The sequence below is a fragment of the Rhamphochromis sp. 'chilingali' genome (genome assembly GCF_963969265.1).
Source record: "Rhamphochromis sp. 'chilingali' genome assembly, chromosome: 20".
Taxonomy (NCBI): domain Eukaryota; kingdom Metazoa; phylum Chordata; class Actinopteri; order Cichliformes; family Cichlidae; genus Rhamphochromis; species Rhamphochromis sp. 'chilingali'.
This window is the reverse complement of record NC_137947.1, coordinates 6,727,581-6,849,497: the sequence shown is the minus strand read 5'-3', so window position 1 is coordinate 6,849,497 and position 121,917 is coordinate 6,727,581. Positions and strand designations below refer to the sequence as shown.

General features: G+C 41.5%; 4 protein-coding genes across 4 annotated transcripts; 1 reads left to right on the top strand and 3 right to left on the bottom strand.

Moving 5' to 3' along the window:
- The first annotated feature begins 267 nt into the window (after positions 1-267).
- hs3st1l1 (heparan sulfate (glucosamine) 3-O-sulfotransferase 1-like1) lies at positions 268-27,002 on the top strand. The gene is made up of 2 exons (XM_080868894.1): positions 268-559; positions 25,541-27,002. Exon 2 carries the CDS (start codon positions 25,707-25,709, stop codon positions 26,637-26,639), a length of 933 nt encoding a protein of 310 aa, XP_080725020.1. The 5' UTR covers positions 268-559; positions 25,541-25,706; the 3' UTR covers positions 26,640-27,002.
- Positions 27,003-60,362: 33,360 nt separating this feature from the next.
- Positions 60,363-61,800, bottom strand: vent (ventral expressed homeobox). The gene is made up of 3 exons (XM_080869479.1): positions 61,363-61,800; positions 61,054-61,253; positions 60,363-60,827 (listed from the first exon to the last, which is right to left on the bottom strand). Exons 1-3 carry the CDS (start codon positions 61,514-61,516, stop codon positions 60,591-60,593), a joined length of 591 nt encoding a protein of 196 aa, XP_080725605.1. The 5' UTR covers positions 61,517-61,800; the 3' UTR covers positions 60,363-60,590.
- A 1,202-nt stretch (positions 61,801-63,002) lies between these two features.
- vox (ventral homeobox) lies at positions 63,003-64,338 on the bottom strand. Its single transcript, XM_080868578.1, has 3 exons — positions 63,861-64,338; positions 63,540-63,775; positions 63,003-63,425 (listed from the first exon to the last, which is right to left on the bottom strand). The coding sequence occupies exons 1-3, from the start codon at positions 64,126-64,128 to the stop codon at positions 63,171-63,173; spliced, it is 759 nt and encodes a 252-aa protein (XP_080724704.1). The 5' UTR covers positions 64,129-64,338; the 3' UTR covers positions 63,003-63,170.
- Positions 64,339-67,162: 2,824 nt separating this feature from the next.
- kndc1 (kinase non-catalytic C-lobe domain containing 1) lies at positions 67,163-119,152 on the bottom strand. The gene is made up of 31 exons (XM_080868577.1): positions 118,713-119,152; positions 113,253-113,451; positions 106,538-106,596; positions 103,189-103,335; positions 101,935-102,052; positions 101,704-101,840; positions 99,570-100,199; positions 98,750-98,864; positions 98,469-98,540; positions 98,243-98,304; positions 97,976-98,134; positions 92,713-92,790; positions 89,811-89,898; positions 89,382-89,574; positions 87,737-88,428; positions 85,172-85,310; positions 83,416-83,675; positions 81,988-82,349; positions 81,046-81,139; positions 80,835-80,932; positions 80,564-80,748; positions 78,743-78,853; positions 78,450-78,597; positions 78,205-78,363; positions 77,860-78,066; positions 77,489-77,571; positions 74,193-74,346; positions 73,352-73,474; positions 72,921-72,980; positions 72,321-72,478; positions 67,163-70,428 (listed from the first exon to the last, which is right to left on the bottom strand). Exons 1-31 carry the CDS (start codon positions 118,809-118,811, stop codon positions 70,200-70,202), a joined length of 5,418 nt encoding a protein of 1,805 aa, XP_080724703.1. The 5' UTR covers positions 118,812-119,152; the 3' UTR covers positions 67,163-70,199.
- Between the last annotated feature and the right edge of the window lie 2,765 nt (positions 119,153-121,917).

Genomic DNA, 121,917 nt, shown 5'->3' with positions numbered 1-121,917 from the left:
AATGGTAAAGCCTATTGTTTATTAGGCAAACCCAATCTTCTATAGTCACAGAAAGGCACAAGTCTGACAAAACAGAAAGAATAAAACGAATAATAGATAATAAATACGATTAGGGTGGGAGGCTATTGTGTTCGGGTCTGAGCTGGAGCTCTCCCTTAAAGCTCAGGATTGCAGAGCATCAGTGAGGAGAGCACCTTTCCCTGATCATCTGACGGCAGACGGCTCCTCCCCGCTCCCTCCTGTCTGCTACGCAAAGCAGTGGCTCGGGCACAACTCTGCCCGCGTTTCTATCCACGGGGTTCGTCTACGTGAGCAGGAGACCGGAGTCGAGTTCTCCACTTTGAATAAACAAGGACTGCGTTCCTGCACTGGTGTCGGCTTTCCAGTGAATCAGTGATGAGAGTGGCCGAGAGCACAGGCGGACGCTTTTCTCCCGTGCGGACCTGCAGAGCGCAAAAGTGCGCGCCCCGGTTCGGCTTCGTCTCCATCCTCCGCTCCTGAGATCAACCCAAATCCAAAGAGGCGCGCTGAGATCCCCCACGAACCCCCCTCGTGCGAGGTAACCGGATTTTCTCTCAAGCTTTCCCCTTACTTTGAGGACACACTGCTTCTCAGCAGCTCACACACATGCGTTACGCTTTCATGCAAAACTTGAATCTCCTAGCGTCTGAGAAAAGGATGCTGTTTTTTAAATTGAATTTTTATTCTTTTCAATTCACGGGTGATTCATTTCTCAGTTGTCAAGCTCGAACAAATCCAGTTATCGCCTCGCAGCGAGCCGATCCTCTGACATTTTGAAATATGATTAGTCACTCATGTGAAATAGGTGCCTCGTCGTTTTTCTGGACCTCACATTTAAATTCTTTTTAATAGAGTATTGATCAAACTAATTAAAAAATAAATGCTGCATCCAATAAATTAACTTTAGGCTCTCACGGGAGCACCGTCTTTTCTAAACCCTGTGGGCTTTGACATTTAAAGTAAGCTTTCCAATAACACCTCTAACACATTAAAAGTTTGGGGCAAAATTTGCGAAGTTAGTGTTTTTTTTTCTTTTTAAGGGATTAAAATGCGAACTTAAACAGAGACGTTTGCAGAACTCCCCCCCCCCCCCCCCCCCCCCCCCCAGCTCCAGATTGAAACTGAAAGCTCTTATATTCCATTTTAAAGAGTCGCCGTGTAAACTCAATCAGACAAGAGCAGCTAATGATAATTACCCCTCTCCTGTACTAGGGGAAATGTAGCCTTGATGTGGCATTGTTTCTTTCCTCGGCATCATTTCATCTCCTGTATCTGCTATCACAACCAAAGCAAGTGAAATTCCAGCAGCCACATACTATAACGTCACAGGATGCAAATTGCCATGGGCTGTGCAATTCACCTTTGATTATGAGCATGTGGGTGTTGGCTTATGTGAGCTGGTTCTTCCAGCAGCAGGATTTCCTCCAAGGCATAAACCGTTGTTTGAGTGGAATAAGTTCTGTGATGAAATTCAAATGAAACATAATGGCTTTTTTTCCCCAGCTGAAACCCTGTCCTATCTCTTTTGCTTCAAGTGGGCTTTAATTGCTCTGTATTTAAAATAGGTTCAATCTTTAGGCTGCATAACCATGCTCTGGAAAGTAATGTGGTGGTGTTAATGTTCTGACAATTACTTTTTGGGTGTAGACTGCTCATTATATTGAGATGTGCTGTAGTCTTTTTGTTATTTTTTTCCCACTGAAAATCCCCCTTTTAAAGATTTTATTTGAAATACATAGTGAGCGCGTGCAAAAAAACTTTCTAGATGGACACTTATTAATCAAGAGGCAAATGGTGAAAAGGCTACACAATGAGTTCTCTGCAAGCTGGTTAGAAAATTGGAATTAAAGGCCAAAAGGTCGACATGAAAAAGGGGTCACCCTCATTATTTTCATACCCGACTAATCAACATGAATGTGGTGACTGTGCATCTGTTGCTAAGCCAGAACGGATATTTTGTTTGCTTCATCCTATGCTCGAACCAAACGTGTAAGTATTGCAGAAAGCAGTGAAGCCGGGCGGTCTATGAGATCATCTTGACAGTAAGCGTGTACGAGTTAGGTTGTAAAGACAATGGTGAGATAGGGAGGCGGTTATGATTTCTAAATCCACAGAGAAAACAAAAGGTGTCTCTGTGGTGTAGGAGTGGACAAACACGCAGGGTCAGTTGTTTTTTACACCACACCATGAGGGGTTCGTGTGGTAAGCATAGAAGAAGGAGGAGGAGGTGGGAGAGAAACAGTTTCAATTGCCTGTTATTACATTTTTTTTTCTTTTTTGTGTTTGATGGAGTTTATCCAGTTGGCTCCACTTGAGCAAAGCGGGGGACGAGGGGTGGGGTGGGGTGGAGGAAGAGAAGAACAATAAAACAGAAGTGAATTTTCTCCTCCTCAAGTTTTGCTAATCAAGAGCAATAAAAAATAACACGAGCGTAGAGTTAATATTTGATGAGGTTATGTTTGCTGAATTAAAGGATGAAAACTATTAGCTGAGGCATATGAGACTTTTGTTAAAAATGCAAATGAAATCGAGTGTTTGGCTTTTATGTGTGTGTGTGGTTGTGGGAGGATGTAGGTTTTCCCTCAAGAGATCCAACTTTTATGAAACACATTTTTTAAAAATGCTTTTAAATTGGCACAATTCAGCCTGAAGGCTCTAAACTCTGTATCAAAGTCAAATGTCAATGAAACCATTAAACTATTTATCCATATTGTTTATTTTTATTTGTGAACAATTGTGACCAAAACAATATTTTTAATCGACATTTCTTGTACTGTATGGTGACAGCCTCTATTTTTAAGTCATGGAATTTATGCTTGTGTAATGGTCAGACTGGCCAGGACAATATCATGAAATGTATGAAATGCATGTTTGTTAAATGGCCTGTATTTGTATTGCGCTTTACTTAGTCTCTAAGGACCGCAAAGCGCTTTACACTACATTCAGTCATTCACACACACTGGCGACGGCAAGCTACATTGTAACCATAGCTCCCCTGGGGTGCACTGACAGAGGCGAGGCTGCCAGACACTGGCGCCACCGGGCCCTCTGGGCCTCTGATCACCACCAGTAGGCAACAGGTGGAGTGTCTTGCCCAAGGACACAACGACCGAGACTGTCGGAGCCGGGGCTCAAACTGGCAACCTTCCGATTACAAGACGAACTGCCAACTCTTGAGCCACGATCGCACCGTTAACCTTGACCGTGACCCAAAGTCTTAACTGTTTCAATTGTCATAAAATGGCTTGAAAAGGGCTTCAAAATGCCGCTCTGTCAGAAATATGCCTGAATTGGTGTGCTAATTATACAGCAATGACTGTTAGTGGAGAGTGTAATTCAGATTATTTTCTGTAACTATGTCGCTTCAACACTAAGTGTAACAGCAACCGTTTTTAGCCACAATAGATACTGCCCATCTAAATAACTTCAGATTTAAAGCTGCACTTCCTTCAGTCCCCAGCAGTGTACCCGTTCCGTGTGGAGCAGAACGGATACATAGCTGTCGAGACACACACTGACATATGTGGCTCTGTATCCACTATGAAAGGTGATAGCCCTATCATATTGCACAGGCAGGTAACCAGATTGGAGGTATTGTTGGCCATTGCTTTGTAGCACCTGTGATTTGAGCACTCTCAGCACTGCTGAATACATTTGCATATTAGCTACTTCCTGTGATTTGCATCCTGGAATTACAGGCTGAGTTAAGAGGTTGCAGAACTCCCCACTGCACAGTTATGACAGGTGCTAACTAGTCTCCTTGGTACAATGTGAGAAAAACATCACAGAGTGATAAGGAGTCACCAGAAACTCTGAAGGTGTGAACATAACATGCATGAAAAGACATTTCTAGAGAGAATTGCTGCGATTGTTAGCATGCTGAGCTAGCTATAGCAAGCTAGCCAGCCGAGCTCGGTGGTTGCTACTTTCAAAGTGAAATACAGACTCCAAGGCACAATGAATCTTCTAAAGTTCCCAATGTGGAAAGAGTAAGAAACAATCTTTTATCTATGTAGTGCAGCTAAGAGTTCATAAGGCCATCTCCTGTCAGTGGTTGCTCTTAGTCATCAGTTAGCCTGCTTTCTTCCTACCCAGGGGCCTGAAGCTCTCTGTCTCCAATTAGGCCCAAAAAGTTGTGTTGTTGTGAAAAAGAATATAATATAAAATACATAAATTAAACTGAGGTATAACTTTATTTTTTAATAAATATTGAAGGCTGTTTTCCTGACTGATATGGGGCAGTGAAGGAGTGGTTTATTCTTGTTAGCATTGTGAATGGAGTGACTTGCTAGTGATAAGATTTACAAGACCCAGGCATCATTATTTCCCTGCACCCAGTTAAATAGAAGTTGTCAGCTGTCATGTGCTTTGTGATTGACTTTGATCCTGCCTAATGATCACTGTGTTCATCTCGGAGCCGTAGGACATCGCTCGTCATGCTCTCAGCCTGATATAATATGCACATGATTTCAAAACTGAGCCTCTTGACCTAGTGAATTCTCAGTTCTGCTGGCTTTTTGATTTTGGATATTTACACCCCTGTGATTAGGTCACCCAAGTACAATCACTCATCGAGCATTGTGATGGTAATGTCATACAGAGGCTGATTTATGTGTGTGTGTGTGTGTCTGTAGAATTGGCTGGATCCCCTGTCTGCCTCCCCCGTGGACTGATTACTGATCAGACTAGCATTTCATATCAGCCTTGTGGGGGGAAATTAGAGGATTAGCAACAACTTCATGCTTATTCCCTACATATCTTCCAGGCCTCCAAATCCTCTGGAAGCCATTGTTATTTTAAGTAGCTTGGCAATTGAGCATGGAAGCAAGTTCTAATTCTCCCAAGTCTTTGGAGATGCTGAGCTGCAGAAAGTTAACATTTTGGAGCTACTTCCCCTGCTATTCATGTTCTTTCATGATGTGAAAATGAGTAACTGAGAGAGGGCCATGAAGCTGGCTGCCAGGACCTCTTCACTCCAGTCCTTGGTTCATACATAATAGATAAGTCACTGTAACTTACAGTACAGGGCCATAACTAGGCTAATGCTTAGATTTGCATATTTGTGCCGGATTCCATAATTCATGAGCGTGCAGCAGGCAGAGATCCATGCTGCAAACCTTGGTCCACATGATGAGCACCATATATATCTATCCAACATATCCAACATGCGTACCAACAACATTAAAAGGGTGTACAGAAGCTGTCTTTTCCAGGCACATGAGAGCTTTGTCTTCATCATCAAAAGCTTCAGAGTCTGAACTCTGCCTTTGGGGAAGCCTTATTAAAGGCATGCAGATGAGAGAATCAGACAACAGGCTTTCTCCCGCTTAATTTACTGCAATTCTGAAATAATAGGACAGGGTGAGAGCGGATGAAAGAAGAGACAGCAGAGGGCAGCGACACCTTGTAGTGAACAGATTTCACGAGCCACTTTTTCATCAAGGGGTTCAAGAAAGCCAGACACCCTCATCAATGGCGAGTGTTATGAAGCAGATTTATCATTCCACTTGATGATGGGACAAGTCATTTATTCATTAAGTTTTTGCTCTTTTTCTTGCATACACACACACACACACACACACACACACACACATATATATATATGTGTGTGTGTGTGTGTGTGTGTGTGTGTGTGTGTGTGTGTGTGTGTGTGTGTGTGTGTGTGTGTGTGTGTGTGCGCGCACTCATAGTTTGAATATCTTGTCATATTTGTCAGTCTTGCGTTGCTTTGGAGGGAGCACAACCCTGTGATGTAGAGTGAGTCTTGCTTTGATTCAGATGCCTTTTCCATACGTATCAATTTATTTTGTGTGGACGCGTCGACGTGTGGGTGTGTGCACCTGTGGCTGTGTAGTAGGGAGATTTTCTGTTTGTGACACGGTTCCAGTGTGCGTCTGGTGACCTGAGTGCAGATTATTTCACATTTCAATGAAACGATTTCCTGCATCACAACGTTTTACCATTAATTTAGAGATTTTAAAGTAATCTGGGGAGCTAACGAAGGAATTCACACAAAGACGACCTTATGGTTCACATTTTCAAAGAAGTCTGCTGAGCTGTTAGTCATCTGTCAGTGTGGACAACATCATTACTTCTAAGGAATACATTTTCTGCATTTGTCCACGTTTCCTTTTCTTTTCACATCACTGGTTGTAATTTTAAAGGAACAAATGAATACTCATGAGAACAAAATGTCAAGCATTGGTCGGTCCTACTGACTTGCGCTCTTGTCACCACCAGAAGCAACACTTGACATTTGTTCCAAAGGCGAAGATCTGGGTTAGTCTAAATATGAAATTTGATCTTTAGAGACACCGATTTAGATTTATTGTTGGAAGGTCAAACACCTAACGAAGGCAGCTCAGAGGATGTTTTCAAAGTTAAGCGGAGAGGAGATGAAAATAATGACACACTGTTGAGTATTTAACAGTGGCTCGGCACAGCATGGCCCAGTAGAAAGCTATCTGACCAGTATTAATAATGTCTCACTTGTGCTTATTGGCGAAGAGTTTAGCAGCAATCTCTCGAGGTAATGTGGGGAGCTGTCCATGGTGCTGAATGAGACTGTTCATCTTGTGTTCTGGAAAAGAGAAAGCCCAGATGAGTACCTCTCGTTTTTTTCCACCTCCAGAGGGAACACTGCTCATCTCAAACTTGAAATTGAACCTTGAAAGATTCTGTTTCTCTTTTTCTGACTTAAAGGCAAAGGGGTGACACGAGGTGTAGTTACTGAGCTATATGAAGCTGAATCTCAAAATAGTCACAATTATGACACAATTCAAAAGCGAGGATTCAGTGCTTGTACATTTAAAAACAATTATTTATTGTGATTTGTAGTCTTATATCACCAGGGTGAAACACATTGCAGTGTAATGCAACTTGCATTTGTACTTGTACTGAAAGCCTGCTTTTTAATTTTCAATATCATTTATGTGTGGTTTTGGAGTACCTTTTTTAGCCAAATAAATATTGCTCCCATATCTGGTTCATTCTCTGTCCTTTATTGGATGGTTAATTGAATATAATGGGGCTGGGGACTGTGAACCTTTCAAAACGAGCAACTCACAGTCTATTGTGCAACACAAATCTGAAAGGCTAATAATAAAAGCCATGTCACAAAGGAAAGATAATAAAGTGTTTCGGGTTTTTATTATTATTATTATTTTACAGGCAAAAGGTAAAAGGTAACATGGTCTTTTTATTTTTCCACCCTAGAAAAAATATTTGTGCTTTTTCACTATTATGTTTAATTAACAATTAACAGATTTTTAATACTAATCAATAATGAATCAATTGCTCTAACATTGCTTAAAATATAAAAACTCTTGAGGTGAATATTTTTGTAAATGGAATGTATAAATACTGTAATTATAAATAAATAGGCAATACATTGACCTTTTAAAAGTGGTTATTAGTTGCAGCACAATTATTCTACTACAGTGCAACTTAATCATTGATAACTAGCTCCAGTTTTATAAGAAAACATAGTTAATCAAACACCCTAACACTTAACCAACAGAAAAACAAACAAAAACTTACCAGGCTTATTACGTATTTCAGAATGAAATATATTTAAAATGTGTTAATAAATTGGAAATTCCTAGTTAATTACACCTTAGTAAACACGTAACTTTAAGGTTTAGATTTATGTGTCTGTATGTGAATAATACGTCTACAAAAATATTAAAAAAAGATATTTGTTGAACTCTGTATAGTACAATTTATAGTGCTGTAAGTAGCTGATAGCAGTTGACAAGGATTACACTTTGATGACACTGGCACAAAAGTACTGTAGCTGACTTGAAGCAGCTGAATTTTCAGATATATGCACAAAGTTTTTCAGTGTTGGTTCTGTGATGCACTATTTGTGGCTATGGTGAGAATAAGGATGTCACTATATATAAGCTATTTGCTACCAAAACTCGAAAAGCACAGCGTATTAGCGTATTAGCTGCTACAATAGTGTCGCTCCAAATAATTGATAAGAAAGGCAGTATGGAGGTACTTTGTACTGTTAATCTGAAATAAACATTACCATTTTGTTTGAAAAAGCTAGCAATGCTGCTGTGAAATGAATGTTCCACAGGCTGAAATGTTTGCAGTGGAAAATGCTACATAGATGCATAAGCTAATGTAACAGCTGTAGACAACTCAGCACCAAATCTAACATTTCAGTGACAACATAATGCTAACATTTTTAAATGACTTTTTTCAGAGAGATTTTAAGTACTGCAAGTCCAAATACATGCAGTTAGTGGAGATAGGCTCCGGCCCCCCCGTGACCCTGACAGAAGCCGAAGAGAATGGATAGATGAATTAATTAGAAACATATAATGAAGGTTTTTACATTGCTTACGCCAAATGTTCATTCCTGATCACAACTCTAAAATAGGAGAACAACCTGCCAGTACAAATTCCCAAATGTGACTCAACCAATATAAAACACAACAATGCTACATCCATCCAGCCTGGAGGTCACTGCAAACTCTCGGTACCTCAGCAGAGCTGGCAATATCATCAAGGACCACTCTCACCCCAGCAACCAACTGTTTGAACTATTACCGTCAGGCCGACGGTACAGGTCACATAAAACCAGGACAAACAGATTCAGGGATAGCTTCTTTCCCAGAGCTATCACCGTAGTAAATAAGCACAAAAACAATTGAACCTATTCCATACCGTCGCTGTCATTATATTAATGCTATTATCCTGTATATATTGTACATACTATTGTTTGAGTACTTACGATTGTTTTTTTTGTACCTTTTATATTTTACATTTATATTTATTATTGAAACTTGCACCAAGGGAGTGGCACTCCAGTTTCGTTGTACTCTGTACAATGACAATAAAGGCTATTCTATTCTATTCTATTTATTTTTTATCATAGCATTGCTATGCAGCCCTTTTATTGATGGTGCCATACAACCTTAAAAAATGGCAGCTAGTGCATTTTAAATAAAGATGTGACCTGGTTTCACTACAGGAAACTCAAGAGTGGAACAGGTTAAGTATCCAGAACAATGCATATAAAACAGGACTATTGAACAGACTTACATTTCTATCTTTGGGGTCAGTCACTGTAGAAGCTGAAAGAATTTCATTGTTTTCTAAGAGCAGAAATTCCATTAAAAACTGCTAATGTTTGACTATTGATTGTCCTAAATGTACTCATGTATTCTTACTTATGCGCTGTGTATGTTGTGTGTTTGGTAATTGGCTCGGCATTAGTTTCTGAACCCTAAGGCCATAGCCCCTTTTCTGTAACACTGCCACGGTAACATTTCAGTGTCAGAGTGCTCTCCAACCCTGAAATGAAAATCCACAGTGACTAGTGAATGTGCCGTATCATTATCTGGGGATATAAAGATGTAATCTGTATGGATAATTCTAATTTCACTCAACTATTGGAGAGATTCACATGAGCTTCTTCTTAATTTATCCATATTCTTTTTCAGATTTTCCATTTCACTTCACAGCACATTTGTACACTCCTTCTAATCTTGTAATTACAGCATTTGCTTATTTCCCACAAATCTACAGTATGTGTGTAACAGATGTTCATTATGTTTTGATTGTTTGATCAGTCAGCGATAACTTAGGGCGTAAGAGGATAATGGTGATTATTTTTACATTTGCTTTCAGTTTTTTCCCATCTAGATAGACAAGCCAAAATATTATATAAAATGGGATTAAAAATAATTACATGCAGCCTGAAATGCTTGAAAAAGCTTTATTTTTGTTTTTGTTACCAGTGTGTTTATGTAAAGAGGACGATTTGCAATGCATGTCACTGAAATTGTATATTGTAATCAATATTCATGCATCACTGTAAATTAACCCACTAAAAAAGGCTTCGCTTTAGTGTCAGGTAAATATTTAATGGCATGTATGCTAAACATATGTTCATTTTGTATGCATACTTTGGCTCCTGGCATTTTTCTACACAGTCACTCACATTTTAGTAGCTGCCAAACAGATTTGTACAAATTTGTAGAGTGGAGCATTTATTATACAGTGCACATGGAGGGTATTTTTTATTTTATTTTTTTCATTTCAAAGCAGATCTATTCTTTGGTTTAAAGAGTGAGCGTGTGATAAAGACTGTGCCATTTAACAGGATTTAACTCGAGGCTATCTCGACTCGATAAAAACTGGACAGAGTTTGTCTCTCACCTTGAGAACGACTTTTCAGCGCATGGCTTCTTCTTTACATCATATCCTCTTCAGTTAACTGCAGCAGGGTCCACAGTTGTGGAATACTGCGAGGATTAGCGAGGGCATTTGATGTTGGCATTCAGGGTTTCAAAGAACTTACCAATTCTCATTCTGCATGTGTCAGAATACAGAGCTGGTGGTTTCAGTCATTGTCTGAAATGGCACTCAATCTGAGGATGAATTCTTTTGGTTCAGCTTTGTGGGAGAGTTGAAAATCTGAAATTAAATTAATTAGCAATAGTCGAATAAATTGACAGACGTCACTGGGATCCATCTTTTGAGTTTTGAACAATCTGCTTGTTTTTTGGTGTTATACTAAATAGTGCAATATAAAACATTTTAGCCACAAAAAACGCATCATACTGTTAAATAAACACTCTTTATTAATGTTATAGTAAGGAAAGACTGAAAACCTTTGCTTAGATTAGCTCCAATGTTATCATTTGGCTGTTAGCCTTAATGTTAACAGTAGGCTGATGTGGTCATCAGGTAATTGTTAATAGTTAAATGGCTAATGTTAATGTGTGAGCTGGCCAGGCTAACATGTTAAATACTTAAGTGTATTTAAAGTGGGGGCTCTGCTGACCTCTTGAAATTCCTCACAGAGGTTTGCTCCATATTGTGAATATACTATGTTCAGCTCCTAGTGGTCGGTGGGGTTGAAATAATGTGTAAACTGGAGGAGGTGCAGATGATGCTGTAGCAAATGAGCTTCTAACATGATATTAATTTTTAGTCTGGATTAGTATCTGAGTATTTTTTTACAACCCTAGTGCATATATGCTGTAAGGGAACATTTATACCAAGCTAAGAAAACTCCCTCTTGCGCAATATAGACTAATACGATTGTGACAAATCATGTCAGTGTGTCATGAAATTACCAACCTCTGTAAGGATGCTACAAAGCTGCATAGCTTGGCTTATTTGGAAGCTAGCTAGCAAGCGTAGAAAGATTATTTGAGTAAGTTCACATCAACAAGTGACGTTAAGCCCAATCTCATTAAATTGACATTAGGATTATGTAAGGTTTATGTGCCCTGTGAGGGCTCCTTGCCCCCAAGAAGGTTTGAGAGCTCCTGCAGAAAACCACTAGCTTGGGTTTGATTTTTATATCTTTGGATGGCTGAAGTCACTGGAGATTAAATTTGTTTTGTGGGTTAGAGAAGTCTGTAGGGGTGTATCTGTGCATTGATAATTTCCAGAGCAACAGATGCAGTTGTATTGCAGTGTAATTTAATGCAAGAAGTACTCCACATAGGAAAACTCATTGCCCAGCAAATTAAACCATTACCTCCCCGGTTGGAGTTAAATATGGAGAAATTACTCATTTAATGTCTGATTACTCCCTAATAGAGCCATCTAAACAATGGTATCCACACATTCCCACAAGTAAATCCTGCTTCTCTGCAGCATACGGGTGGCAATTGCTTGTCAGGGTCAGAGTGAAGTTTTATTAAAAGATGCATGCTAAGAAGTCAAAAGAATTCATCTGTTTGGATTCATTATAAGATGGCTCTCTAGTCTGAAGATTTGTCTTCATTATCCAGCCAAACACCAGGCAGATAACACTCTGCCTCATTTGCTTTCCCAGCCTCAATTTTCCCTGAATGATAATGCAGCATCTCTTTTGTGTGGCTGTGGTAAAGACAAGCAAGCCATTTCCAATATGCACACAGGATTACAAAGGTTAATCATCAATTTAAAGCTAATCTTTGTTAAATACCAATAGAAGCTTGGTCTGTGCTCGAGACAGATATAATCAGGCAAACCCCCAAACAATCCTCCATCTAAATGAAGTGAAAGATGGTTAATCTAGGCTGTACGGCACAAGTTGATGAGCGAATACGGCGGAGGATTGCACCACAACTCTGAACTAATGTTCCACTGTTTGCTAAATTTAGTTGTCAATTCTATGGGGCGAACCACAGAAATGCTCCCAATTCTCGTATTTACTTAGAATAGAGTCCAATAGAAAGAGACCCCCAATAAAACTAATGCCACTTTCCAACTGAGGCATTTCATTTCACCCCCATCCTGCTCAGAGATCGTAATTCTTGTGTATTTATCCTTGCTTCATTGTTGCTGTGGAGTTGAGATAATTATGGAGTTTTAAAATTATGCAATCCCTTTTCCCTATTCTGGGAAAATGATTAATTAAATTTTTCCTTTTTTCCTCAGTTAATACACAGACGACTGGTATCACAGGGTCCTAGTCATTATCTGGTCTGGTCTGCTCTGGTGAAACGTGTCTGCCAAGTTGGCTAATTAAAATTTGAGTTTCCTTCCATTGCAGGCTGTTCACATTAGTCAAAAGTGGCACTTCATGATATTAGAATAAAATGACTAAAGATTTTTAAAAGCTCATCCTCACATGCAGGTGTGCGGAAGTTAAACAGAGGGAAAAGAAAAAGCGGCACATTCACACACAGATTAAAGGCAGCCTTGCAGCTAGCCGGTCCTCATTAAGTTAAAGGCCAAGGGATATGTGGAGACCTTATTGATTACATCATGCTGGTGGTATTACATGTACTATTCATAACGATGTAGTCGATGTATAATCACCGCGTGAAAGAATCACTAGGAACACCCAAAAAATATCTGTTTAATAAAACCTTGTATTTTTAAAATATCTATATGTCCCATATAACATCTAACTGAACCGATCGTTTTATGGGCCTAATCTACGGAATTCAAGGGGACAACATTTAACAGGAATTATGGTAAAGTAAAATAAAACTAAAATATTCATGATAACCCCGGGTGGCATCGACTTTTAAATGCACAGGAAGTAAAGTTCTATATGTTATTTCTTTCAAACTTCTTGACTAGCGAGATAAGCTTAGGACAAAACATTGTGTTTCCCATTAACCTAAGCCATTTCAAGTCTGGGCAGGAATTTACAATAATGGGAAATAGAATCAGCTCACCTTAATGGCAGAGGCATAATTCCATTGACAAGGCAGGCTCCTTTAATAAAGATAAGCCCTGAAGAAAATCAATAACCTGAACTAATTTCGAATGGACTCAGACGAACATAACATTCGCACCCAAGCAAACATTTTTAAAAGGCCTTTTTCATTGCTATTGTTTAGAGAACAAACCGAGGCTGTTTTCCAATCTTCGCTACATGACACAGTAACAAAGCAAGCCAACAAGTAATCTTGCAGATGCCCTTTCTCTGATTCTTTTTATTCCCCCATTAGGCCTCTGATGCTGGGTCCACAAACTTCTCTAATTAAGAATTCGTCTTCAGCACATTCGCCCATAAAACGGGCCTCGCTGCAGAACGTGGGGTGATAAAAGGAGTTATTGGGCCTGCGACCTCCTTTGCCTCTTATCTCCCATAAACACTTCAGTTGGTTTTTACAGGACTGTGGAGGCGGTGGTACGAGCAATAAGCCAAAGGGGAATGGCCAAAAGGCTGGGGTGGTGGGGGGTGGTGATGATGTCTTATTCATGAAGAACGGCTCAACAAGGGGGCGCAGATGAAATTGACAGCGAGAAGTCATCGTCATCATACTACAGGCGGTAATGTGGCTCCGATAAGACCCGTCTTGTAGTTGAAGTTGATTAATCTTTGCGCCGGGCTTCATTTCACCGTGTGCCGTGGTGATTTTTAAAGCGGTAAAATACAGAGTGCTTAAGCTCTTTTGGGAGGGAAATAAAAAATAATATTGCACACTCATTAGCTTTAGCGGGGGTTCTTACAGTAGCTTGTGGGTTTAGCGACACACCAGCAGAAGACAAAGCTCTGCTCTCCTATGAAAGTCACCCTGCTGAAGTGACACGTTTTATTCCCTCTATCTTCTTAACCTGATTCTGTCACCCACCCAGGACTACACATGCACAGATATTTTCATTAAGTTGCAGACAGGTTTCTTACAGCCATTAAAATGAGCCTGAAGTCTTGTACGTCACCTACTCTGGTTTTCTTTCCACACACATTAAATTCAGTTAAAGCAAAGAGTGTTTTTTTTTTCAATAGCATATTTTTTTTTGTTTTCTTTTCTTTTTAACCCACACCTCATTTCAGTGTGCGCATGCTCTGGTGATTTGAACCGATGGTGGATCCCTTCCTGCTATGCAGGCTGAACACAAGAAAGTGTACGGTGAGATTGCATTCAAACCGCTGCCAGTGTTGTGTTCTCAAAAAAGAACAAGAGCAGAAAGAGTATAAAGTAACAGAGGCTGCCAATACTTGTGGTTAGCCTTCCTTGAAAATGTCTGTAAATGGTGCCTCACTGGTGGAGGAATCTCAGCTTAAAAGCGCGTGTGGAGCCCAACTGGCGCTGGAGTTATCGTCTGCTCTCATGCACGGGGAAGATTTTGCAGAGGTTACGCTAAAAAAGCAGCTCGGTGCTTCACAGGCAACGGTGTGGAGCGGTGCGAAGGCAAACGCAGTAAACAATGTAATGATAGAACGAACGACAGCCGCACGGAGCTATGGTGGTTTATGTCCTCCCTCACCTCTGCCCAGTCGGGCCTCTGAAGCACACCCCTGCCAGAGAAGCAGGCGGCAGTGCACGGGGAAATGGAGCTGGAGATTGTTATTATAGATAAACACTTCTCTTACGATCTAGTTTGCCCTGCAACCAGGAAATTACAAGGATGTTGCTCAAAGTTGAGCGCAGAGGCAACTGGTTTTATTTGCCTCTGAGGTGCCAGTATGCACAGTCACAAACTGCGCTCAATAAATGATGCTGAGTCACATGTGGGAAATTGATGGTCTTTTTATAGTACTTTTATAAATTTGTATATATGGATGATGTTTATTGATAGAAAAGTAACTGGGGGTTGTTTGTTTAACTGATGCCTTTCAGTTGCTTAATTAATGAACAACTGCAGTATAATTTGCTATATACCATGTGTTTAAATATGAAGATTTGCATTCTGTTCTATTAAATAAAGCATTCAGGGGTTCGCATAAACATAAGGTATTGCACCACAACATGATGATGTCTACTGAGATAACACATTTAACCAAATGACTCATTATAAAACCAACGGTTAGTCGAAACCTTGTGCCTTAATCCAAGAGCATACGTTATTTTGCAGTTAATAAACAAAATCTTGCCTGAATCTTAATATAAATATTTAAATGCAATATGAACTAGGCATGCCACATTTTAAATGATACTGAAGATTACAACAGAGTTGCTCTAACCAGTCGTCCTGTTTATTCTGGAAGTTAAGAGATGCCTCTCCACTGCACTTCAAATGAACTCAAAGTGATGAACGATGCACCTTTGAAAAATATTTGTTTTGTATTCTTGGGGGAGGAGGGGAGAGTATTTTTTTATGCCTATCATTAATTAAAAAAGCAAAAACTAGAATATGCCTGTACACAGAAAATAGACTGAAGAAACACTTAGTGTGCAGTATGAACAGAAGGAATGACTACATCAAGTCAACATTAAAATGAGTTGATTTTGCCTCTCTTAAAGGTTTTGTGTCTGATAGAGTCGGTAAAAAGGATGACTTAGCAGGTTTTAAACTTAGCACTGTCTCAGCCCACACCGTCTGATCCATCCGATTGTGTTACGATCCGTGAGCCGCATTTGAGGCGACAACTTGAATTACTTATGCAGATGAGGTAGCTCGATACCGTGAAAGTTCAAGTTCAAGGTCCTTCGCTGCGGCTAAAGCGACATCCCAGAAATGGGCGTCTGTCACCGCCAATCTGATGCTCCTTGTATTTCCCATCTCCGTATCTCTCAGTCACGCTTGACTGATTCGTCATTCACACGTACTGCACAAACAAATCAAGACAATCCTGGCTTTGCGCTAATATGATAGCCGAGCCAGTCGAGCTGACCGCTGCTCCCTGACTTTGCTGAACACCATCACAGTTTGCTAATTGTCAGGTGTCTATTTTTATTGCCTCTTATGGGATACATTGAATTCCTACCTGAGCATGCTTTATTTGTGCTCACTGTGTTTCCAGAGTGCGCTTCTGCTTGTTTATTTACTGCACATACGCCAGTGATATCCCAGTGTAACCACTACTGACACATCTAACTGCATAATGCTTGGATGCAAGTGAATGCAGGACACCTCTGTGCTAAATGGTTTTAAGATGAATGTGTTATTATTAGCTTGCTAACTGCCGCCTGGTGTTGAATCACTCCAGCGCTTGGCAGCCAACAGCAAATCACAGAAGGTCCAAATACTAAACCTCGAGTTCTGCAGTACTGAATACATATTTGTGATGGCGGGAAAACACTGGCAGATCCGTGGCGTGTGCCTTCCAATAGAACGCTGCTGTGCCAGATCTTGAAAGGTTTTCCAACTGCACACACCAGCTGTAGTGTGGGAAAATAAACACAAGATATAAGTTGACCTCTTGGAGGAAAACAGCATGCCCCTAGTGTGTGTGTGTGTGTGCGTGTACAGCTTAGTTAATATGTATTACGCGCTTTGCCCTCGAGTACAGTTTACTCTCTGCATAACTCAACACTTGGCAAGGTAGGATTACGTTCAGTGTATTCTGTAATGCTGTGTATGAGCTGTAAGATTGATGCCATTTAATAAACAACGGTACAGAAAAATAATCATAAAATTCTCTAAACGTTGCACATTTTTCTCACTTTACTCATCAGAGCTTTGATATCATCGTCAGTACCCGGCAGGCCTTCCATAGTTTTCTTTCATTAAACTATTCATCACATCGGCCTCATCAAAGATTAAGAGTATCCTCGCTGTTCATTACAAGATGGCCTGCTTTTTATTTGATGAAGTAATTCATCCATAATGTATGTGTATATTGGTGTTTGCAGGATGCCTGCGTGACTGGGGGCGAAAGTGCTGGCGTTCCGCAGACTTAGACCCACGAAGGGAGCACGAAGCCGGTGCGTTTGTTTTGATTAAGTCGGCATTTCGCAGTGTTCCCTCCGCGATGAACCGCAGATCAATTACTTTACACAGAGAAGATCAGACTCATTGTGAGAAGCAGGAAAAGGTGTGATGGGAAAAGAATTACAGCAGCATTAAATTGGGGCACAGCAAAATTAGCTTTATCTTCGTGAGATGAGGAGGCTATTGCGGAGCGGGGAGCTTGATTTTGTGGAAAGCATAGGTGCTTTATCAGAAGTGGCAGGCTGAATGAGGATCATCAGGCCACACTCTGATTGAATTCCTTCTCATAGTCTGTTGTTGTTTCTGACGGGCCGCGGAACACTTTCCTGAGTGAGTCAGTGTCCCTGGGATTGGTTGCCTCCACTCATCCAAGGGTGATGAACAAGTCAGCCTATTTTATCTGTGAAAATGCCTTGTGGGAATCCAGACAATGTCAGTTGGTGCTTGAAATAAATCTCAGCGCATTGACAAATGTCAGGGCTAAACTGGAGGAGGCCTGGGCCGAAGACTGCGGGACTGCGAGAGCAATCCCGTGGCAGTTGAACAATGGCGCATTTAGGCTGGGTAACTGGAGGGGTGTTGCCATGGCGAAATGACAGTGCTCCACGGCATTGTTTGACCCGGGCAATCGGGGAAAAGCAACAGCATTTTATATAAAATGCTACGATGCGTTGTTTGTCGATAAAGATCCTTATTCAAACATTGCCAATCTAGCAGAAACATACATTTGTTTATGTGGCGCAGGCCTTCGTCGAGTTGGGTGGCTCATGTTCGTGTGCACAGATGGCAGTGGGCAGAAGGATTGGTAATTGGAAGAGCTTACGTTGCACACTGAACAACTCAATGGGTGGGAAAAAAAAGCTGAAACGACTGCTATACAGAGAAAGTTTAACTCAACTTATAGAAAATCACAGATAAAAGACTGTAATTAGGGCCCGAGGCCACATGCGTTTGAGTGTAAAAGCAAATGACAGATTACATCCTCTGTTAATGAATGCCTTTGCTGACATGTGGGTGTGGATTAGGTCATTGTCTTACTCATGCGCTCCAAAAATAGCTCGATACTGCTTCCCATCAGAGCTGCAGTCCTCTCAAAACAGGGAAATATTGTTTCTCCAGCATCAGTGTTTGTAAAATACTGCTGAGTTGTCTGCATCAATAGTTTGTCATAGTTATGGCATTTTATCACACTTCCAGGGCCTGATTTAAAGATTGAAAGTTAAGCAAGGATTAAATTAACATGGCATTCCAAGGCTGCCATTAATATCCGGTTGTTCAGTCTGACGTCACTAGCCGTGTCTGGGTCTAAACTCCGCTGCAGGTCCATATATCAAACGATCACTATGGCATTACTGAGAGTTGAAAAACTGTCTAAAGTCTTTCATCTTTAATAAAATGATCAGTGTTCTGCTCTACCAGGTGTAACAATTGAGTTTAACATCCAGGCATCCATGAAAACGGAATTTATGACATTTAACGGAGTTAGAAGTTAGCAGGGAGTTAGCTCGCTAGCTTCTATCTAAATACAATATAGCATGTCCTGACTGCGGGGTTTTGGAAACAAATTAAAACGTACAGCTCTGCTATCACTTCCAACATAAATGAAGACAGAAAACTAAACAGCAGTGACGTTTGTAGGGTTACTGAAGTTTGGCTAGCTGGTATATAATGATGTGCTACGTGACCGCTAGCGACACAGCTATGTTAGCATAATATAAACAAGCTAACTTTTTTTCCCACTTGATAAAAGTTACCGTGAGTGTTCTCGGTGGTCAGGAACAAATGTAATCGCATGGCAGGATGCTGTAAACGGACCAAACTTCAGCCAGGAGAACAACTGAGATAATCCATCCACAATACGAGGTTAGTCATTCATATACTGCTGCATGGGCTGGGCTGTAGTTACATCCTAAGGTTTTAAAAACTGAGCTTAAATAAATGATTAGCGGTAATAAAAGCCGAGGGAGGGCAACAGTGATCGCTGACTGTTTTAGGAGCTTTTTGAGATCAAATAGAAGAAAATACATAACATTAAACATGTTAACAACACAAATGCCATATTAAACGCAGACTACTTTAGACCCGGAAGTAGGATTCGTCGCGTCATCACTGAACAACCGGATAGCTTTAAAACGTGCATTTTTTATGAACTGAATACATTACACTTAAGTTTGAAACACTGTTGAATCAGGCAGTTGCCCTGCATCAACACTAAACCAGGCAGAAACCCTGTGAGTTCACTCAGAAAACAAGTCAAGGCTGGCACAGAAATCAGAGAGAAAAAGGGTTTAAAACACACCTACATAGGCTGGCATGGGAAAAATAATGAGAGCACCGTGTGCTCTTTGTTCCTGAATGTGAAGAGAGACTGAAGAAAAGGTAAAAAAAAAAAAGAACCAAAGAGTACTTTTGTAATCTGATTTACAGAGCTTAATTTTCCCTCTGAGAATACAGAGCTGATATGTTTTACCAGAAGGAAAAAGAAACAAAAAAGCTTTAATTTGGTTTCATGTGTCCAAAGTACATCCTTTCACAAGCATTGGGGCTTGTAAACATGCATTTCTACCAAACACCAGTCAGGCTTTTTTATGTTTGTCTTTCAAAAAGTGTACTCTTCCAGGGTCTTATTTCATCGAAACCACTTTCATTATGAAAGGGATGCATGCAACGAGCAGACACAATCACGAAGGTTAGCTTAGTGTTTCAAACTCTCCTACTGTTCAGTGTAGGGTTAGTTTTCGAGGGAAGGTTGGTCACAGCCCAAATGGACATTAGATTTTCTCATTATATCAGCAGCTGTGGCTACAGGAGTAAAGGCTTGGAGAGGGTGTTGAAGTCTTTCCTTGACCATGATCAGTGAAAGTTTCTTTCTTCTTTTTTCTTGTGTTGATCCTTTGGAACACAGGAAGTGCTCAGTTCTTATGATATAACTTAGAGATACTTTACCAGCAGGTGGCCCCAAAGGAGAGGATTACTCCGATGCTTTTGCCACTGCCAAATGTCACTTTGATAGGTACATCTAGCCCAAATTAATGCATATATGTTATATGTAAAGCAGTGCTGCAACAAATCCTCCTTTTTGAAAGCTTCTGTTGAAACTGTCATAATCACCACAAACTGTCTTCTCAGAAAGACCTGATGAAAACAGATTCATCATCCTCTTCTTCTTCTATTCGAGTTATTGAATGAGCTGTGGAAAAGAGCACATATGACAACAATCGCCCAATACTAACAGCTCCGTGTGAACACGCCTCCACATTAACCTTGGATAATGCCAACATCACAATAGGCTCAAACTCTCTCTCCTAGTCAGGGGTTAAATGCCTTGCGTAGGGCACATCTGTTGGCTTTCTAATGAGAAGAAAGCATTGCTCTTCCCCGATTATATTTTCTTTACCAGCCTGGAGATTAAAAGTGGCAACACTGTGTTCTCAAGCTACCCCACAGCCTTCTTCTCTTATACTCACCAGTTAACAGCTGTAATATACTGTAAACAGAGGGGGAATACTCACTCATTATTTGTTCACATCATGATGAAGCTAGCTTTGAACAGGGATTGGAATGCTTCACAGGACTCAAGGTGTCCCTTCAAAACCCTTTTGCATGCTGATGCAGCACAGGGTTGGAAGTTAAGGATTTTACATCTGAGAAACTAAACGTGTGAGTTTCTTAAAGCTCTGCTGGCTTTCATGCCGTCTGTTTATACTGCATCTATGTAGTTTAGGTTAAGAAAGAAAGAAAAGCTCTGTCTTTGTCCTCGGTACGTAGCTGAAGCCTGAAGTTGTTGCAATAGAAATTAATCAAGTGAGCCAGGAATCCCACTGCGAACCAAAATGCATCCATAATTTAAAATCAGTCCTGCATGTGGGAGTGAAGTTTCAGAGTTCCAGTTTTGATGTGGGTGGGTGGGAAAAAATATATTGTAGTGGTTTCTGAAGGCCTACTGGAGAGGATGGGCGAGGAAAGGAAGTGGGAAAGTGCAAAACAAAAACAGAGTGAAAGTGCATGTGTTTCTGTGTCCAAAGTGACTGGACGGACGGGTCAGAGCCTCTCACACGGGATCGTCTAACAACGCTGGACGACAGCGAAGTGGAGATGCAAGAGTGTGGGATGGAATGAAGTCAAATAAACAAGCGGTAGATAAGAGCAACGGCAGATTCTTATGCTTAGATCAAACAAGTAAAACAATCTGTGTGTGTTTATGTTTACTTGTGGTGCTAAATGATTTAAAATGTGTGACCACACAAGAAAAATGGATAGTAATATTGATTAATTTTGACTTCCTCACTTGAATCCGTTTAATAGCAAAAGCCACCCTTTGTAATCAAGCTTTATTGCAGTAATAATTATTTTGTACTAACGTCTCTAATGAGCAGCCGTTAAAAAAACAAAGCACCCTGTGCAATACCTGCTGCCTGCCACAGTTAATGGCAGGGGGGCCTGTTGAATATGAATGAGGCTTTTTTTTTTCGCTGTAGATGTATAGAGGCGGCTGTTTGGGATAATTAGTGGGAACCTGGCTTCCCGTGGTGCCTGGAACCTGTGGAGCCCTCCTCTTAGCCTGGTGGGATATAATGAATAGTGCAGAACTGTTGGCGAAGCTGTCTGCTCAGGTGGTACGCTGCACTTTTGCTCCGGTGCCAGAATAGTTTTAAAGTCTGGATAATGGTCAGCGAAGGGCAGCTCTCGTACGTGTGTGTGTGTACGCGTGTGTGCGGAGGCTCAGAATTATGGGTTCGAGTGGCGAGTGTGGTGCAGAGTTTTAGATTTTTGTTATCTCAGCAACTGTGCCTCCGACTTTACCGAGTTCAATTTCCATACCCACTTATACATAATCAGGGTCAAAAAGAGGATGGAGAATATCCCAGTGTGCGGGGCAGGGAGACATCTTCAGCACGAGTGGACACTCACAGAGCTAATGCATGTAAAACTAATTCAGTAAAAGTGTGGTCGTTGCTTCCCGTCCAAAGCTGCCCCCCACCCCCACCCCAATCTAATTAAAAAAGTCTCACCATTTTGAAAGAGAGGGAGGGATTGACTCTAATTCATGAGGTATTAATGGTTCATATTAGTAATGCACTGATACTGCGATACCTTAATTCTGGCTATCTGGGAATATTAAGTATTAAATGTTACTTTTTTCTTTTCTGGAAATTTATTATGCCTCATTGCCACTGGGATCGTTCTTATGTATGGTATCATCAGGTTAAGGAGTAGCGCTGCAGTGCTAAAGGATTAAAGATGGTCACGTCATGGCTTAGGTCAGAATGGTGCCAGTGTCTATTTAGCACAGCAAATCAGGATATGTCTGGTTCAAGATGAAAAATGCAAACAACAGAACAGGTTTAAAAGCATTTCCACCGCCTTGGCATTCATGGCCTTGCGGCACTGTTATGCCTTTAGAGTGCCTGAAGAAAGGTAGCCAGAGGAAAACATTAAAACCCTACACTGAAAAAAATTGGATTTTTCACCCTCAATAAAAATGAAGCAGTGAGTTTGAGTAAAATGTAACTAAAATGTAAAAGATGAAACATTTATTTTTGTTGTGGCAGATGGTTGCCCATCCCTGATCCTCTCATGGAGGTTTTTTCCTGTTGAAAGGGAGTTTTTCCTTCCCACTGTCATCAAGTACTTGCTCATAGGGGGTCATGTGGTTGCTGGGGTGTATTTTTATTCCAGTTATTGTAGGGTCTTTACCTTACAAAATAAAGCACCTTGGGGTGACTGTGCATTTGAGCATATTCTGTTCAGTTTAACATTTTACATTATAGAACAAAGTTACAAAAAATCTATATGCAATTAAATTATTTAAAGTCAGCAATTTAGGCAGAATTTGTTTTTTGAGTGTTCAAGAAAAAATGTGTCCAGTTCTACAATCTGAATCTAGGTTCTGATGCTGTGACGCAGCAATGAGACACCAAACAGATGCTATATCCTGCACACAAAACTCAGTGTGGCCATAGTTATCCCCTGCCAGCCTGTATAACCTTCCACTGGTTCCTGCAGTCTTCAGCGGATATATTCTTGGTTAAGTGGTCTGCCAGATATTGTGGTTGCCATGTGCCGATTGAAAAGCTGGAAAGATACACATCAAGTGCAGAATAAAGCAATAAGGCCCGGTGGAATGCGAAACAATGGCTCCTTCCAGGTGGTGCTGTACTGTGAGAGGTGTGGGGGGAATTGGATGAGACAGAAAGCTCGTCTGGCTGCCTGGCTGTTAGCATTGGACTTGGCAGCTCTCTGCCAGGGAAACGCTGACAGGCAGGCGAGGCTGTCACAGCACATAAGTGCCTCCTCGCACCATCCCCGCTCCTGTAGGGCAGGTCAGCTCTCCCGCGTTCAGAACACGGGCCCAGTCCCACACTCAGACCACAGATCATAATGTGTAACTGGGGAGGGGGAGGCATGTGTCACAGGCTTTATATGGTTGAAAGACTCTGTAAGGTGAGAGAAAGCCACTGGTGACACCGCAGAAATGTGCTCTGCGCGTTGGTAGTTACACTCTTCACTTAATTAAGAGACGGCTTCTGTGATTAAATTGTGCTGAAGGCTGAGCATTTCTGCAAGCAGAGGATTAATGATAACAGTTGGCCCGCTAAAAACAACTCAAGTGCGCAGATTTAGATCGTCTATGCGCGCCTCACAAATCTATGATCCCCTCACAATGTGTTGACAGTTTCTATGCAAAGATTACACTTTCATACTTTCATCAGTCCGGAATGAGCGTGTCCCACAAACTTATCTTAAATTATTGTAATGGCTGATCATTCTGGAGTCAAGCTGATTGTTGTTTCACACTGCTGGCTTGGTGCATAAATTAGGTAGGGAAGGGACTTTTTTCAGCCTTTCGTTAAACATAAAATAAATTACTGAGTGTGTGATTTTCTCTAAAAAAAATAAATAAATATATATATATATATGTATATGTATATACATATATATATATATATATACATATATATATATATATATATATATATATACATACATATACATATACATACATATATATATATATATATATACATTGGTGGTGGGGGTGGGGGGCTTGGAAGGAAAACATTGCTGAGAAAAATAACTGCCGAAACAGGCAGCCTCCCTGCTGTTATCAAAGAAATGAAAGATCAAATTTATTTTAAAAAATATCCTTTCCTCCTTGAAAACCCCAATAGATGTAATTACAGTAAATGGCATCTACAGACTGTGAGCCAGGAATTCAGCGTCTTAGTTGGGAGGGAAATTATCCCCAGTGTGCTGAAACGTGCAAAAGGTGACGAAGTTACTTCCACAGAAACACCCAGTTTTTAAATTGCATTTGAAAGAAACCCATTTGTGGTCTACATTATGAGGGACGAGGTAGGGAAAAAATTGTCTACAGTAGGCATTTGAAATAATGTGTGTGTGTGTGTGCGCACACGTGTGTGTGTGCAGCCATGTGTTCCCAGGATGGGAATATGTGTGCTTGTTTGGATTGCCTTACCGTGACCTTTGCTGTTGAATCTGGATGTTTGCATAGCCCATCCCTGTTGTTTTGACTAGCACAGAGTAAGCAGCAGCTCTCTCGGCTGCCTTTCCTCGTGAAAAATATCTGAAGACTTTTGCCATTTCAATTAATTCCATGGCGTTAAATATATACATATATGTATACATTTATTGCTACAGAGATGTTTTTTTCCCTTTTTTCGTGCTGAAGTTGAGGCGCACCATTTGACTAGTGCTTGTTGAAGGCAAGAAAAACAAAGCGAATATTAAAATATTTAAAAGGCCTTATAGAAAGGATCAAAAGTTAAAAAAGACGAGGCAGCGACATTCAATTTTCCCATGCTTTTGAAGGGCTCCTCGGCAAGATTATAAGTCAAACCTAACACCCTAAATCCTTCTCCTTGTTGTTTGCTGGATTTCACTGCTCTGGTATCGATCTTTCTCGGCTCGTATAGAAAATCAAAGCCACTTAGAGTGGGAAGTCATCTGATTTCCGGCAATAAATTTGTCTTTACAGTCTCTTGGTTTCAGTGCTGTGGGTAGGTGCGTATTGATACAGGTGTGGATTTTGACCTGCTGAAGGAAGACAAAGAACTCTGGTCTCATCTTTTGGCCTTCAGACTCAATTGCATATTTCAGACACATTTTCTGATGAGCTGTCTGGCTAAATGTTTTTCGCACCGAGAAATTACAGTATCAATTGAAAGTGACTTTATAGAGTGAGAAGAGAAAGCAGATGGGAAGAGGGAGAATTAAAAGAGACTCAAAGAAAGATGAATTGAGATTATCCTTTTGAGATCATACACTTATAACAGACGCGGATTGTATTTATGGCTGGATTGCTTTTTCATGGGAATGAGAAAGGTGCCATTTCAGTATAATACAGACATTCATTCTTCATTATATGCCTGAAACCTAAAAGCCCTTTCTCCTCTCTCTTTTTTTTCTTTGTTCTTCCCTGCAGATGTACCGCAGACTGATTCGTCCTCCGTCTCCAGTTCATATTCAATGGCAGACAAAGACTGCATTTCTTAGCACCACTGAGTTCGGAAAGTCAGCTTTGGTCCACAGCTAAGCCACAGCCTTCTTTCTTACTGACTCTTTGCAAGTCTCCACTTCAGTCCATCACCATGGCCTGTTTTCTGACATCGGCCTTTCTCCTGGTTCTTCAGACATACGCTGCCCCACCTGAGGCAGGATTTGGGATTACACTGGACACCGTGGACCTTGACACCGGCCTACTAGCGAATGTCTCTGGAGATGTAACCACATCTCCACCCCCGGGAACAAGCAAACGAGCCCCACATAGTATTATTATTGGGGTACGCAAAGGTGGCACAAGAGCGCTGTTGGAGATGCTGGACATACACCCTGAAGTGGCTGCCGCCGCCACCGAGGTGCACTTCTTTGACTGGGATGAGAACTACGCCAAGGGCTTTGAGTGGTACCGTGAGTTAATGCCCTACTCTTACCCACACCAGATCACAATAGAGAAAACTCCAGGCTATTTCACTTCAGCCCTTGCACCCGAACGTATCTGTGCCATGAACTCTTCCATTAAGCTGCTGCTGATCTTGCGAGACCCAGCTGAGCGGGTCATCTCCGACTACACCCAGGTGTACTTTAACCGGCTGGAGAACCACAAGCCGGTTCAGGCCATTGAAAACCTGCTAGTGCGCAACGGAGCGCTGAATATGAGGTACAAGGCCATTCAGAGGAGCCTGTACGACGTCCACATGCGCAACTGGCTGCGCCACTTTCCCTTAGAACAGATACACATAGTAGACGGTGACGCTCTGATCCGTGATCCCCTCCCAGAGCTTCAGAGGGTGGAGCGCTTCCTTAACTTGCCACCCAGGATAGTATCCACCAACTTCTACTTCAATCAGACCAAAGGGTTTTACTGCATCCGCAGTGATGGCCGAGAGCGCTGTCTGCACGAGTCTAAGGGACGACCTCATCCTGCTGTTAACAGCACTGTGCTCCAGCAGCTCCGCTCCTACCTTCAAGAACACAACCGCACCTTCTTCAGGCTGGTGAAGCGCACCTTCGACTGGCAATAAAAACCCCAGTTTGCATTCTTAACAGAGCCACTATCTTGTCTGTGACGAGGATAAAACATTTTAAAAAATGCGGGAGGCTATGAAGCACTTTAAGGACGTTTAAAAACTTTTGAATAGCCTCTTAATAACTACTGTTGTAATCTCTGGTTTCAGCAGAGGAGTTCTATATTTACACGATAACGGCAAAAAATGTGAAAAACTGTAACTACAGGCGTAAGATTAAAAAGAAGAACCTTCAAGCTTAATAAGTCATTCTCTCTGTGCTGGAAGTGTTAAGTGGTGAAATTTCAGTGAAAACAAGTTTATGAAACTGATGAAGTTTTTTTCCCCCTCTCCTTTGATATTCTTGTTCTTGATAATAAATTGTTCTGCTTTGAAATGTACAAAAAATGGCATGTTCTCCGTTTCATTCTGACCATCGTATAGTATAGCCCCTCAGCCTTCTAACCTGTGATATTTAGAGAGTATGCTAAGATAGGCAAAGGCATTAGATAAGCCTTTGATTTGCTGTGGTGGAAGGTAGACATTAATGCAAGGAAATGGGTACCCCGGAGCAGCGCTTTAGTAGTACAAGAATCACTAATAGCTCTGGACATTGAATGCAGCCTGTGCCTGCAGCTAAATAAGTCGGATCTTCATAGTCAGCAAGCTAAAATCCACAGAGCTTCTGTTGCATTTTGCCGCTGTTCAACAATTTGCTCAGGTGTAAAGTGTAGTCATTAAATTATATGCCTAACAGTGCTGTAAATCTTTTACGAAGGATACTGTATCCATTGCGGATCCTTTTCCTATTTTCTCCCTTTCCTGAATCATGCACATCATGCGGTCTTCCAAGAAACAGCTTGTCGTCCTATGCACAACAGACAGACACGGGTCATGTTTCTTTCATTGATTGGGCTTTAAACAGCAGCCAAAGCTACAGCTCCGCCGGGATCTGATATTCATGTGATCTCCTTGCTCTGTCTGCTGGAATAAGCACTACAACTCTCCCGAGGCAAACAAGTCATTGATGCTATGCTGGATCTATATCCAGAACGGAGCAGGGGTGGGGGTGTGAAGCTGTGGGCTATATAGAAATATGCTGAATATTTATATTAGTAGTGTAGTTCGTGGGCCATCTGGGGTTTTAAATTATAATTAGGCAGGAAAATTCTGTGTATAGCCAAGTTTGGTTTGATGACAAAGTGCTAAATAAAAATCAGCCCTAGCTCATCTCGCTCAGGGACTTTTCTCGCTTCTGCTCGCCAGGGGGCACTTGGACCCCAGAGTAACTGACGGAGGACCCGGTGGAAGGAAATGTGTCTGGACATGATCTCTTTAGGATCTAGTCTCTCGGCACACACGCAGGTGACAGTCACCCCGTGACCCTGGCCGACGCCTGTCTGCTTGGGTATGTATCACCCAGCCGCTCATCTGAGAGATAACGAACTGTCCTACAGCACAAGCAGCCTGGCACACACAAACACAAGCGCGCACATAAGCAATCATTCCCAAGGTGTTACACTGGCGCAGTGCAGTGTTTCCATTAGACAGTTGGGCAAGAAGGACAAAAGGGCATGCTTTGCTCGCAATGTGAGTGCATACTGAACAAAGTCCTTTTATACCCTTTATTTGTTTGAGGCAAAGTTTACTTAGTGTGCTTGCTGGGAGCTGCATAGTGCATCTGTAGCTGTCAAATTCTCAGACCCCGAAGCAGAGGAGGTTGTTTAAGGAAAAGATTTTCTTTTTTTTCATGTTTTTTCAACAAATGTAAAAATGTGACTCTTACATCGAGTCCTGTAAGAATGAGCTTACAATATTTTTAAGCTGTGAGTGCACATTTTTTGTGTAGGAGAATCCAGTTTTCATCTTGTCTTGGTTATATCATGGGGCGTGTAGATGTTAGGAAAATTAGAAAATAGTACTGACGTGTCAAATTTATCATTTTTGATCATTCTTACTGTAGAAATGGTAGAAACCACCACTGACCTGCTAGCATTCATTATGTTAACCTTGAACAGAATATATTATCCTTGAGCCCTTTACCACTGGCTTGAGTATGATGATTACCTGGTACTCATCTTTGTGCAGCATATTAACCACATAAAATATGATCACAGGCAAAATTATACCCCAAAAAGGTGTATGGAGCACTCGGCTTCAGCCATGTTGGTTTTTTGAAAGCAAATATGGTAAGTGAGATGAAAATTTTAGATAAGTAAATATACATATGTATATAAATGAACAACATAAACACGAATAAGCTCTACTATATGTGTTATAAGAAACCGGCAACTCATTAAATGCTTACATGCTGAAAGTTAAACTAAAGCTAAGCTAAAAACTCAAACAAGCTGTGGAAACACATTTTACTTAACTAAAATAAAAATAAAAATTTGACTAACGGTTAAAAGAACATATACTCTCAAAGACAAATACTCTCTATATAATAATAACATGAACATAGAAAACTATAATAACTGTTACTGAGGTATTAAATCATGTTAAGAGCATGATACTTGTGTCACAGCCAATCGGATGCTAGTATTTTAGCATGAAAATATTTCCTAATTAGCACTAAACACAAACTACAGCTGAGAATTTGAAAAGCTCAAAGTTTGAAACGAGCGTTGCAGTAGATAAAAGGTTAGCCAATCATGAAAGCTGCAGCAGCTCACTCTGAGGGAAATTAAACATCTGTGCCAAATGTCAGGGTGAGCTATGCTAAGAAATTTACCTTTAACAAGCTGCGATGCAACTCTTGGTTTTTATCAGCTAAACCGAAGTCGGCATTATCTTTGTGGCTCTAACCCACGCTGACAGGGGCGTCAGCGCGGCAACCATCTGGATGCAAAGTCCACCACTTAAATCTGAAGCCCGAAACAATTGAGCTGGAGCTCTGTTATTAAAAACGGCACTGTGCTGTGGAGCAAGTAATCGCCTCGATGAGCCACTTCGAGCATTACCTTTTCTGTTATACAGAAACACACAGGTTTTTTGGCGGACGCCGACATAGTGCAAGTCATTTAAAACTCTGACACTAACAAGTTTCTTTAAGTAATGGCTACTATTGAGTGAGTCACTTATCACTGCATGTCTTTGATATCTGCCAACCTCGGGCGTAATTAAAGGTTTGAGGGTTGGTCTGGGGCAATCTGCTGTAGATGTTTTGGCTGGTCTTGTCATCCTAGAAGCCTCTAATGATCTGTCTGGGATTGTGATTGATGAAGCACTTAGCATCAAATCAAAGCACAAGGAACGCTTGTAGCTTGCTAAGCTGTTTGCAAACTAGCAGCCGCTGTATTTGCTTGATAAAAGTCTATTACAGAGGTGTCCTTGATGTGAATTAATGACCTCCATGTTTACATTAGAAGCAGAACCTAATGCACATTAGGAGTTGATTGACATGGCTCAGCAGATATGCACAAGCTACAAACAGCATGGGTCAGTAAATCTGGCTGCAGCTCAGTAACAAGCAGAGTTGGTTTCTTCTTTTTTTTAACTTTTGAACACTGTGCCATTTGAAGTATCTCTAGAAATAATTAAATGCACACTGAATGGTTTACAGTCTTAATGATATTACAGCGTTCGCATAGGTGTGACCATCTGGATGATCCCTCTGAAATCTTATCACAGCGAAGCTATTTCGAAAACATCAAGGTACGGAGCTCTTTCGCAGGATGAAAGAAACCCTCTACTATATTCAACTGTTCATGCAAAGACATAACCCAACATCAAAAAAAGGTGTTTTCACTCCTATATTGCTGGCTCAAATGCAAAAAGCCTGTGGGGAATGACGAACACTGTGCATCCAACATTGCCGTACATAAAATCAACCCACTAAAGCCTTTTTACATCTTCTTAGATCAGGAAAAGAACAATGAACATAAATCTAATGAGATCAGGGAGCCAGCATGTTTCCCAAAATACCGCAAACACAAAAGGCTCAGAAACAGAAGAACTGTGCAGAAAAATGCATTTTTTCACACATATTTTAAAGGTTTCTTGTGTTTTTTATCCCCATAAATCCCCCCCCCCCCCCCCCCCCCCCCCCACACACACACACACACACACACCTTGTGATTACTTATTCATTTGTTTGCTGATTTGTTTTTCATTGCCTCGGGTGCAGAGGGCATGTGTTTGATGTGCTCCCATGGCAGTCTTTACTAAAGGGGAAGGAAGGTTTCTGCTGCATACAGGTCAAAGGGAGGAGAAGGAGACATGTCTGCTTATTTGCAGCTGGATTTTAAAAGCCTCTGATTAATCCTTTGAGGCGATAGAATGAAAAGGATACTAAAAAAAAAAAACAACTTAAGTGTGTTCAGGTCTAAGAGTGCACATCGCATTGTAAATACTGCCAGTGCAAGCGCGTGAGGTGGCAAGAGAAGCACACATGCCAAGTCCGCACACACCGATGTTCCTTCCAGTGTTGTGAAAGTTGACCTCTTCCTGGTTTGGAGGAGACAGATGAGTCACTGGTGCAATGTTTCACTGTTACTCTTGACTGGCATCCTTTTGCACCAGATTTTTTCCAGCTTTGCCATTAAAACAGTCTCTGTTCATGTGAATCAGGTCCCATACACCCTCAACATAGTTAAACATACTCAGGTAGCTTACTAGTTAGTTACACCAATAGCTTTAGGTTATGGAGTCAGATATAAACAGATATTTCTGTCGCATTGATGTACGACAGAAAGTGATCGGTACAACTAACCCACTGTGGCATCAAATTAAAATTCTGTTCAATGCGTAGGCTGACATATAACGACAACAGATCTGCATCATTATATTCCTGCGAGAAAAGAAGACTTCTGCCAGCACTGCTAACCTGCCAGAACAGTGTCTCCTTACTCTTTGAGCCCTGGTAGCGTTCCTGCTACATTTATGTAACATTACATTTCTAAGAGTATCCCTACCTTCTTCCATATATTATTGCTGGAGGTACCGTTCGTACTTGTTGCTGCAGCTAATAGCAACACATCTGCAAGCATAAAGAAGAAGCAGTGTGAAGTGTTATGAGTTTGTACCCTTTTTGCATAGGCATTTGTCTACACAAAGAGGTATGCAACAATGCAAACACGCTGGGTACTTGGAGGACTACAGCTTGATGTGGACGGCTATGCGTAGGTTGAATGTTGATTGTTCGAAAAGTGAGCTGGTGTCGTGACACAAAGTAACACTCATAAAAAGTGATTTCCAATGTTTATGTGTTTTCTTTGGCAATATCTTTGCTAATATCAATAAATAAGCAGTACTCAACAGGATTTTAGATAAAGGGGTTTTATCTCAAATCAAGAGATGCCCTGTTTCTCAAGTATTTTGGTCTTTTTGGCCACTTATCTTGATAAAACTGTAGTTAACACGTTTTACCTGGATAAACAAAGGAGATATAAGTCATGACTTGATATCACTCATTAGAGATATGTTCAAATTCAGGCAATCTTGTAACTACTACTAGAAATCTCTTTTTGGCACAACACCGTAACATAGAAGAGAGCAACAGCAAAGCTTACCATTAACGGGAGAAGCACAAAGAAATATCAGTGATTTAAAAGAAGAAAGTAACAAAAATACTACATGGCAACAACAGTCTTTTCCGATGGCTGGAGCACAAGCGAGAGTTGCCCATAAACCAGCTATTTGTGAGACTGCCCCCTGGTGACCGCTAACAGCTACAACATCTAGACGATGGTCTGCAAAGCCGTCCGTGGGACCTTCACAGAGCCATGAGTTAGAATTTATTATTAGAATATTGTATGAGCTATATTAGTTTTGTCTCTGTATACATAATAAACCAGTTTAATCTAGAAAAAGCCCAAGTATGTTTCACTAATGTTTTATTTTCTCAGTATTTAAATTTGCTAATGCCAGTAATGACAAATGAGATTAAAAAAACAAAAACAGGAAATGGAGCAACAGAGTGATAAACAGGTAGGAATCTTTCCCAACTGCATGTAACATATCAACTGTGACCGAGTCGTGTCACATGTCTAGTTTTTAGCATTTTTAGCATCCAAAGTATTTTATGCTAAATTCATTCAATTTGATACCTAACTGGCCTCTTTAGTCTAGCGATGGGTGTTGCAGTATGCATTATAGCCTATAGCCATGCAGGATGGACACAAAAATAAAGCTGTAATATAAACATAAAGTTATTTTATCATTCAGGAGAAGTAAGTATTATATAGAGAGATAGAGTAGAAAAAACTCCATAAAGCTGTAAACAAACTCCCTTAACATTGTATTTTCAGTTTTCTAGCTAACTTAATAAGACAGAGTCTCTTTTAGTGTCACTTCACACTCAGCGCTCCGTTTCTCCATACGTCTGACTGCTGATGCAGCGTATAGACTGTGCGTCTGTTCTTGAGGCTCCAGTCACTTTCCTCCCTCAGCCTCTTTTATCCCTCAATCCTCCCCAGAAGCTCTTGTCTATTCAAATCAAGGGCTGGCGGAACAGTGCCAGAAGGCATTTCACTCTGGAATATGACATCTACTCTCCTTTGGGTGTACAGTAGAACCCCGAGTCCCCGCTCTGATTCCGCCGCAGCCAAACAACAACAACAGTTGGAGTGCAAAGGCACGGCAGCGAGCATCACATTTCACTGCTGGCTCACAGCACCCGGGGCCCGCAGGAGCCAAGTGTCACACAATTGCTATTTCTAGCCATCCTGCTTTAGTGGGCAAGAGGGACCCACAGCAAGGTCTCCCGAGTTCCCTTGAAGTCTGTCAGTCTTTTTTTTTTTGACTCCCTTTTTTTGGTCAGCTGGGATTCCAGCTAACGTTAGATGCTCAGCGCCTCTCTCGTTCATTCATCTTCTTCCTCTGTTCTTTTGGTTGCCTGGCTGTGGCACTTCAGGGGGGAAGGTGACATTTTGACTCTGCTAATTTTTCAATGTCGCACCTCATCACTGTCTGAGTCTTATTGTTTCAAGCTCTCCTTGAGCCCCCTTAAAGGGTGTGCGAGAGTATTATTTTTAGAACATTAATTTGTGTTGTACAAATTAAGTATGCTTCGCAAGTGACTCGGGCACCTTCCTATTGCTAATTCATATCAAAGAAGCCCCTGTGTGGTGCTCCATTTGCAGGCAAGTGCAGAGATGTGAAGATAAAGAGTGTTCAAAGGCATAGCACAGACTTGAGAGGAAACCATATAAAGTGAACAGCCTACCCCTTGGGGCGGTTGCTAATCCAGCAGCCTTGTGGCAGCTCAAACAGGTAAATAAGCCAAATGGAAGGAGAGGGAAGCTAAAAGGATATAATCAACCTTATTTTCACTACTTGAGAATGATTCCCAAAATTATTTTTATTTATAAAGCTGGCATCAAACCTAGCAGCACTTGCTAAACATCTGAGGGACACAGAGGTGCAACGCTTTCAGCTAATTTATCATTAGTGTGTTTCCATTATGATACTTTTGTTCTACCGGTTAATCTGGCTGCATTTAAAAAAGAAAAAAAACATATAAACAATTCAAAATGACATGTAACTCCAGCATAATTAAAGCAATAAACGGTCATTCAAATGTAGTTTGAAGTTTCTACTTAATGGAACCTCCAGCAGGCACAATACTTAGCCTTCTCTTATCAGACAACACCACAAAGTGGAGCTACAGCAGGGACGAAACTTCCGTCGCTCCTCTGCGGCTGGGGCACATTTATGATATTCAAAATTGCTGTTCATTTTGGCGACTGGTGTGAAATCTTCTCTTCCTGCTGTGCAATATAAAACTGTCTCCTCGAAAGCAGCGAGCGAGTGATCTACAGACGGTTGGATTGGCAAACGTTTGAGCTTTCGCCTCTCGGGTGCCTTTGGCGTCACTCGGTATCAGAGCAGCCACATACTGCGTCCAGTTAGCTGGTGCTGGTCGGATTTCTGGCTTGTTAGAATTTTGAACATTTGTTTTTCTTTGTTTGTTTTTTTATCTGCTGATTCTTTTTGGTGACACCAAACTAACAGAAAAGCTGCTATTGTTTTGTTTCTTATGCATCTTTTAAAAACTGGCTGAAATCAAATTAAATACATCAGAAAATACGCTTTAGTGTAGCATTGTTTGGTATGAGCAAGAAGTTACACTGGCAAATGGTTCATTTTAGATTAAGAGAAAAACTTCAAGTTAAGAAGCTAAACTTTTTAGCCTTGTTTCTAATATGTAGCCACTTTATTAGAAAAAAAAATTACATTTGTGGTCAGTCAAAGATACTTTTTGAGGAAAAATAAATCTTTTATGTAGTCACAACATTACTTGATAACAGATGTTTGTAGCATTGTTTTTTTTTTTTATGTATCTTTCATATTAATTTAGAAGATAAACATATAGTGGATACATATTAAGATATATTTAAAACCGTATTTCAAACCAGTAGTCTCTGCCATACACAGTCATGTGAAAACGAAAGTTTTCATAAGATTTATACAGATCACGTGAAAAACTAAATACACCCTTACAATTTCCATACATATTAAGAGGGTAAGTAGCAGCCAATCACTGCTAATCAAATGCACTTGGTTGATTAATCATCAACAAGTGTAAACACTTTTAAAAAAGCGTTTGCAGTTTGCTGGTCTGGAGCATTCCTGTGTTACATAATCTCCTGGTTTTCCCAGGAGTCATCCCAGCAAATTCACCCCTGAAATCAGACTGCAATGCTCAGAGAACCTGCAGAAAACCTGCATCTCACTCTGCAGGCCTCAGCTAGCACGTTAAAGTTTATGACAGCATGATTAGAAAACAAGTATGGCTTTTTTTTGGACAACAGAAAGCCTCTTAAAAGAAAATGTCAGCAAAGCTCAGGTTTCCACAGTTGAATATGAACACGCTAGAAGACTTCTGGAGGAATGTCGTGTGGACAGACGACACCAAAGCAAAGATGTCTGGCCCTGGTGCACAGTGCCATTTTCGGTGAAAACCAAACACAGCATATCAGCATAAACACCTCATACTATTTGTCAAGCGCAGACATGGAGGGGAGATGATTTAGGCTGGGTGCAGCCACAGGACCCCGGCACCCTGCATGTGCATATATTTGTATACCAAAATATTCTAGCGATAAATGTTGGGTCATTCGGTCATGGTAACAGCAAAACAATCCAAAGCACGGCAGTAAATCTGCAAAGGAATGGCTGAAAAAGAGAAGAATCAAGAATGCTTAAGAGAGCTGTACAAAAATGAATGCCCACAAACACCAATGCACTGAGGTCACACTGTAAAGCAATGGGCCAAATTCCTCCACAACCACGTGAGACACTGATAAAGTCATTTAGAAAACGATTACATGAAGTTATTGCAAGGATGGCATAGAGTCCCATGGAAACACGTGACTTTATGTTGTTGTTGTCCTTGTGGTATAATAAAGTAGTGATCCGGCCTGGACCCGGTAAGTGAAAACCTTAGTGTGGACGTTCAAACAAATCAGTGATTGGTTGATTACCGTTCCAAATGATGGTCCTCGTACAGGTTCTCACTAGGACTTAATAACAATAGCTTGAAATAATTTACTCCACATACACCCTAGAGGGTGTTTTCATTTCAGTCAGATGCATTATTCAGTTTGACCTCCCCTGACAGAAAGCGAGGGGTTGCCATTATCATGCATATAACCATGTTGTTCATTTATGCTCCTCTGCACATAGCTCATTGATTCAGAAATTGGGAGCATTTTGCACACGCATACACAAAGGGTTTTAATGAGTTTCCAACCACAGCCAATAAGAGAAGTGTATATATGTGTGTGTGAGTGGTAGTTTGGAACGGAGGCGTGTAGCTGGTCAACTTGAACACAGCCTTGTTAAAAAGTCAATTAAAGAGAAACAAAAAGGAAATGAGGAGAAAGAATTGTTTCTCCTCGCAGCTGTTTTTCGATCACAAGGCGTCGAGCAGTCTTAGCGAATGGGAAGCGAGGATTATTTATAGGCAAAGCCCGGCTCTCTGTGAAGGGAAAGAAGTCTGAGTCCAAGATTATGACCTTCTTTTCTGTGGAATTTGACATAAAACCCAATTGTTGCAACGTGCAATTTCACACTTACTCTCCAGTCTTCTCCAGTCATCATAAGAAGAAAAAAAAGTTTGTCTTGAGATTCCTAAACTGTGACAGGTTTTTACAATGAATGGCTGTGGAGATAATCGAAAACAAACACACACTTTAGATGATAAAGCTGTGTATACTACACTTTAAATTCAATCGACCAGAAGCATCCACAGACACTTTCAGGGACAGAGCTGCTAGTAAAAAGGGCAGCTTGAACAGAGCGCTCATAAATCTGTCAAGTGTTCACCTCAGTTGGTAGATGCAAGTGATCTGTGAGGGGAAAAGGACTTTTTATTTTTTATTTTTTTGTCCATTGTGTATTCTTCTAAATTATAATTCTAACTGTAAAGCTATCATTTATAAAGTATTTGGCAATATATTGGATGGGCTGGCCATATTTGTCTCTGTGAACATCCTGTGCAGTAAGTGGTAAATAGTGCAAAATATCCACATCCCTTGTGACTGCACAAAAGTGAATTCATCCCAACTCTGCTACTATTTCCTGCTGCTGTCTCCACTGCCTCTTCTTTCATCCTCAGTCCTCCCAGAGTTGGGCGCTGACATGTCGATAGAGCAGAAAAAGAGAAGCAGCTAACAGTCAACTGTAATTGCTGGCCTGTGGATGTCCACAGGGAGACAGCTTCTCTTTAAGGGCACAGAGGGCACCGGCGAGCCCCTTTTATTTATCACACCACTGCTCAGCGCCCAGTCCTCAGTGACCACTGCTAAATTATTCTGCTTTGAAGTTATGATTAGATGAGTCAGTCTCTGGCTTCAAATCCACTGTTAACCCGATTGTAATTAAATAGGCCATAAACAACTGTCATTAAAAAGCACGCTCTAACCTTAAAAGCCACATATATGTCTGGATTTGAACTTTTATGAAGACAACCAAGGTCATCTCAGGACGCGTTTTACAAGAATGCATCACTTACAATCCGTTCAACAGAAAGTAGCCAAAGGTTACTCGAAATTCACTAAATCTTGCGAGATGATATCGTACTCTAATTAGCACATTCATACAGTTTATTTGTTATTGTAGTAGGAGCAGAAGTAATGAAAGAAATGTTGCCCGTAACAATAAATGTTTGACAGCACTCACTTATGAGCCATTTTAAAGCTATTACTCTGGATTCACGATGCTTCATTTGTCTCATGCACATGTTTTATTAAACATGCAGGTGAATTAATGAGATTCTTATTTTTTGAATTCAGATAAAAATAAGATGGAATAGAATACTAATGCTAATAAAGAATTATAAACTGTGATTTCTTTTTTCTTTTTTGGAAGCTCTTTTATTGCTATGTCAGCTGCCAAACGTTCAACTAAATATGCGGCTCACATCCTGGGAATTAGACGGAGAAAGATGTTTGCAGTGGGAAAGCACAACCAAAAATAAAGGTGATTTTCATTGATCGAAATTATGAATGACTATCCTCTGGAAAACAAGCTGTAAAAACTGTTATGCCTTTTTCCTATCAAAGTTAATCAGGTGACTCGGCTTGTCTGATTCTAGAAACAGAGCACAGCCTGTGCGGACATCTGTCCACATTTAGGTGTTTGCAAGCACTTCAGATTAAAAAGGTTTGTTACTTGGTGGTTTATTTTGCCTGTTTGTTCCTACCGTGCATTATGCCCAAACTGCTTTTCACATGTGTGTGTTTTTAATAAATCGATCACGTAAAAGCACTCTAATGGAGAAAACAAAAATTAGTTATTTTCCTATCTGGATGCTCTCTCCAAAGATCACCTTGGCTCACAGTAATTCAGATATGTTGCCTTTTCTAAATAGAGGAGAGGATTTTCACCAGAATTTTTATAATTAGAAAGGCTTTTTGGCATTGGGGAGCTGTGCAATTAATAAATATGAGATAATCGATGAACTATAATTACAATCTCAGATTTTGGCCCACAATTTGAAATAATTAAACAGGATAAGCATTAACCTGAACCTTGGTGGAAAATAACTTGAAAAAGGTTAATGGGAAAAGGTTGAGAATGAGTCTTGAAGAAGAGATATGCAAATTTGAGGTGAAATACTGAAAAAAGATAATAGAGAGCGACTTTAATGAAATTAGTGGATTGTAGAGCTTCTAAATCTAAGCTGCCAACTTTTCCTCTGGAGTTTTTTACTCATTCCATGGACAGGTTTGATTAAATACTTGGACAGCACAGAAACCTATATTTTCAAGTATTATACCATGAATTAACTGAATTATGTTCTAACAGCACTTTTCCTGATTGGTTTTGCTTCAGTTAAAAGTCCTCTAATTATTTTATGTAATCAAAACATGATTTTAGTTATTATATTTAAGGATTTCAGTCAAGCCGATAGGACAACACCTGTGAGTTTCATGGTTAGCATGGTTGAGTAAAAACTAGCCGACAAACTATACACAAAGATCTGATTGGTCCATGTCAAAGAGGTAGAACAGCAAAAACCTACAACAGCTCAGTGCAGTCACTTCTCTTTTAAGATCAACCTCAAAAAATATATAAAAATTGTGAAAAAACACATACACTACTACTTATGACACCAGCAGTAGTAATGATAGTACTAGTATTTAATCTAAATAATAACAGCCAGAGAAAAGAGTGAACAGGAATTAAAGGCAACAACTGTTCTTAGACCGCAAAACTTCCTCAGTTTGTGTTAGTGCAGTGCGATGCTTTTGGTATCGATCTTATACCAAGTAAATACAGGCCCGATATCAATGCTGATACTTCAGTGAAAGCAGTGTGTCATGACATGTGACATGAGTCATGATCAATTTGCAAATTCTGAACACGTTTTAAAGACCACTAAATCAACAATAATCAGTTAGCACAATGAAAAACACATCTTTTAGTTGGGTTTTTTTTGGGGGGGGGGGGGGGGGGGGGGGGGGTTGTGGGCTGGAATCTAAATGTGCCTGTCTTTAAAGGACTTTACATCAACTTCTGTTTAAATGTTCTAAAGGTGATCACTAAAATAGATGCGACAGTCAACACAAAAAGGTTCATGTTTGAGGTAGATTTTTTTTCATTTCCAGTAAATAAGTAAATAACAATTCAGTAGGCTATGTACTGAACATAGAGGACAGAAACAAACTATTGATCCTTTCACACTAGTATCGATCCACCACCAATACCAGTGTTGGTATCGATACTGTCGACATTTGGATCAATCTGCCCACCTCTAGGCAACGTCCACACTAGCCCGGATAGATTTGAAAACGGCGTTTTCGTCTGAAAACGCTCTGCGTCCACACTAGCGCTTTCAGTCGTTTTCACAGAGTTGTGCGTCCGCATTGAAACGGCCCAAAACGCTTACTTCCAGTCCTGCACATGCGCAAAAGTGAGTGAGAATTAAAGAATTTGAAGAAAAGCTATCTGGAGCATGTACAAACTGATATTAATCTTTTTTAGGTCTGCCAAAATTGAGAGCAATCAAAACAACTGCTGTATAATGCCCTCTGCTATCTTATTTAATTCGTCACATGACTGCATCACATGACTAAAATGCTCATCGTTTTAGAAAGTCTGCGTTTTCGAGTGTCCACACTGAGACGGGACAGCTCCGTTTTGAAATGTATTCGTTTTCAAGAGCGTTTTCAAAGCGCTGCATTTTTCCTTGAGGAAAACGCCGTCTCAGTGTGGACGGGAGGCCAACACGGAGAGAAAACGATGTGTTTTCAAACGAAAACGCATTAGTGTGGTCGTAGCCTAAGTGAAAAAGTATTGGGGCTTGACTATAACATAAGGGTAGAGCACTTACACCTACAATATTATCAGCAGTAAATTTGTGCTTTTTTGTGGACCGATACCAGAACTACTGAAAACTATAAATGCTCAGAAAAGGAGCTTAAAGTATAGTATACAGCCAGTGTAAGCTCCAGTTTTTTCTGAGCAACATACTTTGAATATTCTAATAAAATGTCTTTGTCATTTTTATTATTTTCTGCTTCGCAAGTTGGTAATGATGAATTCAGAAGAGTCAGACTCATGCTTCCACAGGGTAGAATAACAGAATATCAAATATTTGTGATCACAGATATGGTATCCACTTAACAGCAGCAACAGGGCCCTGAATATGTTATGCAGCTAGAAGATCTCATTTATAATGATGTTGCAGGCAGGTGACAGGTCATTACTTCTGCTATTAATCATTTTTGTTTCTGTTTATCTGCATAATTGTTTTGACATTACTTGCTGTAATTGGTTATCTTTATTAACTACACAAGTTGAATTAAAATGCAAGATGAAAGCTAAGATTGTTTTAATGTAATTGAATTTGAGCCTTTACTTCAATTTTTTTTTTACTCAAGTGGAAAGGAGCACTTTTTTTTCTGGTGAAAGGCAGGAGCATTAGATGACACTGCAGAGGGACTTTCTCTATGTGCAGCACTCTTTATTGTGCTGGTCTAGGAAAAGCGAACAGCCTGTCGTCAACATCTTGATATTTCACACAGACCGGACAGCTATTAGCTGAAAAGTGGATCCTGAAGTTTTGAGTTCCTGTTCTCCAGACCGCAATCTAACACCTCCTCCGTGTAGCAGTGAGGAGCTGATAAATATATTACATCTGTCCGCCTCTAAAACTACCTGCGTGTGTGTGTGGCTGTGCGCTGTGAGAACATGAGCACGAGGCACCTTGACAGGAGGTTTGTGCGTGACAGCATCACCAACACCTGGCCTCCCCCAGCAGGAAGCGGTGTATCTAATAATGAGAGAAAGTGTCAGGGACACATAAGGCGCATCCAGCTGAGAGCAGGGTATGAAGATGACCACAGACTTTGCGTGAGCCGCCGCCCAACCGTGCACGCACATCTCGTCTCTCTTTCCCTACGGTAAACCACAGGAGAGGAAGCGATAATCACATTTTCTGCCAAACTGAATAGGTGATGGCAGCTCACACACACACACACACACACACACACACACACACACACACACACACACACACACACACACACACACACACACACACACACTCAAAACAATACAGTGATGCAAATGTGGCTGTTTGTTTCTTTCATCAGCTGTCAGTGCATTTCAGGTTTCACTGGAGAAATAACTCTGTCCTCCATGGAAGGAACCCATGAATCAAACCCTGGTCATTTGATTGACAGCTCATTACCCTCCCTTTAATACAGACAACAACCTTGGAAAATAGAGGTAAAGCCGGCAGAATCACGTTAAATTTGGTATTCCAGCTAGGCTGAGACGCACTCGGGGACGCGAGCACAGAGGTTGACGATATGTGTTCTCTCACTTCTCTGTTCTTCTCAGCTTTTGTATTCTGCGACTTTAATTTTCTCAAGATAAGAGATCAGATTAATGAGTAGCCTCCCATGACACGGTCTATATTTTTGTTAATAAGACTATAAAAAGAATCACTGACAACTTAAAAAAAATTAATTCTTAGCCCCCAAAGCCACACAGTTATTCAAGGGCAAATCTTTGAGGCAGAATATGTCTGAAAGTGATTTATCACTCACTCTGACTTGAGTAATTACTCTGACTGTTTGTATGACTTGAGAAAAATATACGTGAGCTAAGCACTCGTTTTCCTTCACAGTGCATTTCAGCGCTCTTCCCGGAACCACTGAGGGCTACAGCAAGTCAAGGTCGAGGCATGAAGGGCCATCGTGAACTCTGTTTTGGTTAACCTTCATCAGATACACAGTGTTGTGCTGCCACTGTAAGATACTCAAGGATGCAGCAGGCAGTCTGAGGTTAAAGTATTTTGGGAGCTAACATTTGTTTGAATGAAACTTGAGGGAAGTTTTTTTTTTGTCTGACAAGCTGTGACATTGCTGCATGAGAAAAATGCCACATTTATTCAGGGTTTCAAACTAACGCACGCACACAAATGCTCAGTGAACACACGCAAACGCATGCCCTGCAACCTTCATTCCCTCTGCACAACAGTATCAGAGGAGTCTGAGAACTCCCTGTTCCCTGGAGAAGGCCCAGCAGTTGCCACATCGCCCACCTTATCATCAGAGTTCCCACCACCCGAGGAAAGGAAGGTCTTTCATGTGACTCTTATCAGTCAACCAGAGGGTAGAGAAGGAGGTGGGAGGAAAAGGAAGGGAGAGCTAGGAGGTGAGAGCCCCCACGGCGCAAGGCCACAAACCTGCTTTCCCATGCCCGCGTCTGATCGTCAGTCCTGCCAGGGAGCACCGTACAAAAACCGAGCGAGAAAGAGAGGGAGAGAGATCACACCTCACTTGGAGTGAGACATTCACATATAGAGGAGGCGAGGGAGGGAGGGAGGGAGGGAGAGAGAGGAAGCAGGAGACATGTCTAAAACTAGAAACAACCCGACGACCCTCACATCTCCCCTTTGCAACCCCTGCACAGCACGGGCACTGCATAAAGCTGGATATAGAAAGGCAAAGCCCTGCAGAGCTTCACATTTCCATTTCTATCACAGCTCTAGGTTGGTTCCTAGTTTTATTCCTAGTTTACCTAAAGTCAGCACATTTAGTTGTCGTTGATTTTACAGCACTAGCTGGAATACTGTGGGGACACAAGTTGAGGTCCTTGTGAGTCTAGACCGCTTTTTGGGAATTAGGTCAGGTTCTAAGGTTCGGTTAATGATTAAGCTGTGAGGGCACTGGCACTGAATGCATTAGGTCAATAAGTGGGGACTCAGTGGGGATATATAAACAGGTTTGTGTGAACATACAGTTTTCTTGCAACAGGAGTTACACACACGGTGGACCAGAGGAACGTTCGACAAAAGAAGCAATGTTGATATTTTTAGCATTCAGTGATGCAAAGGTGGAAAAAATTAGAATGCTATGAATCAAAATTATCAGTAATGTGGTACAACTTTGCCTTTCTGTCCCATGATCATCAGTGAAAAGAGAACAAAATGTTTGTCCTTCCTGATTTACACTCATGTGATTTATACCAAACACATGCTGATCAGCACCGACGCAGGGACTGTGTGTGCTTTGTTTGAGGCATTTTAATCGTTTAAATTATCATCTTTGTGATGTTGAAATGACAACTAGCATATGAGAAGATAATTCATCAGCTGTACAGCTACACAATTCATTAGTCATGTTTTGATCTTAGAGTGCATCAACAGAAAATGCCCCATATGGGACGAAAGCTGTCAACATGTAAAATATATGACAAATAAGAGAGTTACTGCTATTTTGGGGGGATAAAGCAAATTTCCTGGAAGCATGGCTGGGCTACACAACTGCCCACGGTGGGCCACGCACTCATGAAAACAGCAAATGCCCCACCTTCCAGAAATGACTTGTCAGACTTGTATTATTGTTGCAAAGGCAACATTGTTCCTGAATATGGTCACACAGCATAGTTTTACCTGCAGGCCTTCTGTAGCAGGATGTAAATGAGCTTTCACCATTTTGGCTGAAATCCCATTTTAATCCAATTTATGTTGAAGCATGTTTTTCTTTTTTATACACACAAGTCAAATAACAACTAATCTCCGTTGTCAGGCTTTCTTAACAGTGTTATGCTGCATTTCAGTTCACACGCCTACACCTGGAGGAAAAGAACCCAGTTCACTCACTGATTTAGAAGACCTGCAGCGGCCAAGTCAAAAGCCCAGAGAGGGCACGGTTGAAGGACGTGTCAACACTAAATATTTCATTCAGCAGAGGTTGATCTTTCATTGCCATATTAACGTGCCATTAACCCCGTTCAACAGCAGTGCGCGACATTAAAGTGGTGGTGCTGCATGGCAGCGCCGAGTGCCAGTCAGCTCAGACAATAGTGCCGTTTCACTCACTGTCAGCTCCCTGCCAAGCTCTGTCTGATTTAGTCACTGCGAAGCTTTATTACCCTCTCTGCAACATTACAAGAGAAGCTGCACGTGCTCATCTAAAGAGCAAAACAAAAACGTACAGAGTGGAACAACAGAAGTATCACTCAAATCAGTCTTCTCACTGCGTTGAGGGAGCTACTTCTTCACTTCATGTCTTTGTGCTACAGGTAATACCTCCAGTCATTTATATCTTATATTACACTTTAGGGTCTTGGCTGATGTCTTCAGTTTCAGTACGGGGACTGTTATGGCCTGCAGGCTCACCTTTGAGAAAAACAACTCAAGTGAGGACTCATGCACGCAAATGTGCCAGTGTGACTTTCGCTGATCCAGATTAACACCGACAGTATGTTGACAAAGGCAAAAAGGGGAATATGGCAAAATAGATTCTGATATCCTGTCTCCAAAACAACAAGACCATTACATAAGTGAGACCCTTAGCAGTGCTTAGTGTGTCAGTGCCACTAAATGGGCTTGACTAAATAAACAACTCATCAAAAAAGAATCTCACTTTGACGTGTAAATGGAGAGCTGCGTACGATAACTTAAAAAACATGAGCTTGATCCATTATGGATGCTATTAGACAGAATGCCAGTTAATGGCTGTTGTCAGCGGTTAAACAGATTCTGAATGTGCGTTCATTAAGAAACACGAGGCAAAGAGAAAAATCACTGTATGGTTTAAAGAAAATGCAAAATGATAACAACAGATGATACAACCTGCACTGACAAAGAGACAAAGATCTGTGTCTCAAATTTTAATTAAAAACAAGGTGACAGATGGTTAGAGAACATCAACGGTGCAAAAATAGCCCTGCAATTAATCTGCAAGACTATTCAGATGACTGTAGTTGCTTTTGTCAACAACCCCCAAAACCTCAGTCTTCCAGTATCCTGGTTATATTAAAGCATTCACATTTAAAAGCAATAGTAAGGTATTCATATAACTTACAGGTAATGTTTGCACACCTCTTGTAGCCTGCCTTATCCATCTAACTGGGCCTGTATTGGATCGGTGACCATCCCCTACCAGCCCTTGTGGAAATGAATTTAATTGCGAAATCAATTTAATTTAGTTCAGTTTATATAACACCAAATCACAACAACAGTCGCTTTAAGGCACTTTATATTGTAAGGTAAAAAGCCTACAAAAATGCAGACCACCCCCTATCAGCCAGCACTTGGCAACAGTGGGAAGGAAAAAACTCCCTTTTAACAGCAGAACTGATGGGCGGCTGTCTGCTGTGACCGGTTGAGGGTGATGGGAGGAAGACAGAAGAGAAGACACACTGTGAAACAGAGGAAGAGATGAATAATAACTAATGATTAAATCAAGAGAAGTGTGTAAACTCCTACAGAAATTTTCAATCTTTAAATATATATTTTTTAAAAAAGTAAAAATCTACTCCATTCCTTTTAAGGTACATGAACAGGATGTGGAAATGTATAACGTTTGTCATTTCTATATGACACTAATAGAAAAAACAGTAATATGTTAACTTTGCACTTCTTACCTCTGTGTTTAGAGAAACAAGCAGCCATACAATATGATGGGTACATATTTTATCAGGGTGTGGAGCCCAAAGCTTAATGTAGTTTTTAGGTGATTTTAATTTGAACTTTTGTTTTTGACTCTGAGAAAAGCTGTCAATTTTTGCCAGCTGTCTTAGGGATCTCCTTCCAGCACTGGTTGTCAGTGACTGTGGGTCTTTAATCATCTCTGAATACACAGACAAGGTGCCGCAGCTGAAGCAGAACAACAAAACCATCCTGAAGGGCAGGTGGAGTTCGTGTGATCACTGGTCTGTGGACCTGGGGAGCTGGTTTTGTGAAAGTCTCCTGAATGAGAGCCTGATTTTAGTTAGCAAAAATCATTTTGCTTCCACTGCTCACCAGATTCACCCTTTTTTATCTTTTGAGTTTTTCTTCGCCTCCCTCCTTTAAGGTTCAGTGAGTTTAAAAAAAACATATATGAAAATGCTACATGAGTTACAACTCAAGTCAACATATAATAAATTTGTTTGTTAGCCTAAAAGTTAATGTGTCCTTGGCTGAACTGTTAAGCACCCGCCTAACCTGAATAAAGACATCGTTCTATTCTGAGGAATAACAAAGCATCCTCCCGCTCCTCCTTCACAGAATCTTGTTTAGATTGGAGAGACAAGCGTGCTCAGCGGGGCCTGGGCCCTCATCAGCATTGCTGAACAGCAGGTTGGAGTGGGGTGGGGGTGGTGGTGGTTGGGGCGTGTACTAGGCCAGCCTCACTGGGAGCGACCTGGGGACTCGCAGCCTTTTGAAGTGGTAATGTGCCCGGACTCGTGGGAGGGCCGCCAAATTGAAATGTCTTTTGACAATGGCAGACAGCCACTGTTGTCATCTGATTGAGCCACCTTCAGGGAGAGAGAAAGAGAGGAAGACAGGCAGGAAGAGACTGGGAGAGAAAAGTGCAAGTCACAAGGACACAAAGAGGACGTCATTTCAAATTGATAGTTGAATTTAATTTCATAGGAATCACTGTTATTGGTGGCAGTGAGCCCAAAGGTATCACAGTGGTGACATGAAGCACTATCAGTGTCCCTTTTTACTGCTTGTCTAACTTTTTAATTGCATCATGTCCACTGATGTAAAATGTCTAGCTTTTTACACCAATATTTCCAGGAGAAATGGGGGAATGAACGGCTCATGAATGGAGAGAACAAAAGGAAGAAAAAGCCTCCACCAAACAGAGCTCATGTTTAGAGTTCTGCTCTCTCTGTCAGCAACCCTGTCAGAGCCAGTAAACAGCCAGAGAGAGAGAGAGAGGGGGGGGGGGGGTGATGGTGTGGTAGGCAGCGTTATCTCCAGCCAATGGCATTAACTTATGAATTAGGAATCGTAGAGGGGAAAAAAGGCTAGTGGTCAAACAGCATCTGGTTTCCATTACCTACTACAAACAGACACCTGCAGAGGCAATTTACAAAACATAGAAGCAGTAAAATTAAGCAGGAGACACTTATTTAAATGTCTGATTAGGGTCTGCAGTGAAAATGTTCACAGCCAGGGCTCAGAAGTGCATTTTGCCTCCTGCTCATTCTTATCCTTGACCATTCCTTCCCTCCCCTCTTCATCCTTCATCGATTTCCTCCTCCTCCTCCTCCGCAGGCACAAACACACCTATGCAGAACAGAAGAGAAGAGCTGGCGTGGAGAACTTTTGGCCATGGATGCTTGAACTCACAAGCCCCCTATTGGGAACCAGGTGGCTTCGTGGTGGCCTAACTCCCGGGAGGATCTGGTTGCAGTGCTTGTCTCTCCACCCTGTGGCCTTATTCTGTCAGTCCCTGCTCCTGATGCAGATTGGGCCCCATTTGGGGGGGGGCACTAAGTCCCCCCCACCCTCCCTGTCCCCATCTGTTTCACTGTGTCTCCAGCATCATGCACCAAAGCACAGCACGGGGAAATGATGGGAGGAGAAGTTAAAATTTGCTAACTGTTGAGAGATGCAAAGGGAAGAGGGAGTATCAGTCTCACGAAAATCACGCATTTTCAGACCGAAGCAGATTTTTGGGCTTCACTACTGAAAGCACTCCGACCTTGAACAAGTGCGCTTCAACACAGACATCACTGTGAATTAATTCAGCATGGTGCTACTTAATTACAACAAAGCTTCTGGGCTTTAACCAAAAACAAGGCAAGCAAGTGTTTGTCCAGGAGAGTGTATGAGGTTATTGCACTTGTTTTGAAGTTGACAGGCAACAGGAGAGGTCCAGCAAGTATCTGTGTCCTGGCTGAAAAAAAGTCTCAGATATTTAATTTTTAAATCATTTTTTTTAATGTTTTGCTGCTAGTAAAGCAAATCCTGTTGTGTAAAAGTTAGATAATCACCTTTTGTAATAGGGTTGAATTTTTGCATAAAATAGGGTTGAATTGACTTCAGTTTAACAGTTGCCATGGTGATTTTATTTGTTTCACTTCATTTTTTCTTCAAAAGAATTCCTCTTAGTTAGTTAGTTAGTTTTAGTTTTTTGTTTTGCCGTTATTAATCGAAAAAAATTTTGCCCACTTCCTCATCCATGTACTAGGGGGAAAGGTGACCAAATTGTCGGTAACTGGGACTACAGACATTTCCTTTGCTTTTGATTTAATTAAATTTTGTTTCGTTCGAACAAAATATCCTTTTCCCCTAAAGATTGGATTTTCTTTTAATCAGCATTTGCAGTAAAACTCACACACTCGCAGTTAGAGAGGAAAATGTTTTCTTAATGGTTGTTTTTATGATTATATTTAGCAGAAATGTGTATGTTTAGTAAAAAGGGGATTTTAAGTGGGGTTTGTTATTTGTAGATATTCATTCAGTAACCATAAATGTTTGGTGGTTTGCTGGTGACTCTGTGGTGTAGGCCTGCGAGGAGACACATACCCAGTCAAAGGGCATTGCAAGCCCAAGTGATTGTGAAGGTTGCCTCGTGAAGAGAATCTGGTGTCAAAATCTGCACCCAATCAAAAAGATGCAGATCCACAGTTGGTGTGGTGACCTCTGAACTAAGGGAGCAGCTGAAAGATGGCCTTCATTCTGTTTAAAAACAACTTTTTTTGTTTTAAATTTCATCAGAATCAGAATTAGAATACCGGAGAAGAAAAAAACAACAGCAATGCTTTCCAATGTAAAAATATCTAAACACCTTTAAATACTTCACAGCCTTTTTAGTTTTATTCCTTTCAATTTTTATATATCTTTTTCTCCTTCCATTGGCATGTTTTTGTCACATTATACAGTATTTTTCATCTGTTTTGTGTTAATATCCTTGACTACAGGGCCAAATTACAGAGAACATTTTCCCCAAGTTAAAAATGATGTATTAAAAATAAAAGAAAGAGAGAGAAAAGAAAAAAGTAGCATAGCCCAAGGCTAACTCTGAACTAATTCTGACAAATGACATAACAACGCACACACACAAAAGAGTAACGAACCTCTCTAAAATTGCAGTTTTAGAACAATATTGTCAAGTGAGTCATGAGATGGTAATGAGTTTTCAGAGAGTGCAGTAACCTGAAAATAAACTGAAATGAGCACTCTGTCAATTTTATTTGTCCAAAGAAAATCCTGAGTCGGACTGACAAGCTATTAGAATTACTGGGCGGCTCAGAGAAGCGTCTCAACTCCGATGCTGATGTGTACCGCACTGATTTTTACACTAATGGACCTTTTCTTATATATATTGCTACACTCTGTTGCATTCTCCCAGTAAAATGTTCCTGTAACTTTTGAATTCTTCCAGCAGGCAAACATCTGCTGGAGTTTCCAGTCAACCATGCTTTTTTTGATTGAAAAAGGAGCCTTAATGTGCCCAGAGTTGATGTGATATCATATCTACTTAAGATAGTTGAAATGTACACTTTTTGTTTTGTTTCAGTGAAGCTATTGTCTCACTTTATTAGATGAATCTCTTACCATGCTGACTTAGTGGTTGTGCAAATTTAAAAGTCAGGGGTTCTCCAAAATCAGCTGGACTCTGGATTCTTCGTCTGACCTGAACTGTGCATCTTTGCTGATTTGATGAAAGCCCAAAAGAGCTTTCTTTACGTGTGTGTGTGTGTGTGTGTTTCATTTCTTTCCCGCTCTGGCTTAGAAGGAGTGTTTTCTGCCCAGTGTTGCAGGGTCCTGATACCCCAAGTTTGTGTTCCACAGGGTGGTGGGAATCAAAGAGTGGGTACTGGTCCATGTGTGTGGGCTTCCGGTAAACTTCAGTGTTAAGGTTTCCATTTCCCTCAGTGTGCACAGCTCAGTCCGGAAACAGCAAACTATTATCCTTTGTGTCTTCCCTGGTGAATTTATGTTTCTATCCACTGAGTTGATGTGAGCAGTGAAGGCTTCTCCTTCTTGGGTTTGGATTTTGATGTGAAATCCTTGTAGCCACGTATCTGTACCAGTGGCTAGGTGCTGCCCCTTTAAAAGAGCCAAGTCCTTAACTTTCCACTTCTTCCATCTAAAGGTTGGCCACAATAGGTGACACCTGGGAGCCAATGGCTCATCCATGGTTTTTGTCTGTAGAAATCCTCTTTGCATTTAAAATATGTGGTGGTAAGGCAGCCTCAGCTGTAGGTATGCACTCTGGACACTATGGATCCAGTGTAAGTCTCTGGACCATGTTGGTGAAGTCGGTGGGGTTTTTGATATGATGTGGTGCATTCCCCACAAGGGGCAGTAGCATTGTAGGTGGCTGACTTTATACTGCTTACAATGGGTATGAATGGGGGTCCTTCTTTGCAGTTCTTTGGAACACCATACATACAGGGTATAGCATCCCCTGGGCAGATGGTGGTATACAGGGCGGTCAGTGATTTTATCCTTTACAAGCTGTTGTAGGTAACTGATGACTTTGTTTTTGTAGATGCTTGTGGGGTCTCGTTTTAAGGCTTCATAGGTATAGTTGTCCCTGAGGAATGTAGTCATTTTTGTGTGATAATCTGTTGTGTTTAGAACAACAGTGCACCTCTCCTTGACAGCTAGTAATATGGTGATGTTTTGGTCTTTGCTCAGGGAAGCGACGGCCTTCTTTTCTTGTATTGTGAGGTTAGACGGAGGAATGTTTGCACTGGAGAGGGTAGCTAAAACATTTTTATACTCATTATGTTCATTATGATGGCTGTTCTACTCATCCCTTTATTTTAGCAACGTAAAAGCAGGCTGTTGTCCCTCACCAAATAAAAGAAAAAAACAAAATACAGTCAAAGGCTGCAGGCTTATGTGAGCTTATAATGACGGAGTGAAATCTAACGTATTTTCTTTCTTTCACAATCACTGTTCAAACATAACTTTGAAAACGAAATAGAAGAAAGGAGTTTCTCCTTCCCTATTAAAAAGCTGGAAGTTAGACAAGGCTAAGTCACTCCATAATACTGCCCTTGCCTCAGAAAGTACAGTCTACCTAGGATGTAACAAGGGGAAGTACAGTGGGGCAAAAAAGTATTTAGTCAGCCACCGATTGTGCAAGTTCCCCCACTTAAAATGATGACAGAGGTCAGTAATTTGCACCAGAGGTACACTTCAACTGTGAGAGACAGAATGTGAAAAAAAAATCCATGAATCCACATGGTAGGATTTGTAAAGAATTTATTCGTAAATCAGGGTGGAAAATAAGTATTTGGTCACCTCAGACAAGGAAAATCTCTGGCTCTCACAGACCTGTAACGTCTTCTGTAAGAAGCTTTTCTGTCCCCCACTCGTTACCTGTATGAATGGCACCTGTTTGAACTCATCATCTGTATAAAAGACACCTGTCCACAGCCTCAAACAGTCAGACTCCAAACTCCGCCATGGCCAAGACCAAAGAGCTTTCGAAGGACACCAGGAAAAGTATTGTAGACCTGCACCAGACTGGGAAGAGTGAATCTACAATAGGCAAGCAGCTTGGTGTGAAAAAATCAACTGTGGGAGCAATCATCAGAAAATGGAAGACATACAAGACCACTGATAATCTCCCTCGATCTGGGGCTCCACGCAAGATCTCATCCCGTGGGGTCAAAATGATCATGAGAACGGTGAGCAAAGATCCCAGAACCACACGGGGGGACCTGGTGAATGACCTGCAGAGAGCTGGGACCAAAGTAACAAAGGTCACCATCAGTAACACACTACAACGGCAGGGAATCAAATCCCGCAGTGCCAGACGTGTTCCGCTGCTGAAGCCAGTGCATGTCCAGGCCCGTCTGAAGTTTGCCAGAGAGCACATGGATGATACAGCAGAGGATTGGGAGAATGTCATGTGGTCAGATGAAACCAAAGTAGAACTTTTTGGTATAAACTCAACTCGTCGTGTTTGGAGGAAGAAGAATACTGAGTTGCATCCCAAGAACACCATACCTACTGTGAAGCATGGGGGTGGAAACATCATGCTACGGGGCTGTTTTTCTGCCAAGGGGACAGGACGACTGATCCGTGTTAAGGACAGAATGAATGGGGCCATGTATCGTGAGATTTTGAGCCAAAACCTCCTTCCATCAGTGAGAACTTTGAAGATGAAACGAGGCTGGGTCTTCCAACATGACAATGATCCAAAACACACCGCCCGGGCAACAAAGGAGTGGCTCCGTAAGAAGCATTTGAAAGTCCTGGAGTGGCCTAGCCAGTCTCCAGACCTCAACCCCATAGAAAATCTGTGGCAGGAGTTGAAAGTCCGTGTTGCTCGGCGACAGCCCCAAAACATCACTGCTCTCGAGAAGATCTGCATGGAGGAATGGGCCAAAATACCAGCTACTGTGTGTGCAAACCTGGTAAAGACCTATAGTAAACGTTTGACCTCTGTTATTGCCAACAAAGGTTATGTTACAAAGTATTGAGTTGTATTTCTGTTATTGACCAAATACTTATTTTCCACCCTGATTTACGAATAAATTCTTTACAAATCCTACCATGTGGATTCATGGATTTTTTTTTTCACATTCTGTCTCTCACAGTTGAAGTGTACTTCTGGTGCAAATTACTGACCTCTGTCATCATTTTAGGTGGGGGAACTTGCACAATCGGTGGCTGACTAAATACTTTTTTTGCCCCACTGTATTTCTTGTTTTTCCACAAAATTAGCATGAAATTAAGTGGGAATTACAATTACATATGCAGTACTGAAAATTACTTACAGAATGTAAAATTACATTGTAATTTCACATAAAATACAATGAAATTCAATATAATGGCAGGGGAATTGGGCCCTTAGTCACAGATCCTGTTATAAAGTAATCACTTGAATCTTGCTTAAAGACAACTTTCCCATCTGACTAGAGACACCTGACTAAAGCATGATGATAGTTTATTTTATGATGCACATGCTTACAGTAGTGTACATCTAGAGGTAATTTGCATTTTTTCCTACAAAGACATAAAAACTGCACAGTAGGTAGTATTTTTGAGACAAGCACTGTGTTTACAGAGTGCACCTAACCTCTGTTTTCTCCTAATGAACATGATGGATTTCCCAAATTGCTAATTTAAGCTTAAAGACAACTACAGGTGTTTGTTGTGTTGTGATTCTGGAAACATCATACTCTCACCCTGTCAAAGTGTCAAAATGTAAAACCTCGTTTCGCCTTCTGAGAGAACCCGCTCCTGCTCCGCGGCAGATCTGTTTAGATGAACAAGCAGCTTTTGTTGCCTTTTTTCTGCAGAGTGAGACATTTCTGCTTAACTCTGCAAATTCGCTCTTCTCAAACAGAACACTCTGCAAGAAAGGGGAAAAAAGAAGACGAAGAAAACAAGAGTGGATTTTAAAAGCCGCATGTTAAAGTACACCCAATTAAAAGCATGCAGGCCCTCGTGAGACATGGTGGGAATGAGTTTGACATGTTGATGTAGAGGGAACTGCTGGAGTATAGAGTACACTTGTTTGCCTTGTTTGAAAAGCCTTTTAAGTAGAGGATCCTGTACCTTAAATCACTGCAAGTAAGGCACATATTGATAAGAGAAACTGATAACTGCATATTTGACAATCAGAGCACTAATACTCCACAGCCCGTCCGACCTTGACTGAATGCTGGTGTGGTTATCTCACCCCCCCCCAAAAAAACAGACAAAAAATGCTGAGCTACCAGAACCTCTCAGTTCACCTCAGTGCAGTATGACTCCTTGCACTGTATATACTGTAACCCTTACCTATAAGTTATTTGCTTTAAAACAAATAGACACTATTACATTATATACTTACAGTGACCTCAGGCTGCTGCCAGTCAACGTTTGAGACTGCTGCCACCAAGTGGTGGTGTGGAGGATTAATGTGTCTGACCAGTTAGAAACAGTTTCAGAACTTGGATGTGGCTAAAACATCCATCCATCCTTTCATTCTCTTCCACTTATCCTGAAAAATAATGAGAAGCAACTTTATTAAGTGACAAAAAAAGTGAAAAAGGTCACTTAACAAAGTTTTTTCTCATTACTTTTAAGTGTTGCTGGAGTCTCTGTGTAGTTAGATCCTTATCTTCTCCATGCACCTTGGAAGTCGGTGAAGTTGTGCCAGAAATGTGTGTTACTTCCACTTATCCTTATCAGGGTCATGGGTGGGGTTCAGCCTGTCCCATCCACTATAGGGTTAGCGGTGGGGTACACCCTGGACGGGTCATCAGTCTGTTTTCTTGTGGCAAAAACACATTAGAACATAATAGCTGCACAGTTCAAGTAAAGATGATCAAAATGTTTTTGTTGTTTTTGTTTTTTGTGAACACTAGTTGATAAAACACCAAATATCATTAATCTGTTTTTCTTAACTGCTTATCCTACTAGGGCCTATCTGTGCTGGGGCAGGGTACAGCCTGAAAAGGGTCATCAGCCAATCACAGAGTCAACACAGAGATACAGATAATCATTCAAACTCACACCCAAACTTATGGTGAGTTTAGAATCTAACTGCTATATCTCTAGACTGAAGAGCCAACCCATTGAAAGCTTCGCTTCACTCCAGGAGCTGTGACGCAACGGTGCTAACCAAATGCCCCGCCATGCAAACCCTTTCATCAGAAAAAGCCATTGATTTATTGTTGTACTAATGTATTTCTTAATGATTTATCTATATCCATTTTGATGAATATAGATTCCTCAGCTGCTACCAAGAAAACAAGAAGCAAAGTAATTGGTTAGTCTCAATCAAATGTCCAGACCTTTGATGTGCATGGCACTGTGGACTCATTAACTTCTCATGACATCAAATTTATACAACTTAAATACATAAAATATAAAGAGAGAGAGAGAGAAAGAGAAAAAAGAATCCTCTCCACATCAGAACATAGCTGATGATTTGAAGACGTGATTCAGAGCCATGAAAGAAAAAGAGTGGATTTAATGCTGCAAGATAAATGACTCCTGTCACTATGCGGCATATCAGCTTCCTCAAACACTGAGTTGGGTCAACACAAATGTATGCTCTATTAAAAACGTCATACACACACAACAAGGCTGAGACTCAACACTGAGATGCTTCTAAGTAACTTTCAGTGCTCATTAGCGGCATTTTTGCCAGACTTTTTTTTTTCAGCTACGTTGGGATGTGAGGTGACCTCAGCTGGTCCAGGGTGCTCATTTAAAGATAGATCTTTCTTTACCAAAACGTGTGATATACGACTGCTGCCCACAAGCGCTGCAAACACAGTGGTTCAGAGAAAAGAGAGCAGTTTCATCTTCAGCCCGGTGCACCGGCCTTGACATGCCATAACACTCCCTCAGCTACACACCACACAACCTGTGCACGTGTGTGTGTGCGTCAGTGTCTCACTTCAGCACACCCTGAGAGTCCTTGTCTAGAGACCTTGAGTTCTAAAAAGCACGGGGGCCTCTCTTCTGGGAGAGGGAAAGAGAACGAAAAAAAAACCCCTGAACAGATAAGAAACTTTTCCACCATCAGGAACAGGGCGTCCTGAATATTTCCCTTCTTCCAGCTTGTGTCAGATAGGAGATAATAACTGTAACAAGTTCACTCGTAGCTGAAAGATTTGGAGCAAAACAAGACAAAGTATTTTTGCAGAAGAAACCAACCTTTGTATGCCACTGTACTGTAGAATTTGTTTGTTTGTTTGTTTTTCAGTGTCTACAGGCATCTTCCCAGATGTGTCGCCATGGCTTGAAACCAAAGAGGGAGGAGAAGTGCTGAGTGAGCATGCACAACAGCTACTCTGTCTTTGTTAAACATCTTCAAGGTCCCTGTGGAGGGATAAATGGCCAACAGGAGGTGCTTTCCTGGGAGACATGCATGGAGATCTATACGGGGTAAGTCCTCTTCACGCCTTCCACGCATTTTATAAACTTAATCCTTTAATTAAAACTACATCTTGGCAACTATAAAGCGTATGACTGCTGTATGTGCATTTTATTTTGATATTACAGTATTTTTAATACCTGGACGTAATGCAATTTTAGCCAGTCAGACAGGAGAAGAATATAAGAGTCATTTCTTGTGTTGTGCATCCAGTCATGCATCTTTATGCCTTTTGTCATCCCTGCCCTCCAGGTTCCAGTGTCCAGAATCGGGGCAGTGGGGCTAGTTGCACTCGCTGTTCCTTTTTCCTATGCACATACTTCTTTGAGATTTAACTTTAAAGAGGCATAAGGCATGGGAAAATGGGGCTGCAGAGGTATTCCACCAGGCAGACAGCCATTTCATCATCTTCTCCGCATGACAGCTGACCTCAAAGTGTGCATTCGCACACTCACTCTCACACACACACATACATTGGAATTCCAGCCTGTCTTGGGCTTACAAAGAAAATCTGCAAAGCACAGACTGTGATACACTGGATTCAGGTATTTTTATGCCCCTCTGATTATTATTGATTTATTTATTAAAGCGCAAATTTGATCTTAATCATATGTGTTTTATTGCATTTCTGTGACATTATTGTTCATGTGTGTTTGCCCTGAATATTTGCTGAATAAAGAAAGTTGGGCCATTAATCATTGGATTTGAAGTATTTGCATGCACTGTACGTTTTTGTGGTATTGGACACTTAAATCATACAGTACAGAATTTTACATAATAATAACTAGTCATGTTTTTTGTGGCACAAATGACATGAGCTCATAAAATCTCAGTATTGCTGATTTCATGCGATAAAAGAGGACCTTTTTGTGCTTTTTATAAATCTTTCCATCATTTTTGCTTTTTTAAAGTTACATTTTCACTCTTCAAAACATTAAAAGGTAGCAAAAAAAAGCAAAATAGCATTTCTCTGGTTGAGGTGGAACTTGTTTTGACTATAAATACAATTAGGTGGTGTTGTGCAGTGGTTCACAGGCCCACTAAAAGGGTCATAAAAATCAAAGGGGCCGTAAAATAATTAACAGTCCGGTCTTTAACAATATACCTGCCAAGTCTGAGATAGATCAAATGAGCAGGGAGAAAAAGAAGACACTCATACGGGGATTTCCTCAGAGACACGAGAAAGTGGATATTTTAATAAAATAACCTGAAAGATTTTGATGGAGGAGGGTTGCTCTTTACTATATCTATAACTATAGTGCTTTTTATTACTTTTTTGTAAGAGGTCACAAGCCAAAAAGGGCTGAAAGTGTCATTTGACCAAGTGGTAACAGCATAGTTTTAGTGCTCCAAGGCATTGATTATTCCAAAATATTTTCTGTCATTGCATGTATTGATGCTGGCAGTGGAGAGAACTGTCTAATGTGTCAATCAAAAATCTCCTATAGGCGCTCGCCGCAGTGGAGATTTGTAGAATGTGAAGGCCACAACCAATTCATGCTAATCAAACTGCTGAACGGCCCTTCTTACTCAGTGGATGGAAGCAAGCTCGTCCATCAGAGAGGAATGTTTGCTCATAGCATAGTGGCACTGAATCGATTCGCTGTAGTGCTGCCCTGTAAAGTGCTGGGGCTGCTAGAGCCAGACCATGCCATCTAAATGCCACCCACAGCATCACATGGACACTTCACTGTAAATGTAGTGAACTTTAAAAGGCAAAAAATATGATTTCTAGGGGCTGGTGCCATTCATGAGAGTCAAAATCTGGGTCATGACATAATTAAGCATATAAGAGGGGTTTTTTTTAAGTATGTGCATCAAACGTTTTTGCTTTTATTTTGGAATGTGTTAAGCTGTGAAGCACTGTAATAATGATAGGCTTCACCTCCTTGGCCTCAAACTTAAAGAAAATTAAATGAAACATTTTGACCTTTTTTTAAAGCTTTACTTAAAAACTAATAATTATGAACCCTTGGTATTTTTCAAAGGGGTTACAAACCAGAAAGGTTGATAACTACTGATCTCCCATTTTTAAATCGTGTGTCAAGCACATTTCATTAGTAAAAAGTTGTTCTTTTAGTGTAAAAGTAGCTGTTTCTTGTGTAGGTTTAGGGAAGCGGGTAAAATTAGCTGGAGTTCTTGGATAAATGTATTAATAGGACTCCTATCAGTCTATCTGCAGCCACTGTTGACACCTCTTCACCTATTTACTCACCTTTTTCAAAAGGTATCAGGGAAACACTCATTGTCATTTAATTCACCACATCTTTGCCCTCTCACAATGGATCATTGATTGATGTCGATGTCTCAACTAGGAACTATCCCTGCTAATGCTGCAGACCGAGGCGTTCCTCTGTCTGGAGGACTGAACAGAGGCACAGCATAAATAGCGGTCCAGTAAGCCTTTAAATGAATGTGTCCTTCTCATTATTCTAGTTACTGATGCTTGCAGGTCTAATCATCTCTTTTTTCATAATTGTGCCTCCTGGTGCGGAATGACAGCATTTATTTTCTTTGGTGATTGTTTGTGTGCGCTGGCTTTAGGCCCTGCCAAATAACTAAGAAAATCCTGTGTGCTGCTGAATGTAGAGCCAACCAATAATCCACATACATCACGAGTCTGATCACCAGGAGTTTCTTTTAAATATGAGGAGTAGATTCTAGAGTTCAGATGATAGATTATAGATTAGTTTACCAGAAAACATCTCAAAGAGTTCAGATCAGGAGAGATTAACTTCCCATTATTAGCAAAGTATAGAGAAGAAAACGTGGCTCATGATTGGAAGCACACCATCTGTTCAACATGGTGGACACATTGTTATGACATAGGGCTGCCACTGGTGTTTATTCTGAATGGCTATAGTCTCTGCTCAGATACAAGCAAATACTGCTAAACGAATCAGACAGCAGTAAATGGATAAAAACCCAAAGATTACTGCAAAAGCAACTCACGAGTTTCTTAATGCAAATAAATATTTGATATTCTCCAACAATTAAGTCAGCCACCTGATCTCAGTCTAACAGATCATGCTTTTTAGTTACTGAAGACAAAACTGAAGCCACAGAAACAACTGCAGCAAAGGCCTATTGCCGAGCATATGAAGGAAGAAAAAACAGCATTCAGTGAGTTCCATGGACAGACTTCAGGCAGTTACAGACTCCAAAGCATCTTCATCCATGTATGAAACACATCGTCACATATTTAAAATAATGCTAGTTGGTCCCATGAGTTCTGAACCTCTAGAAATGGGGTCCTGTGGACAAAAAAACTACGTCTTTCTTGAACAGTTCTGCCTTAAAGCTCAAAGTCTGCCCTTCAATCACATTTTGGTTGCCTGATTTCAAATCCGCTGTGGTGACGTACAGAGGCCAAACTGCAAAAAACTGCCCCTGTCCAAATACTTATGGACCTAACTGTATTTAGCTGGAGCCAACTAATGACTTTAAGGTGAGCCAATATACACCTTTGGCAGACTCAGTGGCGCCTTCCCTCTGTCTTTCAAGTAAGTGCGAACAGCTGAATGGTCATACAATAGATCTCAATGAAGCTCAATGATCTCGCGGTTAGATCCGCTCTGATATCCCTTTGAACAAGTAAAATCTACAACCAGCGGAGGACAGGCTCAGCGTGGAGCAATGCCAGCGGCAAAAGCAGGGGACAACAACTTCACGTCGTTGCATTTACAAGACGGAGAAGACAGACGGGCCTGTCATTGTCGCTACATGTTCTGTATCAACGAGGATGTTAGAAAACTGCCCAGCTGCTTGTCAAGGCTGGGAAACCAGGAGAGAAGGGGAGTGATAGAAACACTGCAGTATGATGAGGAGAAGCGCACTGAACTGCACACTTTGTTCCTGTTGAAATAAATGGCAACACACAGGATGGTTTAATTGTGTGACATTCAACCATTTTGTTATTGTGTGCTTTTCATCCAAACTGAAAACAACAGCTTCTACACGACACACTGTCTCACCCCTCCCCCGGATATCTATCAGGGTTTAGCCAAACCTTTAACCTCTCTTCTCATTTACAAACTTTTATTCATGATTTTACATTCTTCTAAAATGTTACATAAATGTGCCCAAAATCTATGTGAATTTTTAAGGTCGTGGTTTGTGTTTTACTTGTTTAAGTGTGCGCATGTAAAATGACGATCTATGAACCTGAAGTCGAAAACAGAAAAAAAAACCATCACAAGCAGTTTAAAGACTTTAATTCTGTTTTATTTTTGCCATAAACCATAAAAACTTGCAGCAAGTTTATTTCCATTATTTGAATGATACTTACAACATCAAAACATACCCAGTGCAGTGCTTCAGACATAATAAAAGCAATTATATTCACAACTTTTAAAATCTCTCTTTTAGAGAGAGCAATGAGGGGAGGAATATCTAGATTCTAGACAGGAATTTGGGGGATAAAAGTTCTGGGAGCTCAGAAGTAGTTTGGCGGCGGCAGAAGAACGGGGTGGGAGGGGTGATGGTGCAGAGGTGCGGGGAGCGGGTGCAGTTGCGGGTAGAAGCCGCAGCTGGCGGGGAGCTGTCCGGTGAGGAATGGGTGCTGAAACAGCATCGGAGGCAGAAGAGAGGTCTGCACTGTCAGGAACTCCGTCCTTCTGTCCTGGACCTCCCTTTTTAGTTTCATCCTCCTGTTCTGGAACCACGTTTTCACCTGTGAGATGCAAAAAAGGCCATAAGGTACTATCCTTTACGCACAAACACAAAGCAAAGGGACTTTTTATGATGTTTATATAGTCTTTGAAACAGATTTACATTTACTGAATTACATCGGGTAACTAGATGGCAACATAGTAATAAAAGTCTTTGTCAGCTTGTGCTTGTGGAAAGCTTTGCAGTGCCACCGAGGAGGCCTTGAGGAAAGCATGCATGTAACATACTTGGGTTTCAGAAAGATTCAGCTCCTCGGCGATTTTCCTCCGCTGCGTAGCACCCAGGTATTTCTGCTTGCTGAAAGTATGCTCCAGTTTGCTAACTTGTTCGGATGTGAACTTGGTCCTGAGTCTCCTCTGCTGGGTGGCCTCCCCCTCGCTGTCATCTCCCACTTCACTCTCGGACCCAGAAGAGTTGTCGCATCTGTCTGGGGGGAGAAAGATGAGAAGTTGAATTCATTTAGTCAAAAATCAATACGCACACAAAGGCCCTATCAACAGCAGCTCTTAAAACAAAAGGTTTATCTGTGAACTTACTGTTTGGCGATGTTGCAGAGTATCGACTTCTTGATTCCTTTGTAAATTCCACGATTTCACTGAGATCTCGCGAATGAAGCGCGGCATCCTTTGTCCGTGGAGTCATCTCCTCATAATAACTCCTGGCAAGGCACTCAACAGAAAAGTTAGCCATAGTGGATAGAAGCAGCGGTTGAAGCAGTATGTGTTTGTATGGATGACTCTTGGCCGCTATATAGGAGGGGCACACTTCTTTGTTTGCATATGCAAAGCGATCTCACAGGAACAATGGGGACTTGATGGCGGTTGTAATTGAGGTTAATAGAGGCAGGATTCTACTTTTTCTCAGGTCGTGCTGGGATGCCCTGGCGCCACTGAGTCTGACTCTCATTTACCTGGCATTTCAAACTGAATGATGTCTGCATAAAGAGTATCATGTCTGTATCCGCCACTAAATGCGATGAGAATAACTATAAATGTGGGAGGTGTGACTTGTTTAACCGCCTTCGGTCAAGAAGAAAAATACATACAGTTACGCAATGTTTCCATCAACTACCCACCACCACCACCATCAACTTATCAACCATCAAAACACACACACACACACACACACACACACACACACACACACACACACACACACACACATATATATTGTTATATTTTTTCAGGTGATCAAGGGTGTAGGTGCCTCTTTAGCGCATGTTGTATGCGCATTGAGCAACCTGGTGATGATGCCTTTGTCAGGGTGGGACCGGGTGAGTGTGTGTGTGACTGTAGTCAGAGAACATCGACAGAAAGTGAGAAAGTTTCTTTGATCTTTGCTGACTGAGATGTTTGCCTCGGGCCAGCTTGAAACCTCACACAGCAGGGAACCTGCAGGTTGTTGTTTTGCATTTTTGCCGAGCTTAATTCAAAACATTTGAGCATTTATAGCACGTTTATATCAACCAGTGAATTCCTTCGTTCTTACACAACATGGGTTATGAATTGAAATGTCAAAAAGAGAAAAAAAAACTGTCGTAAATTTACGAGTTTAAAGAGGAGCCCTCGACCCCCTCATTGAATTATCTCAGACTAGTTTCGAATCGAGCTCACTATCTCCAGATGTCATCACACAATCAGGTTTTAACCTCTAGATTCCTTGGCCACACAAAGCTCCAGACTCTCTGGAGCCAGGTCGGAGCCCCAGTGGTAAGTGTAAACTCTTCAATGAGAGGCCTAATTAGGACTAATTGTTAACCATGATCTCCCCGTTACCTTGCATTTGAAGTGCAGTAGTGGGGACAAACATGTTCAGTCTTTAATTACAGAGGAGGGTTAAAGTCAGTATGAATGGGGGGGGGGGTCTTTTGTTATAAATTTGACCTTTGTAGCAACAAAAACAAGAAGAAAGTGACGTCATTTAGGGTTTCCAGGACACGTTGTGGAATCCTGATTTAATCTATTGTTATTTGTGTATATGGTCAAATCAGAGGAGATACAGTGATGCGATGTGACCTTTAGCCCCCTTTTGTCATTGAGTCCTTCCAGACCCGCCCTCCTTTATGATGAAAGACAGGATGAGCTATTTATGTGGAACTAATACTGCAATAAAGATGTATCATCAGCTTAATCCTTATAATCTGGACAGAGATAGAAAAAACAAAGAAGTCAACTGCTGAAGCTTAAAGGATAAATTTATTAAAAATAAATAGATGTTTCTTTAATTACATACAAAAACTTTTCATTGTATACAGATATTTAAAATCACACAAATAAAAAAAACAACTTTGATTGCGCATCTTCGGCTCATTTGTGTAAAGAGAAGTCTCTAAAGTGACAGTTCCTCAGTAGAAATGTGGGTGGTGTATCATTGTTCGATGAGGGTAGTGAGGAGGCATGTGCTGATGGTGGAGCAACTGCGGGACAGGTAATGAGTAAAAGGGATGGCCCGTAGGAGAGTAATGGGGTAGATGTCCAGCCATGCTGTGGTACTGAACCGGAGACAGAGGCTGAAAAATGACCGGCGGGACTGGGGGAGTGAAATAGTCTTGGAATTCCCGTTTCAGCTTCATCCTTCGGTTCTGAAACCAGGTCCTCACCTGACACAACAAAAAACAAAAACAGTTCAGTCAGCATCCGCAGCACTGAGCAAATTGGAGATGTCTGCGTCTTCATAAATCCAAAATGTCAAAGAGTTTACTGGCGCGTCTCACCTGAGTTTCTGTGAGGTTCAGCTTTTGTGCCGTCTTCTCTCTCTCCCCGGAATCCAAATATTTCTGTTTGATGAATATCCGTTCCAGTTTTTTGATCTGCTCGGACGAAAACTTTGTGCGAACTCGGCGTTGGGGTCCCGCGTCTTTTCTCCCCTCGTTCCCCTCGTCCACGGAGAGTCTATCCGGGGAAACCCGGTCGCTCTCATACCCGCAGAGGTACTCGCTGACGTCACAAACTAAAAGAAGGAAAACCGTTACAAACTCATCTTCTGCGTAAAGCTCGACTATGCTGTTTAAAGCCTGGAGATGTTGGGTACTTACTCGGTGGGGTGCAGCTTGATGAATCCAGTGGCGAGCACAGTGTTGAGTCCTCGGCCCCGCAGCTCTCCGCTGGCCCCGAGTGTTCGAAGCGTTTAACTGCTTTGGACTTTATCTGCAGGTAACCTTTGCCAGTGGGCGGTGGGCTTGGCTGCACCATGCAGGGAATGTGAGGTTTGCAGGTAAGGGTCGTGTCCATGTCAGCACAGTGCCCCTGAATGTTATTGTGATGGTTCTGGGCCAGCCAGTCCACAGAAAAGTATTTCACCATGTTCACAGTGGAGCTGTGACATGTAAATCCGCCAAGTTTGAGAGGGCCTGTGCTGGCCACGGTCGGCTTTTATTGGGGGTCAGCCCCTAATCGTATTTGCATATGTAGGGACCCTTGTTAATGCCTGATCGATTCCGATGATTGTGGGATAATGACTTTACATATCCTGTGAGTGTGTCAAGACCTGGCGCCGTCTAGTCTGTGGAAACTTTTGAGTCCTTGCATTTCTCTGAACTCAAAGTGAAATTAGGAGCCTCACTCAAAATGATATTTCAGCATTTGCTACTTGTATAAATATAGTTGCTTACATGGATGATATTTTGTTAATATTTCAGCTGAAAAAAACAAACATTAAAGGACCCATGTTGTTTCTAACAGGCATTTTGGCGCTAAATCAGGTTGCTGCGCGTGAAGACAGTAGACTAAGCTACAGCTCAGTTTTCCTTTTAGATAATACCATTAGATTCATTAAGTCAGGATTCACAGTGTATGAGCTTTAGCAACTTTCACTTTAGGTGATTAAACATTGTTACATTTTGAAACCCTTTTTTATTACTTTTACAGCACATGGAATCTGAAGTTGCCCAATTCTCTTTAAATTATGACAGTTAACCCAAACCGCTTCCCACACTTTAGTGATAATTATATTACGCACATTATAATTATTCTGCCCTAAAGTATATTTCGATACTGATATTTGTGTAAGTGGGTCTTTATTACTTTCAGTTAAGTAGTTTCTGAAGAAAATGAAAACATGAATATAAACGATATAAAGTAATAAAAATGGAAAGACTGTTAAAACAAATTGTGTACATTTTCAGTTATACTTAGTAGCTGTTTCTGACAATTTTATGCGCAAAACATAAACAGTTATGGTGCTTTGTTAAGGAGGAAAGGTGTATTTGCTCAATTTCTCATGACAGTTCCATTTGAAATCACAGGCTGGGCCTCTGAGCTCCCTGCTTATCCAGTTTGCTAACACGATGGAAGCGTAAACAATAATTCCCTAAGAGACGTCTGATAGTAACCAGGCAGAAAGCAACATTTAACAAACAAGATGGTGTGGGCAGCACCTAAATTTGGGGAGCCATTTCTAACGCTCTCGTCACATTTGTGCCTGTAACCCTCAAGCTCCCACTGCAATCAGATGGAGAACACAATGGTCTCCAGTGGTTTCATATTGACATGTGTTTGATACCCCGGCCAGCGCTGGCGCCAGTTACCCAAGAACCAGCGCTTGGCACAGGCACTTCAAACATTACAGATCAAAGGCATTACAGTAGCAACACAATTAAGGCCGATTGTCGCCTCGTTCACATGCAAATATGCCAAAACAAGCTGCGAGGAAGCTGTGGAGAGGGCGAACAGGCCCAGAGAAAAGAATTCAACTGATCCCCACACATAGATATTAAATATAAAAATAAGTACTTCTAAAGGGTGTTTACTATCCAAACGCTTTCCAGTAGGATACGCTTTTACTCGCTGGTGTAGTCTACTATCTAGTAGTTGAAGAATGACAGTCCTGCGTCATGTCAGCTAGGTGCCAAATAACCAGACAGACAGCTTTCCGAGAGAAAGCGCCAAACCTGTGGGACTGGCTCTCTGCTGAGATATCTCCACAGGCAGCAGCTCGGTGACAATGCCGCTAAACTGATCGTTTAGTTATATAACAAAGCAGATAAGAGGCTGGTCCTAGTTGTCTCCTTTATCGGCAATCTGTCGTTGTGAAGGCAGGAGTCCATTCAGTCTTTGCGGTCTCTTTATCTCCTCAGCTTTGAAGATGCGCCCCGATCGCGTCAGATAACAATGAAAAAGGCCCGGGACCTCGCCTGCACGCTGAGCCTGTTTCCTCAGCTCTGTGTCTGTGTGTCCCAGAGCAACAGCCGCACTGACTGTATTCATTTTTTTTTCTTAGTGGGTCACTAGCTTGGATAAAGTCACTCAGCTGGTTTAGTTTATTCTTGAGCAGCTGGAGCATCAATCTTTGTTTAAAAAAACTCACACAGGAAATAAAGGCATTTAGGACCTTCTGGTTTAAATGAAGCCTTTAGTCATCAGACCCTGGATCACTGGTGGGATAACTGTTTAACTACCCATGACACACTCTATTGCCCAATTACCCAGTGGGTAATAGGTGGGCTGCAGTGTGTTACTGAACCATATATCCTATTACTGGGATTTTTTTTTACTGGAAAATCCTAAATAGAGTAAAAAGTGAGATTTTTTTTTCAGTTAAATGTAAAGCAGATGTATGAAGTCTGAGCACCCCTAAATTATGCCTCAGTCTTACACTCCACCACAGTCTCTTGCATGCTTAAAATCCCACTGAGCTTATATTAGATTTGCTTTGAACGGATGACATGTTTCCGATATCCCCAGACGTCCATACGAGATGTCAGAGACAACAGCTGTAGGACACAGTTCATCACAAAGGATGCTCATAAATATCTGAATATTTGTGCCTAACAAAAGGATTAAAATGGAATTTCAGTGCCCTCCGGTTTGCAGGATAGCATACTAAAAACTGATTTGCCAGTGAATGACTTTCTGCCAAAATTAATGGAGCACAAAACATGAAACATTTCGTTTTTTAGGAGTTATTTCAGTGCTGTGTACAGTCATTTCATATTTATATGAAACACCTAGTTGGAGGGAAAACTGAGCTTTACTTCTACAGTCGTCTGATTTCTGCACATTCATCTCACATATTAGCTTTTACTAAGATCAAAAAATGGCTGAAATGACGGCTGTTATCAGTATGATTTACAGTATGTGCAGTGCAGATAGGCACGCTTGCTTGGTGAGTAATATAAAAATGTAAAAGCAGATTGTGGTCAGAAGGTTTACTCCAGCTTAAAACTTAGTGTAGCCATCATAATATAACTCCCCACACTATAAATGACATTTTAATCCTGTAAACTGCAGGAAGAGGGAAACCCAAGCAACAGCTCTCTGCCTGATACAACAGCACTCTAACCTGCCATACGGCCAATCTATCACGGATGTTGTCTGACAATAATGAGCTCTGGCAAGAGAAGGTTTATAAAATCTCATTTATTTGGCCATATTAAGCAAATCGTCATAGCACGTCACATTCCATCTCCACGCTGGGTTTCACCGCGTGCGAGAACAGACAGCAGACACAGGCTGAACATCATTCCTCGAGTAACATTTTGCATGCCGACATCTCATTATGTTCCATCATTTGCTCGGTAATGGCAAGTTTTTGTCACGACTGTGAGCGTGTCTTTCTGCATTTCACCACACGCTATTCTTAATGAATGCAATTACTACACATGGCGCTGTTTAAATGGGATTATTATATTTTAATTTATCAATCTAGTCATGTAATTCTTATTTCAAATCCTAATTGGTAAACAAATAGAAGCTATAGGCTTGTGACCAGCGAGAGGAAAAACAACATCAAGTGTTTTAGAAAGGTGTTCACCCACCATGTGTCACAGGAATATCTTCAGTGCTCCTTGGCATTGATTTTTCAGGTGTCTGGAAAGCTACTGGAGGGATGGAAAACCATTCCCCCAAAGACCATCCCCTCTTTTGGTGTTTTGGAGAATGCATCAGACTGCAATGTCCCCTCAATTAGGTTGAGATCTGCTGACTGTGAAGGAGCAGTGGATGGGCCCGCTGCAATACTGGATAAGAGAAATCTCATAATAGCTAGAAAGGATTTTTCATACAAAAAAATAAGGTGATCAATCAGAAACACATTTTTGGATCTGAAGCGAGCCTTCCCTCTGCGGGGACAACTGGAGCCAAACTGTGCCACTTAATCTCGTACCACCTCTGTGTTGAACTTTAAAAAGGAAAAAAGAAAAGAAATAATCGTGCTTTATTTCACTTGAATGACTGACATGGCTGGATTCAAAGTTTGCAACCTATTTACCTCCACTACTTTCCTCTGATGCAATTACTCATGCTCTGCAGGTTTTGCTGTGTGGTGATATAATGAAACGCGGGCCTTTAATCATTTTGGAATATGCACCGTGTACGCACAATATCAGCTGAAATAATGGAGTCCTCAATAATCTCGCATTCACTTTACATTGTGACTGCTATTTGTGCAGAATCACAGTTCTCTCTTTCATTATGTTTTCACAGTCATTTCAGTCACGTTTGTGTAGAAAACCATATGAATTCCCTTCAGAACAGAACTTGGATCTCCCACAAGTTCCAAGGAACCGAGAACATTTTGAGGAACTGCATTTCCAATGATATTAACAGCGTCTAAATTAAATGCCGTGTCAATCGAAACAGGAAAAAGTTCCCGCTCAGTGCTCACTGCTTTCCAGAGATTCTGAAACTTTTTGATGTCGTTGGCATCACTGAGTGCTCAACTACAGCAGCATTTTCTTACTGTACCTATTAAAAGATTGAAACTGCGGAGACCGTCTTTGTGGTTTAATCATCGAGCTGAGATCAATAAAAATCATAATGAAGAGAATTTATGACCAAGTCCAAGCAGTTTGATTAACACTGTAGCCAGAGCAGTTCTGGTTAAAATAAAAATCCCAAAGAAGTGACACGACGACATCATTTACCTGAAAATAGTGTCTTTTTGTCTTATGGGCTGACAGGCATGTTAATTGCTGCTGAGGAGGAACTGTCTTTGAATCCAGCATCCAGTTCTTATAACAATCACAACACATCGATGCTTTGTGGTAAATGCTAACGTCAGCAGTCCAACATGCTCACAATGACACTGCTGCTAGTGTTAAAGTTTGCAAGCCACATTTTACGCTCAAAGTTTAATGTGTTGTTAAATTTGAGTTAGATGTAAACACAAAGTTTTCTTAGTCTGCTCTAAACTCAAAGCAGAAATGTCAAGCATGCAACCAGAACTTGCTGCCAGAGGCTCCACTGCAGTCCAAAGTATAGAAATAGCTGTGAATTCATTAATGACTTCTTCTTTCTGCTTTTATTAAAATGCACTAGTATCCCTGGTGTGTTCATGCAGTGCTAGCATAACTCCACTGTAGTAAAAATGTATCAGAAAATGAAAAAGCAGTTTTATATCTAGAAAAATTATTTGAATCATAAAAGAACCACAAGTTACAAAAGTTTTTTTCGACTTCATAGATCTGCTCTTATCTGTAAATTGTAATTAAAGGATGATGACAGCTTTACTTAGTGTGGAAAAGCTTTTTTTTTTAATAAAGGTTATGACGTGAAAATTGTACTCATTGAAGATCAAATTATACCGTATGTGCCCCGGGACTTAATAAGTGTGACATCCAGAGCTGAAGTATTAATGAAACAAACCTGACCTCACGACGGCGCTAAATTAAGAGTTAAGAATCGGTGAAGCTGTAACAGTCAGTTAGTTAGTTGTCGGGAGATTTAAGTGAAAACCAAACTACTGGTATGAGGAAACTAGTGAGAGGATTTCTAATGTTTCTGTATAAAACAAAAATATTTGCAGAAATAAAATCTTTACAAATGCTTCAATGCTTCCAAAAGGTGCCAAAAAAGGTCATTTTGGAAGTTCCCCTTAAGGCTCCTCACATATCAGCTGATATTTTGCTTAATGGTGCATATTCTAAATATCTTATAATTGATCATATTACTACACTGCTATATAAAGAACCTTTGGCTTTTTGTGTTTTAGGCCCTCGCACAGTAACTCACTTTTTTAATCCGATCTTGGTGTTGGACAAGCATTGTACAGCTGCCATGTTTAGTCCAGATATGCTTACATACAGGTTTTAACAGCTAAATTACAGAAGAAGAATGTCAGTATTAGCTGAGGAAGAAAAAAATTACCCACTACTCCTGTTGGTTTATAGGAAAAAAATGCTAACATGAAAATCAAGCATGTGGGAACAACAGCAGAACCTGTTCATACACAGAGCTTTTAGCTAAGTTCACCTCAGATTCTATATTACTGACTAAAGTTAAGGTGTTTTTGACAAAACAGTCAATTGATATCAGAAAATATTTTCCAGTCTGGGACCAGGGAGTGTCTGCGCACTGTGGTCTGGACATGGCGCCTCACTTTTTGGCTCGTACATATCCAGGTGTTGACCTCTAACGCCGGGCTGTGAAAGCATGTCTCACTGGAAGGTGGCCTTAACCCTCCTCAGTGTGTCCTGGATCCTCCGTGTCTGGCGCTCGCTCGACTGCTGGAAGTTGGCATCGCTGTTGGCGGCCAAGAGGTGGATGTCCGAGGTGGTGAACCGGGCGATGCGGCGGCGAAGGTAGCCCTGCAGGTCCCGGTCTGGGCTGTAAGGGTACACGGCCTCTTGGAAGGCATGGACCTGACTCACAACCTTTGCTATGCTCCTACAACCAGTGACGGAACGATGAGGATGAGCACAACATGAAATGGGGAGACACAACAAAGTAACAGTGACACCATTATAAGAATACCTAGGTGGTGTTTTTTTCTTGTAAGCAGCATTCTTAGCTTTGCCTGCGACCTGGTTTAGAGAGCAGGGATAGCCCAGGGTCCACAGTAACCAGCTGTCTCTGCTAGACATGCTCGTGACCCCAGCATCTGGCTACACTGCGTCACCTCTCAGCATCTGGCCCGAAACCTTTTCTTCCAATCAAACGCCATCCCACAGGCGCCATCTGGTGCTAGCGCTACCCTAACCGACACCTCGAATTCAACAGCTGTGCCATTACCATCCAGCCGCCACGTGTTGTGACCTCAGCATCTGGTCAGCCATATTGGAACGAAGGAGAAGGACACAGGAAAATGCTTCCTGCTGGCTGACTTTGTTGTAGATGGATTCACAGAATATGAGGCCTGAGCTCATTTTAAGTTAATGGCACTAACTATTCATACTTTAGGTTACTCCAGGGACAGGTAGCAAGCTAACTTTACTGGCTGTATGCATGTTTGAACAGCATCACTCCTTTAACTCTGACATTAGTGCAAATTCCAGCATGCAGTATAATAACACTTTATGATTCCTAGTGATATTTTTGTGGGGATCTTGATAAGGAGAATTATGCACATGTAGGACTTTGGCTGCTTGTCATCACTTTGATTCCACGTTTCAACAAATATTCGACCGGCACAACTTGCCGTTCGTTACTGGCAGTCATTAGTTAGCAGTCCTCATGATGACTGCTCAGAATGTGTTGGCATGTGTGTTTTTCTAATGTGTGTACACATAATTAGCCATGCTTGCTGTTATGTTACTCCATATTAGCATCTATGAAATGAGACGGAAGGAACGTTTTATCATCAGTAGTAACAAAAGCATACTTTCACTTAATGTGTTTGCCAAGTGTTACCTCACCACTATTTTAATTTTTACCTTCGCCAAGGTGCTCATGTTATTTGGCAGCTTCTGTGAGCGCGTGTTTCATTCTGTCTCTAAACACAACAGCTCAAGTTTTGAATGACTTCTGATAAAACCTTGTAGTGGTGTAAAGTGAGGTCACCAAGATCTTCAAGGTCAGCTTAGTGATTTACCCTAACCCTATTGGTCGAAGATGGACAGAAAGTCATATAACTTAGAACTACTATGACATTTACCACTGTGGTGTGTATTGTCATCATATAGAAAGTATTGCATGAAGACTTAAGATATTGTGTTTGACCTCTGACCTCTCCTTCAAGGTCAGTAGGCTGAGAAAGTCAAAGTGATAGAAATGCTATGCAGAGCTTTTTAAAACTATCTGTTTTACTGCCATTGTTTGTAACACAACATGTAGACAAGTAGGGAATTATGTATGTTGGGATTCTACATATCACATGACTTCAGACCTCAGAGGTTTTCTTCAAGGTTAAATAAGGTCAAACTTTAATAACGTGTCTTTTATCTTTAAATTGCACTTAAAAATTTTCTGCCTTCGTTTGCATTGCAAAATTTAGGAGATTACACTGACATATGGGGATATTAATATCGCAAATATGTCACATCTGACACTTTACATTTGACTTCTTTCTTGACCCCAAAACATGTTCTATCTTTAAAGAAAGTACCTGTCAAGAGAGCCTGAATATGCTGCCTTGTTAGTTAGAAATATACTGTTGCGTAATATTATATAAGAAGCTCAGGCTACCTACAGAAGTAGAGTGCGTGTGGGGGGGAGGGGGGCATTCAGTGGTCATGCCTCACATCCGACACTGTTTTTATTATTTACGATAAAAATCCAAAGGTGAGCAGGCTAGCAAGATAGTACCATAAATACTATACCATACATCAGACACAGTGTACCTCAGTTTGGTCCATTTGTAAGCCCCGGTGGTGAGAGTGAAAGCTCCGATCTCTAGCTGCTGCACGTGCATAGCCAGGATGTGGGCTGAGGGCAGCGTGGGCTTCTTTGTTGTATGTTCACCTCCCATAAGACACAGATCATCACTCTTCAGAAAAACCTGATTAGGAAGCAATACATCCACACAGTGAATAAATACGCTCTTACTGGCAGAGAAAATCAGGTCAAAGATACTTGATGGAGTCCAGTGCAGAGGTGATAGCGAGAGCCTCGGAAGATTAAAAAGAAAAAAAAAGTCAACCCTTTGGACATTTCATAGTCAATAGGCCACGCAATTTATCCTACAAACTATTACAGCTAAAATAGAGAAGTCGGCAAGTGTTTCATTTTGTGTAATGTGTCAGGTTTTTTGGGTTTTTTTGAGCAACTTGGAGCAGGAGAACCAGCTGTAAGCACACGACACCCGGGAAAGTAGCTCGAAGCTGTTTTTCTATTGATTTGTTTGCCCTGCAGCCCAGTTTCACAATATGTGGCCATCCTAGCCTTCAGTTACAAACACCATCCGTGTGTGCTCATGCTCAAACACACACACACGCACACACCTGCACAGCTCGTAGCTCCTCCAGAATCTCACACACCTTGGACGACAGATGTTTCCACGCCTGTTGGCAAAGGCAACAGTAGTTTTATTAATCATTACCAAAACAGCAGCTTCCATATAGCAACACTCAGTGAACGGCACCTCCCTGCAGATGGATATATGGAAATTTCTCCTATTTTCCCCAACTCTGTTTTTTTTGTTGTTTTTTTTAATCACTGCTTTTCAGAGTGGGGGGGTGGGGGGCACATTCTTCCTCGCTGTGTTTGTTCTTCCTACATCTTATTTGAATAGATTAATTTGAATTTTTTTATTTGTGAAACTAATTAAACACCATCCAAACCTTCTCGCAGTAGAGGGAAACATTTAGCTTGAGGGGCAGCAAGTTATTGCACAAACTTGTGTGAGGAGGAAAGCATTGCCACGGAGCCTTACCGGTAATTGCCTGACAATCACGTTCTCCAGACCTCCGAGGACCTGCATGGCCGTGGAAAAGTTCCTCGATTCGTAGCAGTGCTTTCCTATCCACAGATACTTGGTCAGCAGAGCAACTTGTTTCTGCAGGGGAGGAGAGATTGCAAGAGAAACAAAAATAAACAAAACAAAAAAAGGCAGACAAAGCAAAATGCTAAAATCACGCAGCTCTCTCAGGCTGCATTAATACACACGTACACTGGCAATATATGAAAAATGTTACATGTCAAAGTGCTTTGTGGACACTATGTTTTATCTATTACTCATCTGCTTTCTTGAAAAAGATATCAATGTGAAAATTATTTAACGTGTGTGGAAAGTGTTCATCTGAGAGCTGCACTTGAAGCTCCTTTATGAGGACAGCTTAAATCAGTAGGAGTGAATCCACATTTGTCCAGGAGCTGCTTTTTTGGGAAGCAATGAAAGCTGTTGTCCTTGTCATAGAAATCATAAGCAACACAAATAACTGAAAGAATGAGGTAAAGCTGAGGTGAGGAAGTGCAAAGATAGTTTAAGTGCTCTTTAAATAGTCAGAGTATTTGTCATAACGGTGTGAAAAATGCTCCAAAGTGCACGGATAAGTCCTAAAACAGCTGAACATCTAGTGTGTTCTCAAGATGTATTCTCATTGGTTTGCTCGGCTTTTTGTGAGACTTATTAAACAGTTAAATAAAGAAGCTACTTTCAGCCTGTGACTGACACCAGAGTTCACGTGAGAAATCAAAGCCCGCGCTGTGACAGCGATGACTCCCTTTTATTCTCACCGGGGAATAAACTCCCACCGAGTTATGAGTCCTCTCACCTTGACAGAGTCGCAGATGACTATTTCAGCAGAGATCCAGTTAGTGACACTATCAGCGTACGTGAGCAGCCGCTGAAGGTAGCTCTCTGAAGCTGGCCCCTCACGTGCAAGCCCACTGCTCCCCTCTGCTGGTGGAATATGCTGCGACACATTTCTGTTAGGAGAGCGTGAGATGTCGGAAAATCTTCACTGGATTTTATGGCTCTAAGTAAGCGCCCACCAAAAATCCCATGTATTAAAGAACATCTTTAGATTTTCAAATTTTGTATTTTTCCAGGGAAGCTGTGATGGGTACTTCCACTTGTGGAAAATATTATACTTTGTTTATCTGGCATTCACCTGGACCTTTCATGTTTTTCTAGATGTCACCTGAAGAGTCGTCCCACCCACACACTACAAGACATAACTGCACAATTTACATTTGATACACAGTGAAGCCCACAGTTATTCATAGCTCCTCTTTGTTTGTGTCTTTTGTAAAGCAGTAACAGCGTTTCTCTGCCAAATTTAAACTCACTAAAATCTAAAATCTTGACTTTCTTTAAATTCTGTTCGACTATAAAAGCAGAACTAGCCACATGCATACCATTCAGTCAAAGTTTAACTGTGATGAACGCTCAGGTCAAGCGTTGTGAGAGCCCACAGAAATGATTGCTACAGGTGGGTTTAGAGTTGTGATTTAAACTGTTTCACAGAGTCTAGTTCAGGGATGTCAAACTCATTTTTCATGGTGGGCCACATACTGCCCACTGTGATATTAAGTGGGCCACACCAGTGAAACTCCTCTTTCTGTCAGTGTAAAAACATTTAACTAAACAGGTTTTTTCCGTCGTAAATGTGTAATTGCAGAAAATGTCCCGGGAGCTCATTGCTCAAAGTGTGTTGTATTTATAAAAATGAAGAATTTGTTAATTCGCAGAAAATAATTCTTGCCATGGATGGACTGTAAAAAAAATTCCATAGCAGATATGAAAAACAGGAAATTTTCTGTCATTTAATCTTTTATTTACCCTTCTTCCTAAAGCAAAAGGAAAAGCTGTAGAAGTGTGGGTGGAAGCAGATTGAAAGTGAAACACTACTGTGTGCAGTAAAGTATTGTCCAAGGTGGATCCAAAGACCTTTGACACTGGAGGATATGTTGACCTAAAGGTAGGGCTGCTCAATGAATCGAATTTTAATCACGATTACGATCTGGACTTTCAACGATCATTAAAAATGACTGAGCCGATTAAGATAAGATAAGATAGAACTTTATTTTTGTGTCTTTATGTCATCCATAAGGGATGCATTTGACATATGTTTAACATATTATAGCCCAACAAGTTACTTATAGCACTTTAAATATGAGCAATCGCTTTTTGGCAAATACCGGAAATCAGTTTTTGGCAGACAATCACTTTTTGGCACAACACCGGTCCGTGAAAATATTGTGGGGCATAAACGGTCCGTGGCGCAAAAAAGGTTGGAGACCGCTGATTAAGAGGACCCGAGGGAAGCTCGGAAAGCTAAGCAGAAGTTATTTGGAGAGGAGAGTGACTGCCGTTGGTTGAAAAGAGAGGTAAAAAAAAACTTCAGTGGTGTTGCACACTATTTTATATTATTTTTTAAAGTCATTGTTAACCCTTTAAAGCCGGTCAGAGCAGCACGCTCCGTTTTGCGTAACTATTTTTAAATCCCTGTACCTGAACCACCTAAGCTAGCGCAATAATTTGTTTTGCATATGAAACCGGAGGAGTTGTACTTACATCTGATGCCATCAGCTTGTCCTCGGTCACGGTTTCCTTCCACATAAAGCTTTGCAAAAACTGCATTAAAAGCGCTTGCAGGAACAAAAACATAATATTCCAGAAACACGCTTTGCCGATCCGACCAGCTGTTCTTAACACTTCCCACATTGAAAAAGATGTCAGCACGAACTATCGCATGTCCGCAATTTCCTGGCCGAAACCGGAAGTGACGTCATTTTCGCGGAAGTTGTAGTTTTTTACTTGTAGGCCTTAAAAGCCTATACTGGTCATGTTGGACTTTTCTGAATAGTTGCTGGGATGCTTAGAACTCGAATTGCACTGCTGGAAATAGTTTGTTTTGATGCACATGCTGTTTTCTTTGCAAATTTGCATCATAGGATTGTTTTTTCGTTTTTCCTGCAGTATATAAAAATTGGTGTATCTCCAAAATAAAACTATGAAGACACTCAAAATAAATTTCCTGTTGGTGTAAACTATTTTTGCAACTTTTTTGTATTTAAAGTTTTGAGGGATAAACCTCTTAAATTTCTCCAAGTAGAAATATATGTAAAAAAACAAAACAAAAATGATTTTCAATTTTTTTGTAGTTCATTGCACTTTTTTGCAATTAATGTAGTTACTATGGACTTAATGCATACATATTATTAAAATATGGGCTATAACAGTTGTATAGCAACTTGAGATGCTCCCACAAATGGCACTACAACATGTAAAAAATAATATAAGCTCTGGCGGACTTGGTTCTATAGTAGGTCGTAAGGGTTAAATAAATATCGTCAAATATTCGAGATCTCAATTTCAGTGAAAATAATCGTGATTATCATTTTTGCCATAATCGAGCAGCCCTACCTAAAGGTGTATTCTGGAAAATGAGCCAGTGAAGATTAGGCAGTTTAGTTTGAGCTCAGTATCACAACTAAATTGTCTTTAACCTGCCAACTCCCTCGTCCAACGTCTGTGTGCTTCCCACACATTCACACTCTGATGAACTCATCAGGAGCAAGCTGCGGTTCAGTTTCTTGCCAAAGATTGTAGTAGCCAGTTAGCGAACTACCAACCTTCCAATAAGTAGAATGTAGAGCAGACCTAGGTGTTGATGGAAACTTTATAAGTAAAATCTTCAGTATGCATATGGTTAAATAGATATATGATAATTTTAGTATTTCATGTACTGTGCAGAGAAGAAGTACAAACAGGTGTTTGTATATGGAACACACACTCTGCATAAAGACTGGAAGAAACAGCAGAGAAAGAAATGAAGTGAATCTGTGAGTGGGGACGCTGAACAGTTTTTCTATACAGGTCACTGAATGTTTGATGGGGTATGAAAATGATGTTAATCATACACTGCGACCTTCACAGGCAACACTTCTCAGCACAATTGAGCAGCTGTGGGTGATTGTGCATAAACATTCAAATGCTCTGCACCTAAAAATCCTTTCATAATAGAGGGCCAGAGACCTCTGATCGTTTGCCAAGGTGCTGTGAAAGCTATTTCAGAGGCTTTCAGAGGCTCTCTAATGCAGGCTTTATAGCTTTTGTACTCACTTGTTCGGGGTTGAGACTTTGTCCCTGACTCCTTGTATTCTGGAGTTGAGTAAATGAACTGGATGGCATCCTTGGAACATTTCCTGCATTACAAGAGTTACAAATCGTTAGCTTCATAGCATAAGTGCCTAAGTCATTTTTTGGTCAAATTGAGATTTTTGCCTAACTTTACTCCCCTACCACTGCTGCATCATCCTGTCCGTCTGCCTATGTCATTGGCCAAAAATGACTTAGGCAATTATGCTATCAAGCTAACGAAATACAAGATGCAACATGACAAGCTGGTGAATTCTTAGAGACACGGCTCCCTCTAGTGGCTTGAAATGATAACAACATTAGGTGGTGTACCAGTCACATAAATGGTGTGCTACCTGCTGCAGGAGCGTGAGCTGTTGGGCTATGTGCTGTGCACTGTACTCATTTTGGCTGAAGGGCAGTCGTTCTTCATTGTGCAAGCAAGTGCTGGAGAGCTCATCCATCAGGGAGCGGTGACAAGGCATGGGCAGAGCCACAGCAATGGAGAAGGCCTTCTCTTTAGACATGGATGCAGAGGGCTCCACCACTCGCGAGATCCTCCACTGCAAAGTTCACACAGAGGCTTAGAAATCTGGGAAGCCATGTTTAGGGCAATAAAGACTTCTTGTTAAGGGATCTGATCTTATTGGAAAATAGATCAAGATGAAATTTGGCTCAACAACAAGAATGTAAATATTGACCTTTTTCCCAAGATCCTCAGTAGATGAATGCAAACACCCAGAGTCATCGACTTCGTCAAAGCTGATTAGGCTCCCTGTCAGATGGCTTGCTGCACTCATACTCAGCGGGCTGTGAAGACCAATAAGCAAGGCTTCCCCTTGGCTGTCTACAGGAATCACCTGTGGAAGCATTAAATGGAGAATATTTGAGAATATTTTTCATTCAAAGGAATGGCGCTGTACACAGTGTGTACATATCTGGCTACCTCAGTATTAAGGAACTTTTCTAACACGTCCACGAGGCTGGAGTTAGGCACAAAGTCCACTGTTCTGCAGTCTGTTATCCAGAAGTGAAGCAAGTGCAAACTCCGATGGAAAACCTTTTCACTGTCTCCTGACAAATCAGGTCCCTCCCTGAAATGGGAAAAGAAATAAAACCCACATGTAACGTGTTTCATACCGTGTGCCACATTTTGATTAGTCATTTATTGGAAGAATTGGAACTGCACACTGCTCAGAGCTGTTCCTCTGTCGTCCTGAGCTGCTGGTTGTACTTTACCTTACAGCACAGATGAATTTATTCATTATGAACTGCAGTAACTGCTCAGGAGTGCAGAAGAAACGATATGTATACAGGAACTGCTGGATGTAGCCCTCCACAGCTGCATTTCTGTGATGAAAACAATCATAGAGACACTAATTAGAAATCAACACAAGGCATTATTAGAAACATGATATATAGAAAAAAAAGAAACACGATATGTAGAACAGATACATGATATACAGAAAGGAATATAAAAACATTCGCAAACCGTCCAGACCCGGCAAATATAACATACAAGAGGTGAAGTTGAAGGAACTCTGAAGCAACTTCCTGCTATATGTGAGTTACCCTACATGTCCTACATCTGGATCTTTTCCCACACAGATGTGTAAATTTCACAAAGCATTTTAGGGAGAGATCCTTCCAAGGTGCCCTAAGCTACTTTAACGACTCCTTTCAACGTGAGGGAGCAGTGACGTCACTAAAATCACAACATTGTCAGTGGTGGTTGGTCTCATGTGAGCGGCCAGATAAATGGGAATTTATAAAGACCCTCTGTGTTTAGCTGAACCTGCACTTTGACTTTAAGGCAAATTAAAAGCTAAAATCTGTGAGCCAATTGTTGAGGACAAAAAAATGCCAAAATTGTCTGTAAGTTGTACTACTGGCAATAAAGCCCCCAAAATCTTGGAGGGATCTAAGGGGAAACAGTTTGATGTGTGGAGGATGATGTTTGAGAGCCTTAAAAGTTTCTTAAGCACAGGAGAAGACAGCAGAAAGACAAAAAGGTGGAAGAAACACTGCAAATGCTATCTGACCGAGCTAAGAAGCTATTGTAGATCTTACAGCTGATGCTGTTTGAGGTTAATTCCACTGACGATACGGTTACATGTCCCACCCAGTGCAATAACGCCGCTCATTTAAATGATCGTCACAACAATCAGACAACTGGTAACTCGAAAAATGCAGGAAGGAGGGAAACCGCTTCAAAGCGCGCATGCCCTGACAGAAGAAGCCCCATCGCTCTCGGACCTCAGCTGAGACTGCAGGACGACCAGAAGAGCTTCGGCTGAGGACCTCAGGTTACGCGCAAACGGTGTCAGGAGAGCTGAAACACAGCTTGGTGTGAGCCCAGAAAGGGCCTTAAATTTCACAGAAAAAAATCCCCAAATCAATTAACCAATAACCAATGAAGCGAAGCTAAAATAGAGGAAAGTCTGGCTTCTGAGTTTTTGGACAAGCTGTAGTTTGTGTAGTCTTTATTGGCTCAAACAAAAATATAATAAATTACAATAATATCACCTAGAGGTAATAAAAGGGGATCACTTGAGCCGTCAGCTGAGGGCTGGACGTGAGCTCAGCTGATTACTGTGGAGCGTGACTTCACAGCCAACCAGAATGCAAATCAGAGAAAAACTGCACTTCCAGTTTCAACTAATTGCACCTTTTGATCAAATGTTTCGTACCTAGTTCAAATTTTTAAGCCCTCAAGTTTAGCAGGTATGCTGCCTATCAGCCAATATAGTATATAAGTGTAGTATGCTGACATCCTTACAATTAGTCAGCATTACTGAGAAAAAATACCCTGCAAATAAAAAATTCCAGCTGTAATAAAGGCCTTATTTTAGAAAAAACACATCAATAAAACATCAAATATATTCTTAAGTTTCCCGTTGTAAGTGAATACACTCTTTTGACTCTGTAAAATCCCTTTGTTGGACACATAAAAAGCAGACGGAAGGTTAAATAACTCAGCCTATGACCTGGATCACAGCACTGTAAAACTTGACTAGAAAAAAAGAAAAGAAAAGAAAATCGACCCTCAATCAAATGTACCTGGCGTAGAGGTATGCCATGAGGCCCAGAGAAGATCCAGCCTGCAGAGTGCTCTTCCCTTTGCTGGTACCAAAACTCAAGACTGAAATGTCCTCTGAGGACTCGAGGTCCAACGACTCGAGTTCACAGACAGCCAAAGCGGGGAGCAACGAAAGCTCCAAACCCCACTGATCCACACTGAGAATCTGTGGAAATGAAAGAAATTCTATCAAGCTTACAAGAACTGGGTTGTTAAGTATGATGCATAAGATTTTTGGGTAAGCTTCTGTACCTCGAGGTATTTCTTCACACTATCCAAGAAGGCTACTTTGGACCTGAGTTCCTCGAGCTGTGACTTGAGTTTAAAGAGCATTGGCTTGCTCTCAGGACCTTTGGAATACAATAAAGGTACAATACACACACACAGTCTTTACATGCTGTATCAGAAACACAGCATTTTGCCATTTTCATACTCCTGCGGCGTGTTAAAACGAGCACCCAACCTTTGTTTTTCCTCTCTTGTTGAATCAACTTCTGGTAGAAATTTCTTGTTTTCTTTAGATTCCTTGTTTCAATTACAAGCTGCTGCTGCAGTTCCTGTTCAAAGGAAATCACACAGAATCATACAAAGGCCCTAAAACTGCACCACATGCCTTCTGCTGAAAGAAGCCGTCGGGCGTTTTAAGTGTGTATGGGCCAGTGTTTTTTTGTTTTTTTTGTCCTCTCTTCACCGTGGCAACAGAAAGCAACAGCTCTTTTGAAGTGAACTGAGTAAGAAGTCGCAGCATCGCAGCTCTTAAGGTACGTTTATTAGCTTTCACGCAAACCTTCAGAAGGAGCAGTGGTGCCATCAAAGCGCTCAAACACAAGGATGATTCATTAATATTCTTTTGCAAATGATAATAACTTTCTCTGCTGAGGGGCTAAGTTCAACATATTAATATTCAGATCCAGTTTGGAGAGAATAATATGCCAATTACCCTAAAGTCCCCCACATGTTCTCGTCCTATTTACCCCAAAGCCTGACCGTGCCCCACTTCATTACAGATAGGAAAATAAGTCCCACGCTTAATCAAAAAACTCGACCAGGTGAGGAGCTGAATGAAACAGAGAAGCACTCGATTTCAACCTCAAGCAGCACAACCAAAACGATTTAAACTTTAACTTCGAGGATATTTTGATGGAAATAACTTATCTCGGCTCAGGGCACAGAAGACTGTATTTATTAGTTTTTTTTCAAATGCCTTAAAAAAGCGATAAAACATTTGCATTTACATGAATTTATAGAATAATCCATTGAAATTGCATAACATTTAATACATACACATTTAATGTAAGCGGCATGAAAAGGTGATAAATAAATCATGGCATCTCCCGTTCGTTCAAACGCTCAGGGTTAAGGTCAGGGATGATTCAGAGGCGGTGGCCATCGTAGCTTTACCCACCTGTGCTTTTACGTCCAGACATGGCGATCCTGTGTGCTGTCCCAGATTCCCTGCATACTGGATCACATCGGGACTAAAGCACTCTTCGCCGAAGAAGGCCAAGGCCCAGTCCGGGCTCGAAATGAGGCCAAGACCCTCTGCTCTGAAACCGGAGGAGAGAAGCCGCTCAGACGCCACGGAGTCGCTGTCCTCCATGTCCTCGGAGCAGTCTGGGCTCATCTGCTCATCATGGGCTCCTGTAAGCCTTTCCTCTCTCTCTGATAGAACCTCAGCTTCAGAGGGGCTTTCATCGCTGCCCCCCACTGAATGACCTCTTCCTTCCATGACCCCCAAGTCTGAACTGTCAGCGTTCACGCCTGGAACTGTAAATAAAGACAGAAGAGAGAGAGAGAGAGAGAGAGAGAGAGGGATTGGATCACATGGAGAGTATAAAAAAGGCAAACTGGATTTGTGAAGTAAACAGAGAGACAGAGAGAGAGAGGGAGAGATCCAAGGGTGGCGCTGAGGGTGTTTGTTGCTAACCCTCTCGTGGCTGCACAATGCACTTACTGTTTAACAGATGCCCTTAAACCAATTCACAGTTCAGTCACTATCCTTTTTTTTTAATTTCAAGTATCTGTTCAGAGCCTGTCTGTAATCAAGACAGCCCATGTCTAACATACTTCAGTAATGACAAAAACAGACCCAAGTGTGTGTTTGTGTGAAAGTCACTGACCGGGAATGAGTTTCAGAGAAAAGGGAGAAGAAGAAAAAAGCCTTTGCAAGTTTGCTAGCACGCCTTGGACCCTTCTGAATGAGGCGCAAACTTAAGAACAGCATCCAACAGCCGGCAATGGCCCTCATGACTGCAGTCAGCAGCCAAGGCGATAGAAATATACCAAAACATCACAGAGAGGGTGGAGTTTGATATCTAAAAACAGGACAGAATCTGCACGAATATCAAATCCCTTCATCTACTTAGTTAAGAAGAAAAAAAAAGTACTGCGCTTGTTGTACTGTGTTACAATGCAGCACTTGCACATAGTACTTAGTTACAAGTTTATTTTACTTGTACTTGAGCAAGTGAAAAAGCAACATTTCCTGTAAGCAGCAGTAATGTCTCCTAATCCCTAATCTATTTATGGGAGCAGGTTTGTAACTTAAACAATCCCATCTTCCTCACATGCCATTTTTAAAATCAGATTATATGCTGAATTTAAATGTATCTCAAAGGAAATCATGGCTGGCTCAATCACTCACAGCTGAAGATGAAAACCTCAGTCTGCGGGCTCAAACAGGTGATGCTCAGAGCCTGAGAGGGAGCACTTTTATTTGACTTGTTCATCCAGTTCAGCCTATGCATTTCAGAAACGGATCCAAAATATAACCGACTGTGAGAACTCTCCAATAAAAAAGAGATAGAGGTCAACAACCAAATCTTTCTCCTACCTTCACTGATGCAGTGCTGATTTTGCTCTGAACTCAATCTGACATCCTCGAGTACAGTCCTATTTTCTGCATGACAGGACTGGGCCTTGGTTTCTTCCCAAAAATCCCCAGCAACAGGACTGGACGGGCGGAAGTTTCCATTCAGATCGAGACAGCTGTTCAGGCAAACTTCTCTCTTCCCTCTCCTGACAGCGGCTATCGAGGATGGGGTAACGGTTGCCCTTTTCACAGCCTTTGATGGAGGCTGATCATTAGAGCTGCTGCACGGGGCACAGAAAACACACAGCATGTTCAAAGCAAATAATAATTAGCACTAACTGGGGGAATATTGCCAATGACATGCATTCAAGTAAGCAGGTAATAGGCAATTCAGAGAAAACACACATGGTGATGATAATAACTGAAACAGTCAACAATGCAAAGCACATACAGCACTCAACTTCACAACGGATTTGCTACTTTAATCAATAATGTACTAGAATACTGGCTCCAATGGAAAACTCGCAAAGAATGAAACAAGGCAGCCACTGAACATCCTGGAGCTTATCAGTAACATTATGCACTTGCAAATTACACCAACTGAGCCGCACAATTAATACTGTGCCAAAACAGACCACTGCAGTCCTTGTCAGGGTTAGAATGAAGCGTGTCTTCATCAAGTCCCTCAATCCCTTCAGAGAAACTGAAGCAGTGGAGGAACAGTGGAGAAACCCTTCACAGCTGAGCCCTGTGAACGAGCCCACAGCCAGAGGAAAAACATGTCTATCTCTCTACAAAGCTGTGTCGTCTCTACCAGAGCAGATTAAAGGGTCTGTCATATTGCCCTGAGCACAAGAGCATGAGCAACGCCTGGATGAAAAGACGTCTGAAAGAAGTGACAGGCTCGCCTCCGTGCTCGTCTCTTTCTTATGTTTAAATACATGCATGCATTCATCCATACACTTAAGTCTACCCAATGCCCAAGGCTAATTGTCAGTATATCAGTAACAATGCAGAAAGAGCTTTAAATGTGTTGACATAGCACTTGTACCGAAAAACTTACCGCATAGCTATTACCATAGGAGCTGCTAATGTGGTTGGCGAGGTTTGCAAAAGAAGGTTTGTTTCTTTTTAATGTTGGCTTTGAATGTGAAAGCGTGCAGAGGAGAAGATGTCATCGTTAATCAGCACTCCATCCCATAACTTATTCCAACATCTTTGTACTCTGCACCGTTGCACATGTAAATAAGCTACCTCCATTCTCCTGCCACATGGCTTTATCTTAAATTAGAAATCTAACTGTCTATTATAAATCAATTAATAGGGTCTGTATTTTGCCAGTTATTTCCATAATGGTCCTAATTTAAAACTTCGGAAAACATGCCTATAAGAGTTTACCAGAGGCCAAGGTGATGTCTTCAAATTAAACTACATCAAAATAAAATCATGATATGCAATATTATCTGTATTATCTGTATCTGTATGAATAATCTGCAAGATAACATTCAGAAACCATGTTTATTCATATTACACTAGTCAAATGATCTCAAGGTGACTGTTTTATTTCTAAGCAACATCAATTAATAATACTGTGTTGTTATTAGAGCATTTAAAAGCCTTTATATAAGGAGTTAATATTAGTTTATTTATGCCTCACTTCATTAGCTTAAACAACAGGCACTGTCTTTACAAGAAAAAACAAGCAAACAAAAAAAAAAAAACCCGAACCAAAACCACTGTTTAAAAAGATAAACGATATGAGGAAAAAAATGCTTACAGTGTGGAAGTGCTGCAGTTTACCAAGCAATGCAATACACCCAGTAAGTCATCTTCCCAGTAGAGATCAGTGAATCTCTCCTTCACGATGCTGGCAAACGCCTGGTATTGGAGGTCCCTCAAAGAGAAGATGAACTCCCCTCGGAAAATGAAAAGCAGATTTTCAAATGAATATGTCTGAAAAAGAAAATCAGTGCAATAAAAATGCAAACTGGCATTAATAGAACATTACAATCTTAGACTTTGGGGCATCTATTCCTTATAACACTGAAGTCTACCCTATATGGGCAAAAGTAGTGGGCCACCTCCACATTACAACTACAGGAACTGCAGCCATAGAAATCTATGTCATGAAGTTCCTGGCACACAGCTTTTGTGTTGATGGTAATGCCAGAGGAGGTCTAGAACTCTACAGTTATTGAGTTAGCGTAGCGTTTTTATGCACTATTCCCCTCAGCAATTGGCGACCCCCCCACTCTGTAACTTTATGTGGTGCTTTCTGGTTGACTTGCCATTCCACTTTGCAATAATAATTGTAATAGTGGCATCCTATAACAGCAGAATTCAGTGTACTCCTCAGAATGACTAATTCTTTCATAGATGTACGTATAGGCCGACTGCATGGCTACATGCTTGATTTTTACATAACTGTGGCAAAAAGCCCCTGAATTCAAAGATGTGGCCCAATACTTCTGTCCAAATAGTGTATCTAGTATTCCCAGAATATAGGCAAGTAAAGGAAGCAACAGTGTTACATGTTTGCCAAGTAAATGTAGGAACATTGTACACTGTGTGATCACAAAATGCAAAAGCAAAACAGAACATGCATGCTTCCGGTCGCATTCCTGACTCGATGAAGCACCCTTTGGGACTGGAGTGCTGTGTTGGCATGGAACAAACTTGCATTTGGTCTCTGGGTTATAGTTTGACTTACTCAAAGTGATCAGAAGGGGACTTCCATAGAGTGAAGAAGTAATAGCAATGCTGGGAAAAGTCCCAGTGTGCACAAAGAGAAAACTCTGAAGAAGAGATCTACCAAATTTAAATCAGTTGAGGTTTTTATGTTATTATGAGTGGACTACCAAAGAATGGATTTTACCCTGTCAAATTAAGCTGGGTGTTGTTTGACTGTTAATTAGCTGTTAATAAAGCACTGTATATATTCTTCTATTATTTATTGATATAATTCAACTGCTAATGTTATGATTATGATTGCATTAATCTTACAAAGTTTGCACATACGGTGGAGAAGCCAGACCGTGTACTATTATATTTTTCCATTTATTAGTCTAAAAAGATTGATAAAAGGAAATTAGCTACTTCAATGTTTCTCCCTGCTGTATAATCCTTACTTTTGCAATCTGTTTTGGATTGACTATACTATCCACGGATAAGGATGAGTCTCCAGACCTGGGTTCTGTAGAGAAATTGATCACAGTAGTCCAATTCATTGGAATTGTTTGTCTGCTTGCGTATCAATCCCGCTTATCATTTCCACTTGCACTTGAGCTACAAACAGTCTGCAGCGTGGATCTAGACATTACTTTTATTTTTATTGCTTAGCATTAGCATGCTGTCTATACAGGGGCTTGCAAAGAGCTGAACTGAAGTTGCATTAGCAGCATAATGCACGTATAAATAAAGAGGATGTATGTTATATCACAAGACGGCTGATAGATTTGTTTCACTAACTCATCTACACAAGGCATTTTCTAAAGGGTATAGCAAAGGTGGCAGTTTGTCGTGAAACAACAATGGCAATCTCCACATTTTGACTTTTTTTTTTCTCTTTTTCTCTTTTTGACTTTAATTGCGAAATTTCGACATGGTGTTCTTATATTGTCTGTTCTTCTTCTTTCTTGTATATTGTTTTCTTTACTTTCACACCTTTGTAAATGGCCTGTAAATGGCCTGTATTTATATAGCGCTTTACTAGTCCCTAAGGACCCCAAAGCGCTTTACATATCCAGTCATCCACCCATTCACGCACACATTCACACACTGGTGATGGATATTTTGGACAATGGGCATTGTGGTATTGCTTCCAAATTTCAGTGTGCAAGAAAATGTACATTGACAATAAAAAAGTTCTAAGTTCTAAGTTCTATTCTCAAAACGATTAACAATATTTTTTTTCTTAATGTGGCCCTAATACTCAGTCATAACCAGACCCTGAACTTCAACAGGCAACAAACCGAAGAAAGAAACGTAAAAGTAATGTAACGAGTAGTATAACGACTTTCCCTTGGGAGTAATTAAGTAACGTAGTGTGTTACTTTTAAGAAAAGTGTTCTGTGTAATATGTTCAAAACGTTAGGCTACTTTTTTGGAATAATGACCCCAACACTGATCGCAGCAAATAGGAGAAATACCTCTAAGATGCAAAAATACTAATACTACTTAGATATGGTCGTGACTCTCAAAGCGGAGCCAATGAGAACTCAACATGAATCGATAAGGAATCAAACCAAAAAGTAATATCAATTATGGAATCGGAATCCTTTAAATTCTTATGAAATCCAATGCCTACCCACAGATATAAATATAACTATCTGTAGATACATACCCATGGCAATGTCCTCATGCCCATTGTCCAAATATCCATCAAGGGAAAACTCCCCCTTCAACAGATCGATCACCTCCTTTAAGGCAGGGTGGACATCTGGGGAGCTGGATGTTCGAGCAGACTGGTTCTCACCTTGTGTTCTTGGATTTGTTTGGACCTTGTATGCTCCAAGCACACTGTGCTCCATGCAGGAGTCGGAAATGACTGAGCTTCCACTAAAATGTGATGATGGTGGTTCATACTCCTGTGGTCCAGGCCTAACAGGCACATTAAGACAGTCAATAAACGAACCATCAGTGCTCTCTGTGATTAGCCCCTGCAAAGGCTGAGGGACCAAGGAGAGATTTATATCCAACCCGAGGACAGACTCGGGAGCCTTGACCTGCACAGGCACTAGAGAAAGATGCCCTGTTGTGGGGTTCTGCCGAAAGAGGTAATTATTGAAAATACCACAACCATTGAGGTTAGTGGATAATGGCAGAGAAACAGAGACTTCGAGATAAGATATATCAGGGAGAGCAGAAGGGGAGTCGACCAGCATCTTGCTGCTAGAAGTTGTAAAAGATGTAGTTTTCTCCTGAGTACGGAGATTGGGTTCAGTTTGTGGAGGAAGTTGGTACTCAGAGGGTGGAGTGAAATCGAGGCTGCTTTTCACAATTTGATCCCTGCCTTTGGTGAATCCATCCATAGTCCTGTAAAATAGACAGTCAATCAAATCATTTCTCATAGGTATTAGGTGCATAACATTTATTGTAAATGGTTTTTTTTTGTTTACTTTTTGATGGATCATAGCTATATACTTTACCAAACTGTCTCAGCATTCATGGAAAATATTTTCATTCACTGGCTTACCAAGATTTAGAGAAGTGAAATGTTACCATTTGTTGATATATTTTTATATATGTGCCTGTAAGACACTAATACCAACAGAAAATGTATATGTTTGTTTAATACATAGAGCAATGTGTTGACTGACTGCATGCTATTGCTGTCTTGTCACCATCTTATATTGCAACAATATTGCTTTACAGATGGCAACGGCCTGCAAGTGGTCACAGACCAGGTCCCCATCTTAAAAAAAACCCAAAAAAAACAAAACAATTGAAAGACGACAAAACTGTAAATTCAACCATTTACATAGCTGCAATATTTTTATATTTCTAATCAACAGAGTGCCTCAGAAATTTTTCTGCTTTTATGTGATCCAAGCTCCCAAAACCAGAGCTGGTGTGTCAAGTGATCAACAAGTGACTTTTATTTTCATTGCCAGATCATTTACAAACATTCTTATGACCATGACAATGACAACAAGTAACTATACGTAATAAGAAGGTCAACGTGAAATTACAGCTTGTGGTTTTGACATTTTGGTTTATACTATCAAAATGATTTGATTGCTTTAAAAAGTGTTTGCTAGTACGGCCCAATTTTAGGCCTTTATCTTTAAAGAGAACCACCCTAGCTGTTTTTCTTCTGATTTTAGCCTTTGTGCTAAGCTAGGCTAACCAGCCTCCCATCTAACGCTCAGAAAAAAAAGCACATTAGTGTATTTACAAAAATGGTTCTGAAACCTTTGTTTTACAAATAGATTGATCATTGTTGTTTAATATAATGTAAAGCCGTAATATCACTTTTGTATTCCTACCCTTCAGTGTCATTTGAAAAATGCTGGTCCCCCCCCTCTAAACCTCCTTCACTCGTCAGGATGATGGGGGTGAAGTGTGTGGCGGTGGAAGTGAAGGCCTCTGGGAGCTGGAGTTCCTGATTGACTGGATAGCTGTGGGGAACAGGGCCAGGCACAGGAGCCAGTCGGCTCTCAGTGGCCATGGGGACAAAGCCTACACACAGTTACCACAGTGCCATTTACAATATCAGTGATATTGTCTCGTGCAATGTACAAAATACCATCAGCTTTAATTCTGATTCAAATTAATGAGACCAAATACATTTTTATTAGTTTGTTTCAGAGGGGGCTTCCTAATATTTCATACATTTAGGATATGTAAAATATTGTACATGTTAAAGTAAAATGTATTGCACGAGGGTCATCCCTACTTAAGTAAAGCTGCCCTACCACTGTTGTTTTCAGCAGACTCTTCACATGAATTTTGGCATGTTTCAGTGGTCGTCAAATCTTCTGCATCTGAGAATTTTAAGGTTGGCTGAAAAGAAAATACAATATGTTCATGACAACTAGAACTGACTATTCAGTGACACAAAACACAACCGACACTGAGCACAAGAAGCTGACACTGACACTTTACTAATACACAGGTACAACAGCATTAATATATCTGTGGTGAAAAAAGCTCCTCCTTGAATCGCTACCTTATCGTGGTGGAGGGGTTTGTGTGTCCCAGGGATCCCAGGGGCTATGTTGTCTGGGGGCTTTTGCCCCCTGGTAGGGTCTCCCATGGCAAATTGGCCCTGGGTGAGGGACCAGACAAAGAGCGATTCAGAAGACCCTTATGAAAAGGACACCGAGGGAACAGTTTACCCTGCCCGGGATAGGGTTACCGGGGCCCTGGAGCCAGGCCCGGGGAGGGTGCCCGAGGGCGAGCGTCTGGTGGCCGGGCCTTAGTCCATGGGGGGGGGGGTGCTGGAGGGTGCTCCACCTGGAGACTCTGTTGTCCTGCTGGGAGACTTCAATGCTCACGTGGGTAACGACAGCGAGACCTGGAGGGGTGTGATTGGGAGGAACGGCCTCCCTGATCTGAACCCGAGCGGTGCTTTGTTATTGGACTTCTGTGCTAATCACAGTTTGGCCATAACGAACACCCTGTTCGAACATAAGAGTGTCCATAAGTGCACGTGGCACCAGGACGCTCTAGGCCGTAGGTCGATGATCGATTTTGTAATCGTATCAGCAGACCTGCGACCTTATGTTCTGGACACTCGGGTAAAGAGAGGGGCTGAGCTGTCAACTGATCACCACCTGGTGGTGAGTTGGATCAGGTGGCGGGGGAGGACGCTGGACAAACCTGGTGCACCTAAACGCGTAGTGAGGGTGTGCTGGGAACGTCTAGCAGAGGCCCCAGTCCGCGAGATCTTCAACGCACACCTCCGGCAGAGCTTCAACAGCATTCCGAGGGAGACTGGGGACATTGAGTCCGAATGGACCATGTTCAGCGTCTCCATTGCCGAAGCTGCTGCATTGAGCTGCGGCCGCAAGGTGGTTGGTGCCTGCCGCGGTGGTAATCCCCGAACCAAATGGTGGACACCAGAGGTGAAGGGAGCCACCAGGCTGAAGAAGGAGTCCTATCGGGCTTGGTTAGCCTGTGGGACTCCGGAGGCAGCCGACAGGTATCGACAGGCCAAGCGGAATGCGGCTCGGGCAGTGGCTGAAGCAAAAACTCGGGTGTGGGAGGAGTTCGGAGAGGCCATGGAAAAAGACTTTCGGACTGCCTCGAAGAGATTCTGGCAAACCGTCAGGCGTCTCAGGAGGGGAAAGCGGTGCTCTACCTGCACTGTGTATAGTGCTGGCGGAGCGCTGCTGACGTCGACTGAGAAAATTGTCAGGCGGTGGAAGGAATACTTCGAGGACCTCCTTAATCCCACTGACACGTCTTCCGAGGAGGAAGCAGAGTCTGGGGATGAGGGGAATGACCCGCCAATTTCCGGGGGCGAGGTCACTGAGGCAGTTAAACAACTCCTTGGTGGCAGAGCCCCTGGTGTTGATGAGGTCCGCCCCGAGTTCCTGAAGGCTCTGGACGTTGTAGGGCTGTCCTGGTTGACACGCCTCAGCAATGTTGCGTGGAGATCAGGGGCAGTACCTGTGGACTGGCAGACCGGGGTGGTGGTCCCCATCTTTAAGAAGGGGAACCGGAGGGTGTGTTCCAACTACAGGGGGATCACACTCCTCAGCCTCCCTGGGAAAGTCTATGCCAGGGTGCTGGAAAGGAGAGTTCGTCCGCTAGTCGAACCTCGGATACAGGAGGAACAATGCGGTTTTCGTCCTGGTCGCGGAACACTGGACCAGCTCTTTATCCTCTCCAGGATACTTGAGGGTGCATGGGAGTTTGCCCAACCAGTCTACATGTGTTTTGTGGACTTGGAGAAGGCATTCAACCGTGTTCCTCGGGGTGTCCTGTGGGAGGTGTTGCGGGAGTATGGGGTGTCTGGCCCATTGCTACGGGCCATTCGATCCCTATACAACCGTTGCAAGAGCTTGGTTCGCATTGCCGGCAATAAGTCGGACTCGTTCCCAGTGGGTGATGGGCTCCGCCAGGGCTGCCCTTTGTCTCCGGTTCTGTTCATAATGTTTATGGACAGGATTTCTAGGCGCAGCCAAGTGGCGGAGGGCTTTCGCTTTGGTGGCCTCAGAATCTCATCTCTGATTTTTGCGGATGATGTGGTTCTGTTGGCTTCATCGGGTGAGGGCCTCCAGCTCGCACTGGAACGGTTCGCAGCCGAGTGTGAAGCAGCGGGAATGAGGATCAGCACCTCCAAATCTGAGGCCATGGTTCTCAGCCGGAAAAGGGTGGTGTGTCGGGGATGAGTTCCTGCCCCAAGTGGAGGAGTTCAAGTATCTCGGGGTCTTGTTCGCGAGTGATGGGAGAAGGGAGCCGGAGATCGACAGACGGATTGGGGCTGCAGCTGCAGTAATGCAGACGCTGCACCGGTCCGTCGTGGTGAAGAGGGAGCTGAGTGTAAAAGCGAAGCTCTCAATTTACCGGTCGATCTACGTCCCTACCCTCACCTATGGCCACGAGCTGTGGGTAGTGACCGAAAGAACCAGATCGCGGATACAAGCGGCAGAAATGAGCTTCCTCCGAAGGGTGGCTGGCCTCTCCCTTAGAGATAGGGTGAGCCCCTCCCGGCCATCCGGGAGGGAACGCCTTGGTATTCCCCCGGATAAGCTGGAGGAGGTGGCTGGGGAGAGGGAGGTCTGGGCCTCTTTGCTTAGGCTGCTGCCCCCGCGACCCGGCCCCGGATAAAGCGGATGAGGATGGATGGATGGATGAAAAAAGGTTTACCGGGTGAACTCTGCTGATGAGGTTGTTCCAGACAGTCTCAGCATTTGTCCCCTGGCGTGATAAGTAGTCACAACAGCTCTGGAACAGATCCACATGAGAGTAAGTGTGATAGCAATACAAGGCACTTCATACACAGATATGGATAATGTCAGAACTAATTCTCTCCTGAAATAGCTCAAGGGTTAAAAACAAAACAAAAAAAAACCACGCAGCAACCCTTTAAAAAGGATTGACAGGGTAACAGTAACAGTAAATTATGGCATTTGTCACAGAGTTCTTTGTTGACATAATGACAAGGGAAAAAAGAGATTACTCTAAGCAATGATGCTTCTCTTTGAAGTTGTGATATCTGCACAGTGATAAACAAAATCAAAATGGGCTTTATTTATAGAAAACTTTGCAAACAAGAAAGTGTAATGCAAAGTCCATTTTATAATAAATTATTTAAAAAAGGTGTCATTAGAATACACAAATCAGTGATAGAATAGAAAGTCTATGCTGAATAAAAGTATTAAAAAATGGGCAGGGATTCTTTTTTAGTGTGAAACCCTAAATAATTATTGCACCATATATGGCTTTGATGCTCATGTTAGCATATCTTTATATTTATTTGGAAGGGACATTCCACATTGATTAACGCCAGCACTTAAATTCATCATGTACATTTTTAGCAAGCAATGTTTACCATGTTCACTTCATAGTTTAGTATTCTAACATAAGTTAGAAATAAATGTATGATAAATTGTAGATACATTTTTGCTTGTATTTGCTTTGTATTTGGTGCTTGACTAATTCTTTTAGCATTTTACATTAACATGTCATTAGTACTAAAAAGAGAGCTGAGTGTAAAAGCAAAGCTCTCAATTTACTGGTCGATCCACATCCCTACCCTCACCTATGATCATGAGCTGTGGGTAGTGACCGAAAGAACGAGATCACGGATACAAGCAGTGGAAATGAGCTTCCTCTGAAGGGTGGCTGACTTCTCCCATCTGGGAGAGGCTCAGAGTAGAGGCAAGGCAAGGCAAGGCAAGGCAAGTTTATTTGTATAGCACAATTCAACAACAAGATGATTCAAAGTGCTTTACAGAGACATTAGAAACAAGAACAAATAAAAAGCATGATTTAAAATTGAATAAAACAAGCAAATAAACTAACTAATTAACAAACAAACAAACAAACAAACAAACAAACAAACAAACAAACAAACAACAGTATATAAAATCAAAACAGATAAAATCAGAACAGTAGATAAAATCAGTAGTTAAATGTAAGTTTTGACATTTAAGCTTAAAGTGTGGATTTGGTGCTTTATTCAAATGCAGCTGAGAACAGGTGAGTCTTCAACCTGGATTTAAATAAACTGAGTGTTTCAGCTGATCTGAGGCTTTCTGGGAGTTTGTTCCAGATATAAGGAGCATAAAAGCTGAATGCAGCTTCTCCGTGTCTGGTTCTGACTCTGGGAACTGATAAAAGACCGGATCCAGATGACCTGAGGGATCTGGATGGTTCATACTGGGTCAGGAGGTCATTGATGTATTTTGGTCCTAAACCATTCAGAGCTTTATAGGCCAGCATCAGAACTTTAAAGTCTATCCTCTGACGGACAGGCAGCCAGTGTAAGGACCTCAGAGCTGGACTGATGTGGTCCACTTTTTTGGTCTTAGTGAGGACTCGAGCAGCAGAGTTCTGAATGAGCTGTAGTTGTCTGACTGATTTTTTAGGTAGACCTGTAAAGATGCTGTTACAGTAATCAAGCCTACTAAAGATGAATGCATGGACTAGTTTTTCCAGGTCCTGTTGAGACATCAGATCTTTTATCCTTGATATATTCTTGAGGTGATAGTAAGCTGACTTTGTTATTGTCTTAATGTGTTTTTCTAAGTTTAGGTCTGCATCCATCACTACACCCAAATTTCTCGCCTGGTTTGTGGTTTTTAGATGTATAGATTGAAGTTCTCTGGTGACCTGTAATCGTTTTTCTTTGGCGCCAAAGACTATTACCTCAGTTTTGTTTTTGTTTAGCTGGAGAAAATTGTGGCACAACCAGTCATTGATTTCCTCAATGCATTTACCAAGAGCCTGTACAGGGCCTCGGTCTCCTGGTGACATTGTGATATATATTTGTGTGTCATCTGCATAGCTGTGATAGTTTATTTTGTTGTTGTTTATAATCTGTGCCAGTGGGAGCATGTAGATGTTAAACAGAAGGGGTCCCAAGATGGAACCTTGGGGAACTCCACATGTGATACTTGTCTGCTCAGATGTGAAGTTACCTATTGATACAAAGTATTTCCTGTTTTCTACGTATGTTTTGAACCAGTTTAGTACAGTTCCTGAAAGACCTGTCCAGTTCTCCAGTCGTTTGAGTAATATGTTGTGGTCAACTGTATCAAATGCTGCACTGAGATCCAGTAAAACTAGGACTGACATTTTTCCACTGTCTGTATTCAGACATATGTCATTAAACACTTTGGTCAGAGCGGTTTCAGTGCTGTGGTTCTGTCTAAAACCTGACTGGAAGGCATCGTAGCAATTATTCTGTTTTAAGAAGTAACTGAGCTGTTGAGAAACTGCTTTTTCAATGATATTACTTAAAAACGGGAGATTTGAGATCGGCCTGTAGTTGTTCATTTGTGTCTTGTCAAGATTGTCCTTTTTCAGTATAGGTTTGATTACAGCAGTTTTTAGTGATTCTGGAAACACACCTGATAATAAAGAAAAGTTGACAATCTGTAACAGGTCTGACTCTAAAGTCTTTGAGACCTTTTTGAAAAAACTTGTTGGCAGGACATCTAAACAGGAAAGGAGCCAGTTGAGGTGGCTTGGGCATCTGACAAGGATGCTTCCTGGGCGGCTCCTGGGTGAGGTCTTCATGGGATGTCCCACCGGGTGGAGGACCCGGGGCAAACCCAGGACACGTTGGACAGATTATATCTCCCTGGGAACGCCTTGGTGTTTCCCCGGACAAGCTGTAGGAGGTGGCTGAGGCGAGGGAGGTCTGGGCTTCTCTGCTTAGGCTGCTGCCCTTGCTACCCGGCCACGGATAAGCAGAAGAAGATGAAAGGATGGATGGATAGTACTGAATGCATGGGGGCATACAGTATCAAATGGGTGTTGCAAATCAACTGCATTTATTAAACTGATTATAAATAAGTATGACCACTTCTGTAAAAGCAGAGGTTCTGTCAGTTTGCTGGTCTGAATCATTGTAATGTGTGATAGCAAAATGCCCTGGAGGAAAGCAGGGCTGAACTGCTTGACCCTTTTTTGTTTTTTTATTTTCATTACTGACACTTGATTGTCCAATCAAATATCAGATCTCTTAATGCAACCAGCCTTTCACTATAGATAGAACATGGCAGCACGGCTGAAAGTTTTTGCTGAAATTAGGTCAAGCAACAGGACAATGATGCCAGGAAAATCTAGAACAGAATAGCCGTAAAGGAAAATAACAAGGTGTTGCAATGGTGCAGTCAAAGTTGAGACCTCAACCTGATTGAAATGCTGTGGTGAATGAATGGCTTCAAACCTCAATAAAATCAACCCCTCTATAAAATAAAGCAGAAAGACAAGTGGGCCAAAATTCCTCCACAATGACATGAGAGTGTCATAATGTCATGGAGAATTGGATTAAAGGACTCAGGTGCGAGACTCCTTGCAGAATGACAGTGGATTTATTTACAGTGAAAAGGTGAGTTAACAGTTCGAGTCTATAATCCAAAAAGGGCAGTGCAGTGATACGGCGACCTCTCCTCACGGTGACAGTGCAGTAATAATCCACAACAACTCCTGGTGCCGGCTCCTCCTCCAATCCCTGAACCCCGGTTTAGTTCAACGTTCCAGCGTTGGTTGTGACTCAACCGCCCCGTTAAATAGGTCTGCGCTGGCAAGGTAATTCTGCACAGGTGCGATGATTCTAGCTCAGGACACTCCCCTCCGGTCAACTGCCGTTCCGTGCCACGGCTTCCGGAAGTACATGTTCCAGCAGAAAAACACATGCACAGGATGGAGAGGAGAACACGACACAGTACACACAAACACCACAACAAATTGGCAAGACGATCAGTGAGGACCGTCTAGCCATGACACATAAAGTCTTTTATGAAACAAAGACTCCAGGTTCTGATAAAGTTAGTTCTACAAGCTATTAAATCATTTGGTTTGGTAGTTTTTTACATACTGCTTCTGCAATTTATCTGTTGTATTTTACTAACTTTAAGTCCTGGTAAGGATCAGATCTTTTTTTTATTATGTCCTGATAAATAAAACATTAGAATTTAAAGATGGGATACATTGTTTTTTTTTTTTTACCATGACTTTATATCTGACCATAAAACTCAAAACCCGAAAAACCTGTTTAGCATGTTAACATATGCTAATTAGTACTGAAGCCACAGTTGCATAGTCTGACATTTTTTATTTGCTCATAAGTGGAAATATTCGATGTCCTAAGCTTTACAAAAACCTCCAAGTCTTCTAGAGACCACAGAGGCCAGAAATACGGAAAAAAATAATTTGTGCAACAGCAAAGGTCACGAGGAAACCATGATATCAATGGAATCAGGCTGCTGCTGTGGCTCTTTGCTATCAAAAATCAAAAAGTCTGTAGTATTGTTCTGAAATCTTCAGTAGTGCTCTTAAACTAACAACAGTAAAGACTCCCCGTGGCCTCTAAAATGGCACTGGGAATTCTGTACTGCATTTTAAATGCTTAAAAAAAGTCATTAATTCTATTCTATAAATATAAGCACCTACCTTTGTAAGATAACTCCGGGCTTCTGTTTAACATGCCAGCGTGTTTGTTCTAAATGTAAGTTTTACAACCCAATTTTCATTTGTAACAAAAACAAAAAAAAGCACAAATACTGAAATCAAATTGTCATGTTGTATTTTTACAATAACTTTCTGATGACAAAAATATCACTAGCTGGAGACATTCTTGTCAGAAATTCCAGGAATTCAAAAAGCACTGTGATAGTTCATTTGAAGCTAATGTGGTAAAAGACTGTGATGCCTTTGTATGTGTTCAAAGAAGAAAACAGAGTAACAGCCAGCTAGTGATAAAGGGTTTTCTTGTCTGGCAGTGTCAGGCATAGAGCCCCACAGATAATTTGCTTTGACAACCACATAAAGACTTTCATTAGAGAAAAACTAGCAACTCATAGTGTTAGATTAAGGTGACAATTCATGTTTTTTAAATAATAATAATAATAATAATAATAATAATAATAATAATAATAATAATAATGGGTTATGATACTTTTTTAGCCATGTCGATGGTAGGTCGCTCGATAGGCGTCCTCTTAGCCATCTCCAGGAGCAGTCTCTTTAATTTCCGAGGCATCGCCAGTTTTTGATTAGGTGATAAACTGAACTTGGCTGTGGCCCAGAGAATGGCAGCAACCCCATACACGCAAACCTGAGCAAAGACAGACGAGAACAAAAAGAAGCGGGTGGGGGTTAATTTGAAATAAATTATTTAAAATTTCGCTTTAAAAATTAATGAAAGCAGTTCTGACAGACCGACCTTCTCTGTTACAATTCCATGCTCTTGATATTCAGGAGCAAGATAAAATTCATCTCTAGATCCTGCAAAGGACACTTACAGTTAGTTCCTAAAGTCAACATATACTCATACACGTTGGATAAGAGTGCATTTTCAGTGAGTATTTTGAGAGTATACAACTAGAGATTGCAAATCCCTCCCCAAAAAACATGAAAAACACAACAGCAGATGACTAAGAAGTACCTACCTATGTTTTTAGGTTTCAAAAAAAGCACTTCTCCCTTGCAGCCCACATGCGCCGTGTCCAGGCATAAATAGGCTAACAGAAAAGAGAGAAATCAGCTGCACAGAAGAATTGTGAGCTAGAACCATGCAACGTAATTTGCATAATATTTCTAGTCAGTTTTTTTCTCTCCGCTTTGGAACTTTCTACCAGTCTATTGTAAGCGCTAGCTCTAAAATGAAGAGAAAACTGCTGTTGCAGGGATAGTTTCTTCCTGGTTTTGTGAACACAGTGGGTAAAATCACCTGGAAAGTCAATGTAGCTCTGCAGTGAGGTTAGGCAGGTGTAACACAGAGCCCACAGCTCATTAACTGTCAGCCTCCGTCCACAACGAGCAAGCAACTCTCTTAGAGAGATCCACTGGAAAGAAAACAAGAACAAACCAATCTTAAAAAGGGAATGTGTTACAGATTAAAGAGTTTCAGATGCTCCCTCAGAAGGCCTAATTAACTCTAACTGGAGCAATTCCAATCTATTTTTTAATGCTTCTATTGCTGCTGAGTACCTATGTGATTACTCTGTCACTTGACTCTAATTTTATGGTTTTGCGGGTGTGAAAAATGTGTGGGTGAGCTTTTCATCTGACTAAGCTGTTTCAAAGAGGATTAATTATTTGCAAAAATCTGAAATCAGGTAACAGTTTTACAATACTGTATCTCTCTCCACCTTTTTTTTTTTTAGAAGGTGCGAAGTACTCTGGACTTTTTTTATTCCCTAATAATCTTAGCAATCTCCTCCTTGGCTAGCTGCATGGTGAAAGCTCAACAATCTTAAATTATCATCATCGTCCACTCAAGCATTTTTCACCAAAGCTTTTCAGCCATCTTAACATGAGCAAAGATCCTGTACTGACATAGGTCATACAATGCAGTTAAAGACTATGAAATGAACCCAGCTCTTCCCTTCTTATTCCTCTAAAACTGCCAACTCAAAGCTTTTTTGAGAGGATACAAAAAAGTTGAGCCCACTTCAGCCTTCACCTGAGACCTCTGTTGTTTTTCTGCAAGCAAATATGTGATGTGAGCATAGAGCCATAAATTTAAAGGCTGTCTGGCAATGGCTAACCTCATCCTGAGATTCTTCATTCAGGAACAGCATGCTTTTGGTCATGTAGTTATTAGGAATGTATAGACTGTGGTTTAGTGAAGTCTGGTCTTCAGAAGAGTCCTGTTCCATGTTCAGGGAAGTACAGGACGAGGAATCCTGTACTTCCTGCACAAAGTCCTGTATGAAGTCCTGGGCGCACTCCTCACACTGACTTTCGTGGCACTCTTGAATATTGGTGTGTTCAGTCTCGGCAGCATCCTCAGTTTCTCTGGACATTTCCCAGCAGTCCTCACTGTTACAGTGTGGGTACGTCTCACAGGACTTTCCCCGGCTGAATCTCTGAAGTCTGTTACTCCACACAGACTTGCAGCTCAAGTGCTCGTCTGCTCCTATCTCAGTGAGGTCTGAAACCGGTATACTGATGTCTCCGTGACTTGGAGGGGAGAAGCAGGGGGGGTTGTTGGAGTCCGGGACAGAACAGGAGCGGTTAAGGGCCCCCCTCACTCTGTTCAGCCTCTGCTGCGCTCTCCTCCTCACTGGGGAGCTGTTGTGAGAACGGCAATCCATCTCATCTGTCAAGATCAAGCTGTCTCTTTCACTGCCCTCCATGTCCTCAGCCCAGAGAGTGGAATCCCAGCCCCCACACAGCTGCAGATCGAGAACATTATGATTGGTTTCAGCTGTTTTGAAGGCAAAAAATAAACTTAATTATCTAGATGGTAAAACAGAAACCATAGTTTAGATAGCTGAGCAAACTGAAATGGAAAGAACATAAATCTCAATTCTGCCCTTTTTCAACTCCATAGTTTTTTTTCTTGATATTGTTATGCTTTACAATTTTATATTGTATTCTGGAGTTTTGTGCCTAAGGTGACCATATGAAGATATTTTCTCTGACATCACACAGATCTATGGATACAAATATGGCCAAAGAGTTTGGAGCATCTGAAGCCCGAGCTTTTAGGGATTACTGATAGAAATTAGGTCCCTATGATTTGAAACTTTTGCCAAGCTTAATATGAGCATCAGTGCAAATATACAGCACTGCCCAAAGATCTTAAGCCACTCTACATTTCTTTATGTTTTTCTTTCAAGCAGTCAGACTTTCTTGTATTTTTAAGTTTTCTTGAGCAATAGTTATTCAGGCTTTCTGAAGGTCTGTCCTGCAGTCTGTCCTTAAAGAAATTTCAGGTAATTGGACAAGAGGAGGAAAAAAAAGAAAAGACAGAGCTAAAAAATGGCAGCAGATGAACACTATCTAAAAGTCATGTCCTTCAGAAACTGGAGCAAATCCAGCTAAGATCTGAGAGATACCCTTCAGATGATCAAGAAACTGTCAAGAAATCATTCTAAGCAAGGGAAACGAGGAGAAAATGCTGAGGTGTGCCAAATAATACAAGAACTGCACTGAGAATCTGTGGAAACAGGTTTTATGGAGAGATGAATTATTTTGGTTCAAATCATTGTCAATATGCACAGAGGAGGTCTGGAGAGAGGTACAACAGTGAATGTCATTTGTAAAACACGGTGGCGGCTTTGTCATGGACCACACCACCATTTTCGAAGTGGTGTGGGATCATCGTGACAGAGAACAGAATAAAAGTCAGCCAACATCCAAAGAAGAGCTCTGACTGTCCTTCATGAAGCCTGGAGAAATATTCCTGAAGATTACTTAAAGAAATTCCAAGAAAGCTGCCTAAGAGAGTTCAAGCTGTGTTGAAGAATAAAGGTGATCATACCAAATATTGACTTTCAAGCTCTTTATGATTGTACAAACTCTGGTAATCTAATAGGGGTATATATAGTAGAAGTTGTTTTTGAAATTCTAACAACAATGTAAATAAAATCTTGTAAAGCAAGTTGTATAGTAATATTCTACTCTTTGCAAACACAGTTAAATACTGTATATGATTCCTTTAAGGAATGTGTTAACATGTTGCTTAAATCTGCCAATAACTTTTCTGACATGATGTTGCATCACTAGCTCATTTAGCACACAGTCAGAAAATGAAATAAAACATATATTTCAATTATGAAACGGCTCTGAATAGGTACCAATAACATTCTGGAAAAGCTGTTTGCTGGCAGTACAGGTTTTTAAAATATTTCTTCCTCCAGCTGCTTGCTACATTTTTAAAAACTTGCTCCATACCTGCTGCCTGGACAGACCATTTGTTTTAACAGAACTGTCATGCTGATCTTTGGTGTTGTCATCTGAGCTCAGTCTTTTAAGAAGACATTTAGGTTTGGAATGCTGCCATCTCGCCTCCCAGGAGCTCTCCTGCCCATCTGTGGATGCCAAAAGAAAGAAAATAACAGCAGGAGAAATCACGGAAGAGACTAAGCGGCGATCTGTTTGAATACACGTGATGAACATGATAACCTTGAAAGTTTGAAACCGATTCAATGGAGAGCACGCGTCGTCCAACTGAGGAGAGTTTGCGGCATACAGCTGCAGAGGAGGTGCGGGACAGCCGTCCTTCAGCCAGAGACAGGATGTCCTGTGGGAGTGTTACACTTGCAGGTTTGCAACACATGAACAGACAACACATACATAGTACCGTGTGTATGTGCTACTTTTTCAAGTAGTTGTGAATAAATGTATTTCTCCTACATATTTTTTTCATACATCACATACATACACAGTGTTTCACTGCGTGGATATTCACTGGATTATTGGCATCTATGTTAGAGCTGTAGAGCATTTTTGGACTTTTTATCTGTTTATGCAGTTTTGTCTATATTTTCAGTGTTTAATCTCCCTTTTTTCTTTTTGAAATCTGTTGTTTATCTCTAGATTTGGACTTTTGCCTGGGTGTTTTGGCAACCCCTTCCAATTAGCTGTTTCTGGAGGGATGACTGCTCATAATCATTGACTAGTTGCTGGGTTTTTTTGCGATTTTGTTACCATGAGCTCTTCATGAGCCTTATTCTGTATGCTTATACGCAGACTTCTGAGAGGGTTCTCATAAAGTTGTAGTACATATTACAATCATATAACACCTTTTTCCACTTAGAATGAGCAATTTTACTTCTGTTTTTCTTTTTCACTGAGGTTTATCTTGTAAGAGGCTGACAGTGAAATGCAAAACTTGCAGTGACACATTATTTCCACTTGATGCTGCTCAAGAGCACGAACTGACTGGAGTAATATGGACTGTCAGTTTGTCTAATAGTTGAAAAGCAGACATGATTTAATACTACAATAATCACACAAAGTATCCATATATTTGTTCTGACTGTAAAGCAATAGTGATTCCGTGTTCTGCTGGGATGTACTGTTTGGCTTGATATATGTGAGGAAAGCATCGGTACAGGCTACACATTGCTATTGGCCAATCATTATCCATCGTATTAGATCATGACGAGATATTGCTTTTCAGTTCTTTTCCTATTTGTTCAACACGACACATTTCATATTTAACCATATTTTCCTGTCTCACTACATGTCAAAAAGGCAAATCACCCAATTTTCCCATTTGTGTGAAAGTTATAATGATTTTAGTGTGATCCCAGGACAAAACGCCTTCTGAAGCGAGACCTCTAATTATTTCACAGCTGTCTCATGCAGTTTAAACCACGCAGCTTTCTATAAATCATTCTAACAGTAATAAAGAGTCAGCAGGTTTTTTTGTACCTGCAGGAGCGGCCGGTCCTCAGGCTTCTCCTCCTGCATCTGCTCCAGCAGCCTCTGGATTTCTTCTCCCAGATCTGCCTCCAGCTCTGGCTCGATGACAAAGTTCAGTGCGGCAGAAAGTGTAGAGCCCAGAGAATAAACATGGCCCTGTAGCCGGGGGCAGACAGGGAGACAACGCTGTTATTATCACGAAGCAGCTGCAGCTGTGAATTTACAGTACACACAGAGATCTGAATCCATGAATGAGTTTAGAAAAGCTCAAAATAACACTCTATCCCGTAACGACTTTATAGGCCATAATTGCTATGCATCGCTGCCATGTAGGCATATTTATGACGGAGCCTTTGTGTTGCTTTGCTTCGCTGACAGTGGATATTATGGTCAGCCCTGAGACAGCAGTGGATATGTACCAGGTGCTCCGGAGTTCATGACCCACACATAACTATCGCTCCCAACAGTTGAAGTGGGCTCGATCCATACTTATGTGGTAAACAAATGTGCAAGAAGAAGAAGTTCTTTAGAAAAACTGCAAAAAATTAGAACGCACAGTTTACTTTGAAATCCAGTTACATAAGTCTGCTGCAAATGTATTCATGCGGTGGTGAGAAAAGTCGCACCGCTCAGTGGCACAGTGCGACTTTCACATTTGAATTCTGCATTTCTACGGAGGAAGCAGAAAGCTTTAGAATTCAGTCGCATGAAAGGCATTTGTCTGTTTCCTAACAATAAAGTTTTTTCAGTGCTGTATCCATAATACAGCAGACATAGATGTACAGAGAAGTCTAAAAAGATGAATAGAGTGGTTACACAGCTGCACTCAGCCACAGCGAAAAAGGATACATAATGGAGATGAACATTTATTAAGCCCAGTGAGAGAAATGCAGACTTACTTTTAAAAGAATTGCAGCAGGAACAAAGATAAATGTGCAGAGGAGAGTACTCAGACATGTTTACACCTGGAGCTGCAAGCACCTTACAATGAAAAGTATGCAAATTCGTAGATAAAGAGGCTCGTGCTTAAACGCATTAGTCAGAAGAACAACTCGATCCAGTCTGTTTTAAGATTTAGACTGCTGAATGTTAAAGGGAAATTTGGGTTGAATTAAACTGTAAGCTTATTTTCATAGCTGTGGACACAGTTTGTGTTTGTCATGATGATACTGTGTACCAGCCAAGTGAATCACTGAGGTCTGGGATTATAGTCAGTTAAAAGAGGTCAGACCGTGTATCAGGCATGAGCTGTGAGGCTGATTCCTGCACTTCAGACTGACTCAAAGCAAAGAAGCATTTGCTAATCCACCCATCCAAAATGAATATAATGTAATCCGATACAACTCTTCTGTTATGGTGTACATAATATACTGCCATGTTCTTGCTGACACAGATGTAGGTGTTAATGTTTTAGCAGTGAGGTCACACTTAGTGGTGGTGTAGACTGAACTGCTTTATATTCAGGTGTCTCTGACATTTCGCACCGCCCGTGAATGTAAATGGGGAGGAAAACAAATTAGAAACACCTCTCAGAATAATGTAGTCAAGTGTAATTCAGGGCAGGATTCGCAGCAGATCTCTTCAACTGCAGTGAAATTGACCGTGCGTATATGAGTAATCAAAAGTGGCAAAATGGTGTGTAACCTGCTATTTGGTTAAAAATCGCAGATAGCACACACGCATTTAAAATATTTAAAAAGGCTTTTCTCAAAGTGTGCCTGCCTGAAACGTAACTGTGATGAAATATCAACATACACAGTGATTAATAATAAATGATATTCATCTGGACAGTTTGCTCAATGGCACATTGTTAATCTGCACAGCGGCTACAAGGTGCAAAAACAAAAAAACCTCGACTATGGCTGGGAAGTCGGACTTTTTTCATAAAAGTGGTTTTGTTTACACCTGCCTAGATCACTGATAATTTACTCTGAACAATAACAATAATGTGCCAGTGTAGATTCTCAGCTGAAAGTATGTCAGGTATGCAAACCTGTGCATTGCATAATGAATCCACACTTTATATTCTGGTGTTAAATTTACAGCTGCACAAACTGTATGCATGACATTGCCAAAGATGTGAACATGTAATCAGTTGTTTTGTTTTAGTTCCTGCCAAACCATTTTTACACTCTTGAAATTTGTGCAAATAATCATTATTTAGGAACATCGCACACGTATTCAAGTTATTATGTATGTACTGTAACACAGTCATAATAAAATAACGCGCTATTTAGGATCACCATACATCATTCCCTATGTGCCTTTATGTTCTTAATGGAAATAATTACATTAAGAAACATAGTTATCACTTTGACATTCAGTTCAATCTACTGACCTAGAAAGAGCAGTCAAAGGTCAAATATAACATGACATCTAAAATTTTTATACAGTGCTTTTTACAGTGTTTCTTAACAGATTTGGTATGGTCTTTCCTCATGTTGTGCATTTTCCATTGTTATACCTCTCTGACCTGTCTTCCCCATGTGATGTTTGTGTAATTCATGTATGGTCGGAAGGGTAAGATGGCGCTGGTACGGCTGGCAGCCTTAACCCAATTTCCCTCGGGATGAATAAAGTATTATCAATCAATCAATTTTGGTCCATTTCACTTCAGTCTGTAAGAATCCTAGTTTAGTTGATTCCTAGTTTCCCCACAAAGTTTTATCAGAATTCATTCACAACCGTTCGAGCGATCGTGTGTACACACAGAATGCCATGCACGTAAATGCTACCAAAAACACAACCTTCTTGCCGTAAGTAACTACACATTAGTCTGTATGACTATTTGCAGAATATTTCTAAATAGCATATAATCAATAAAATGAATGTCACTGACTTGGCCAGAATCTATAGTGATTTCCACATCTCAGTCTCTATGTGATGTATCAAACCATGGATATAAATGGATTCAGTTTAAAGCTTCAGAGATGTAACGCACAGCTTTCACTTTGGAAATAAATGGTTTCATTTATTGAATTGTGTGCTCAAATGAATAACAGCTGTTTTAGAGCCGCCATAAACTGTGCATACTTGGAGGGGGGAATAAAGAGAAAAAAAAGGGCTAATTATTACAGACATACAGATAGAATTTATTGTGAAAATTATAAAAATATAAACTATTCTGGAATTAGGAAGTTCACAAATATAACTGTTTCACAGCTCGAGGTCACAGAGGTGGGCATATAACTGAATGGCTGCTGTCTTGCATGGAGTTTAAGGTGAGAGCAGAGAACAAACAACACTCTCCTCTCTTTCAGCAACATCACCACTGTGTGCTGTATTGAGAAACTCCCAGGGGTGAATGACTGCACTGTCCCTTTGACCACATCGAGTAAGAAGATTCAGCATTTCTCACCTCAAACGTGCTGCCCGTGTTGTCAAACTCAGGCGGCACGAAGGAGCCTTCTGGATCGTCTGCAGGTTGAAAGCATACCAATTAACTGCACCATTAAGCATGCAAACATCATCATTTCATCAAAGTGGGGAACAAACAGGCCATTTGATGTAAACACTCAGACGTACAGTCATGTCAGTTCTGTACTGTAACCTACTTGCTAAGCATATCCCATAATGAGATGCAAATCAGAGAAATATGCACCCAGCATGCTAAACCACAACGGTCCAGTGGGCTAGTGCAGACGCTTCCCTTCATTTGCCTAATGCGTGTGTCAGAGATAATCCCAGGCAAACAAGACATGAGCAATCTGCTGATCAGAGCAGGGAAGCAGGCACAGAGGAGCAGCTCTGCATTCTTCACTTTGTCCTCCTGAAATAGGTTGACGCTTAGACTGGACATCCAGATGCACGAAAACATCACTACGAATGTAACATCCACTCCCTCGAGTGAGCTCAGGAAAAGACGGAAAAGGCAGAAGGGGAATAAAGTGGGTCAGGACAATTTGGGGGCTTGTCTGCTAGAGCTAGGCTATCTCTTCCTGGTGTTCAGAGGTCAGTGTGAATTTCTGTGCTTTTCTCCCCTTTCACCTCCTTTTCTATCACCTCTTTCAACTCATCCTTTTTTTTAAAGTTATGTTTAACTTCACCTGATTTTTTGTTCTCAAGCCTTGACTCACCTGTATGCTTTCTTCTTCTCCCCTCATCTTGCCTTTCCTTCTCTCTCCTCTCCCGTGTCTTCCTTACTCTATTTCCAATCTCCTCTCCAGACCTCTTAAACTTTTTGACTCCTCTCCTCTTTTGTTCTTTCACTCACTCATCTTTTCCCGCCATCTTCCTTCCTTTTGCTTTCATCATTCCCCTCCTTGTCTTTCCTTCTCTCTACTCTCTGCTTGTTTTTCTTTCCCCATCTTTTTTCATTTTACTCCTTCCGTTTCTTTTAAATTGCTCTTTCCTCACCTCTCTTTTTGTCACTCCTTTTCTCATACTTTGCTTTTTCATCTCCCCTTGTCTTTCATCTCCTGCACCTACCCATTTTCATCTCCTCTTTCTCTCTTCCTTTGTTCCATATCATCCTCCCTCTTCTCTCCCCTCCTCATGTCTTTTCTTTAATTTCTTCATCCTTTATCCCCTTTTCTAATAATTATTTTGGAATTTCAACAATATGTCACCAACATCAGTCCCTCCCTTACCTTGTTAGCATTCTCTCTTCCTTTGACATTTTGATCCAATCTCTCACGACCATTCATTTCCACAAACCCTGCCTACCCCACTCTCCTTTTAGTTCCTTCTACTCTTCCTTCTAGTTTTCTTTCTTTCTCTCTCTCACTGTATTTTGTTTATATATATATATATATATATATATATATATATATATATATATATATATATATATATATATATATATATATATAAACACCCAGCACGCCCCTGCGGGCGGTTTATCCTTCAAGCTCGGGTCCTCTACCAGAGGCCTGGGAGCTTGAGGGTCCTGCGCAGTATCTTAGCTGTTCCCAGGACTGCGCTCTTCTGGACAGAGATCTCCGATGTTATTCCCGGGATCTGCTGGAGCCACTCGCCTAGCTTGGGAGTCACCGCACCTAGTGCTCCGATTACCACGGGGACCACCGTTACCTTCACCCTCCACATCCTCTCGAGCTCTTCTCTGAGCCCTTGGTATTTCTCCAGCTTCTCGTGTTCCTTCTTCCTGATATTGCTGTCATTCGGAACCGCTACATCGATCACTACGGCCGTCTGCTTCTGTTTGTCTACCACCACTATGTCCGGTTGGTTAGCCACCACCATTTTGTTCGTCTGTATCTGGAAGTCCCACAGGATCTTAGCTCGGTCATTCTCCACCACCCTTGGGGGCATCTCCCATTTTGACCTCGGGACTTCCAGGTTATACTCGGCACAGATGTTCCTGTACACTATGCCGGCCACTTGGTTATGGCGTTCCATGTATGCCTTGCCTGCTAGCATCTTGCACCCTGCTGTTATGTGCTGGATTGTCTCTGGGGCATCTTTACACAGCCTGCACCTGGGGTCTTGCCTGGTGTGATAGACCCCAGCCTCTATGGATCTTGTACTCAGAGCTTGTTCTTGTGCTGCCATGATTAGTGCCTCTGTGCTGTCTTTCAGTCCAGCTTTGTCCAGCCACTGGTAGGATTTCTGGATATCAGCCACCTCCTCTATCTGCCGGTGGTACATACCGTGCAGGGGCTGTCCTTCCATGATGGTTCCTCGTCTCCCTCCTCTTTCTTGGGTTTCTGCTGCCTGAGGTATTCACTGAGCACTCGGTCAGTTGGGGCCATCTTCCCAATGTATTCTTGGATGTTCCTTGTCTCATCCTGGACTGTGGTGCTGACACTCACCAGTCCCCGGCCCCCTTCCTTCCGCTTAGCGTACAGCCTCAGGGTGCTGGACTTGGGGTGAAACCCTCCATGCATGGTAAGGAGCTTTCTTGTCTTTATGTCAGTGGCTTCTATCTCCTCCTTTGGCCAGCCTATTACCCCAGCAGGGTACCTGATCACGGGCAGGGCGTACGTGTTGATGGCCCGGATCTTGTTCTTACCATTCAGCTGACTCCTCAGGACTTGCCTGACCCTCTGCAGGTACTTGGTGGTTGCAGCCTTTCTAGCGGCCTCTTCATGGTTCCCATTTGCCTGCGGGATCCCCAGGTATTTGTAACTGTCCTCTATGTCTGCAATGTTGCCTTCTGGTAGTTCAATCCCCTCAGTTCTGACTACCTTCCCTCTCTTTGTTACCATCCTACTACACTTCTCCAGTCCGAACGACATTCCAATGTCATTGCTGTATAGCCTGGTAGTGTGGATCAGTGAATCGATGTCTCGTTCACTCTTGGCATACAGCTTGATGTCATCCATGTACAGGAGGTGGCTGACAACTGCTCCGTTCCGTAGTCGGTATCCGTAGCCAGTCTTGTTAATGATCTCACTGAGGGGGTTCAGGCCTATGCAGAACAGCAGTGGGGACAGAGCATCTCCTTGGTAGATCCCGCACTTGATGGTGACTTGTGCTATGGGCTTGGAGTTGGCCTCTAGTGTTGTACGCCACATCCCCATTGAGTTCCTGATGAAGGCTCTTAGGGTCCCATTGATCTTGTACAATTCTAGGCATTCCAGTATCCAGCTGTGGGGCATTGAGTCATAGGCCTTCTTGTAATCAATCCAGGCAGTGCACAGGTCGGTCAGTCTGGTCTTGCAGTCTCGGCTGATTGTTCTGTCTACCAGTAGCTGGTGTTTTGCGCCTCTGGTATTCTTGCCAATTCCTTTCTGTGTCCCGCTCATGTATTGACCCATGTGCCTGTTCATCTTAGCCGATATGATGCCTGACAGGAGCTTCCATGTAGTACTGAGGCAGGTTATTGGTCGGTAGTTGGAGGGGACCGGTCCCTTCTTGGGGTCCTTGGGGATCAGGACCGTCCGACCTTCGGTTAGCCATTCCGGGTGTCTCTCGTTAACTAGCAACTGGTTCATTTGTGCTCCCAGACGCTCGTGGAGTGCAGTCAGCTTCTTCAGCCAGTAGGCGTGAACCATGTCGGGCCCTGGTGCTGTCCAACTCTTCATACTGGAGACCCTTTCTTGGATATCTGCCACTGTGATGGTTACTGGACCCTGTTCAGGGAGGTCGCTGTGGTCTGCCCTCAGATCCTCTAGCCACTGAGCATTGCCGTTATGGGTTGCATCCTTCTCCCATATGCTCTTCCAGTATTGCTCCGTCTCCAGCCTTGGTGGTGCTGTTCTCTTATTGTTCCCTTGCCACTGAGAGGACACCTTTGCTGGTTCTGTGGAGAACAGCTGGTTTATTCTCCTGCCTTCTATCTCTCTGGTGTACCTCCTCAAGCGGCTGGCCAAGGCTGTGAGTCTTTGCTTGGCAGTTTCCAAGGCCTCAGGTATGGACAGCTTGCTGTATTTCTTATGCACCTTCTTTGTCGCACCTTGCTGCAACTCCGTTAGTTGGCTAACCTCCCTCCGTGCTACTTTGATCTTGCCCTCTAGCCTCCTTCTCCATGGAGGGTACTGCCCCTTGTCGCTGTTCAACTTGTAGCCAAGCATCTCACTGATCACTGCTGCCGTATTGTAGATCAGCTTGTTAGTGTCGGTAATCGTGGTTGTAGGTATTGCCCGTAGTGCTGCATTAACATCATCTAGCAGACCTTCTGAGGGTACTTCACGTAATCTTGGTAACCGGCTACGGGGGATCCAGGTTTCAAGCTTGGCCATGATCCTATTTTTCAGGTCAGTTCCTCTCGCACTCAACGATCCTTCTCCTATCGCACTTGGGGCTATGTACCCAATCTCGGGTGGGGGTGATGATATCGCCCCCCTGACCTGGCGTCCTGACTCCTCCTTGCCGTAGCATTTGTGTTGTACCTCGTCAATCTCTAGCTGTGAGAGCAGTCCCTTCTTTCGAATGTTGGAACACTGAGCTACTAGTTGTTTCGCCGTCATTGTGGATGTTGGGTATCGAAGAATCCATAGGTCCCTCATCCTATTCATGTAGCCCCTTCCGCCGGGGTTACTTGCGTAGTAGCATTCCAACAACGCCCTGTTTTCGTCTCTTGCCCACCGATGCCTTCTTGTTCCAGTAGCCCACTTTTCGTCAGGGTGCCCTGGTTCCTCAACACCTGACGCGGACCTTGTTGATCCGGGCGACGTCCGAGCCGGCATGCCTTCATATTTATCTGTCTCGCTCATGTCTGCGGTAGGCTTGCTTAGCATAGGGGGTCTAGCCTTAGGACCCTTACTGGATACAGACGCCCCAGGCAGGAATTAGAACTTGAAAAATCAGGGAAAAAAAAAAAAAAAAAAAAAAAAAAAAAAGGAATTGAACTTGCGATCCTCTGTTCCAAAGGCGTGTAGTCTAACCACTACGCTATCCAGCTCCATATATATATATATATGTATATATATATCAAAAAAGCTCAATCTTCAATCAAACATGAAAGATAAAAGGGAAGACAGGAACAAAAAAAAAGAAAAAAGAAAAAAGGACAAGACATGTAAACTCTTTGTAGTCAGGACATATTGTAACACAGTGAAATGGGCAATGAAGGCGAGTAACAAAAAAAAAAAAAAAAAGACAGCCGTTGTCAGTGACGCAGTTGCCTCCAGGGTGATGGTGGGAGCTTGGTGAGTCATGTATGCCTACAGCATTTTAACACAACAGGTAGCATGAGCCAAGCAATACCAGAGATTCATCACGCTTTCCAAATGTGCTGATCGTATTTCCCACAGCGCACAGCCGGCACCGTTTCATCACAAACTGAACAGCTTGCGATGTGAAACCTTGTGGGAAAAATCGCGGCTTTTGTTGGTCATCGCTGTATAAAAAAACCATTAGAGCACATTTTGTTAGCGTGTCTCTGCTCTGGCGATGCAAACGCTGCCAAAACACCCACCATGACATCCAATTACCTTCCTGATATTACCGCAATAGTAAATCATCTGAAATAAACAGCATTAAAGTGTCGCTGCAACTGTTGTTCCCACTGAGACCCGTCATCAAAGCCCCTCAAGGTCACTCTGTGATACAGCGTTAGAGCCCGTTTGTTTGTGTGTGTGGGCATGGGATTGACCAATACACCATGTGTCTGCTTGAAATTGCACTGCGATCTGACAAACAGTTCAATTAAAAGGAATCAATAGGGAGCCGTGCAGCAAGGAAAGCTGGGAATGCGGTGCACTGATGAACGATATAGATGAACTCTATTCAGTAGAACTAACGCAAGAAGGGTAATGTGAGCACTGCAGTTTCTTTCTCTTCTCGCAGTGTGAATCATAGCCAACGGACTGAACACAATCCAATAAAGCATGGCAACAAACGAGACTGCGAAGAATTTCAGCTGACAGAGTAATCAAGACATCACTTCAAAGCGTCTCTATTACTGACTGAAGAGATGCGTGGAAATTAAAAATGGATGCAACCACTTTAACGGATGCCACGGCGGCTGTGAAGTGTTTGCGAGTGTGAGCGGGCCGAGTGCTGCTAGGCTATCCACGCTGTTACCACAACAACAATCCCCCTGGCAACCCTGTTGATCTAATCAATGCTTATCAATTTCTGACGGAGTATGTGCACGCTGCAGTGCAAGCGCTCATATATGTGATGAGATGCAAAGGAGACAAGAAGAATAGAAGAGGTGAGGCTTAATAGTTGCTCACAGAGTATTTTCATTTAATGTCACTGGGCCTTGCAGCCCTGTGATGGGGTAAAAGATGTTGTCTGTGCAAATCAGGGCAGACCTGCCGACCTCGGCAAAGCGCGACGCATCCAGTGAGACACTAACAGAGTATTTTCAGGCAGAAATTTGCAAATTGAAAGTGATACAGATCAGGGCAACAAATCACTAAAGGGGGGAAAAAGGCGCCTGTTCTCTGTATGTCAGAAAAAAAAGCTCGAGCTGCAATTTAGGCACAATCTGTAGCTCTGATCTGATCTGCTATATTCAAAGTATAAAACTGATTTCTCCCTTTAGCATGTGTGAGCTTCAGCACTCAGCTTTACTAACAAGTGACAAGTAAAATTCTATATATATGAAAAATGCCCTGAAAATAGTCAGAAACAATAACAACTGCCTGTAATTAGCATATACAAAGGTGGTTAATGTCTAAAAAAGGAACACAGGACACAAGCCTGAGCTATAGACTCACCACTGAGCTGCTCCATGAAGCAAACATTCCCATGGGCGTTGAAGGCCAAAGTGTCTGGTGTTATGCACAGTGTGTGGAAGAGGTGGGAGGGTCTGATGCTCTGCAGGGCCAGAACACACTCTGCACACACTGCCCACACCTCCTCCTCAGACAGACAACTGTCCTGCAAAGAAAGGATGTCTGCCAGAGAAACATTTTCCTGTGGACAAAGCACAAATACACACAACTGTGGGTATGTACACTAAATAAGATCCACAGTTGAAGCCTGATTTGTTTATATGTAGTTAAGGTTAGGGATAAGGGCTTGCCTTTAGAATTTCTTCAACAATGAACACTTTGAAGGAACACTATTTGCTCCAATGCTCCCATTTAATACAGTGTGTGTGAAGGCAAATATTAATAAAGAGCTCTTTGCCCTTTTTTTATTTAACATTTGGTCGCATTTCCTATTAGCTTGTAGCTTGGGACACAAGAAGGCAAAACGCAACAGCTATCTTCAATAACGGGCACCGAACCCGCATAGACAGAAAAAAACTGAGCTTCCAAGTCAGTCCTGGCGATCCACATTAATGCACATCCATGCAGTTATAATTTAATGATTCAACTAGTTTAAGAAGGGTTTTCACATCTTCCTTTTCCCCTCATGAGCACCTAAATGCACCATCAAACAGCCTCTTGCTCTCAACTGCATTTCAGTCAGCCAACTCATGTGAAACGGCTTTATTAAAATGTAAATAGAGAGCGTGCAAAGTAGACGTTAAAAGCTCTGACCTCATTACTTCCTGCTGAACAGAGGGGACGGCAGAGACTGAAGTTCTACCTAATCCCTTGAGGACCTTGATCCAACAGGTTGATGCTGGAGTGAAAGTGACTCATGTGCATCATAGCACAGCGGCCATGTGGAGGCAACAGCAGCAGAGGAAGCATTACAGTTCAAATGAAAAGTGTTATTGCAAAAGGTAAAAGGTGTTGGACAGCATGGATACAACTTACAGTACAGCAGAGACAGATTTGGTTTTGTTTTATGGTCTCTGCAAAATGCAAATCAACACACTGCTGCAAAAATTTGAACTTTTTGCTCTGAGTGATTCTGGCTTCATAGAGAAGGGTACATTTGTAGATGAAGCTACAAATGATGGATGTTGCAGTCTCTTTTGAAGCTTTCTGTCATCTTAATATCAAATAACTAAAATTATTGGGGGGAAAAAAACGCCAACATGCACACAATCTCTTGCAAACAATTTGGAGACAGTGGGACGGAAAACCTCTCTTTCAACAGGAAGAACCAGGCACGGGGAGGGGAAGCCATCTGCTGCAACTGGTTGGGGGTGAATGGTGGAAGAAGCATGCAAAAGGAGACAGCATAAAAGATGCAATATACCAGATATTTCGATAATGCATGGCATTTATAGGACCAATGTGTATGGTAATTTTTAAACTGGTGTATAAAAAATATGGTTCTGTATTAGTATTTAGTTTCTCAGTGGTTGTGCACAACACTTCCTAAGGATATTATGATATATTAACTGATCCATCGATCGATTAATGTAAGTAACACATAAAGATTATGTTTGCTTTTGCATCTAAATCTTATTTAATTCATGACAGATGATTTTTGGAACATGAAATATGGTGCAAATGATAGTTATTTTAAAAAAAAACATTTTGTTTAAAGGTTTGGAAAGAAAGTCTAAGGAGCTTGGAAAGCAAAGCGTCTGGACTTCTTTAAGTTGCTTGAAGACATTTCACCTCTCATCTGAGAAGCTTCTTTTATTTATTTAAATTTTTACTTTTTAATTATTTTACCTGCATTTTTTAATCACTCTTATATTTAAATGTTCATTTGCTATTTTATCTAGGGATTGAGAGTAACGTAGTTTCTATTCTCTGTATGTCCTGTACATGTGGCAGAATTGACAATAAAGGTGACTTTGACTTTGACTTCTTCAGTTCTAGGGTCAAATGGTGGAGAGTCCCAGATTTAAGCCCATGTAGCCAGTGTATCAGAAAAACTCAGGAGAGTCTTCTCCAAGCACGACATCCCAGTATATTTCAGACCCAGCAACACACTCAGACAGAAACGGGTTCATCCCAAAGACAAAACTCCTAAACAGAAACTTAACGATGTGGTGTATGCTGTACAGTGCAGCGAGGAATGCCCAGACCTCCACATTGGAGAGACCAAACAGCCACTTCAAAAAAGTATGGCATAACATAGAAGAGCCACCTCCATGGGACAAGACTCGGTGGTCCATCTGCATCTAAAAGACAAATGACCTGGATGACTAATAAGCTTCACAGACGTTTGGAAAGAAAGGAGACTCATAAAGCAGCCATTTATTATTTTATTTTCTTTCACAATGTTTGGCTTTGTATAGCAGAGACATGGCAGGTTTTGAAATTCAACCCCTTGTCATTCTTTTATGGTCTCTATTGTACTTTCTGTACACATTAGTCTTTAATTTATTATACTGTATACCTTGACGAGTGTGTTTTATAGAAATGGAACCCTAGACTTAAAACCAATCAAAATTTAAATAAAATTGGACTATATTAGGAGCCACATTAATTTGATTCACAGGTCCAGCTTGTCGGCTGGTGATTCGTGCTGTTATTTTAAAGATTACTTTGACATCATTAGGACATACAGAGCATATGCAACTCTTCATAATGGATCATGGCTGGCTTCCAAACTTTGATGTTACCTTATACATCTTAAACTCAGATTCAATGTGAACTTTCCCACCTCAACAGGTCCTTCATGTAGGTAAGAGTGATGCATTAACATTAAGGAGCAATAACCAAAACATGATGTTGAATTGAAAAGTAGCTTTTAAGCCAGAATGACACATTTCCTGTTGGTACTGTAGGTACCAGTCTTCTTACCATTTAGCTGACATCTTGTGAGGCATTGTTTTCTGTTAGTTTAAGCATTTAAAGGATTACTTTTAAAAAGTTTGCTGACTTTACCCCAGTAATAAAGATTTTTAAAAAGGGTTTCCTGTTGCAGATGTCTCTGAGAAATTCAGTTTGATTCTTTGAGTGTCCGGTCTCTGTCTCAGGATGTATCTGCAGGAGCCTGGCACAGCTTGTTAGCCACAAAAATGCTTCCAGGCTTGACTTCACCGTCACAAACGTTGACTACATTTGACTTTGACTGTAATAAAAACGGACACTCATTGTAATAATTACAATATAAGTCTCATTTTTATGAGGAACTAAATCTTTGCCACGTAAACATGTTCAGTGTTTATATGCCCCTACGGGTCTTTACTTGGAAACTGACTCATGCCTTGATTAACACTGAAAAAGATAACTCAAACTTACAAATGACTGTAACTAAGACGCTACATAATCTAAAGTTGAAGGCTTTACAAGATATGTTTGCCTTCATTCATTCATTCATTAGCGCTAACAGCTGAAAATATCTGGTATGGTAAATGGCCTGTATTTGTATAGCGCTTTTCTAGTCCCTAAGGACCCCAAAGCGCTTTACACAACCTGTAATCCACCCATTCACACACTGGTGATGGCAAGCTACAATGTAGCCACAGCCACCCTGGGGCGCACTGACAGAGGTGAGGCTGCCGGACACTGGCGCCACCGGGCCCTCTGACCACCACCAGTAGGCAACGGGTGAAGTGTCTTGCCCAAGGACACAACGACCGAGACTGTCCAAGCCGGGGCTCGAACCGGCAACCTTCCGATTACAAGGCGAACTCCCAACTCTTGAGCCACGATCGCCCCATATAATATAGCATCCTGCACGCTTAATTCCATGGAGTGAATCTACAGACCTGTAGCAACACACTGCATCGTCTGTGTTCCACTGGCCCCATTTACCCCAGCAGACGCAGTGATCTCACAGATTCCATGAAGCATTAAGCATAATGCTGCGGTCTGATTATTACAGGAACTTCTCTACAGTTTGCAAGTGGACACAAAAGCTGGCCTTAACTCAGGCAGAAGAGTGGAAGTGGAGAACGAGTGCGTGTGTGTGCGTGGAGGCGGTGTCATAAAGAAGTGATTGTCACACTATATCTAGCACTTTACCAACCATGGACGATTTTTTTTCTTCTTTCATGACAGTATTTATATCACAGCAGCTTCATTTTTCTCTAACTCCGAAGGTCTTAACGCTTCTGTTCTCTGATAATCTACAGCTCTGCTCTCACTGACAATCACTGCTTTATCTTTGATTGCACAAGAAGGGCCTATCTGTTTTGATTTACGACTGTCTTGTAGGTGCAGCAGAGTTGCAACAGATTGCGAACAAAGCATACTGATGTGATCGAGTGGGGTAGAGCCAAATAGGGCAGAAAAGTCCCACTTCAAGCAGCAGCAGCAGCAGCAGCCGCCCCATAAATAGACAGTTTCCCTTGAGAACAGTGCAGGGGAACGTTAGTTTCTCTCACCCCCCTCAAGTTAAATGTGCTGTCCTATATAAGTTTGCCTCTGAGTTTCAAGGTTCTGGTGAGGCTCTTGGTGTGGTGCATGTCTTTGCACTGCAGTAATGGGAGGAAAGGCAAAAGAGAGGGCTTGTTCTCCTGTATTATGGTGTAAAGATGCACACAGAGGGAGAGGAGGACAATTTTCAATTCTGGCACTTGAAGAAGTGCTCATAACAGCAACAAACAAAATCCTCAGAACATGGTATTCCTTCATCATGCATCATTTGAAACTCTGTTTAAAAAACAAATAAAATACAAAAAGATTATTCAATTTAACAAAGAAACACTAAAGACTGCTGATGGTTTAAATTTGGAACCCTATTTTATTTTACACATAAGGTGGGCATCCCCTATCATTCCCAATGGGAACTCTTTGGAAGCACTCTTTAGGAAGGCTGTCTTGTACCATTATATAAAGTATTGAGAATTTGGTTTAATGTGAATTTCCAAAAGTTGTTTTTTATCTTCCACACCATAGAGCAGAGAGATTACCTTAAACAGATATGTCAGATATGCAACATAACCCAGTGTGTCCGAAAAAGAAAAAAAAAAGTCAACAAGTATATTAAATTCCGTCCACAACACCAAACCCTTCTCCACCCATTCTCTTCCAGATGTATTTTCTGCTACCCTGGCAGGAAATGGGTTACTCTAAATATACTAGACTGTTTTGCAGATAAAACCTGAAACCTTTTAAGTCTAGGTATTAAAATTATTTCTGGAGAACATTTTGACTTTTACTCGCATTTAAACAGTGAGCAAGTCGATTCCGATCCCTTGTTTGTCTTAAATCATCGTAAATGTTAAGGCCCTAAGAACGTTTCTCTGGCTGACTTTAACCACTAAGAGGATTAAGAATTTCAACCAGCAGCTTTCTAGGAAACACAAAAAGAGGCTGTTTCATATCATTTGGATGCTCCAAGCAATCGACACCGGTATCTTTTTAAAACAAACAAACGCCAATGTTTAGTTATAACTTCTTCCTTTTAAAAACCCCGCTCCCTCTCACCTCATCCTCCAGCAGTGGAGGCAGATGCTCAAGATCGTATTCTCTGTCTTCGGCTTTTCTTAAGTACGCGTCCGCCGCATCACTCCCGGAAGTCTCCATTGCACCAACTTTGATTCCCTCAAGTAGTAAAGCGAATTTCGGAGCACACCGCAACGTTTCCAGTCGACACAGATGGCATGTCTGAGCTCTCGGGGTATGCTGGGCACCACTGGTGGGGGTTCAAATGCTCGCTGCAGTCCAGCAGTCAGTCGGTGGTCACTGCAGGACAATCCTGACCAGAAACGACGCCGAATAATCGATGCTTCCTCAGCGACCGTCCACAGCAGAGTGATGCTGCTGGAGGTGTTTAAGGCTATCGGTAACGCCACAAAAATCAGGCTACACACACTGAAGGCGGTCATGAGCTGCGGATCTCTGAATCCTCCCTTTTCCCAGTGCTGGCAGAGCGGAGAGTACTGCTGCCTGCATGCTACAGTTGGCTTCACGCCTCCGTTCACAGTGCAGCTTGAGTGACTCATATTCATCACTTAGTCCTTATTATCTCTTCTAATTCCAATGATCTGGCTTTGTACGAACTAGTGTGTACTAGACTTATTTATTCCACCATACTGGCTACATACTCATTTCTTAATTGAATATGAACTATGCCCTCAATAAATTCTCTAAAGTCCTGTCAGTCTGCAAAGCTGATATTTATTATTATACCATCATAATGTGTTTAGGAACTTAGGAAGGTTTAGATTACTTTTTTTTCTTCCGTGAGAGTGATTGGATCAAAAATGTGTAATATTCTTCACATTCTTCTGGTTTTTGTACCTATAGGAATATCTGAAATGATCTCTTAGTTTCATTCAAAAGTAAGAAGGCGACATTCTCAGCAGCATTTCTTCTTTGTATTAATTGCTACTTTGATTGAGAAATGAACAGGGCTTCTCATCTGTCTTTGCCCAAAAGTCACTTTGAAATTTAATATTCTGAAATTGATCAAAGCTCAATCCACTGATGAGAACCTGTGTTATAGTTAAAATGTTCAAATGAAGCTTTTAGTTGGCTAACTCAATCTATTAGATAGTCAAGAATAAAATGTTCTATTCTTCATACAATACTTGCCAAAACATCCCTCGAAATCTCCTGTTCTCCAAGTGAACACTAAATCAAATAAATGCAGTATTTATTAAAATAACTGACAGAATAGTCCAAAGCAGACACCTTAAATTATAGACAAAAATACAAATTTTGCAATATTTGCATGACTTACATGACATTTATTTTATACCAAAGTAAATGTAATCCTAAGTTTATTATCAAGTAGCAACCACTGGGGCTGAAAAATAAAAAACAACATGGAAGTGCCAGAAACTGCAGTTCCTGGAGTGGCAACTGGAGGCTGGCTCCAAACAGGGCTCTCCATGGACTCTCTTGTTAAAATGCCCAAGTTTAGCAGCATTAAAAATATGTTTATAGGCTGGCACAGAGAAAAGCATGCTCTCTACGGATAGTGTCTAAAGGCAGTTCATGTAGGAGAGAGCAGTATGTATTGATTAATGAGATGAATTTAGAAATTCTGAACACTTTTTAATGAGCACTAAATCACTATGACTTTTTACTTTCCACAATAATTAGTTAACACAACAAAACACACCTTTCAGCTTTTTATGTATTTTAAAACCAGGTTTTGGGAAATGTGTCTGTCTCTAAAGCAGTTTGGGTCAACTTCTATTGTTTAAATGTTCTATAGGCTAAATATGAATATGTGATATGACAGTCAACACAAAAAGCTTCAGACATTTTTTAGTGCATGTTTAAAGAATATTGCTCTTTTCTAGGAAAAAATCCATTACCAGCATTGGTTTTGCTACTATCGATATTTGGATCCACTCACCCACCTCTGCTTGAGTCATATGAGTCTCTGAACTGGACCGCATCATTGGGTTTGTGGTGTTGGTGTCTTCTGGGGAATCGTTTGACAGTTTAACAAATAACACGATTTGCTGTGACATTAACACCATCAAGAAAGTTTTTTTCTTCAGTTTTGCCAAGTGGAAACCTTACATTATTTATTCTGTTATGCAGCACTGTAGCAAATATGTATGTCTGTGCCTTGCCTCCTAACATACTACAGATCCAGTCTGCTAACCAAGGTCTCATCCAGAGAGGGTCACTTCTGCCTCCTGAAAACCAACATGTCTGTGGTATAGTGGTAAATTCTCTGCAGAGTCATCTATTTTAAATTGAAAGTTTGCATTTTGGAAAAAAAATGAAAGAAAAAACGCAGCAATAGCATTTCATTTACAAGCCAATCAGAAATGTATTTTTCTGTTATTTATACAGAATTACTGTTGAAGCATTTTAAAGAACTACAGTATATAATATCTAAATGTAATGTTGCACATATTTTTTTTTGTTAGTCATTTCCCTGTCAAAACAAATTAGCAATGCAACCCTTCTCTCATTGTTATTACAAACGCACCCCCTTGCATATTTGTTTTAGCCCAATACTTTCTGAGACACCCTGATCCATCTTAATTGTCCACTCCATTTAAATATCTTCTTGTGCCGTGTCCTAGTCATGATGGAAAGCCTGTTTGGGTTGCCAGCTGAGCTCTGGGTGGTGGTGAATGAGATTGCTATTATGCCGGCGGTGCCCCGTGGCTGCTGAGTGGTGATAGAAGGGCCTCTTTGGCCAGGCAGAGGGAAACCACTATTAGAACTGTTGACTGCTCAGTACTGTGGCATGTTGAGATAATAGAGGGAAGTACTTTTACTTTAGCAGCCACGCAATTAATGTGATCATACATATTCTGGCATATCCCCTCAATGACTTATTACTTGAGAACAAAGCAGTCTATTTGATCCTTGTTGGCACTGTGCTGTAGCCAAGTGAGAGATACATTCAGAAGGTATTTCATCTTCAAAAGGATTAGCTCCTAATGTGGAAACACTGCAGAACTCCTTGCTGCTGGGAACAACTGAATCATTTACAGCGAGGCAGCGCTTGGCAGAGATGAGCCCGATGTTATAATCTGAAGTCATCTTAGAGTATTATGGCTGCTCAGTTTTGTCTATTTTCATATTTCAGGCTCAGATGTACTTCTTTTCCTCCTTCCTTATTTGGGTATAGCTGTCAGGATTGGCGAGAAAGAGGAAATACTTTTGGCCTGTTTGCACTTTTAAGTCGGAACCAAACTGATAAAAGATGGGATGG

Bases quoted from the DNA above. Each gene is read 5' to 3' on its own strand.
- vent (XM_080869479.1), bottom strand. From the start codon at position 61,516: ATGGCTAACTTTTCTGTTGAGTGCCTTGCCAGGAGTTATTATGAGGAG. The intron at 61,254-61,362 runs GTAAGTTCACAG...TTCTCCCCCCAG, and splicing joins CTCTGCAACATCGCCAAACA to ACAGATGCGACAACTCTTCT. The intron at 60,828-61,053 runs GTATGTTACATG...TGCATCTCACAG, and splicing joins TGAATCTTTCTGAAACCCAA to GTGAAAACGTGGTTCCAGAA.
- vox (XM_080868578.1), bottom strand. From the start codon at position 64,128: ATGGTGAAATACTTTTCTGTGGACTGGCTGGCCCAGAACCATCACAAT. The intron at 63,776-63,860 runs GTAAGTACCCAA...TCCTTCTTTTAG, and splicing joins ATCAAGCTGCACCCCACCGA to TTTGTGACGTCAGCGAGTAC. The intron at 63,426-63,539 runs GTGAGACGCGCC...TTGTTGTGTCAG, and splicing joins TGAACCTCACAGAAACTCAG to GTGAGGACCTGGTTTCAGAA.
- hs3st1l1 (XM_080868894.1), top strand. From the start codon at position 25,707: ATGGCCTGTTTTCTGACATCGGCCTTTCTCCTGGTTCTTCAGACATAC.
- kndc1 (XM_080868577.1), bottom strand. From the start codon at position 118,811: ATGGAGACTTCCGGGAGTGATGCGGCGGACGCGTACTTAAGAAAAGCC. The intron at 80,749-80,834 runs GTACAGAAGCTT...TCATTTCCACAG, and splicing joins GTGTGAAGAAATACCTCGAG to ATTCTCAGTGTGGATCAGTG. The intron at 73,475-74,192 runs GTGAGAGGACTC...CCTCCCCTGCAG, and splicing joins TCATCTGCGACTCTGTCAAG to AAACAAGTTGCTCTGCTGAC.